The sequence below is a fragment of the Pan paniscus genome, chromosome 1 (assembly GCF_029289425.2).
Source record: "Pan paniscus chromosome 1, NHGRI_mPanPan1-v2.0_pri, whole genome shotgun sequence".
Classification (NCBI taxonomy): domain Eukaryota; kingdom Metazoa; phylum Chordata; class Mammalia; order Primates; family Hominidae; genus Pan; species Pan paniscus.
Window position 1 is genome coordinate 186,042,348 of NC_073249.2, and position 104,722 is coordinate 186,147,069.

At 43.3% G+C, this 104,722-nt stretch overlaps 2 protein-coding genes and 1 non-coding gene across 16 annotated transcripts; 1 reads left to right on the top strand and 2 right to left on the bottom strand.

Annotated features, from left to right (window-relative positions):
• Window positions 1-5,015: 5,015 nt before the first annotated feature.
• NFYC (nuclear transcription factor Y subunit gamma) lies at window positions 5,016-84,805 on the bottom strand. Of its 14 annotated transcripts, none has more exons than XM_055094753.2 (11): window positions 84,557-84,805; window positions 53,636-53,696; window positions 37,777-37,889; window positions 29,118-29,189; window positions 27,015-27,128; window positions 23,462-23,557; window positions 18,417-18,590; window positions 13,663-13,821; window positions 9,907-10,014; window positions 7,201-7,260; window positions 5,016-5,909 (listed from the first exon to the last, which is right to left on the bottom strand). In XM_055094753.2, exons 2-11 carry the CDS (start codon window positions 53,694-53,696, stop codon window positions 5,790-5,792), a joined length of 1,077 nt encoding a protein of 358 aa, XP_054950728.1. In that variant the 5' UTR covers window positions 84,557-84,805; the 3' UTR covers window positions 5,016-5,789. The 14 variants fall into 14 exon arrangements, with proteins under 14 accessions (XP_054950728.1, XP_054950708.1, XP_008966657.1 ...); XM_055094733.1 differs by lacking the exon at window positions 53,636-53,696 and adding an exon at window positions 63,586-63,720 and having other exon boundaries at window positions 5,016-6,221; window positions 84,557-84,694; XM_008968409.4 differs by having other exon boundaries at window positions 5,016-6,221; window positions 84,557-84,688.
• On the bottom strand, window positions 22,274-22,337 carry MIR30E (microRNA mir-30e). The gene has a single exon (NR_163092.1). It is a non-coding gene; the product is annotated as a microRNA mir-30e (primary transcript).
• On the top strand, window positions 84,303-87,349 carry LOC103785537 (uncharacterized). The gene has a single exon (XM_008968417.5). It carries the CDS (start codon window positions 84,415-84,417, stop codon window positions 84,799-84,801), a length of 387 nt encoding a protein of 128 aa, XP_008966665.1. The 5' UTR covers window positions 84,303-84,414; the 3' UTR covers window positions 84,802-87,349.
• Window positions 87,350-104,722: the final 17,373 nt, after the last annotated feature.

The window sequence follows — 104,722 nt, forward strand, 5'->3', positions numbered from 1 at the left end:
CTCTGTTTCAGACTTCTCCTCAGCACCAGCCAGACACAGGAGGCCAGCCCAGCCTGGCCCAGCTCAGGTTCTTCCCTCCTAAGTGCCAGCCTTACTGTCCTTCTGTCCCCTCTTCCTAAGCCATGGCAGTGGAACAGCACCCAAGCTGGGGAAGACACCAGCAGCCTAGCACACGAGGCCTTGAGGAAGCCATGGCCAAGTTGCTCATGTGACTGGGCACTGGGCCTCCACAGGAGGGTCCACTCCTCTTAGGAGATCAGATGCCACCTCACTGAGGCCTATAGATGGCTGGAGCTGTGGGACAAAAGCTAGGTCCCTACCCAAGAGTTGGTGGGAAGGGGACTCTCATTCTCTGTAGGAAAATAATCACAAATGGAGGGGACAAAACCCATGGGGGCTGGGCCAGCTGACACAGGAGGCTTCTAGGAGCATCTGGCTCCAGGCAACCAGCTGGTGCCCTTGGGTAATATTTTAACATTTTTGAGACCCAGTTTCTTGCTTATAAAATAGGGAGAATGCCTACCTAACGAGGATGTGAAGATGAAATGAGAATCCATGAGTACCAAGCTTTAGATGTATTTTCTTTTCTTTTCTTTTCTTTTTTTTTTTTTTTGAGACAGGGTCTCATTCTGTCACCCAAGTGATCCTCCCTGGCTCAAGCAATCCTCCTGTCTCAGCCTCCCAAGTAGCTAGGATTACAGGCACGCACCACCACACCCGATTAATTTTTGTATTTTTTATAGAGGTGGGGTTTCACCATGTTGCCCAGGCTGGTCTCAAACTCCTGACCTCAAGTGATCCTCCTGCCTCCATCTCCCAAAGTGCTAGGATTACTGGCATAAGCCACCATGCCTGGCCTTAGACATATTTTCCTAGACAGAAATTTCTTAAACAATAATCTCCATTGAACACCCCTGCCTGGCATATTATCAGAGCTCAATAAAAAATTGTTAACAAGAGCTGGGCACGGTGGCTCACGCCTGTAATACCAGCACTTTAGGAGGCCAAGGTGGGCGGATCACGAGGTCAAGAGATCGAGACCATTCTGGCCAACATGGTGAAACCCCGTCTCTACTAAAAATACAAAAATTAGCCGGGTGTGGTGGTGGGCGCCTGTAGTCCCAGCTACTCAGGAGGCTGAGGCAGGAGAATCACTTGAACCCGGGAGGCGGAGGTTGCAGTGAGCTGAGATCGCGCCACTGCACTCCAGCCTGGCAACAGAGCGAGATTCCATCTGAAAAAAAAACAAACAAAAATTGTTAAGAAAAAAATGTCATGGTGAGAGCAGATGAGCAGAGGTGGGAATGTGCGCAGTGTGGCTGCAAGGATGGCTTTGTGTTCATTCACTCACTCATCAGTTACTGTTACCCCCTTGGTGCCAGGCTCTGTGCTGCACTCCAGCGGTGCAGAGATGACCCTGGACTTGAGGACTCCCTGTGAGGAAGACAGCCCAAACCAGAAAACACTAACAGAGGGATAGAGGGTTTCTTTAGAGGCTAACTTGGTCTTTTGTTTGTTGTCTCTCTCCCCAACCCAACCCCTGCCCTCAACCCAATCATCAATATAAGCTCCATGGTAGCAGAGAAGTCAGACTTGTTTTAAGCTGTATTCACAATGTTTAAAACAACGTCTGACACACAGAAGGTGCCAAAGAAATAGCTGCTGAATGACTGTATATGTGCTCTAATAATAGAGGTTGTAGAAGTTCACATGGGAGCACTGAAGAGGTCTTTGCTGACTCTGGCCCAGGAATTAGAAGTTTCTCAGCAAGGGCCACTTAAATTGGGCCTTGATGGATGTATAGGAGCTCAATAAGTGAAAAGGGAAGTAAAAGGGCATTTCAGGCATTGTAGCTAGCACATTCTGAAAACATGGAGCTAAGTTCAGGGATCAGTGAGTAATTGGGTGTGACAGAAGCATAGAGTACAGGAGGTGGTGAGGGAGAGGAGAGTGAAAAGAAACAAAGCTGGGGAGATAAGGACCTTGAACCAACTTGGGCTATCAGAAAGTCCTTATTAAAATCTAACCACCTACCTTGAGGCAATACTCTGGAGAGGGTAGAGTTTCCAGCTCTCACTGTTATCCTAGGGAGGACCCTCCCTTCAAAGGGTGAGGGTCTTATCAGGAAGTGGGTTAAGAAAGGGGACAGTCATACTCCCACTAGTTCCTAGAATTGTCTACAGTTGGGATGACAGTGGGACAGGGCACCTCCCAGAGACACAGGTGAGGGCTGCATGCTGCCCCCTTGTGGCCTCCGCAGACCTGAGCTGCAAGGAAGCCAGCCAGATTGTCTGCTCCAGATTCCAGGGGTCTCCAATCTCCAAGGTCATCCTTGTGGCAAGTTCCCAACCACCAGCTGTCCCCAGACCAGACCCAACTGCTTTATTTATTTCATGTATACTCAAGGCTGGGCCAGTCAGTTCAGGAAGACTGACTAAAAGGGGATAGTTCACATTTCAATAGCCTGCTTCTTTCTTACACATATACACGTCACCTTTGGCCAGAGAGCAACTGTGTATGCACAGGGGGTCAGGAGATCAGTGTTTTGGTTTCAATTCCACCCTTAATTCATGGAGTGACCTTGGGCAAGTCACTGCACTTCACTAGCCCTCCCATGACTCCATCGCTAACACAGGGATCATGATACCTCTTCCTGTCTCCCCTGCAGGGTCACTGTGAAGATCATCGGGAGGGAGGACGGACGCTCCAAGTGCTAGGAAAAATGTTTAAAGAGTGCTCCGGATGTAAGGGGATCGTGCTGGGTATCAGATAGGGGCTCTCTTGGGCTGCACCAAAGGGTTTGTTTACACCAGGATGGGCCCTGCTGGCAGGGCAATTTAAAGGGAAAGTGTTCAGCAGGGAAGCTGCTTGCTAATCACAACTGATCAAAACATCTCTAAAACAAGAATGGAAGTCTACAGGAAAATGGGGACCCATTCATTGGCCTGAAACTCCAATCACACTTGGGTTTTCAGGAATGAACCAAAGAGCAAACAAGGTGGGACACAGGGCACCATGAAATTAAATTGTGGAGCTTCTGCCTTTTCTCTGAGCCTGGGGCCCCTCTGCACATTCACTTTCTCCCTCTTGCATTCCCTGCACGCGGGGCTAGGCACACGGCTATCAGTGAAAACTTGCTATTATATGATGTCTCGCTAAGACTGAGTTCTGGACAGCTGGAAAGGCCAGAAGACCCCCTTCACAATAAAGTCCAGAGCTAGAATGAAGGTAACTAGATATAGAAGGAGGGAATGAATTTGGGAGTTGCGAGCAGGTTGGGGCTGACCCTGACTCACTGTTATGGGGGCCAACTTACTGACTTCTCATGGTGAACTGTCACCTGCTTTACCTACCCTGACGACACTCCATGTCATTTTGGATAGACAGCATCATGTATCCAAAACCTTAAAGCTAAAAAAACTTTGCTTTTGAAAAAAAAAAAAAAAGTTATCTGTCTTTCTTTTATAATGTGAATCCTTTACCTGGTCTCATCTCTTTTTGCTCTGGTGGCCAGGAAGCTCAGGGTCAAATAATTCTAACAAATACGTAGGTCTTTATAACCATGATATTTGTGTTCTTGTTTTCTATAATCCTGATTTCCTACTCAATCGTATTTTTCCTAATTCTAATTTGTTTTACTTTATTATTTCATTGTGTTGTTTTCATTGCAATTTTTTCTTATGGACTGAGGTAACGCATAGTGAAGTAGATGCTGAGTATTTTATAAGCTACCATCATCAAGACAATATAGGCAACAGGATGCCCCAATCTGGAGTAAAGAGCAGAGCTGGCCAGACTTGAATCTAGGCAAAGTATTTAAGCAGATCCCAGAAATCTGGGGAATCTCCTGGGAGGAAGAAAGATCAGAGGGCAGTAATCTGAAACTACTTGTTGAAAACTAACTCATGTCTTATCCCCATGGTTTACGGTGGATATTTCATAAGATAATCATAAAAGCATCAGGTTCAGACTTGAAATCATCTAATATAAGCCCTTCCCCAATTTCCACCTCACCCACTGAGACAGTCCCAAAGACAAGGGAGGTATTTGCCCATGGGTTTAGGGCAAATACCTACATTTCCTGGCACCCAGCTCACTGTTCTTCCCACAACAGCAGCTCATTCCAGCTGGAAGGATGGCATGGTGGAGGTAAGAAAGATGGCTCATCACTGGCCTCTGTGGCCAATGAAGAAGTGGAATGCTCTCTCTATTCTCCCTGCTTCAATTAACAGGAAGTAGGTCTTGGCTGTAGAACTCTTGGCTGACAAGGGGCCTGGGTTGTTCTCTATGGCAGATGCCATGCCTTTGTTAATGGGCATGGCCACAGCAGGTAGCTGAATGACAGCCTGTGCCAGGCAGGACTGGAAGGATTTACCCCAGGCTTTGACAGAGCCAGCTTTCTCCATGAGAGATGCCCCCTTCTTGACCCTCAACCAGGCAGGACACAGCTCAGTCTGATACACGGGTCAGAATCTAGTGAGTCCAGCAGGCAAGCATCTCTGAGCAGCAAATATATTCTGATGAAGCTCACTTTTAAGACCAGCTGAGGTAGGCCAGGCACAGTGGCTCATGCCTGTAATCCCAGTACTTTGGGAGGCTGACGTGGGAGGATCACTTGAGCCCAGGAGTTCAAGACCAGCCAGGGCAATACAGTGAAACCGTGTCTCTACAAATAAAAAATAAAAAAAATTAGCTGGGCATGGTGGTACCTGACTGTAGTCCTAGCAATTCAGGAGGCTGGGGTGGGAGGATTGCTTGAGCCCAGGAGATTGATGCTGCAGTGAGCAGTGATCACACCACTGAACTCCAGCCTGGGCAACAGAGCCAGAAAAAAAAAAGATCGGCTAAGGACCTCAGTTTGAATTAGGTACACAGCATTAAGTTCCCTTAGCTTTGAACATCCCGTTCTCACAAGGGTGGCCCTCTCTCCCAGACACACAAACTGAGGGCAAATGAACCTTTCCAAGCAAAGTGGCCCCATGAATGCTCCCAGACACAGAAACCCAGACTCTAAATTATCTAAAATGAGATTTATTGCATTTCATGCAGCTTGAAGTCCATGCAAAGGAGACTAGCACAGTTTTTAATGCGTTGAAAAAATAAAAGGGAGGTGGGCAGCAAACACACAAAGTCCTAGTTTCCTGGGTCCCTGGGAGAAAAGAGTGTGGCAATGAATCCACCCACTCTCCACAGGGAATAAATCTGTCTCTTAAATGCAAAGAATGTTTCCATGGCCTCTGGATGCAAATACACAGAGCTCTGGGGTCAGAGCAAGGGATGGGGAGAGGACCACGAGTGAAAAAGCAGCTACACACATTCACCTAATTCCATCTGAGGGCAGAACAACGTGGCAAGTCTTGGGGGTAGCAGCTGTTCCCAGAGTCAAGAAATACCGTACACCCCTGGGGAGATTTGCTCCTAAAAAGAAGTGGCAGTAACAAACAAAAAAAAAGAAAAACAAAAGGAGAAATATTTCTTCAACCACACTCTTCAAGAAAATGCCATAAATATGTTATTTAATATTTTAATTTCATAGCATTGGACACACACTCAACATATTGAAATATTGATTCCTTGGAGAAAAAAATGGAAAAAAAGGAAACAAAAAATATTGCATCTTTCTGCTGGAGAATCTCGGCCCCCAGGCGTGGGGTGTAGTGCACCAGTGTCCTAGCCTGCAGGAGGCGCTGAGGTCGGCCGGGTCCTCTGGGGAGGAAGGCTGTGCCCATTGCCTGGGGCTGTATGGCAAAAATTGTGTTGGGTGTCCTTGGCCTTGCCAGCTCAGGCCCTCAGTCGCCGGTCACCTGGGGGGCCTGCCCGTCGGAGGGCTGGTTGGCTGACTGGATGAACATGGGCTGGGCGAGGTCCTGGCCCGCAGGCATGGTGACTTGCTGGATCTGGTAGAGCTGCTGCGAGGGGTGGAGAGGAGAGAGTGAGGTCACCCCTGGGAGAGGGGCATGCAGCTCCCTATGGGTCTCGAGCTGGTTGGGGGTCCCAGATACCTCAACCACCACCCACTGCAAGGCGTCAGAAGGAGGAGGGGAAGTGGAGCTCTGCTGGGGTTGGGAGCAGCAGACACAGGAGGCACCAGCCCGGTGTGAGGGGGGGTGTGTGGTGGGCAGGGAAGAGGTGCAGGGAGTTGAATTTCCTGTGGCTTTCACTTCTCTGGGCTCTGCCTCTCCCGTTAGCTCAGAGACTCGAGCTTGCTGCACGCTGTTCCTCTGTGGCAAACACAAGCAATTCGAACCACTGTACCAGCAGCTTGGAAGTCAGCATTTCCCCAACTCTTGGTAATCTACACTGGCAGGGGCAGTAGGATTACCCCCTCCTCTCCTTCTTTTCTCAGAATATCTGGCTCAGGTTGAAACTAAACTGAATTTGAATTTTCTCCATGGACCCTGCTAAGGAGGTGGCCTGGTATTAAACACTTAACTATAGCCAAGACACTCCAGGGGTGGAGAAGATACTCACACAGCCACTTAGGAAGGTCAGGGCTAATTGACTACTTGGTTTCCCAGGCGCTCCCCAAAGAAGCCAAAAGCCAAGCCCTCACGGGAGCCCTGGCATGTAAGCCTAGCATGTGGTGCTGGCAGAAGCCAGAGGTGGGTCCTGATGCCAGCTCTTCTCCCTTTTGAGCAGCAGAGGGCACAAGTTTGGGCATGTCATCCTATCATGTCCTCAGTGGTCTCTGGGACTGTACTGTGAGGGGAAAGCAGAGGGAAAAGGGAAGATTCTCTCCTCGCATGGACTGAAAATGACTGAATTTCAGGCACCCAGAGAGCTCAAGAGGTCACGTGTTCTCTGCGTCTCAACAGTCCATGCTATTAAAACAGCATCATGGCTTAGGGGGGAAAAATACAGCTCTAGAGAGGGAAACAGGAAACCTGCTCTTTAGTCCTGGCTCTGCAATGAACTTCTAGGGGAGCATGGACAAGGCACTTCCCATCTCCAGGGTTCAGTTTACTCATCTGTAAAATGGCAATTTGGGCTACATGTCTAAGATTATTTTAGTTCCCACTAAGTCTATAAAACTAAAGGATAGGTGCCCTGATTTAAATACTGTACTTGTTTTAACAATTTCTGTCCACTCACTGTTAGTAGAGGACAGGACAGTTGCCCTAACCATCCAAACCCAGATACTACCTGCTACCCTACCCCGCAAATCCTCACCCTCTGCCCCGCCCAGGTTGGGTACCCTACCTGTCCATCTGTGAACTGGCTGAACTGCTGCTGTCCTTGCTGGACCTCTGTCTGTGTAATCTGTAAGAATCAAGATGGTAGAGTTGGTATGTCAGCTGCAGGGTCTGATCCACCAGCCCACCACCCAGAAGAGGGTCATAAAGATCAAATGAGACAATGCATATAAAGTGCCCAGCAGGTGCTCAATGGGTAGTAAGCAAGCAAGCACCCCTCCTAATCTAGCACTGATGGCTACGTCAAGAGTTGGCAGCACAAAGTGACATCGAGAATCCTGGAGCACATAATAGATAGTTCCCACACCCATCTCTCTAATGAATGCCTACTCCCTCAACCACCCACTCATCTCAAACTCTGAGGCTCAAACAGAACACATGGCCCCTAGGTGCTATGGTTTGGGGTAGAAGTCCTAAGAGTCAGTCTTTCAGCCAGTGAAGGCAGACTGCAAAGTGTCAGACAAAGTGGTGAGTGGTCTCTTTCATTCTTGGAAGGTGGGCTCCAAACCAAACCCGTATCACCCAGATCATCTGACTGGAATATGAAACACCCTGGCGAGCAAGTGGCCTTGGCCCCAGCAGTCCTCATGGCAAACCTATGAAGTACTTTTTCCGAGAGAGGCACTGTGCAGCCCTCTGGGCCAAAGGAGGGGAGGAGAAAAGGGGAGGGACGGGGAGTGGAACAAAGACAACATTTATCACAAGTACTTAAAATCTTATGTGTGGACTGTGAATGGATTTTAGATAAATGTACTGACATGTAGAACTGCATATATAATAACAACTGCTGGGAGCAGCTTGGTAAACTAGAAAGAAGACTGCGGTGTGCATGCACATGTGTTCCTATGGAACATTTGGCCAGCAGTGTCCTCTGTGTACCATTTCCTGGAATCATCACAGCCAGCCTGCAAGACAAGGACTGTCCTCTCAAATGTCCTCACCATGGCCAAAAACAACCCCTGCAGGCCTACCCATGAGGCTATGAGGAACAAGAAAGGGAACAGGTATGACAGGCTTCATGACTATTTCTTACTATTGTTCCTTATTTTGGTCCTTTTCCTTCCAACAGCCTATAAGATGCCTGGGGGCAGGAGCCCATACAAAGTTAGTATTCCAGAAATGTTGCAGAATAAACAAGTGAGCCTGAGACAAATGGAAAATATTTCACATAGATAAGAAGGTTAACTGCTCTGTGGCCAGCAGGATTGCCATTCATATTAGCTGAGATTTCATTTACCTTTACATTTTATTTACATATTATTCATTCAGCTTCATTCAACAAACATTTACTGAGCACCTACTAAGTATTAGGTTGTCATAATTACAACCTGTTGTTACAAAGATTTTCATTGCCTTCAGCTACCACTTTCTTGCTTCTCCCCAACCTCTCCCATTTTTTGGCTTTAGTTCTGTTCCCAAAACGCACTTTTTTTAATTTTTATTTTTTGAGACAGAGTCTCACTCTGTCGCCCAGGCTGGGTGGCACAATCTCAGCTCACTGCAACCTCCACCTCCTGGGTTCAAGTGATTCTTGTGCCTCAGCCTCCCAAGTAGCTGGGATGACAGGCATGCACCACCACGCCCAGCTAATTTTGTATTTTTAGTGGAAACGGTTTTGCCATGTTGGCCAGGCTGGTCTCAAACTCCCGACCTCACGTGATCACCTGCCTCAGCCTCCCTCCCAAAGTGCTGGGATTACAGGCGTGACCCACTGTGCCCAGCCCCAAACTGACTTCTGAGGAACCAAGAAGCTTCCTTCTCATTTCCTCCCACTCCCATGCCGTTATGTTTTTTGGATCCCAGGGAAGAATCTTATGAGGTTAAAAAGAGGGGCTGGGGGAAGGGTGTGAGTCAGTATCAGTTACGGAAAAGCCGAGTCCTTAGGTAAGCCGGGGAGTGGGCACAGAAACAGCCCTTAATGATCCCAGAGACTATATGGAACTCAGAAGCCTTGCTTTTGGCTCATTCCTCGTATTTTCCCAAATGAGATCTTTGGAGACCTGCTCTACAAACTCAGCTCTGTCACCACTGTCAATAGATACATCACCAGAAATGCAACTGGGCCAGACGGGTCCAGCTCTTAAACGATCGCTGCTTTTTTTGGGTCTGAGGCAAGAGAATCCATTAACAATGCCTCCCCTTGACCAGCACCCCCCATCTTCTGCAAGTAATACCCATGTCCCTCAACACCCCCAAGCCCAGGGAGGCAGCCCCCTCACCATCTGTGACTCATAGCCATCAATATTGTAGGGCACGAGAGGAGAGGAGAAGGGCAATTTTTCTGGTTAGGGATGCAAGAGGAGGTAGGGGTAAAATCTAAGTAAGCTTTCCAAAGAGCACAGGAGGTGCCAGAACACAACAGCCACTTGGGTTTAAAGATGGAAACAGCCTGACGATCAGGCGATCTGTCGAACATTTCCCAGGTCTGATGGGTGTGCACACCTGTAAGGTTTCTTTCAGGCACCTTCGAGGCTTCCCCTGACTTGCATTTCTTTGCCCCTTGAGAACAAGATGGTAAGAGAAAACACTTTGAATCTAATGTTCCAATTACCACCCATGCCTCTTGGGTGCAGAAGGATATGGAGGGTGTGGGGGTGGTGCTTCTGGCTGAAGGATGAGGTGGCAAGACAGCTGTGTGCTGAGCGCTCCTTTCCTGTCAGAAGCCATCTGCTCCTGGTCTCCAACACAAGCCTTGTGTCTCTGGGGCACATACCTGTTGAGCATTGGTGGCAAGTGTCTGGATCTGTCCCTGCACAACTTGAGTGCCTGATACAGGCTGGGCTAAGCGGATATACTGCAGCTGGCCGGCATTCAGCTGCACCTAGGGCAGGGGCAGAGACAAAGAGACCATAAGACATTGAGTATAATCTCAAACAGGCAAACTTTCCATGACCAGAGATGTTGATTGCCCCCTACCCCTCAAGCCCTCCAAAGAAGCCTGCCATGAAAAAAGTCCCTTTTAAACAGAGGTCAAAACAAGCAAAATCAGAACATCCACATCCCACAAGTCACACAACACAGAAGAGAATATATTCCCTGAATGGACTTCAGAAAAAACTCCCAGAAGATCCTGTCACAAAGGTGAGAACAGCATGGCTGCATGCTCATTATTTGCCAGCTCTTAGCTACATGATCACAGCTTATCTTAGGAATGAATTTATCTGACTGACATCATCAGAATGCCTGTACATTAAGTGTGGGCCTCTTTCGCTCCCATCTGTAAAGAGATCCAGCATCTGCCAGGAGCCCAAAGCAAACAGCCATCATTCCGCATCATAGCCCTCACACTGCCCTGCCCCATGCTGCACATTTTGGAGGCAAAAGCTGGACTGCTTAACCATCTCTGTCCCCAAGAGCCAGGCTGGATGGGGGTCTGTGGGGCTTTTAGGATCTTTGGTGTTCAGCACTAGCTTCTGGCCAAACACCTCCCAAGGGGAAGCAGAATCAATAAACCTTTCATAGAAAACCCCATCATGGGAAACCAAAGCTACGAAAGCGCCCTTAGAGTCTCTCATGCTTACGATTAAATCTCAGATAATACAATAATACCACATGCTGCATTTAATTGTGTGCTAAAAGCCTTAACTCAGGCTCTTAATGCTCCAGTGTACCATGAAAGTATTAGTGTTTTGAGCTGGCGATGAAAAGAGGACCAAGGCGGTTACCATGTCAGAGAACTGTAGCTCAGCAAAGATGATGGTCAGCAGAGGAGGACTGCAGACATTCACACCCTCAATTTAGAGGAAATGAAAGGGGTTCTGGGAGCATGGATAGACTGGTCTCTATCTGCGGGGTCCAGAAACCACCTGCCCTGGCTGCCCAGCCTGCCTTTGTTGCAAGGGGAAGCTTCTTGTGGCTAACAGGCAAGTATTGCCTCTGCTCTGGAGCAAATTTCCCTCTGGCCTTCAAGAGCTAACTTCACTGCAGGACTCTTCCATGAGGAAAATGCTAATGGGATGAAGCTGCATTCCTGTACGCAGTGTTCAATCAAAATGCTTCTCTGAGACTTCCAGCCTCACAGAATTTGAACTACCAAGAAAAAACGACCTCTCAAGTTCATGGTAGACCATTCCAGAATTGCCCACTTGAGGCAAGATGGAGGGACACCCAATCTAAACCCATTAAAAATCTGGTTCAAAGGAGACAGGGCAAGAGTATTAGGACCTGCAGTCATTTCTTTCCTGAGAATATGCCAAGAGAAGCTGCTGGGAGGCTGTGGTGCCAAGCCTGAATTCCCCACCTAAATCCTATAATGCAGCTTCCTGGCAACAATGTTAAGTTGCTTGTGGGGAGGAAGGCAGCTGGGCAGAAGTTTGGAAAACCTCATCTACAGAGACTGATGGTGGCTAGTTCCAGGAGTCCCCAGAACTCCAGCCAGGGATCACAAGATGAAAGACTAAAGCCTTGTCCCAGGAGTGGGAGAAGGTATACTGACAGCTACAGGGATGTTAAAATTTTCTAGCTGGGAAGAGCTCTTTGCAGAAACCCAAATGTGACTGAAAAGCTGTGAGCCAAATGGTTCCAAGCAGCTCTTCAACAAAGCAAGAAGCTTTCCTTTTTGGCCTAGGTTAAGACATTTGGTGATGATCCGTCCCTCATTCCTCTACAGCAGGACAGGTCTGGGGACCCTCATAGCTTTTTTACATTAATTACAGAGAAAATAAGCTCTGGGTTTTTGAAAGGGAAATAAAGTTTCCTTCCTGAAGCTCATCACTATTAGGAACATTCCAATGAGCTGCCTAAAGAATCTGGAAATGAAGACTCCTACAGAAGGTGCCTGAGCCAGTGAAGATGAAGTAGTGAATTCTGCAACAAATCTTCTGGGCTAAAGCTCTGTGCCCCAGAGGGTTAAAGTATCTGCAAGGTGGAACTCTTCTCTGTCTTAAATGAACCTGTGGTGGTGCCTTCGCTTGCAAAAATGAGAACCATTCAACAGAAATCTTGGGGTTGAGGACTGAAACAATGAAGCAAGGCAGAGCTCAGTCATCTGCAATCCTGGGTATCGTAAGCACACGTGAGAGAGGTAGAGAAAGAGACATACACACTCCATTTTCCTAAGCTTTCTCTTGGCCTATTACTATGTTAACTTCAGATGAAGAACAATTCCTAAACTGATCTAAGGATACTTTTAGAGTTATTTTCACAGAGGAAGTGGTTAACCAAGTCTACGTGAGTTTCTATACCTGCCTACGTTTCATTTATGACAAAAATGGCAAAGGGCAGGGAATAGAAGGACTGCTCTGTTTCACTCACTTTCCAGTTTTGGGGGGTCAAAATGACCAATGTAAAGACTGCAAGTGTTAAGACAAGGACACATTTTACAAAAGGAGTACAAATAAAAAAGCCAACAAATCTAAGAAATGAAATCCCTCAAGGCACACAGGAAGCAGCAGTCCACAGTAAAGGAATAGATAAGTTATATGAAAGCCAAAAATACACTTTGCTGCAGGCTCCACTGGGAACTGACTCATGAATATGCAACAAGTGTATTTATGGCCTTCCCTATACGCCTCCCTCTTATCCTCTGCTAATCAAATACAGGACTGCCTCACAGGGCCTTTGGGCCTTGGCATGGGTAGCGGTTACAATGATTTCCCTGCATAGGTGGAATGAGGGGAAATCGAGAGAAGCCGCCCAATCGTGGTGAACCTGAACCTAGATTAAAGGAAAGCAGGGAACAAACACAGTGAAGCAAGTTGTGGTCAGGAACACTGGGCATATAGGTTAAAAACAAAACAAACACACACACGCATATATATAAATAAGTACTGAGGGCTGGGCGTGATGGCTCATGCCTGTAATCCCAGCACTTTGGGAGGCCGAGGCGAGCGGATCACCTGAGGTTAGGAGTTAGAGACCAGCCTGGCCAACACTGTGAAACCCCGTCTCTACTAAAAATACAAAAATCAGCTGGGCATAGTGGCACGTGCCTATAATCCCAGCTACTCGGGAGGCTGAGGCAGGAGAATCGCTTGAACCTGGGAGGCGGAAGCTGCAGTGAGCTGAGATCAAGCCACTGCACTTCATCAGTCTGAGTGACACAGCAAGACCTGTCTCCTAAAAAGAAAAAAAGGATTATGCATGCGTGTGATATATATCTATATATATATATCAAGGTATATATATAGCTATAGATATATATATCAAGGTATATATATAGCTATAGATATATATATCAAGGTATATATAGCTATAGATATATATATCAAGGTATATATATAGCTATAGATATATATATCAAGGTATATATATAGCTATAGATATATATATCAAGGTATATATATAGCTATAGATATATATATCAAGGTATATATATAGCTATAGATATATATATCAAGGTATATATATAGCTATAGATATACATATCTAGGTATATATATAGAGATATACATATATATATCAAGGTATATATATCTTTAAGTATTTCCTTCTATAAAGTTGTAAAGACAGACCTCAGGGCAGGACTCACCGGGATCTGCTGGATCTCTCCTGTGTTAGTGATGATCTGCTGCATCACCTGCATGGTCTGTCCAGTGCCACTCTGGGCCTGTTGGGCTTGACCCTGTGGCTGGGCCTGGACAATCTGCACCTGCTGACCTTCTCCAACCTGCATTGTCACAGGTGTGGTCTGAAAGGAAGAGTTATGAGAATGCTGCATGAGTTGATCAGGCTCAGAGCCCACAGGATTACCGAGAGGTTAATAACGAGCAATGTGCTGGGAGCAAACCCTCTCCATGAATGCCTAAACTCATCTCAATACTAGTAATAACCTACAGAGTCCTCTGGGTTTACAGCATTGCTGAAGTTACTCTCCAAAACGAAAGAAAAACCAAAAATATTTTTAGGCTCACAGTACAAATATTTGCATGGGTCCCAAACATAAATCTCTGTGCCCTAAATGCTGCAACTTTTCACAGCCCCTTTAGTGATAAGGCACATACACTACAGAAAAAATCAAAAGCAACCATGACCGTTTACTTCAGAAATAGCCAAAGTCAAGTCTGGGGCAGGTGAATTTGGAGGGGAACATTAAATGGAAAGGGTCAGTATGAATTTATTTAGTTCAGGGTCTTGTGCTCTTTCTTAGGCATGTAAGACACTGAGAGAAAAATAAAGCACAGGGGTGCATCTCCAAGGCGGGCCCTAGTGCACACTGGCTCTCACCTCATTCAAGCTGCAGAGCAATTCCTGCCCACACTGGCCAGATGGCTGCTCTGGACCACAGTATGGCTTCCCAAAGGAGAGCAAACACTGCTAACTCACTGGGCACTGTTAAGACACAGACTCTTAACTAAGTCTACCCCTAATTAATAGAATTTAAGAAAGCAAGAACTCTAACTTTCTAAAAATAGCAATCTCAGATTTAAGAAATTTCTGCCCAATGTGTATGACTTGGCAGATTCTGTCTCTCACACACAATGGTTGTAGTCCTATGAAATGTACTCTTTTGAGACAGTAAAGACACAAGCTGCCAAAAGGGTCAATTATTCTTTCAAATCTCAAACCTTTAGTACTGTTTGTGACTTTTACAGGTTACCTAGAGCAGTGAGCCTATCTGGGCTCATCTGGTGGTGGTAGTGATGGGGGGCGGCGGGGGTGTGGGCATGGGTGGAGCCTTTTAAACTACACCTGTACACCCAATCCCTGACTTGAATTCCATCACTATCTCTCCTCACTTTGAATTAATCACCTCAATAAGAAGACTATGGAACTCTCAATGAATCATAAAGTTCAACCGATGTTGCTATTCTGATGTTCTTAATTCTGACTGCATAGGTTACTGAAAATTACAACTATGCATCCAAAGTTACAAGGGAAGGGGATGTGTTCTGGGAACGACAGATGAGATTCAAGGGATTACTAAGGAGAAATTACTATAAACTGGAGGAGGGCCAAAAAGAAAGACGACAGAGTGTTCTAAAAGTACACGCAGTGGGCTAGGCTAACAGAAAACATTTCTTCCATTCTTGTACCACAATTTTCAACTCAGCCTATTCCCAACCTCCAGAAATAAGTTTTCAATTTATGACAGAAAACACAGGATTAATTTTACCAAAATATGCATTCTTTCCAACTCTGCTTTAATACATATGTATTCTGTCCTACGAAGGATATTTGCACTCAACTCGAAATAGCCATCACTACGGGTCCAGGGAGGTGTGACACAGCACAAGGCCACCCTGAAGCAGCAGGATGGTGAAACAACAGCCAGGAAATGCTGGGAAGGACCAACTTCACCATCCTCACAAGCCTTATCAGCTCCAAGCTGAGCACGTCTGGGTTGGCAGAGAGGAGCACAGATGAAATTCTCGCTGACTAAAAAGAAATGCATGCTGCCAACTCATCACTGTACTGTATCAACCCAATTTTCCCGAGAGGATTTCCAAGGTATTTCTAAATCATTTCAGGAAAATGAGGGCTTGTGTTAGCATGGCAGCTGTCAAATCATGTATGGTGTGCCCTGCTGTCAGGGCACAACAGCCATGAGCTTCTTAAGATGATCAGCCAATCAGAGCCTGCCCTTGGCAGACTCCCTCTAAGTTCATTCTGTAAAGGGATAAAGCCTTTGGCAGGTAAAGTTTTCACCACTGCAGAGGCACAAGCATTAGCCAAAGAAGGTCCCTTAGGCATCATGATACAGTCGAGGCCTTGAGCCAGTGACTGAGCAGCCATTATCTTTGAACCCTCCTGCCTAGCACAGTGTCTGGCATAGAACAAGCACTCAATACATTTTTGTTATATGGATAAGTAAAATGAGCAGAGAATAAATCCTAAAATCATAATTTTTTTTTTTTTTTTTTTTTTGAGACAGTCTCGCTCTGTCACCCAGATTGGAGTGCAGTGGCACGATCTCAGCTTACTGCAACATCCGCCTCCCAGGTTCAAGAGATTCTCCTGCCTCAGCCTCCCCGAGTAGCTGGGACTATAGGCGCCCGCCACCACGCCCGGCTAATTTTTGTATTTTTAGTAGAGATGGGGTTTCACCATATTGGCCAGGCTGGTCTTGAACTCCTGGCTTTGTGATCCGCCCACCTCGGCCTCCCAAAGTACTGGGATTACAGGTGTGAGCCACTACGCCCAGCCATAATTACTTATTTTTAATTCTCTGTGTGTTTGTTTTTGAGACAAGGTCTTGCCATGTTGCCCAGACTGGTCTCCAACTCCTGGGCCCATGCGACCCTCCTGCTTTGGCCTCCCAAAGTGATGGGATTATAGGTGTGAGCCACCGCACCTGGCCAAATCATAATTACTTAAATCTACCTCCTAACTGGGCATGGTGGCTCATGCCTGTCATCCCACCACTGTGGGAGGCCAAGGTGGGAGGATGGCATAAAGCCAGGAGTTTGAGACCAGCCTGGGAAACATAATGAGACCCCATCTCCACAAAAAAATTAAAAATTATCCAGGTGTGGTGGCACATGCCTGGGAGTCCTAGCTCCTCGGGAGGCTGAGGCAGAAGGACTGCTTGAGCCCAGTAGTTTGAAGCTGCAGTAAGCTATGATTGTGCTACTACACTCCAGCCTGAGTGACCAAGTGAGAACTTATCTTTAAAAAAACATCAATCAATCAATCTACCTCTACTCCATTTTTTTTTCTTCTAGGCAAACTCAGCTCCTTATTAGAATATACGAGGCTGTCCAGGATGTGTTTACTATCTATCTTTCCGAACTTGCGTAGATGGTCCCCTACGCTGACTACTTTCCTACGGCCCCCTGTACTGTTTCTCACCTCTGAGCCTTTGCCTGTGCTGTGCCCTCTACTGGCAATACCACCCTTTCCCACTTTCTTTGATTAATTTCCACTGTTCCCCAAGACTCATATTATTCCCTTCAGAAACATTATCTGACCACCTCGTTCACATCTTTCTCAGCTACTCATCCCCTCCCCTACATATATACACACACATATACATATATATACACACATATATAATACACACACACACATACTTGTTTTTGTTTTTGTTTTTTTTTGAGACAGGATCTTGCTCTGTCACCCTGGCTGGAGTGCAATGGCACAATCACAGCTCACTGTAGCCTTGACCTCCTTGGCTCAAGCGATCCTCCCAACTCAGCCTCTTAAGTAGCTGGGACCATAAGAGCATGCCACCATGGCTGGCTAATGTTCTGATGTTCTGGTGGAGACAGGGTCTCACCATGTTGCCCAGGGTGGTCTTGAACACGTGGGCTCAAGCAATCCTCCTGCCTCGGCCTCCCAAAGTGCTGGAATTACAGACATGAGCCACCACATGCCCCTGCCTTTTTTTTTTTTTTTTTTTTTTTAATTAAAGAAGAGGTCTTGCTGTGCTGCCCAGGCTGAAGTGCAGTGGCATGATCCTACCTCACTGTAACCTCAAACTCCTGGGTTCCTCCCACATTGGCCTCCCAAAGTGTTGGGATTACAGGCATGAGCCACTGCGCTGAGCCAAGGTACTTCTTTTAATGTGTTCCTTTAACACCCTGTACACATTCCCACGTGGTGGTACAACCTTTAAGTATTTGTATCCCCAACTAAATTGTGAATTCCTTGAAAATAAGGACTGTTTTATTCATGCTTGTATCCCCAATACATAGCACAGAACTTTACCCTCAGAGGATGCTCAGTGTTTGATGAATAAATAATGATTGACAGAGAATTTGGATTCAGAGCTCATAGTACAGAGTTCTCTGCAGCCTCACATGACCCCCAACAAACATGAATGCTACTGCTCTTAACACTACTACTGGGGAGAGAAAGAGTCCTCTGATTACTATCGTAAAAAGAGAAGGTCACTTGACACAAATATGGGACAGAGAAATGACGGGGAGAAGGAGTATGCAACTTGGCAATGATACCTAATCTCTCCCTTTAAGGGCACAAATTCCACTTCTGACACAGACACACAGACAGCAGGCATGGAGTTCACTTTAGCACCTCTACTCTTCATAAGGCATTTCAGACATTTTTTTTTTCCCTTCTAAAATTTCTGAGCTAATAGGGATCCTGGAGAACATACTGTCTAGTACACTTTCCTCATTTGACCTTTGAGAAAAACAGGGTCCAGAGAGATTAGGGTAACATCTCACCCCAGTAGCTGAATCTGGGGAAAAGTTCCAGTTTCCAGACTTTAAATCCAGTGCTCTATAATGATCTGGCTGCCTCTCTGCCCTCATCAAGCTCTGCCCATCCAAAAACCTAAGGGGCACTGTCTTGCTGGATGGGCATCCTCAGCAGCTCACAGACCTGGCCCTGCTGAGGCTGTGCGATGATGATCTGCCCAGGCTGGATGGTGGTCGTGGAGCTGGTGGTCTGCTGGCCTTGCTGCTGGCCCTGGACTTGGACAGCGGTGGGTTGCTGAGCCAGCGTGAAATAGTACTGGACTGGCTCAGCAGGAGTTACAGACTGGCGCACCTCCTCCTGTTGGGTGGAAAGAGAGGCAGGTAAGAGGAAAAGAACCAACTCAGCAGCCGCCACAGTGAATTTCCATTCTTCCCCCAAACAGGCTATGTGCAGTTGCCTGCTGAATGCTGAGCTCTCCACATTTGAAGCCAAAGGAAAGTGGAATTCAAAGAGACCAGTTATGCTAAATCAAACTAAAAATAACAGATCCTATAGGCTTCACAAAACATACAGCCAATTTCTGAAGTACGAAATAATCACCCATTGCATGATAAGTTGCAAACGGGCAAATAAGTACCGTAACTAAAAACCACGCACCAGCAGTGCTTGTCAGTAAATGCTGTCAAGGCCTGTGATCTGAGAACAGTGCTAATTGCAAGTGTTGGGAAGATGCTACCCAAACATCATGCCTCTCAGGCCTGGTCCCAATCTCCCAAATAGGCAGCACTCTTCTCGTTTTATCCCCACCACTTCAAGGGGGACAGAACAGGTTAATGGGAAACAGGGCTTTTCCTGAGCTGAAATTTCAGGATCGAGAGCACTGGTAGGCAAGTACCCAGCTTTTCACAGCTTGTTGAAAGCTCTGTGGTCACTGAGGGCATGTCTATCCAGTGTCACATCTGGTTCTGGTTGTACTTAGCCACAGAAGCGCAACCCAGGGGGCCTGATGGACAGCTCTCCGCTGGGGTACTGCCTTGGCTGATTAGGGAGGTCGCATTCTGTCCGATCTGCGGAGTGGAGACTGTTCCTTCTTCAGCTGATGTTTTCCATGGCAGAAGGAGTAAACAACCCTCTCCCAGCCACCTTGAGCTCACAGCTGAGAGTGTAGGATGTTTACACACACTACAGCATGGTTATAGCCCACAGGGTCCAGGGTTGATCAGCCCCTGACCACTGACACAGAACGGCGTCTGATCCGGAGTGACCTGTGTGACACATGGTGCCCCTGCCTGGGACAACAAAAACAATAAAAACACAGAACCACTTGGGCTGGCTGAGTAAAAATATTAGCTAAATTTACTCATGTCCTTATTCAGGGCAAAGTTTGCCACATTCCAGAAAAGAGGAAAAGACACTTCTTAGATGTACACAGACCCTGTGGATTGCCTCAAACTCCCCAAAGTAACATTTACAAAGCTGGTATTGACCCCATCCCCACACTGTTAGGTGCCCTGAACTGTGCTTCCAAAGTACTGTCCTCACAGTACACATTTTTGCACTTGCATGTCAAATTAACTGTCTGTTCTACTAAAATGTTAAGCACCATGAGGGCAAAGTCTAGCTCTCTCTTGCTCTCTGCTATCCCCCGCGTTCCCAGGTAGGCACTCAGTAAGTGCGTGATGAATGATGAACGGATTTAGACAGGCAGACAGTTAGAGGCAGGAAAGTAGTTCTCTGAATCCAACCTGCTGGTATGACAAATTCTCTTAAACCCAACAGCTGTTACCAATAGAAAATAGTAGTCTCTAAACTCTCTTTTGGTACCTCTAAGACTCTGTGGCCACAGTGTGAGGAAGCAGCTAGTGTCCCCTGTGGAACAGATCTGAGTATCCTTTGTTTGCCTGATGTCTGGGGGCTAGGATACTAAAACTAGGACTGCCAGTATCTACCCCTGAGAAACATGGGTCTCTGCAAGACATGGTTACTTGACAGCCATCTACCCAGCTTAGGGAGATACCTGTAACATTCTGGGTTTCTAAGTTAATATATGAACTGACTTTTTAGGTTGATATAGTCTGTGCTTCAGACACAAATAGTTTTAACCCTCAATATGATTATGCTAAGGCAGAAGGAAAAGGAGATTCCCTTTTATTTTCATCTAGGTCTCAATTTCCACAACAATTTCAACCCCAACTTATCATCATTATAAATAAATGTCAGCCTGGAAACTAGGTCTTGGCTGTGGCAAGGCTAAAATACTGATACCTTTTGCAGCCAAGAAACAGAAGCCAACTGCTCTTTGCAAAGCTATTGAAGTAGGTTCAAGGTACTTGTGTTCCACTGAGATCTCCCTTATTATTTTACAAAAAGCACAAATCACTGAAATCCAGACCTAACTTGGAAACGCTCTTGGGTAATGAGAGGGTATACAGGAATGAGAGCCTCAGAACCAGCTGTGTAGGAAGCTAGGCAGCAGGGAGACACCTGCATTTTCTAGCCGTGACCTGTGATTGTTTAGTCTCCAGTTATCCCCAACTACAGCTGATCTAGTATTGAATATGATCTTTTTGTCAGACAAAAAGCAAACCCTTTAAAAACCCCTTCCAGAACCCAAAATATCTCTTGCCAAAAGCTGTGAGAGCAGGTCAAGAGCTCCTCCTATGCTGCTTACTATATCCTCTTCAACTGTTTATGAACTAGACAGTATCTAGGACACTGAGAATCAAGTGGAGGCACCTATGTTTGTGTTGTTAGGACAAGGCACAACTGTTCTCAAATCATTGGAATGGAAGAAGGCATATCTAAGGCTCTTCTGCATTATGAAGACTCATTGTGCCAATGGAGGTCAAGCTAGCAAGGAAATGATTATGCTTGGTTTAAAGAAATGGGTGAAAAGATAATGACATTTCAATGGGCAGGAACTTTCAACTCATAGCTTTAGTGGGGCAGAAGTCAGGCCTCAACTACCTCCTACCTTCAAATAATCTTTACTTGCTTCTCTGAAGAACAAGCGAAACTCTCAAGTATCTTTGAGAAGTCAGGGCCTTGGACTCACAATTCAGTATTTCTGACTAGTTCCTTTTCCCGGCAGTGGGAGGTTGCCCCAAGTGGCAGAACAATGCTTTAATGACTGGATCAATCCAGAATGGGGCACTTGCTCAACTTTAGCAGTGGCCTCCCCAACTACAGGGCTTGCTCTTGGAATCTTTTCAGAAGCTGAGACTGACGAACAGTGCCAGAGAAGAGCAGCATCACATCCTAGGGCCATCTCTACAGTGTTGTGCAACCAGCCCTGACTGGAAAAAAGTACATTCACTTTAGTAGCAAGAGTGAACTGCTGCCTCCTTCAGAAAGGGTGGGTTTTGGAGAGTAGGCGTTTTAAAGGACTTTAGGAGGTGCCAGCCAATTTGGAGCCTGGGAAAACTTCGTGTCTACAGAGGATTAAAAATGCTATCTTAGAATTTCAGGCCAGCTTTCAGCAATCTCAACCTTTCAAAGGCCAGGCAGCAGCTGTCCCGAATACGATGCCAATCAATGCCTCGAACACCTACAAAGAACTAAATCCAAGCAACAAGAAGCTGTTTCAGCTAGACACACTTTAAAAGCAGATGGATCATAGCATTTTGAGTCTGGCTAAGATGGAATAAGGAGCTGTATGACACCCCGAGAGACCCAGAAGCACTGAGGAATCTGGAGGAACTGACAGGATGTGACCCTTCTCTCCAGCCAGTGTATTCAGCAGGCAGCCCATAGAAAACAAGGAGTTAGCACAATGAGAGTGAGCAAGGCCTGATTTCATCACAGAGCTCACAATCTTGTTTTAAAGGGGGCTTCTGATAGACAAAAGGAGAAAACAATTTCAACAAGGAAAGCAGGTGTATGATACTCTTTGTTCTGAAGGAAGATAAATGGCCTGAGTTCTTGTTGTGACTTCTGAGAGAGGAGGGAAGGACCCCCAAGAGGAGGAATTGAGCCTGTGGGCACAAACCTGCAATGTTTCAAAGCCGATGTGTAGCTGGGGACGACCGTGGCAGCCTGCCGCTGTAAACATCCGACTGAAAGCTCCTCTGAACACCTTACAGCTTCCAGTCAAGGATGTTTACAGTAGCAAAGACTGCCCAGAAAGAACGGAGACGCAGTGAGGCACACCCTACTCTAGTAAGGAGGTGACAGAGGGCTTGCTAATCCAAAGGCCCTCATGCAGGGTCAGAATTACAAATGTTCATTAGGATGCCCACTTCTCCTAGACTTTCTCTGACTGGTTATTAATACAGGCTGGGATGGGGAGAATGGCTGTCACTGAATGACTACTTCTAAGGATAATATACTATGAAATAATTCATTAAAAATAAAGTTTTATATAACAAAGCAAGCAGAACAAGGCACAGCTTTGCTCCTGTGAGATTCTGCCACTATTTCCCAAGTGGCACCTAGTGAATCATGCAATCTGCATGCTTAAAACAATGCGCTCTAAAGGACAGAGGTCTATTACAATCACAATTAAGAGCTATATGCACCCAAGGTGCTGAAAAAACAACTAGTGTGACCTTTGGAGAGGGGCAGGCAGAAGAGACGGGAAGGCAGACATTCATATTCTTTCTTGTGATTGCTTGCAAAACAGCTCAAGTGGTGGTTCTCAAATCTGGCTGCACATTAAAAGCATCCAGGGAGTTTTAAAAGGTACTGATGCCTGGGCTCCATCATGAGATTCTGATTCAGGTGATGTGGGTTAGAGCCTGGGCGCTGATATTTTTAAAACCCCAACAGGTGATTCTAGTGTGCAGTCAGGGTACTATATAAAGATATAATGAACCACAATATAGAGGAAGAGAAAACATAGTCCATTCACTCCAAATGCCACTGTGCACACAGAGAAGCTGTTTCTTAAAAATCTAAAATCTATAACTTTCTGGGAATATTCTCCTATCCCAGATGAAGAGCTCTGATAGACTTCCTAAGATAACTTGAAATGAGCTTAACTTTATCATTTGTAACTAAAGTCTTTCATTTTCATTTTGTCTATTTTCACTGAAATACCACTTCGGAGGCACTGAGTTAAAAGTATCCAGAAATGAGTAACAGAAGGAGATGTTAAGAATGAATCTGGTCTAGAAACGAGAAGCAAAAGGAATAGCAAATGACTTGTGCTGAGAGAGAAGGAGCGTATCTGACACCAGTATACAAAGCGCTCTTCAGTCAGCAGCAACTGCAATCCCTTCACAGCTCACCTGACGCTTTGGAGGTTTCAGTTCATCTCTTGGAACAATATCGATGAGAAAATCAAACTGATCAAATTTTGTAATTGCCATGGCGATATCATTTCTCTGTAACAAAGAAGAGTGGTGTGAAAAATTAGCCTGGGGAGAAACTAGTTCACTTGGCTTTATACCCTCCAAGTAAGGTAAGACGACTTTTAAGCCAAACTAAACACCTACGGGCAAGTCTACAGCTGAAATAAGCACAGCCAAACTCATATTCTTTAAATGATCAGAGCTGGTGGACAACCATCAACAAAAAAGAAAGAGATACATGTAACTCACACTGTATAATGGGGTATCTGAGCCTCCAACCACTGCTACTCCTGCTTGATCCTCTCCCCGCGATTTTCAAATTACAAACCTAGTAATCTCAATTAGCAGGTTTCTGGTCATTCTGTGGGTTAGCAAAGTTAGGTTTATAATCTTTTTAAGGCCCTAAATAATATTTTCCCTTTGGTTCACAAGTAGTTATAATCTATTTTGGATTTCTTAGGTAAAATCCTAATTCAATAACTTTTTGCAACATTTTCAAGTCACTGGATCTATATACACTAAGTTCTCACAAGCTATGATTTTTATTTGGGAATTCTAAATTGCAATACTTAAACCATGGGTTTATCATTGCAGTTCTGAATTCCCAAATAAAAAACATAGCTTGTGAGAATTCTGATATTCATAGTTTGTGCTATGAACAGCAGCAAGAGAGGTCAGAGAACACAGGAGTCAGAAGGCTAATGATACTGAAACCAAGACCTGCTCTAATGGGGGTTTCTCTCCAAGTGTGATACTTCCTTTCTTTGAATAATAAAATTAAAAGATTTTTACTAAAACCCAACATATTATGTATAGTTAAGATTTGTGTACTTTACTAAAGATTTAAAGCAAAAGGAAAAACAATATGAAAAAACACTGAACTCTAGTGAATGATATGCATGTTAAAGTATTTGGGCAAAGTAAACTTTACAATGCACTTAAAAACAGATTACTTGAAGGATGGATAGAGGGATAAACAGATATGAGAATAAAATAAGCATAGTAAAATGTTTATGGTAGAATCTAGGTTGTAAGTATACAGGTATTCACTGTAAACTTTGCTTATGTTTGAAATTTTTCATAATAAAATGCTGGGGAAAATGTTAACACACTAACAGAAATCCTTAGCAAACTCTATATACCACACCTTAAAAGGTGACTCATCAGACAAAACAGGAGAGGATGGAAATTTTTTTTTTCTTTCCCTTGTATCTGTGATGGCCCCAAGCCTCTGAAATGCAAAACTCTAGTCCGCCCTTCTTGCCAACCACGAGCTTGACGATAAACCCTCCCAACTGAAGCAGGGCCCATCTTAAGATTGCCAGAACTCATTTAAGATGACTACAATATAGTGTCACATTTTTTGATGTCATCTACTCAATCTATCTAAATGGCTCATTTATTGATGGAATAAAAGGGGAAAAAGAAAAATAATAAACATCTCCAGCATATAATAAAATGTTCTAGAGTATTTTGGAAACATAGATATACTTAAGCTGGTCTTCCTAAAATTTTTATTTGCTTTTTAAATTCCCTGAGGCAGGAGGATCGCTTGAGCCAGGAGTTTCAAGACCAGCTCTGGGCAACATAGTAAGGCCTCATCTCTACAACAACAACAACAACAATTTTAAGCCAGATATGGTGGCATGCACCTGTAGTCTCAGCTACTTGGGAGGCTGAGGTGGGAGGATCACTTGAGCCCAGGAGGTCGAGGCTGCAATGAGCTGTGATTGCGCCACTGCACTCCAGCCAAGGCCACAGAGTGAGACCCTGTCTCAAAAAATAAAAAAGGAAAATAGAAAGTTCCTTCTAGCCCTTTCCAGTCAATATCCTTCCCCACACTCCCCTAAATCTGGGCAACCACAACTCTGATTTCTATCACTATAGGTGGTAATAATGCATTGTATCATGCACTATGTAATTTTTTCCCTCTGGTTCCTTTTGTTAACATAGTATCTTTGAGATTTATCCCTGTTGTATGGAGCAATGGTTTGTTTCTTTTTATTGCTGAGGAGGAATCCATTTCATCAATACCTCAGAATTTGTTTATATATTCCTATATTGATGGACACTTGAGTTGTTTCCAGTTTTGAGGTAGTATAAACAAGGTTGTTAAGAGCATTTTTATATAAGAATGGCTACAGTTCTTTTGGGTACAAACCTAGGAATGAAATGGCTGGGTTACAGAGTAGGGGGATATGTTTATCAGAAAATGTCTAATATTTTTTCAAAGTGACTGACCACTTTAGATTCTGACCAGCAATATATGAGTTTCAGACACTCCACTTCCTCACCAACTGTGGTATTGTCAGTCTTTTTTATTTTAGGTATTCTAGTGGGTGTAAAACAGTATCTCACTGCGGTTTTTTATTTCCCTGATGACTAATGATGTTGCATATCTTCTCATGGGTTTATTGGGCATTTGTTTATCTTTTTTTCTGAAGGTCTGTCCAAGTGTTTTGCCTATTTTATTTTCTAATCTGAACTGATCTTGAAGGGAGCTTTAACTGGATCTCTCTGGATCCACAGACTAACTTCAAGGCAACATAAATTTTGTGACTTCAACATGCATATCATTTATTGGAGCTCAGTATTTTTTGCTTTTTTTGCTTTAAAACTTTCATATAGTAATGTACACAAATCCTAACTTTATGCCGCATTGACAAGCTGTACTAGAATGCAGGCTTCCCACAGATAAGGATTTTTGTCTGTTTTGTGTATTGTTAATCCCCAGAGCCTAGAAAAGTGCCCGGCACATTGTGGGTGTTCAGTAAGTATTTTTAGAATAAATGAATAAACACATGCATTTTCTACTTTGCAGGTAAAGGGAAACAAGAACAGAAAATAATTTACTTTCTCGGCTTCATTGTTAAAATACTGCCACCACTGTTTTATACTTGTTACACTCTTCTTCTTGTATCTGGGAAATCTTTCCTCTAAGAGCCAGGGCTTGGCTATAGGGTGAGGGTTTCTAAAGTCAATGGCCAAGGGCTCTGCATACAGTATGAATGTGGATTTGCTAGGTTAAAAATTAAAATTAAAAAAAAAAGAAGAAGAAAAAGAAAAGGACTCCCAGGAAGGCTGACAGGAACAAAAAGCCTAATGAAGCTAGTGAGACTGATGATACTTCCTGGAATCTCTCAAGGCTCCCAACCAGAAGTTGTTTACGTTTGGAAACAGGTAAATACTCTTATCACTTGAGCCTCTGTTTATAGTGAGGGCTCACCAAGGGAAAAGAGTTCAGTCACTAAGCTGTGAAAACCAGGAGAGAACTGATTAAGATTTTTGGTGGAGAAACACAATCACCATGGCCAGAAGGTATGTCTGCCTCCCAACAGTGGTGATGCCAATGACATGTCAGCTTGATAGAGGCCTAAAGGAGCACAATCTTTGGTCCTAAAGGAGAACAATCTTTCTCCAACACCACGCAGGAAAACAGGCAAAGGCCGCTGCTTACCCCAGTTTTCCTAATCTAAGTCTGCAATAATACCTGTAGAGTCCGGCGCTTGTTATCTTCTGTGTGAATCCAGGCTCGAAGAGTCAACTCTGTGATAAAAATCTGGGCTGCCTTGGCAAAGAGTACAGGCGCTTCTGCACTGATCATCTGTAATAGACACAGGCCCTCCCTGTCAATCACCAGCAAGTCATGCAAACCAGTCTGTCTCTTGCCTCATTGCCTGGCATGGGACTATGGGGCAAGGGTCAAAAAATGAGGTGGTATACTCAAGAGATTCCAAGGTAAAATAAATCCATGAGTGGGAACAAAGCAGGTAACAGGGAGAAGGGAACAGGGAGAAAGAATACTTATCTAGCACATACCATGCGCCAAACCTTGTGCAAGGTGTTTTCTTACTCTTATAATAGCCTTTCAAAGAAACTAGGGGTCAAGAGAGATGAAGTGACTTGCCCACAGCCATAGAGCCAGTAAGTGGCAGGGTTTCGGTTCTAATCCAAGGAGAAACAATATGAGGAAGGAGAATGAGCTTGAAAGCCAATGGATTTGGATAAAATTGCAGGCTTCCCATCCTTTTGGGCTTTTTCATGTACTGAAAAAGAGGATAACCTTTCAGTTTTATTGTGGCAATCAAATGAGATAATATATGTATCCAGCCCAGGGCTTGGCATATAGGAAATGCTCAAGCCATACAAACTTTCTTGATGTGTCTGATTTCAAAGTTGAAGCTCTTGGTCAAACAAGGTTCTAAACCTTTGGTGAGGTAGTCTGTGCAGGATACAGCCACAGAAAGAGCTCTGGAGTTAAAGAAGCAGCAGATGGGAAATGGGATCTTGGTCCTATCACTCTGGGTGAGTCACTTAACCTCTTTGTGTCTATTCCCATTGTCTGTAAAATGGAACTGATAATTCTTATTATATCAAATCTCACAGGGCTACTGTGAGGAAGAAAGGAGCTAATAAAAGGGAAAATTACTATCAATTGTTAGCTTTCTGTGAAAATACAAAAGACTATTAATTTTGAGTGGTAAAGAGACAGAGTTCCTCTTTCTCTGAGATCTGTAATGGAGATGGACTCCTAGGAATACAGAAATGGCCAAGCCCACGCAAACCCTCTCACAAGTATTATTCATGTAAAAGAAACTCATAGATCAAAAGGTTAGAACAGGTAGAATATCATTATCAAAAATTTCTTAAGAGTTCAGATCAACAAACTATATAAGACGCTAAGATGATGGCACTGTCCTGTTGATTTGATGATACATGTATATACTACACTGTGAACAGAACTGTGAGATACCAGCTGGGCATGGTGGCTCATGCCTAATCCTAGCACTTTGGGAGGCTGAGGCTGGAGGACTGCTTGAGCCCAGGAGCTCGTGACTAGCCTGGACAACACGGTGAGATCCTGTCCCCCACTCCAAAAAAACATTAAAAATTAAGCCAGACATGATGGCACGTGCCTGTAGTCCCAGCTACTTGGGAGGCTGAGGTGGGAAGATCACTTAAGCCTGGGAGGTGACGGCTACAGTGAGCCGTGATTATGCCATTGCCCTCCAGCCTGGGTGACAGAGTGAGACCCTGTCTCAAAAAGAAAGAAAAGGCCAGATGCGGTGGCTCACACCTGTAATCCCAGCACTTTGGGAGGCAGAGGCAGGCATATCACCTGAGGTCGGGAGTTCAAGACCAGCCTGGCCAACATGGTGAAACCCTGTCTCTACAAAAAATACAAAAATTAGCTAGGTGTGGTGGCGGGCGCCTGTAATCCTAGCTACTCGGGAGTCTGAGGCATGGGAATTGCCTGAACCTGGGAGGCAGAGGTTGCAGTGAGCTAAGCTCGCACCACTGCACTGCGGCCTGGGTAACAGAGTAAAACTCTCAAAAAAAAAAAAAAAAAAAAAAAAACCAACATCAACTATTTTTTCAACATCTAAAAAATTTTCAGGATGATCCATATAGTAACCAAAACTGCTCAATTTTGGCTCACTTAACAATTTTGCACAGGAACCAAATAACAAAGCAACAGACAGTAATTTTTGTGTGTTCTTGTTTAATTAAACTTTGAGCTCTAGAGAAATGAGCAATAACCTACCCATCACTTAGCTTCAATAAGAAATAATAAAAATGAATGTGAATTCACCTTCACATCTTCATCCAGTTTCATAATCTTCTTAATACGAGCCAGTGGGAGTTCCTGCACTCGGAAGTCTTTCTGAAATGAACAACAAGAGATGCATAAATGGTGGGGACAATCAACAGTGTGGCAAAGCATGACAGGCAGTAGGAAACACTCTGGCTTGGTCCCTCTCTTCAGGAAGCGTATGTCGGGAGAGAAGGTACAGATGAAATGAAGAAAATACAAGCTCCAGAGCAAAATTCTTCTTTACTTAACATATGCAGGTCTTCAAAGAATGAATGGGCTTTAGAAAAAGCTTAGGATGGCCTCTAACAGTGCCCTCATGAAACACAGCCCCAAGCAATATCTGTTTTTTTTTTTTTCGTCAGCACAACATAGAGGGACATTATGAGCGCCTTCTCTTTTTTCCAAGTAAGTTTACCAGTCTGCAATATGCAGATTAAAATGAGATTTCTGTCTCAGGGGTATTCCTCTAAACTGCCAGTTCTTTCTTCCATTCAGTGGCCAAACTAACAGCAACGCCGGGGCACTTGACCACAGTGATCCACAGTTCTTTACAACTCATAGTGGCCACTTCTGACATTTGCACTAACCTGAGAACAGAAACTGGGGAGGAGAGCTCCTTTCTCATCACAGCAGCAATGGCCTTGTCTCCAAAATTTGCTTCAAGTGGGGGTAGAGGAGTATAGAAAAAGGATGAGGGTGAATTTGTCAGCTGCCTTTTAGGAACAGCTGTGTTATTTTTTCTTAACAAGCCTGGAGTGGGGGAGGACCATATAACTTCACTGTGGATATAGTTTAGGAAAGGGCTTTTTTGATCAGCACTACTCAGTAATTTGAGACTTAAGCCCTTTTTTGTTTTATTTTGAAACTACTGGTATTTAAACACATGCCCAATGATGGATGCAATTCTAGGAAAAAAATCAATTTTGAGTTTCAGAGCTGCAATGAAGAGAAAGGTGCAAAGGCAGATATTAGCTAAAATCAGCAAAATCTCTACTGGGACTAGGTGTCAAATGATTGATTCTATAAGTGGTCTGAAATGTGACTCACTAAACCTAATATGCTCACCTGGGAATTTGCATCATCACATTATGGAAGGAGCAGCTATTATTTCAGATGTGATGTAATTAACAAGCATAAGTGAACTTTCTTTTGCAAGACCAACAGAAAATCTCAAATATATGTCAAAAAAAGGTATTTTGGAAAAACATCAACAGTCTTCCCAGAACCTATTTTATGATTATAGAAAGAAGAGAATCTATTAGGATAAAATGTACACCAAGACATCTAATTTTTCCATGCAAACCCAACAAGCTGCTTGGCTACCACTCTGCTCTACAAACTTCAAACACCAATTTTTCATCTTTTCCTTTTCCAAATTAGGTATCAACATTTTCCATGAACCCTCTACTAAAACTAACCCTGGAGTAACAGAGACTTAGAAGTTCAGTTTATTAAAATTTCAACAAAAGGAAACAGTAGCGCAGGTTCATTCTATTCTTGTTTTTCCCCTTGCTCTTTCACTTACTGATTCAAGCAACTCAACTAATAGTAAATGTATGATACCTACTACTATGCAAAAAATACACATGTAGGCCAGGCATGGTGGCTCATGCCTGTAATCCCAGCACTCTGGAAGGCTGAGATGGGAGAATCACTTGAGGCCAGGAGTTTGAGACCAGTCTGGTCAACATAGTGAGACCCCATCACTATTTTAAAAAGAAAGAAAAAAAATACACATCTACTCCTACCTTTGAAGAGCTTGTGGTTTGTCAGAGATAGTCACATAAAAACATTATAATCCCCTACCCAATACTGGAGGGGAGGGATCCCCTGCGGGGACACAAAGAAGGACATATTGCTAGGGACAGCTAGCAATGTGGGGCTGGAGGGAGAGTGAGGGATTGGGAAATGTTCCACAAAGGGGATGACACCTGAATTGTGTCTAAGGGATGCTGGGAATTTGCCTGTTGAAAAAGTATGAGAATGTTATTCAGACAGAACAACAGAGACAGAGAGAGAGACAAAAAATCACAGCCTATTTAAGTTTTAGATCTACTACCTGAGTATAGAGGGGAAAAGCAGGAAAGAGGATACTGGGTTGGGGCCAGATCCTAAAGAGTTTTTTTAAAAGTTTAATCCCAGAAATCAACCACTGGTCTTCTTTCTTGTGTGGCATATCACAGAAGATGATGACACTACACAGAAATGCCAAAGAGAATGCTAGGGATGATCACTCCTTTGGAAAACCTCCCAGGCTAATACATACAGCACAAGATGATCATAGATTTAGCTCTCTTGCAAGTGTGCTCTTGTTTGGCTTGGTTTTAAATATAATTTGTACAAGAATGTTCCATGATTACTTAACTAAAGCCCAAAGTTGATAAAAAAGACCTCTTTCCCCAAATTGAAAGAGTAAACTATTACTCCTTCAATTTCTCTTCTTTAATCAAAAGCAACAAAAGTCAAGGATCAAGAGATCATTCCCGCCTTGCAGAGATGTAAAATGAGGCAGAAATTTATAATAAGCTCTGCTTTAATCCCCTTCCCAAAGTTTTTCTTTGTGACAAACTATTTTTTCATGTTCCTGAAACCTTGAGATCTCAAGGAGCAGTGTGTAAAAGTGGATCTTGAGGGGTGTGTATGGTTCATCCCTGTTGACAATCACCCAGTTTTCTATAATTCTATCCTAGCTTTCTAGTTACATGTAAGGATTTACCATAAGCTTGTTGGAAAAGGGAGGCCCTCTACAATCAGTAGATTGAGGCCCATGAAACTTGGATTCATGCTCCCCACTTCACTAGCTACCATGTAACTGAAGTGAGTAACATTTAACTCCTTAACTCCTTCTCCTGATACTGATTCAACTGGAAGAACAGCTGACACACACTGCTCCCCCCTACTTTTGGGAGTTCTATCAGTAAGGCAGAAGAGCAGATTATCTCTCAGAACATTCTCATGCTCCTGACCACTACCAAAGAACTACGTTAAAAATGCTTCCATCTGAAACTGCTGCATTTCAAGACAAATTCAAATCTGAATTCACTCAATGAGAGTCTGGAGACAAAGAAAAGTCAACAGATCTTGGGCTGCACTGAAGAACATCCAGAGTTTCAAATAATAAAGAGAAACCTTTTCCAGGCCTACCCAGTCAGGCACTCTGGCAAGTCAAGATTCTCAACCCTTTGAAATCAATGATTCTCAATCTTGGGGCTGCAGGTTAGAATCACCTGAAAAGCTTTTGAAAAACAAGATGCCTGAGCTCTCTCCTGGAGACCAACTGAATCAGGAACTCTAGGACAGTGGTCCCCAACCTCAGGAACCAGTTTTGTGCAAGACAATTTTTCCAGAGATGGGCAGGGTGGGCATTAGATTCTCATAAGGAGTGTGCTACCTAGATCCCTCACATGCGCAGTTCATGATAGGGTTCACATTCCTATGAGAATCTAATGCCACTGCTGATCTGACAGGAGGTGGAGCTCAGGCAGTAATGCTTGCTTACTGGCTGCTCACCTCCTGCTGTGCAGCCCAGTTCCTAGGTTCCTAACAGGCCATGGACCCATACCGGTCTGTGGCCCAGGGGTTGGGGACCCCTGCTCTAGTGGGTAGAGTACTGGCATCATGTTTTTTGAAAACTCCCCTTGTGACTATGATCCAAGTGAGAGTTAAGGACTACTGTTTTACGGCCCTGCTACTCAAAGTAAGGTCCTTGGACCAGCAATGGTATCACCTGGGAACTCAAAAGAAACACAGAATCCCAGGTTCCGTTCCTAACCTACTAAATCAGCATCAATATTTTAAGAAGATCCTCCCTCACGTGGTTCATACAGACAATAAAGTTTGAGAAGCACTGCTCTACAGAAAGGGCTCACACAGCACAGGACCTGTTTTGTAACAGTCCACCAACCTTCATCACCAAGTTCTTGTTTAAACAGTTACCTGATTTGATTGTAATGTTAGAAATGTCATCACCCAATCAGGAGGCACTGAGGAATGAAAAGATGAAACTGCCAATTAAAAGAAAGTGACCTAGGCACTCAATTACAGTTAAGTGAAGGCTGAATGGGATGTAAAGAGTAAGTAGAGAATTAGATTTTTCTTTTTGAAATTCAGCATTGTTGCCCACCTGCCCCCAACTCACCTCCATAAAGACAAAGTTAGCTTTCTCTTTCCTATTTTCAAAGAGGCCCACTGGGGCAAAACTCAACACGAAGAAGTCTGTTATTTACTGTTCCCAGAGCTCTGCTGTGCGGGAATATAGTATTTTACACAATCACTCTGGTGCACAATCATCTTGGTATGGTTTTTAACTAATTTCAATCCCAGCTGAACACCACCTGGATTTATAGACAACTACAGAGCTTTTAAGAATCATGAGAACAAGCTAAAATGAAAGATAAATTGCTTTTACAGGACGCAGACCAAAAGGACTTGAGGCCAGTGTTTCCAACACATCATGAAATATATCATCTAGCAAACTTCAATTACTTCTTTTTGAAACAAATTGTGTCCCAGTCTGAGATCACATTTTATGAATATTCTCGTAAGTTTTACTTATGATTGGGTAGTTTAAACATAAGGAATTTTTTTCTTTTTAATCTGTTAGATATTGTGAGGTGTCAACCTAAGAGGCTCTGACACATCTGAGGAAGTCTGGTTTTAAGTACTGTTGAGTTCTGGAAAGGGAAAGATGAAATGCTAAAATGTTTGGTCATGTTACACAAGCAGCAGCGCAGTCAGAGAAGCAGATGCCATCACGTGCTGCACTCCTGAGAAGAGGGGAAAATAAGAGTCACACAAGGGAAAAAAATTACCCTGACTTTACTGGATTGCATTCTTACTCAAACATGGAATTGATGTTGCTTTGCACTAAACCTGAAGTGGAGTCTAATTCATTCAAATATTTATTGTGCACCTACTACATGCCAGGCATTGTTCTAAGCACCTGATATAAAAGACATAGCATGGCAGAGGTCTAGGAGTCCCTTTCAAAAGTACATAGGAGGAGAATTTTAATTAGTCACCAATACAAGAAGGATTAAAGACAACTTCCTCTTTACTTTTCTTTCTCTTCACCCACAAAACTTGAATCAAAACTGAATCCCTCAAAGTAATTCTCTTTTAACTTCTGATAGACTAAGTCTAGGTACTAAAATTTGGTCAACATCATGATCAGCTTTGTTGGCAATCAAACTTGTAAACCAAGTAGGTTACAAATCAAAGCCCAGGGTCTTGAAGAGGTATTTGCACACTCATGTAACACAGCAGCACTATTCACAGTAGCCAAGAGGTGAAACCAACCCAAATGTCCATTAACAGATGAACGGATAAACAAAATGTGGTATATACATACAACAGGGTATGATTCTGCCTTAAAAAAAAAAAAAAGGATAGGCCAGACATGATGGCTCATGTCTGTAATCCCAGTGCTTTGGAGGGCCAAGGCAAGAGGATTGCTTGAGGCCAGGAATTTGAGACCAGCCTAGGCAACATAGTGAGACCTCCATCTCTACATAAGATTTTTTTTTTTTAATTAGCCAGGTGTGGTGGTGCACAACTAGAGTCCTAGCTACTTGGGGGACTGAGTAGGAAGGGTCCCTTGAGCCCAAGAGTTCAAGGCTACAGTGAGCTATAATCCTGCCACTGCACTCCAGCAATGAACAGAGTGAGACCCTGTCTCTTTAAAAAAGAAAAAACAAAGGCCACGCATGGTGGCTCACACCTATAATCCCAGCACTTTGGGAGGCAGAGGTGGGAGGAATGCTTGAGCCCAGAAGTTTGAGACCAGCCAGGGTAACATGGTGGGACCCTGTCTCTACAGAAAAATACAAAAATTAGCTGGGTGTGGTGGCGTGCACCTGTAGTCTCAGCTACTCAGGAGGCTGAGGCGGGAGGATCGCTTGAGCCTGAGAGGTCGAGGCTGCAGTGAGCCATAATTGTACCACTACACTCCAGCCTGGATGACAGAGTGAGACCCTGTCTCCAAAAAGGAAAAAAAAAAAAGAAAAAAGATAAAAAAGGAAAGACATCCTGTCACATGCTTCAACAGACATGCTAAGTGAAATAAGATAAGACAAAAAGACAAATACAGATGTTGTTCTACTTACAATGGGGTTACATCCTGATAAAGCTATTGTTAAGTTGAAAAGATCCTAAGTTGAAAATGCATTTACTACACCTAGCCTATCAAACACCATAGCTTAGCCTCGCCCACCTTAAATGTGCTCAGAACACTTACATTAGCCTAAAGTTGGGCAAAATAATATAACACAAACCCTATTTTATAGTAAAGTGTTGAGTATCTCATAATTTATTGAATACTAGATTGAAAGCGAAAAACAGAATGGTTGAATGGGTACTCAAAGTACAACTGCTACTGAATGCACATCGTTTTCTAACCACTGTAAAGTGGAAAAAAAACATTAAGTTGAATCATCGTAAGTAGGGGACTGTACGATATGATCCCACTTCTATGAGGTATCGAAAATAGTCAAATTCATAGAAAGCAGAATGGTGGCTGTTTAGTGAGTGCACAGTTTCAGTACTGCAATATGAAAAAATTCTCAAGATAAGTTCCATAACAATGTGATTATACTTAACACTTCTGAACTGTACATTTAAAAATGGATAAGGGGTGAAATTTTATGTGTTTTTTTACTACAACTAAAAAAAAAAAAAAAAAATCAAAGTCCAACAAAACAGAAAAGTTAAGTGCTGAGCTTAAACCTCCAGAGTTTATCTGGCCACTTGCCTGATCCTGGATTTATGCCTCTCGGCTCAAGCTGCGGCACAGACTTGCTCGATTGGCCTAGTCCCACCACACCCCAGGACAGCATTCATTTTACACCAAGCTGACCCCAGCACCAAAAGCTGATAAGCTTAATCATGAGATTAACCCCCTAAAATATGAACAAAACACCCCACTTTTGACTTTATCATTTCATTTATTCCTCCCTTCTCTTTCATATCTGAGACAGTTCAGATAACTACTACCTTAGACTGCAGAAGAGGAACAATGACTTTTCAGTGGAAATCCACTCTGAACCCAGGCCAGTCTGAGAAAGGCTAAGCCAAGTTCAACTGCTGAAAACTCTTCATATAAACAAACATGACCCAGAGGTATATCCAAAACATGAATTACTTTTTATCCCTGAAGTCAGTGGGCATTTATCATAATAAGTTATTTCATTTCATTAATTACTTGTTTATTAGCCTGTCTCATCAGAATATATGTTCCATGAGTGCAATGATCCTGTCTGTCTGGTTCATTACTGTATCCACAGTATCTAGCATAGCCGTAGTTGGTACATAATAAATATTTGTTGAGTGAATGAATAAACTGACATTGTAACGTCAGAAGTTAAAGGTCACTAACCCTAAGCAATTGCAACATTAATTCTACATCAGGAAGGAATCCAGTGTCTGCTCTGCCAGGATGCTAGTATTTCCAGGGCAGGAATGACACAGCCAACATGGGGAGCTCCTTTAGTATGTGCTAAAATGACACCTTAATGAACATTCTTCATTAAGGACATGACAACTGTATTATGAAAATATTCCAACTCTAACCTGTCTCACCTTCCACTACCACTCTCATACCACATACTTACTCCTTCCCTCAACCTCCACTAAACACACAGTAACCTCCAGGCACTCTGAATGTCTTGATGTTCCCCTAACTACAAGGTCCTCCCCTCTGGGCCTCCATGCCTTTATGCATGCCCTTGTCTTTGCCCTCCCATCCTTCACATCTGGTGAATGCTTACTCATATTTTAAGACTCAACAAAAATGTTCCCTTTACTTAAACTCAACCAGAAAGAAACAAGCACTATGTCCTCTGTGCTCCTTGACTTTTACTGCTTCAGGACTCATCACTGTGCCTGATTCAGTAAGTACTTAGTAAATACCTACTGACTAAATTATTCTGGTTGTAATTACTAGATTGTAAGCTCCTCACAGGCCGAGGTTATATTTAATTATTCTGAGTCAGCAGTCCTCAACAGGGGATGATTTTTGCCCATGGGGACATTTGCCAATGTCTGGAGACATTTTTTGGTTGTCACAACTCGGGGAGGGGTGCTACTGGCATCTAGTGAGTAGAGGCTAGGGGTGCTGCTAAACATGCTGTTATGCATAAGACGGCCCCTCACAACAAAGAATTATCTGGCCCAAAATGTCAATAATGCAGCTGTTGAGAAACTGCGATCAAAGTATATCTTTTTAACACCTGGAAAGAGTTCCTGACTCACAATAGATTTGTTGTTGAATAAATTGCCCAATAGTTTTTACCAAGTTCTAGAAATGTGGTAGGGCCACTAAATCAGGCCTAAAAAATTGAGCTACAGCTACTGAAGGAAGATGAGATCTCTGTTTTTCTGTAAGCCCTAAAGGATATGCCTCACATTAAACTACCTCCAAGTCAAAGTATCCACTGCACACCACACGCCTATGGAAGAACACTGAGATATAAAAGACTCTTGCAGTTACCGCACGGAAGGCAAATTATATTTTCATTTTCCTACCCACAGGTCAGGGGTGAACCATGCCTCTGTAAATGTGCTTGAAATTAAAAATGCTTTAGTCTGAGTTTTGGTTAATTTCCCAGAGCTCTTTATACTCTTTAAAAGTTTCTAATAAAAGTTTCTCATTCTTCCTCACCACTGTTAAATTCCGGATTTCTTCCATGACCCGAGGCCAGAACGACTGTAGGCTTTGCTGGGCATCACTGCTGCTAGTACCACCAAATCCTCCTTCTGTGGACATCTCGACAACTGAAAATAAACACATACATAAGACACATTAGAAACAATAAAGTCAGACTTTCTGTCCAGATTAGGCATTTGTATATTTGTGGATGTTTTTATGAATCTATTCAATCTTTCAGTTTGATAAGGTATATAATTACGCTAAAAAGATTTTAACACAGACTTACATCTTAAAAACATTGGTAGGAAAGTTTTTCCTTCTATCTAGCTTATACCATAGAGACTACTGAAGAGCTCCAACTAGAATATCAAAAGTTGCTAGAAATGTAAGCTGAAATCCTAATGTTAATCAAGGACTTTTAACTTCTTATATGGGTGTGGGGTGAGGAAAGTACTTTGTTGCCCTAGTCTAGCCCATAATTTTCAATGCCATTCTTTCCAAAGCTTTTTCAAGTTCTCTGTGGCTTCTCATCCTCCATGCCACAGCCTTCAGCAAATTTTTATATTAAAAGTCCCCAGTGATTAGTACTGTACAGAAATGTAAACCCAGAGTCTTAAAAGATAAAAGCCAAGCTGGGCACAAAGGTGCATGCCTGTGGTTCCAGCTACTCAGGAAGGTGAGCCAGGAGGATCACTTGGGCCCAAGAGTTCAAGACAGCCTGGGCAACATAGCAAGCCTCTGTCTCTTAAAAAAAGAGAGAGAGCAGGCTAAGTTTCTTCTTTTGTTTTAGACACTGTGGTCCTGTTTCTCTGGGGCTCCTGATGATGATTATTCCTTCTAATCTCAGACAAATCTGTCTCAAAGGACATGAGGCCAATAACTGTGTAGGTAACATGAAGCCCCTGAAATGAAACTACTTGCCAGTTCGCCCAGTTCTTTCCTAACCTGAACCATGTTATTAAACACAAGCCTAACACAGCACACTGGCAACTGGAAGCCTTAAAGACAGTTAAAAAAACAAAGGAGAGGCCAGGTGCGGTGGCTCACGCCTGTAATCCAAACACTTTGGGAAGCCGAGGCAGGTGGATCACCTGACGTCAAAAGTTCGAGACCAGCCTGGGCAACATGGTGAAACCCCATCTCTACTAAAAATACAAAAATTAGCCGGGCATGGCGGCAGACGCTTGTAATCCCAGTTACTCAGGAGGCTGAGGCAGGAGAATCGCTTGAACCCAGGAGGCAGAGGTTGCAGTGAGCCAAGATCACGCCATTGCACTCCAGCCTGGGCAACAGGGCAAGACTCCGTCGCAAAAAAAAAAAAAAGTAGAATTAAAATTAGGATAGAGAAAGAGGGCTAGAACCTGCAATTTAGTCAACTGCTTTGTGACAAAGGAGGGAAGATGAATAAGGATCCTCATGTCAGCTATAACTGTAGATAACACAGGTTGAGTATCCCTTATCTGAAATTCTGAAATGCCTGGGACCAGAAATGTCTGGGATTTTGACTTTTTTTTTTTTTTTTTTTTGAGACAGAGTTTCGCTCTTGTTGCCCAGACTGGAGTGCAGTGGTGCAATTTCAGCTCACTGCAACCTCTGCCTCCCAGGTTCATGTGATTCTCCTGCCTCAGCCTCCTGAGTAGCTGGGATTACAGGCATCTGCCACCACGCCTAGCTAATTTTTTATATTTTTAGTAAAGATGGGGTTTCGCCATGTTGGCCAGGCTGCCTCAAACTCCTGACCTCAGATGATCCACCTGCCTCGTCCTCCCAAAGTGCTGGGATTACAGGCGTGAGCCACCGCGCCCAGCCTTTTTTTTTTTTTTTTTTTTGGAATAAGTTTGCATTATACTTACTGGTTGAGCATCCCAAATCTGAAAATCCAAAATCCAAAATGAGCATTTCCTTTGAGCGTCATGTCAGGGCTCAAAAAGTTTCAGATTTCAGATTTTCAGATTAAGGATACTCAACCTGTATTGTAATGTCTTAAGCGCTTATCTGGCAAATATTAAAATGCAAGAACAGTTTAATTAAACACAAAGAATGGAGAAATTTAGTGCTCTCCTAAGAATCTCTATTCTGAGGAATTATTTGAAAAGGTTTAACGTGCCAGTGACGGGATGCTGGCAGGGAGCTATGTGAGCCATTAGGAACTAATTCTGAGGGGCTGAAAGCAAAGCACCAAAGCCAGTTGTCACATGACCAGACTTGTTACTTTCCAGGCTCCATGTGGATACATACTGGGCAGAACACTCTATCACAGCAGAATGGAATGAAAGCTGACAACTCTAGGTTTAGCCTGTGGGGATGTCCAATTCACTCTTAAATGTTTACAGGTCTCTGATTTTTTTCTTTTTTTTTCCTTCCCTTTTCCTTCTAAAGGAAATGATGAGGGGAAAGAAATGGAAGGAAAACAAGAATACAAGCCTCAAAGCAGATTTCATTCTGGTGTAATGACATTAGTGGGTGATGATGTAATGGGAATAGGTTTGGAGCCAATTTCTTGTGGTGGAGGCCTATAAACAGCTGAACAGAAATTCTAGTACCTGGGATACAATATGATCTTGGAGTTTCTGAAGGGAGTTAAAGGGAAGTGTTCAATCACAGTTGAAAATGACTAGATAAAATCTTAAGTCCTAAATAACCAAGTAAGACCCCTGCATTTTCATTTATCACCACATACACATGGCCTATATGCCACTCTCTTAGATGTACTGAGAACAACAACAAAAAAATTAAGGTAATCTAGAGAAGTTTAGTTATTTATCATTATTAATAGTTTTCTACAAGGTACTCATGAAAATGAAGACAGTGACTCAATTTAACCTTTTTTAAATGGGGCAAACAAAAATATCTTTCTGGAAATAATAATAATTATCAAAAAACTTTAAAAGAATCTAACCTTTTATTGCATGGGTCCCTGGACAGGCCTCATCTTGGCACAATCTGCCATGCAAACTGCTAAGGTCAAAGGAGAAAGATGCACAATTGCCAGGACGATATCTCTGTACACTTGCTAATGGATGGGTAGGTTTAGTTGGAGTACAAAGACCTGCACGATTTAAAAGTCTGGTAACAAATTCTGGCTGTCCTCTGATATCCCCCCAAAACATTACAAAGGTACAGAATTCAAAAAGCACGTCTAGAACCATCTGTGCAGTCTGCTTTTAAATTTTGAACTGTCCCAACTACAGATGTGCAGGCATGATCAGCCCGCAAACATCTGTGTAGTCAACAGATCATGAATCTTTGGCTGGCTCAGAGCCACATACTGTAGTAGTGGAAGTTAGGTACAAAACAGAAGTTATCAAATTTTTTTGGAACTGAAAATGTATTAAAGGTTAAGTTTTAAAATTGAGAAGCCCATCTACATTAGGAAATCCCAAATAGGTAAAGCGAAAAATACAAGTCAATAATATCCTTTACATTTTACTGCATCATAGAAGTTCAGGACTGAAAAAAAAAAAAAAAAAGACGTAAGGAGACACTCAGGCCCACCTCTTTATAAGACGCTCGCAGCTTTTCTTCAACCTCTGCCCAACCCCGGGTGATTCTACCTTAAGTGTTCAACCAGCTTACATTTGAGGGCCCCCCACTCCAGTTCTGGGAAACTGGCTTACTGGTAAGACATTCTTTCCCATCTTTGGACAGCTCTAACTGTTCTTCTTTACATTAGGTTTTAGAGTTATGGCCTTTATGATTTTTCCATCCAGCAAACTCTTTTTATAAATTCCTGACTTCGAAAGACAAAGGTAATCTTCTTTTGAAGGACACAAGTTCTTCTCACCAGGAAAAAAGAGAAAAAGGTTTGAAGCATGTTTTCTAACATCTCTGCAGATCTTATTAGTAATGTCTCTTAGAAGAACATAAATTGTTAATGTAAATTCCTGGAAAAAGTGAGTACTTTTATTCAAAAGGCTTTTCCTAAAGCAGATCCATTCTTTGCATGGAGCTTTAAAAACACCCAACAATTATTATTATATATATAAAGCAAGCCGGGCACGGTGGTTCACGTCTGTAATCCCAGCACTTTGGGAGGCCAAGGCGGGTGGATCACCTGAGGTCAGGAGTTCGAGACCAGCCTGGCCAACATGGTGAAACCTCATCTCTACTAAAAACACAAAAATTAGCTGGCTGTGGCGGCACATGCCTGTAGTCCCAGCTACTCGGGAACCAAGGAGGTGGAGGCTGCAAACCCAGGAGGTGGAGGTTGCAGTGAGCCGAGGTCATGCCACTGCACTCCAGCCTGGGTGACAGAGCAAGACTCCATCTCAAAATAAATAAATAAATAAATAAAGCAACCGTAGTTAATCACCTCTTATTTTAATGCATTAATTGCAAATAAATTGATTTTGCTACAGAAGTAGTCCATTTACAACATCTACAAGCCCATGGAAAATATTCTGGGTTCATCTTCTAGGATAATAAGGGAAAGAATGTATTTAAAAGTAAGAGGAGGCTGGGTGTTGTGGCTTATGTCTGTAATCCCAACAACTCCGGAGGCTGAGACAGGAGAATCACTTCAGGCCAGTAGTTTGAGACCAGCCTTGGCAACACAGTGAGACTCTGTCTCTAAAAAAAGGGTTTTTTAAGGCCAGGGGCTGTGGCTCACACCTGTAATCCCAGCACTTTGGGAGGCTGAGGTGGAGGATCACTTGAGGTCAGGAGTTCAAGACCAGCCTGGCTAATATAGCAAAACCCTGTTTCTACTAAAAACACAAAATAAATTAGCCGGGCATGGTGGCACATGCTTATAATCCCAGCTACTTGGGAGGCTGAGGCAACAGTTTCACTTGAACCTGGGAAGTGGAGGTTGCAGTGAGTCAAGATAATGCCACTGCACAGCAGCCTGGGCAACAGAGCGAGACTCCATCTCAAAAAGAAGAATAAAAAAAATTTTTTTAAATAGGCATTGTGGCACACACGTGTAAGTCTTAGCTACTCAGGAGGCTGAGGCAGAAGGATCTCCTGGGCCCAGGAGTTTGAGGCTACAGTGAGCTATGATCACACCACTGCACTCCAGCCTGGGCAACAGAGGGAGACCCTGCCTCAAAAAAATTATAATAATAAAAAACACAAGAAAAAAGAGACTCATTCCAGGATCCTCTTCATTCCATGTTAAACTACTCTATTTTTTTTTTTTTCTCAAAGCCAGGGTTTCGCTCTGTTGCCCAGGCTGGAGTGCAATGGTGTGATCTTGGCTCACTGCAGCTTCTACCTCCTGGGCTCAAGCAATCCTCCTACCACAGCCTCCCAAGTAGCTGGGACTACAGGCACTCAACTCAATTACTATCTCTCCACGAAGTATTCTCTACTGCTTTCTGGAACTGGTCCCTCCCTTGGGAGCATTAAGGAGGCCCGATCTGCACCTCTCTTTCTGTCCTCACCACATTACCTTGTACAATCATTGTATTTGATACCTCGTATGACGTACACATCAATGTGTATGTCTTATTTCCCCTCCTGCTATACAAGCTCCTTGAGGGTAGGATCTGCATATGATTCATCTCTCTGGATCCCTCACAGTATCCAGCACACAGTCTGATAACTAATTACCCCTAAGAGGAGGGGCAAGACTGATGCTGGGTATGGCCTTTCAGGAAAAAAAAAGGAGGGGGGGTGAATCTTGGAAAGCTTGGCCCTGAAATACTTATTGGAATTGCCTAACCAAAGGAAATGGTTACACAAGCTATTCCAGAAGCTTAGACTAAATGAGCTCCAGGACTTTAAAGCAAGACTGCAATCAGAAATCTACCTGAAACTGATTTACTGAAATGGATTTAAAATAAAAGAGGATGACAGAAAGGACACACACACACAAACATCTAAGACAGTGCTGGAAGCTGAAAGGCAGACTTAAAGGCTGGAAATGTGGATGCATACCATTCTCAAGTGTAAATCTTTTCAAAGTCAGAACCTCTTCAGAAAAGTGACCAGGATAGATTAGCAAAGTCTGAAATATTAATGACAATGGGTAAGTAGGAGGAAGATAAATACCTCTGCCTGGCCATCCATTAGCAAGAAGGGGAAAATCATGCAGAAGTGAGATGATTTGATCAGACCACTGATGAGTGGGCAATCTAGCTGTTACTCTTATATCCAGTTACTCTTTATCATTCTTAAAGAAAAAAATGAAACTTCAGAAGTTTTCAAAACATCCCAAAATCAGAGTGTTCCTTTTAAAATTGTTTGGAAATCTTTCAAGCTCTTGCTCTCAACCAGGTACCATGCCTGCCAAATCTTCTCTTAGTGATATGCCTGGGCATGGAACAACAGGATGTATCAAAATTATCAACCTCATAAATAAAAAGAAATCTAAGGTTTTATTGCAATATGACCTGGTTTCTGAAACTCAGGACCTTTAGACTTCAGTTCAGCTCTCTATTCCTTGGCATGTACTTCATTCTCTATACCAAACTCTTTTATAGTAGCCTAAACCCACAATACAGCTCTTTGAGGTAACTAAAACCAAATAGATGTTGTTGGGAGATAATACTTAAAAACCTAACATCACAACAACTGTCCAAGGGAAAAAGACCACAGGAAGCTCCGCTAAAATGAAACCCAATTCTTGACCAATGCTGCTTCCAATTAAAGCAAAGTTAAGTCCTCCCTTAATGTCTTCGATAGGCTCTTGGAAACCGCAACTTAAGCCAAACATATAACAAAACCAATTTTACCAAAGGCTAATTGACATAAATAAGAGTTAGTTCCTATTCCATATTTCTGGTCACAAAAACATCACCAAACTTCTAAATAAAGATCAAGACACTTCTAATATTAAACACTGAAATAAGTATGAACTATACATACATTGAAGAAAGATTAAGAAAAATAAAGGCCGGGGCCAGGCGCGGTGGCTCACGCCTGTAAACCCAGCACTTTGGGAGGCCGAGGTGGGCAGATCACGAGGTCAGGAGATCGAGACCATCCTGGCCAACATGGTGAAACCCCATCTCTACTAAAAATATAAAAAATTAGCTGGGTGTGGTGGCGTACACCTGTAGTCCCAGCTACTCAGGAGGCTGAGGCGGGGGAATCACTTGAATCCAGGAGGTGGAGGCTGCAGTGAGCTGAGGTCGCACCACTGCACTAGAGCCTGGCAACAGAGCAAGACTCTGTCCCCCGCCCCCGCCAAAAGAAAAAGAAAAAGAAAGGCCAGGTGCGGTGGCTCACACCTGTAACCCCAGCACTTTGGGAGGCTGAGGCAGGAGGATCACCTAAGGTCAGGAGTTCAAGACCAGCCTGGCCAACATGGTAAAACCCTGTCTCTACGAAAAATACAAAAATTAGCCAGGCATGGTGGCAGGCGCCTGTAATCCCAGCTACTCGGGAGGCTAAGGCATGAGAATCGCTTGAACTCAGGAGGTGGAGGTTGCAGTGAACCAAGATCATGCCACTGCACTCTAGACTGGGAGACAGCAAGACTCCGTCTCAAAAAAAAAAGTAAGATGATTATTTATCCAATTATTCCAGTTCAGGGTTGCAGATGATTGAAGCCTATCCCAACAGTTCAGGGCACAAGGTGGGAACCAAGCCTGGACAACTCAATCACAGGGCACACTCTCACTCAGGCTGAGACAATTTAGATGTGCCAATTAACCTAACATGCACATATTCGGGATGCAAGAAGAAAGCAGAGTACTGGAAAAAAAACCAAACAGACGTGGGGACAATGCTCAAACTCCACACAGAGAGTGACCCCGGCCAGGAACTGGTTTCTTTTTTCTTCATCAATATTATAATCAAACAACATTGTCTGAAGACCCTCTGTACTACTAGTTGAACCATCCTGGGAAGACATGTTTTACCTAAAAATAATGCTCTCACTGTCAAATGCAAACAAATATATCTTAGCCCAGTACTGACTAAGAAACAAATATAATGTTGGTATTATCATTCCCCTTTAATGTTCCCCAAACCAACTTGCAGCCCTTAGGCTTTTTGGGTTGAGTTCCCAACCATTCCTGTGCATCTCCAACTTAACATGTCAACAAATATCTCTCTATGATCAAGGCACTTACCTTCTTCACTCACTTTTGTGACTTGTATTTTGATCATATCTTCCTCTGTCATGAGGTGACATCCTTTTTACAACTATACCTTGTTTTATTGCATTTCACTTTATTGTGCTTCACAGATACTGCTCTACCAACTGGCCATTCCCACCTCGGGCCTCCCTATTACCTGAGACACAGCAATACTGAAATTAGGCCACTTAATAACCCTACAACGGCCTCTAAGCATTCAAGTAAAAGAAGAGTCTCACATCTCTCACTTAAAAGCTAAAGGCCAGGTGTGGTGGCTCACGCCTGTAATCCCAGAACTTTGAGGCACCAAGGAGGGCTGACTGCATGAATCCAGGAGTTTGAGACCAGCTTGGCAACACAGAGAGACACCCCCTATCTCTACCAAAAAAAAAAAAGAAAAGAAAAGAAAGAAAAATTAGCCAGTCCTGCTGATGGCATGCACCTGTGGTCCTAGCTACTCAGAAAGCTGAGGTGGGAGGATCACTTGGGCAGCAGTGAGCTATGATCATGCCACCACACTCCAGCCTGGGTGACAGAACAAAACTCTGTCTCTAACTCAATCAATCGAAAGCTAGAAATGATTAAGCTTAGTGAGGAAAGCACATCAAAAGCTGATATGGGGCCAGGCGCGGTGGCTCATGCCTGTAATCCCAGCACTTTGGGAGGCCGAGGCGGGTGGATCACCTGAAGTCAGGAGTTCAAGACCACCCTGACCAACATGATGAAACCCCTTCTCTACCAAAAATACAAAAATTAGCCAGGCATGGTAGTGGGCGCCTGTAATCCCAGCTACTTGGGAAGCTGAGGCAGAAGAATCTCTTGAACCCAGGAGGCGAAGGTTGCAGTCAGCTGAGATCACACCATTGCACTCCAGCCTGGGCGACAGAGCAAGACTCCGGCTCAAAAAAAAAAAAAAAAGAGCTGAGATGGACCAAGAGCTAGGCCTCTTGCACCAAACACTTACCCAAGCTGTGACTGCAAAGAAAAAGTTCTTGAAGGAAATTAAAAGTGCTCCTCCAGTGAACACACAAATAAGAAAGCAAACAGCTTTATTGCTGATATGAAGAAAGTTTCAGTGGTCTAGACAGAAGATCAAACCAACCACAACATTCCTTTAAGCCAAAGCCTAATGTGGAGCAATGCCCTAACTCTCAATTCTATGAAGGCTGAGAGAGGTGAGGGGGCTGCAGAAGAAAAGTTGGTTCATGAGGTTTAAGCAAAGAAGCCATCTCCATAACATAAAAGTATAAGGTGAAGTAGCAAGTGCTAATGTAGAAGCTGCAGCAAGTTTTATCCCGAAGATCTAGCTAGAGTAATTGATGCAACTGGCTACATTAAACAACAGAATTTCAGTGCAGACAAAATGGACTTTTACTGGAAGAAGATGCCATCAAGGACTTTCATAGCTACAAAGAAGTCAATGCCTGTGGAAGCCGATGCTCATTTACCATTCCAAAAATTCTAGGGCCCTTAAGAATTATACAAAATCTACTCTGCCTGTGCTCTATAAATGGAGCAAAGCTTGGATGACAGCACATCTGTTTACAGCGTGGTTGACTATTTAAGCTCACTGTTGAGACCTACTGCTCAGAAAAAAAAGATTCCTTTGAAAATATTACTGCTCACTAACAATATACCTGGTCATCCAAAAACTGATGGAGGCTGGGAGCAGTGGCTCACGCCTGTAATCCCAACACTTTGGGAGGCCAAGACGGGCGGATAACCTGAGGTCAGGAGTTCGAGACCAGCCTGGCCAACATAGTGAAACCCAGTCTCCACTAAAAATACAAAAATTAGCTCGGCGTGGTGGCGGGCACCTGTAATCCCAGCTACTCAAGAGGCTGAGGCAGGAGAATCGCTTAAACCCAGGAGGCAGAGGTTGCAGTGAGCCAAGATTGCACCACTGCACTCCAGCCTGGGTAGCACAGCTAGACTCCGTCTCAAAAAACAAAACAAAAAACATTAATCTGCTTGCACAACTCCATCAGAGTTTTGTTTTGTTTTGTGACAGTCTCACTCTGTCGCCCAGGCTGGAGTGCAGTGGTGCCATCTCAGGTCACTGCAACCTCCGCCTTCTGGGTTCAAGCGATTCTCATGCCCAGCCTCCCGAGTAGCTGGGATGGCAGGCATGCGCCACCACGCCCAGCTAATTTTTGTAATTTTAGTAAAGACAGGGTTTCGCCACGTTGGCCAGACTGGTCTCAAACTCTTGACTTCAAGTAATCCGCCCGCCTCAGCTTCCCAAAGTGTTGGGATTACAGGCGTAAGCCATCGCGCCCAGCCGAGATTAGTATTTTAACACCTGCTAACACAATATCCATTCTGCAGCCCATGGACCAAAGAGTAATTTCAACATTCAAGTCTTATTATTGAAGAAAATACATGGCCAGGCACAGTGGCTCATGCCTATAATCCCAGCACTTTGGGAGGCCAAGGCGGAAGGATCACCTGAGGTCAGGAGTTCGAGACCATCCTGGCCAACATAATGAAACCCCATCTCTACTAAAAACACAAAAATTAGCCGGGCTTGGTGGTGCACGCCTGTAGTCCCAGCTACTCTAGAGGCCAAAGCATGAGGCTGCAGTGATCCGAGATCACACCACTGCACTCCAGCCTAGGTGACAGAGTGAGACTCTGTCTCAAAAATAAAAACACTTCATAAGGACACAGCTGCCATAGACAGGGATTCCTCAGACAGATCTGAGTAAACTGAAAACCTTCTAGACAGGATTCACCATTTTAAATACCATTAAGAATATTCATGGCAGGCTGGGCGCGGTGACTCATGCCTGTAATCCTAGCACTTTGGGAGGCCGAGGCGGGCGAATCACAAGGTCATAAGTTTGAGACCAGCCGGGCCAACATGGTGAAACCCTGTCTCTACTAAAAAAATACAAAAATTAGCCGGGCATGGTGGTGTGGGCCTGAAATCCCAGCTACTCGGAAAGCTGAGGCAGGAGAATCACTTGAATCTGGGAGGCGGAGGTTGCAGTGAGCCGAAATCGTGCCACTGCACTCCAGCCTGGGCGACAGAGCAAGACTTTGTCTCAAAAAAAAAAAAAAAAAGAATATTCATGGCCAGGCACAGTGCCTCATGCCTGTAATTCCAGCAGTTTGGGAGGCCAAGGCGGGAGGACTGCTTTAGCTCAGGACTTCAAAACCAGCCTGGGCAACATGGCAAAACCTGTCTCTACAAAAAATACAAAAATTAGCTGGGTGTGGTGGCACATGCTTATTGTCCCAACTACTTGGGAGGCTGAGGTGGGAGGATCACTTGAGCCTGGGAGATCAGGGCTGCAGTGAGCCAAGATCGTGCTACTGCACTCCAGTCTGGGCAACAGAGTAAGACCCTGTCTCAAAAACCAACCAACGAACCAACCAACCAAACAAACAAACAAAAAAAGCCATTCAAAATTCATGGGAGGAGGTCAAAATATAAACATTAACAGGAGTCTGAAGTTGATTCCAATCCTCCTGGATGATGTTGAGGGGTTTGAGACTTCAGTGGAAGAAGTAACTGTAGATGTGGTAGAAATAGCAAGAGAACTGTAATTAGAAGCGGAGCCTTAGATGTTACTGGATTGCTGCAATCTCATGATAAAACTTTAACAGATGAGGAGTTGCTTCTTATGGAAGGCAAAGAAAGTCGTTCCTTGAAATGGAACCTACTCCCAGTGAAAATGCTATGAACATTAGAATATTATATAAACTTAGTTCATAAAATAGTGGCAGGATTTGAGAGGACAAACTCCAGTTTTGAAAGAAGCTCTACTCTGGGTAAAATGCTATCAAACAGAAAAGCATGCTACAGAGAAATCTTTCATGAAAGGAAGAGTCAACTGAAGCAACAAACTTCACTGCTGCCTTATTTTAAGAAATTGCCAGCCAGGCACAGTGGCTCATGCCAGTAATCCCAGCACTTTGGGAGGCTAGGGCAAGAGGATCACTTCAGCCCAGGAGTTTGAGACATCAAGATCAGTCTGGGCAACACAGGAGACCCTGTCTATACAAAAAATACAAAAATCAGCTGGGTGTGGTGGCATGTGTCTGTAGTCCCAGCTACTTGGGAGGCTGAAGTAGGAGGATGGCTTGAACCTGGAAGGCAGAGGTTGCAATCAGCCACTGTACTCCAGCGTGGGTGACAGTGTGGAGAGAGAAAAAAAAAAAAAAAACAGGCCAGATGCGGTGGCTCACGCCTGTAATCCCAGCACTTTGGGAGACTGAGGTGGGTGGATCACCTGAGGTCAGGAGTTCGAAACCAGCCTGGCCAACATGGTGAAACCCCGTCTCTACTAAAAATACAAAAATTAGCTGGGCATGGTGGTGCGGGCCTGCAATCCCAGCTACTTGGGAAGCTGAGGCAGCAGAATCGCTTGAGCCCAGGAGGCGGAGGTTGCAGTGAGCTGAGATGGCGCCACTGCACTCCAGCCTGAGCAACAGGAGCGAAACTCCATCTCAAAAACACACACACACACACACACACACACACACACACAAACACATACACAGAAATTGCCAAAGCCACCCCAAACTTCAGCAACTACCACCCTAATCAGTCAGCAGCCATCATCATCAAGTCAAGACCCTCAAGCAGCAAAAGGTTATGACTTGCTGAAAGTTCAGATGATAATTCGCATTTTTACCAATAAGGTATTTTAAAATTAAGATAAGCACATTTTTTAGACATAATGCTGTTGCACACTTAATAGGCTACACTATAATATAAACATAACTTCTATTTGCACTGGGAAACCAACAAATTTGTGTGACTCTCTTTATTATAATGTTAGCTTTATTGTATTTTGCCCTAGTGGCAGCACTATCACAAGCATTTTATGTACCAGTACTGCTCAGGTATTTACTGAGGTTAGTTCTAGGTTTCTTCATTTAAATGAGCTAAGGTTTGTAAGATGTTATATTTTAAATGATGATGGGAGATACAGAGAAAGGAAGAATATTAATAAAAATAAATGGATGGATGAGGGAAAGGGGGGTAGGATTTATTTACTAACAGACTATTTGGTTTTTATGTTTACACAGATGGACCTTAGGACTTATGCTATTATCGATCACAATAGCTAAAAAGCATTTCTTAAGAAGGCTTATACTCTCCAAAATAAAACCAATCTAAAATTGACAATTTCACAAGAAGAAAAACAGCACTGGTCTGGAAATTAAAAGACCTACGTCTGTGTACTGGACGCTTGCTGCCTACTAGCTGGTGGCCCTCGGCCAGTCACTCTACTAAGCCACTCCAGCAATGATGTATACTGAACACATTCCAAAGGGGTCTCTGGTGGTTTGGTGGGGAAGTCCTACACTTCACTACTTGAAGATGCAATAAATGAATGAATACAAGGGAAGGCAAAGTGACTAGAGAGAAGAGAAGGTTCAATAGTCTCTATTTAAACTCATCTAAGGTTTTTATATAGTCATGCAGGAAACTAAGTTCAGGCACTACGCTTAGTGCCTGAAACCTTATTACTTACATTCTAAACCCTTACATAGCTGGGTACCAGCTGGTCATATTTACTGGCAGGCTACTGAATAGTCTTCACTACTATAATACAAGAATGAATAACATAGCTCTACTTCCCCAACTCTGATTAATGCCAAGTTTGACGTTTGAAGGTATATCTGTGTTAAGAGGAAGCCGCTTTTCAAAGTGCCTACTGGAAAACCATGCTTCCTAAAAGACTTAGGCTTAGAAGTGGCTGCACACTGCTCTCCTTAAAGATCTGTACACAAGGACACATTTTCAAACTGGCAGAAGAGCCACTTTTCCTTCAAAAACAAAAATACTTTTCTATTTGGTATCTAGTACAATATAATCTTTGAAACAGGGGCCAGATCATAATATAGTTGTAGTACAACTAGAGAAAAATGAAGGCACAGCAACTGGTATAAACAATGAAAGTGACGGGAAGGCATGAACAGAACATTTGAAAACTTTTTTCTGTGGAATAGAAAACGATATGTAACATCTTACTTCACACACATTCTTACTCATCCTTTCAATGCTCAAACTTAAACCATCTCTGCATATATGACAGCAATAAAACTATCAGTATTTTGTATGATGAAGAAAAAGGATCAAGTATTTAGTGAAGTATTCTAAAGCAAGGGTCTAAAAACTACAGCTCATAGGCCACATCTGGCCTACAGCCTGTTTTTAGAAACAGTTTCACTGGAAGACATCAACCCTAATTATTTATTTATTTATTCATTTACTTTTAGAGGGAGCCTCAGTCTGTCATCCAGGCTGGAGTACAATGGCACGATCTCGGCTCACTGCAACCTCCACCTCCCGGGTTCAAGCGATTCTCCCACCTCAGCCTCCCAAGCAGCTGGGATTATAGGCACCCGCCATCACACCCAGCTAATTTTTGTATTTTTGAAGAGAGGGGTTTCACCATGTTGACCAGGTTGGTCTTGAACTCCTGACCTTAAGTGATCTGCCCACCTCGGCCTCCCAAAATGCTGGGATTACAGGCGTGAGCCACCATGTCCAGCCCCTAATTAGTTTATATTGTCTATTCATGCTAAACAGTAGAGTTGAAGAGTTACAACAAAAATCATACAGCCACAAAGCCTAAAATATCTGGCCCTTTAAGGAAAAGGTTCAGCCAGGCATGGTAGCTCACGCCTCTAATCCTAGCACTCTGGGAGGCCAAGGCGGGAGGATCACTTGAACCCAGGAGCTCGAGATCAGCCTGGGCAACATAGTGAGACCCCCATCTGAACAGAAAATAAAAAATAAAAAACTAGCCAGCTGTAGTGGCCCACACCTGTAGTCCCAGCTACTCAGGAGGCTGAGGTGGGAGGACTGCTTGAGCCTGGGTGGTCAAGCCTGCAGTGAGCCATGATTGTGCCACTGCACTCCAGCCTGAGCAGGAACAGCAGAGCAAGATCCTGTCTCAAAAAAAAAAAAAAAAAAAGAAAAGAAAAAGTTTCAGATAATATTCTGATCTTGTTTTAAAGCACTGTTAGGTGTTTTATTTATCCCTGATTTACTGATGGGGAGACTGACACTAGAAGTTGAGAAGCTGGTCCTAGATCACACAACTGTTACTTAGCTCCCCTGCCTCCCTCACCTGTTCATCCTCAATTAGAAGTAAGCTGGGCCAGACCCCCTCTGCCCCACAGAAGTATCTGTTAGTCTCTCTGACCCTCCAGCCTAACGAGTAAATAAATCCTTGTAGGAAGAATGGTGAGTAACTGGTTTTTCAGGCCTCAATCCCGAAAAGGAATTGTGACATGAGCTAGAGACAGAAAGAGTGCCTGTAGCCTAAGTTAAGTTGTATTCTAAAACAAAGCATCATTTTCTTACTGGGTGCCTTCTGAGATTCACAAACAGCCTCTTGCCCAGTTTCTGGCAGTATCCTGTGTTTGTGTGTCTAGCAGAGGTAAGAAGTGTGATTCTGAAGAATGTTTCATAGATGCCAACTTACGGGCTTTAGAGTTCATAAAATACATGCCACATACATCATCCTCAATTGACCCTTACTTAGCTCAGTGATAAATTTACCAATATTATTCCAATTTTACAGATAAGGTTGAGGGTTGAATATCAAATTACTTGCTCAAGATCACAATACAATAAATGATGAGTCAAAATGCAAAAGCTCTAAAATTCTGTCTTGATTTATTATAACTTGCTCTTTCCCACTTTTTGCACTGTTTAAGCTGTCACTCTTTTTTCTTTTCTGTTTTATCCTTCCCCTTTGCATGTCTCTAGGCAGGTTAGCAGCACCTATGAATACTCAGCTGCGAACAGTTGCGGGCACTAAAGCACGAGGTAAATACATAAATAAATAAAATGTATTGGACCTGGGGGTTCTTACCTCTCTGGTGAACTGTGATCTTGAGCAAATCTCTTAACTTCTTAGAAACTTCTCTATTCATCTAAAGCAACATCCCACAGAGCAGTTGAAACACACAAATGGTAAAACACATGTTAGAAGGCCTCAAAAAATAGCAAGCTTCATACAAATGCCAGATGGCATCATATCATCATGGCTGCTTGAAGCTAGACAAGACACCAACTACTGGTCTGAAGAGTCCCAGATACAGTACCGAGCCTAAAGACCAACTAGCTTCTTTTTCTGTTTTTTAGACTTACTTTGCTTTTAACATATTTCTTTAAAAAGCCTAGTTTCAGATGCATGGAAATACATATTAAAATAGAGAAAGATGTTCTCCTATCTCTTTTATAAACATGAAATAATTTTTAAGCCCTTTAAACTATTAAATTTGGAACAAATGTACTAGTTCCAAAAAAGCAAAGAATTCAAGCTGAACATGGGAACGTTCCAAATTTAAATCCTTGGGTGTGTCAATGATCAACAGCTATACTAGGTTTTCTCTCCACACTAATCCGAAAACATTTAAATTCTTTTTTTAAATTAATTAATTATTTATTTTTTTTGGGGGGATGGAATCTCACTCTGTCACCCAGGCTGGAATGCAGTAGCGTGATCTTGGCTCACTGCAAGCTTCGCCTCCCGGGTCCACACCATTCTCCTGCCTCAGCCTCCCAAGTAGCTGGGACCACAGGTGCCCACCACCACGCCTGGCTAACTTTTTTGTATTTTTAGTAGAGACGGGGTTTCACCATGTTAGCCAGGATGGTCTCGATCTCCTGACCTCGTGATCCGCCCACCTTGGCCTCCCAAAGTGCTGGGATTACAGGCATGAGCCACCGCGCCCGGCCTTAAATTCTTAGAATATGTCTCCTTGGGCTGGGAACGGTGGCTCATGCCTGTAATCTCAGCACTTTGGGAAGCCAAAGCAGGAGGATCGCTTGAGCCCAGGAGTTCAAGATCAGCCTGGGAAACATAGAAAGACCTCGTCTCTACAAAAAAGAAAAAAAAAAAATTAGCCTGTGTGGTGGCACGCACCTGTAGCTCCCGCTACTCAGGAGGCTGGGGCAGGAGGATCACTTGAGCCGAGGAGTTGGGAGACTGCAATGAGCCATGATTGCACTACTGCACTTCAGCATGGCAACAGAGTGAGACCCTGTATCAAAAAAAAAAACCCCCCAAAAAACCCACAACCACCACCATCTCCTTGGATACCTAAGACTTCCACAAGCTAGGAGTACATGCCTGTTTTGTCTTGTGAAAGGAATCTTGTTTATGTTAGAGGGTAGAGGAAACCTGGAGTCCAGGCAACTCCCCACTCAACCTGGCCCCACTGTCCAAGCAAAAGATTCTGTTTGGAGCTCTAAAGAGAGCTCCACCCACTTCCATCTATATCCAACATCCTGAAGTAAACATGAAGGAAACATGTTCTGGAAAGTTGGAATTTCTCAGACTATCTCATGGGGTGAAACCAATGTTTAAGGCTCTTCTGCAATAGCATTGATAAGAAGCTTGCCTTTACAGTACAAATGTAAAGAAATTAAACACTGTCTACACATTCACTAATCAGTGAAGATAAATTTTTTTTCTCCCCAAGAAACCATTCCTGGCACACAATCAAATTTATTTCTCTAATTAGCATATTCACTTGCTTCAGACTTGTGTAACATGTTCTCTTTTTTTAGGGGGCATATTATTTTTTAAGCTTAAATTTTTCATGCTCCTATTTTTTCCCCCGTTTGTAAGACAAACATAATCATTTTGTTTCTGATACACCCTCAAGGCAAATATGCCTTGCACATAGTGGGGATTCAATACACATCTACTGAATGAACAAACACAGGTTCCTCAAGAACTTAAAAAAAAATTTTTTTTAAATAACAGTGTCTTGCTCTGTTGCCCACGCTGGAGTGCAGTGGCGTAATCATGGCTCACTGAAGCCTCAACCTCCTGGGTTCAAGTGATCCTCCCCTGCTCAGCCTCCTGAGTAGCGGGGACTACAGGTGCTTGCCACCATACCTGGCTAATTTTTAAAATTTTTTGTAAAGACAGGGTCTTGCTATCTTGCCCAGGCTGGTCTCAAACTCCTGGGCTCAAGTGATCCTCTCACTTTGGCCTGCCAAAGTGCTGGGATTACAGATGTGAGCCACCATGCCTAGACAAGAACTATTTTAAGACCCCAAGTATCCTTGGCCTCATTCTAGGTACTTTTCTTTGAAATGGGAAAATTCCTTCTTAAGTATCTGTGCTCAGTTGTGCAGTAACCTTTGTGCAGTAATCCAATGGAAGAGCCACAAGAGTGGGGATGGAGAAAAACTTGTTCTACTTTGGAAAATGTAGCACAAATGTAGACAATTATCTAATCATCGGCTCCACTGAAAAATGGGAGATTGTGCTGGTGACTTAATACATCTAAAAACCAGGGGGGTGGTGGGTCAGGGGAAGGCAGAAAATTGTCAATTAAAAACCTAGAGGGCGTTATAATAATGTCAATATGAGCTTGGCTGTATTGATTCTGCTGTCTTGATTCTGCTCATTCAGATACACTGTGAATTCTTCCCTCTGTTTAGTGTCTTTTATTGATTTAAATGTTTAAAAGAGGAGAAGAAAGGAAAACGACATGAAATGAGACAAATCTTCCAAGCCAACCAAACCATAAATCTCTTAACTTCATGTATACAGCTGTCAGGAACTGAGAACATAAAGACCTCTTCAAAGAGGGCAAAGTGACTGAGATAGTTATGCTAATCCCTTACATTTGTACATACTTTACACTTTTTAAAGTAGTTTCATGTTATTTTATGTGTTTCTCACCATAAACACATAAGATAAGCAACACATCTGACAGATAAAGATACTTTATCCAGGTGGACTGAGGAACTTGGCAGAAGTCACCAGGACAAGTATATGCCACAGGTGAAATTAAAATTCATGTCTTCTGATTCTCAGTTCTGTGCTCTTTCATTAAATCTTCTCCTTCTACTTTAGAATTGATAACAACAGAAAATCCAAAACTTAAGAACCTATAGCTTTTCTCAGCCTGGAACACAAATCCACCAGGCCTTTTTACCTTTCGTTTTCCTGATCACTCTCCTGAAAAAAGTACTCCAAAAAAATCAAGATACCAGATTCTTAAACATTTCAAAGTAGAAAGCTTAAACAAGAAAGCTTAAGGTTTTCAAGCTTGCTGAACTGCAGTTGCATCAAAGGAGTGGGACTAGGCCATCTAGCTACCAAACAAAAGTGGAGATAGAAAGGATCAAGTTCACTTTCTGGGGGCCTGGTGATGGGAAGTCACTCTATCCTTTCTCTATAATTCAGAAGAAGAGCCTTAGCCCAGCCTCCTATATTGGAGATGTTTTCATAGCTGCCCACTTATAGGAGGAATCACCTGGCTAAATTCTATGCAGTGTTTCAAAATTATAGCTATCGCTACATTGTGAACATGGTGATAATGTTATCTTAATTATCCAGCCATTCCTCCAAGAAATCAGAATTCCTTTGTTCCACCTCACTAGGGGTAAGCAAGGATTATAAATCATAGCTAGGAAATTTAAAGCAACTGATTATTTAAGAACACCATGGGCCAGGCGCCGTGGCTCACGCCTGTAATCCCAGCACTTAGGGAGGCTGAGGCGGGCAGATCACGAGGTCATAAGATCAAGCCCATCTGGCCAACATGGTGAAACCCCGTCTCTACTAAAAATACAAAAATTAGCTGGGCTTGGTGGCGCACATCTGTAGTCCCAGCTACTTGGGAGGCTGAGGCAGGAGAATCGCTTGAACCTGGGAGGCAGAGGTTGCAGTGAGCCAAGATCGTGCCACTGCACTCCAGCCTGGCGACAGAGCAAGACTCCGTCTCAAAAACAAAACAAAACAAAACAAAACAAAACCACCATGATTCATCTAAAAATATCGATCTCTATGTTTCAAGATGAGAACCCAAATGTAGGAGCTGCCTCAATACATACCACAAAGTATGTATCTGCATAGCTAAGGAATACCATAGAACACCTAATACAATTCTAACCACATATCTATTTGGAAAAAATCCTTCAACTACTTACCTGACCTTAGTGAATTTAGGATTCATTAAAGACAATTTCCAAAATACTGGTAGTGCTCAATTGTTATCTACTTGTACCATGCTTTGTTCCAAAAAGTGACCGTGTTCACCTATTTTAACAAACACTTTAAAGGTAATTCAATTTGACTGTATGTTTGTTCCCTTTACGATTAGCCTGTTAAGCAGTCTATAATATGAGAGTTGATGAGAACTCTGGGAAAGTTCTGTGCCTTTCAGGGGAGAAGCAAGTATGGAAAAGAGAAGGTAGGAGGAAGAATTAGTTCCCGAAGATGGACACAGCTATAGACTGTTTTTCATATATGGTAAGAAAGTGCAGTATAAAGAGCAAAAGCCTTTGTCACTAGGCTCTGCCTTCTATTTTCTCACCCTCAAAATGGGGGATGATAATCGTCTGTCCTACTTACATTAGGTAGATACCAAATAAGAGAATGAGTATGAAATCACTTCACTAACTATAAAGTACTATTCATATAAACACTGCATTCTATTACATTGCTTAACCACCTTCAAGGGGAGCTTCATGGGCATCTGGCCAATGAATTTCCAAGAGGAAAATAATCATGGAGTTTAGATTATAAATAATGAGGTAAAATGGCTGGAAACTTACCACTATTTCTCTAGTGAAAAGTTTCTTATTGCCTTTATTTTAGATTGAGGATAATTACAACATATATAGCCTAGAGACTAAATATAGGTGTCTTATATTAAAAATTCTGCTAAATCCTACAGATGAGGCTAGTCTCATTCCCGGTAATTAATTGTGTGTGCTGCTCATTGGTGCTACAATGATCATGTGGGCTATAAATTACTTGCTCAGCAAATGCTGCCAAATTCCTACATATGTATTTTTGGTCAGCTTCATGCAGGATGCTGCCATTTGAGATTTTACAAAGCTAAAATCAGTAAGATTATGCCCAATGCAACTCAAAAAATAAAACCTAGTCTTTGTACCGAATGGAGATACGGTATATGTACTAATCTCAAGGAAATATTTGTACATCTTTAAAGCAAGTGAAGGTCACCAGATTCTAAGGAAGTATTTCTAGTCTTTTACTTATCAAGGCACACACAGAAAGTGTTAATATTAGCTTTTCAAATATTTAACCTATGAGCTGATAATGATGCCCTCATTTAGTTGAACTTGTCAGAAGACCATGTATTACATACGGTGCTCCAAGGACTGTGAGGAAGATGTAGGCTAACAATGAAACCTTTACCTTGTTGTACACGCCTGGATTAAGGGGAGTTACAGATATTCTCTATTTTTAGTAAACTAATACTAAAAAACCAAGCAAGTAACTTTTTGGAATAAAGAATATTAATTCTTACATGGGAACTGCACACTCAGAAAACAGGGGTGTGCAACCAAAAAAAGCTTAGAGAACACTGACCTAGAGGACTCTACCATGCTCATTTCTGGATTTCTCAACTTTAGAGTCAGACATTTTTGGGCTTCCATGTTTGACATGTAGCACTAGTCTTCTGTCAATTCTCTTTCTTGATTCTCTCCTGTTTGTCCCCTAGGTTCAGCTATAATCTCTATGATCCTAAATTCCAAATATACATTACCAATTTTGATATTTCTCCAAAGCTTCAGTCCTTCATGTACAAGCTGCCTGGCTGGGCATCTACAACCAGAAAGCTACCCAGAACTGAAATTCCACGTGCCCCAAATCAAATCTATCTTCTTTTCCCCCCAAACTTGCTCTTCCTAAATTTCTGTTTCTATCCTCCCGTCACCCAGACTGGATAGAAATCTCAGTATCATTTTGCACTTTTTCTCCTCTGTTCCTCAATTCTAATCAGTTGCTAAATTCTATAGTAACAGTGTCCAACAGTGTCCATCTCCTGACCTTTCTTCATACTACCACTATCTCTGTTCAGACCCTCATTGCCTCCATGTAATAAAAACGATGATGATGATAGCCAATGTTCATTAGGAGTTACTGTGTGCCACGTACAATTCTAAGCCCTTTATGTTACTACCTATTTTAAACCTCCTAATAATCCTATAAGGGTTGTGAACCTAAGATGTATAATAAATCATATAAAAGTGCAGCTCTCATAATGCCACATCACTCTACTACCCCAGATTTTCAATGGTCACCAACGTCAAGCAGAGACTGTTCAAATTTCTTAGCCTAGCAAACAAGGCCCTTCAACATCTGACCCAACTTACTTCTCCATACTTCTTTCTTTTACCACTCCTTCCTGTCCTTAACTCATCTCCTTATGCTCTAAGCAGTTGACCATTTACTGCTCTCCTTAACCCAAGATGTACTTTTTGAATCATGATCTTGCTTGTTGCTCCCAATGTCTGGAATGCCCTTGTCCCTACCTCCCTGAGTCTACAGCCAGTTAAACAGCTTGCCTTCATTCCTAAGCGAACGTCTCCCCTCCTCTGAATTCTGTGTATTTTGCTTGTTCTTTCCATATCAGTTTCTAATACTTGATAAACATCATCAGTCTCAGAGTAAAATTTTATTTGTATACATTTTTAAAGTCTCCACAAAAAAGACATGCATGCGTGGTGAATTGGTGAAAGGAAGTGTAAAAAGCATCCAACTTTAGCATTTCCTTGAAGGTAAGAACTATATAGCTTAGGTAGACGGAAGAAAATTTCATTTTATCTGGATATTTTCAATTGAGCAGGTCTTCCCTTTAGTTTTCTATGTAATTGAAACTATGGAAACAGACCAAAACGGTAGTACTTCCAAGAAGAAAGGATAACCAAGTGAATTAGCACTGCTATTTGCTGTAGTTATTTTAGTCTTCTTTCTTTGAACTAAGGAACACAAGGTCACAATGTTATGCCACTTTAAAGTTAAACATTTACTATGTTTTTTTTTCTTTAGTTCTTCCTTTATACTGGAATTTACCTTCATTCCTTATCCTTCGATTGCCCATTTTCACTGCAGGTGCTAGACTGTAATCTAATTTAGAAAAAATACTATAAGTAGAGAAAAACTTTTGGTCAATTATTGAACAGCGGGATCTAGCTTTGGGATCCCTAAGGGAGAGACAAGAAGATAAGAGTGATAATACAAATAGAATCTGACCACGTTATAAAGAGGTGGGCCCCCGTATGGAGGTAGCAGAACACATTAAAAAGAAAACTAGCCAGGCACAGATGCTCACACCTGTAAATGCCAGTGCTTTGGGAGGCTGAGGTAGAAAGATCCTTTGAGGCCAGGAGTTCGAGACCAGCCAGGGAAAATAATGAGACTCCATTTCTACAGGAAAAAAAAAAAAGTTTTTGCTTTTTATTTTTTTTTCTTGAGACGGAATCTCACTCTGTTGCCCAGGCTGGAGTGCAGTGGCACTATCATGGCTCACTGCAACCTCCCAGTTCAAGCAATTCTTGTGCCTCAGCCTCCTGTATAGCTGGGACTACGCCTGGCTAATTTCTGTGTTTTTTTAGTAAAGGCTGGGTTTCACCATGTTGGCCAGGCTGGTCTCAAACTCCTGACCTCAAGTGATCCGCCCACCTTGGCCTCCCAAAGTGCTGGGATTACAGGCATGATCCACCACACCCAGCCAAATTATTATTATTATTGTATTTATTTATTTATTGTTTTGAGACACGGAGTCTCGCTTTGTTGCACAGGCTGGAGTGCAGTGGCGCCATGTCGGCTCACTGCAAGCTCCGCCTCCCGGATTCATGCCATTCTCCTGCCTCAGCCTGCCGAGTAGCTGCCACTACAGGCACCCGCCACCACGCCCGGCTAATTTTTTGTATTTTTAGTAGAGATGAGGTTTAACCATGTTAGCCAGGATGGTCTTGATCTCCTGACCTCGTGATCTGCCTGCCTCGGCCTCCCAAAGTGCTGGGATTACAGGCGTGAGCCACCACGCCCTGCCCTCAAAATTTTTTTTTAATTAGCCAGGCCTAGTAGCGTGCATCTGTAGTCCCAATTACTCGGAGGCTGAAGTGGAAGGACTGCTTGAGCCCAGGAGTTTAAGGTTGCAGTGATCTATGATTACACCACTACACTCTAGCCTGGGTGACAGAGCAAGACCTTGTCTCCAAAAAAAAGGAAAGAAAACTAAACTTCTGGGAAATGTAGACATGAAATATATTCTATCCAGCTATGTCTATTATAATCTTCAGTCAGTACACCTTAGGACTTAAATATTACATAACTTACATCATTCAAGCCCTCATTCTTTCAATGGACTATAACTTTTGTCTAAATATATGAAGGTCATCACCTTCAGAAAAATTAAAAATGTTAAAAGTATATCATGGTCTATCAAAGAATATAAAGATAAGAACAAAAACTACTCAAACATACACAAGCACATACACACATAATACCACTTTGCTGATGGGAAACAGTAAAGTCAGCACAGTTAAGATATTATTTTGGGTGTCTATAAACAATGATTCCTATTTTAGTCTTGTCAAATGCTTAAAATGACCCTGGAATCTTTGTTTATTAAATACAGGTTAGCTTGTGGACTCACTTTAAGAGCCAGGTCCAAACTTTTTTGGGAATTAGCTTGTTCTTGAAATATAATAACAAAAAAACAACAACAAAAAACACTAACTGGCTTGCAGGTGATGTGTTTGTATACCCTAAATTCCTCATAATGCATAAAAGTAACCTGGCTCTCTGGAATACCTCAAAGGTGAACACCATTAGCTTCCTAGCTGGTTCTCAGCTTTCTGAATAAGCAACTAACTGGCTGAGGCAAGGTATCTTCAGATCCCAAAGGGACACTAAATCTGCTGCAGCAGACTTTCTAACCAACACACTTCAGGTAAAGACTTCTGAACCTCTTCCATGGCACATTTTCTCTGTTCCTTCTATACCCAAACAGCAAGCCTATACAGAAGTCCCAAAAAGAAAAGAAACATGAAAAATAAAAAGTGAAAACAACCTAGAGGAATAAAAGAAACATGCAACAAACTGAGTGGGAGTCAAATCTCCAAACTTGTACAAGCCTGTTCCTAAAAAGCTGAAAGACTTGGATTAGGGCACCTGAACTTACTGGGCCTCAATTTCCCCACTTTACAAGAAGGGAACTAGACTAGATCCCTAAGTGATTCCCATCAGCCTAATTTAGATGTATTCAAACCCTGTATGCATATATTATCAGTAATAAGGATAGGCAAAAATCATTCCATTCATGAAGACAGCCATGTTCAACTTTTAATACATTTTTTGGGTTACTGAAGCTCCCACAGAAGTATTTAGCCTCTTTAAAAGGGAGACCTCATCTTGTTTTAAAAACAAAAGCCCAAAGTGACCACGATTGCTGTTTTTAAACCTACACATCTCTGGAACTGGAATTTTATTTGGTAAAGTCAGTATCAATTTTGCCAAACCTCATTCTGTCTGAATATGATTCTTCCAATGCACAGATAGGAAGCAGACACCAATGCTGACTGACCATGCCCGAGAGGAAGTGACTTAATAGGACAGGAAATCAAACATCACAAAATATCAACCCCACCCCTGGGGGGGAAAAAAGGAAGTCCTAAAAATAGATGACACTGGGCATGCAGACTAGATTAAAAAGAAACCCCCATGAGTTTCCACCAATTATGTTAGAAAGGTATCTCATAGTAGGTATCAACTGTGTGAAATTTATGTTAGATTTCTGATGAGAGATCAATTATTTTTTTAAAAAGTGTTCATCCCACAATTGGGCACAATGGCTCATGCCTGTAATCCCAGTGCTTGTAATCCCAGCACTTTGGGAGGCCAAGGCAGGAGGATCACTTGAGTCCAGGAGTTTGAGATCAGCCTGGGCAACAAATCAAGACCCCGTCTGTATTTAAAAATAAAAATAAAAATAAATAAATAAATAAAAATTAGTTGGGCACGGTGGCACATGCCTGTAGTCCCAGCTACTCAGGAGGCTGAAGTAGGAGGATTGCTTGAGCCCAGGAGGTGGAGGCTGCAGTGAGTCATGATCATGCCACGGCACTCCAGCCTGGCACACCAGCCTTGGCAACAGAGCGAGACCTTGTCTGCAAAAAAAAAAAAAAAGGCATTAATCCCAACATTTACTTGCTTACTATACAGCAGGCTATAATTACCTCCCATGCTTGAAAATTGACAGGATAATCACAAAGCAAACAAAAAAAATGGTTCCAGTTTACTTTATAAATATTTGGTATACAAACTAAATATGTAACCTCTGCTTGGTAAACATCTGCAACCATTACAACTTACCTGCATTGTAATGCAAATCTCATAATGCAAATGGAACAGGCTTCCAGATTTTATTCTGAGAGGTTCCTAAATCTAACAAGAGTTTTTTAAAAATCAGCATACCCATTTCATCCTATTCTGAGAGGTCCTTAAATTTTGACAAAGGGGTTAAAATTCTTTCACAAGAATCTTGATGAGTAAAGGACTGGTGGTCTCAACGTATGCATTAAATAAATAGGGTCATGTCAGCATAAATAGGAATATGCAGGTGAAGGCAGTTTAAAAAGAAATGTGTCAGGTTTAAACTAACTCCTTTTTATAAATATTAAAATACTGGCATTTTTTTCTTTGATGCCACACCTATCTTCATAAACGTTTCATCCCCCAAATAGTCTGGATTAGTAACAACTAATATTATGTAGCTCTTCACAATTTGCAAAGTACTTTGACACACATGATCTCATTCAAGACTCGCCACTAAATCAGACACTATTTTTAGGTTCCATTTTTACATGTGAGGAAGCTAACACTAAATAGCTGACTTGCCCAAACCTACAAAGCTGGTGATAAAGGTGAGTGGGGCTTGAACACAGATCTCTTGACTTTAAATGGTCTGTACCATGCTGCCTCAAATACTGTGATCAGAGTAAATAAATGTCCATATCTCTAGACCCCATCTAAGCCTCCCCCACTTACACACACAGCCACCCATGGCCTAAACTAGAGTTAGCTCTCTAGAAGGTCTTTGCTCTTTCTGGAAGCAAAGTTTTCTTCATTTGTCTAGTAAACATTTATCTGGCTGAAGTGTTAAATACCATTTGACATACACTAGAAAATAACTTAGTCATCAAAGGTTTTGTACAGGCATGCCCATGTGCATTTTTCCAGGTAGTGGGTCATTCTCAAAGAGTCTATGATCCAAAAATGGTGAAGAACCTCGGCTAGAGGCAGTGACTGGGCGTCTTTCCAAGAAGCCAAATCCACAAAGTTCTCAAGTTTATAGTTTACCTCATACTGTACCACACCTTCACTTTTGCCTCCCCTGCTGCAGGCCTTCTCCTAGGGCCAACAGGGTCAAGTCAGCACCTACAACTGTTTTTAAAATCATATATATAATCTGGAACAACTGATAACATATAAATAATCAATGACTTAAACAAATAAATTTAAATCAAAATAACTACCTCTTAAAATGTAATCCTTAACACATACTTCTTCATCTTAGGACTTAAATTCCCAGAATGAACATTTTCTTATTATAAGCATTCTAATTCCCCAAAACTTTCACAAATACAACTACTCTGAACTCCTAAAATACTATCTATCCCCTTCACTAAGAACCCTCTAGATTACAAAGAAGACAAGGTAGCATGCAAGGAATTCTGAATCTGTTAGGCAGTTCACTCAGCTATCATACCAAAAGAATTTAGAATTTTTTGCTGGGGGGAGGGAAGTAAAAAGAGTGGGAGAGAGAATGAATGCAGCCCTATTGTCTTATTCCCTGAAAATTCCTAATCTGAATCTATAACATATTCCTACTAACCACTCAACTTGAATATCAGAAGTACAGTCTCTTTTCATCTTAAATAGAGCTTTTCAGTCCCAATCTGTATAAACAAACTTTGTCCTTCAATCTTTCAACTCCCCAGCAGTTTTTCAAGGTCACTTTTGCAAGCAACGACAGAGGCCTGCATCCAGGAACTTTGACTTGCTATATCATTACAACTCCAAGAGCCCCAAATCTAAATCCTATCAGTCCTCTAAGGTAAATCCTTTATTAGAGGGGAAGCTAGGGAAGGCAAATCGACACCCTCGAAACTTCTCCTCTAATAGGGCCTGCTCCTTTTCCGTACCCAGAGACTAAGTGCTGCTGGCTGATGGCTCCACACTGAGTCTGCTGCAGAAATGTTCCAATGACCTTCATTCCGTATTTGCAAATAAAAAGAAAACAAAGAATTGCATTTTAAAATCAGGTGTATTATAGATCTTAGTACGTGGGATTGAAGATTTCACTGTTCATGAGAACTGGCTGGTTACTGATTAGCAACCTACATTAGCTTTATATCCATAAAGAGAAAAATATATATATATCAAGGGCAAAAGATAGGGTGCCTATACTCTTAACTTTCCTATTCACAAACTGCAGGATTTTAAATATTTAATACGGAAAAATGAAAAGCACTTTGCTCACATCATTTTAAAGAACTAAATCAACACCTGACAAAATGTGTGAAATCTGTGGAAAAAGATTTGCTCGTCACTGTCAATATAAGTGAAGATATTTCTAACCAGCATTCTAAGCTAAAATGTGCATTAAAAACAAAGATTGTTACTACATTAACTACTACTTATTAGAATCTAGAGGTAGACTGGTAAATCAAGAAAGTTATGGGAAAATTTCACACTGGCATGTGGGCCTTCACCATTAGAACCTGCAGCAGTGCAAATCGTATTTTCACACAAATTTCTAACAGCAACAGTGTTGCTTCCATATCTGAAAACACAGATGTCAACAAAGTGCGTGGAAATAGAAAAACTCTCACAACAACTCAGCTTATTCTGTAGGAAAGCTTCAGTGCACTTGAACAAAGGAAAATTATTTGGAAAACAGTTAAGTTTACCCAATGCAAAGAGAAAAGTGTTTTGCTTCTGTGTGCCCCTGAAAAATGATTAGCCTTTCTCCATGTACCTGATCTTGTCGATACCCAACTAGGAAAGAAATCCTAGTTGAAGGACATGCAAAATCTAAACACAGCAAGGTATTCTAGGTGCACCAAAAGGTATGCATGGAATGTAAAGTGGCCATTTTCTGAACAGTGCAACTTGTCTACACTCTCTGAAGCTAAACAGTTTCTATCATTTCAACACAAAACAAAGAATTAAACTTACCGGGAACTGCATTAATTTTACATGTAGTTATTTATACCTCCTCCGACTGGGAGAATTTAAGTCACTCCTATCCCTCCCCCCCAAAGGACGGAGGAAACAAAAGGCAGCAGGAGATGCAGAAACATGAGTCTGGAATGTCCACTCCACTGAAAACCCGAACAGCTGTCCTCCCACCCCCCAACAAACTATTCGCCATTTTTCTTTGTCTTTCAGCTGACCCCTGCCTCAGTGAAAAACTCCGAGGCTCCAATGAAGCCCTGCAGCCTCCTTCCACTTTAACAGTCAAAGGCATTCAATCTAGCATGCTATTTGACACCAAACCTTGCCTCCACAGTGGTCCCATTGGCTGAACTGCTTTATCGGCTAAGAACACAAAGCCATGATTGGCTGTTCACGTCATCAGTTACCTCTTTTGTACACTTCCTGTTTTAAAGTTACCTTGAGAAGCAGAACAGGGGTCAGATTCAGACTTCAAACTATGGGGAACTCTAAGGCGTGGAAATGTCTGGCAAATGCACATAGCAGCTGCACTAGGGCATCATGTGCTTCTAAAACAGAATATTGAAAATTTAGAATTGTTCTTAAAAACAAGCCAAAGGGTTGTTAGTGTTCCCACCCACGGGATTTCTTATTGGCTGTCAGAGTTCCATTTAAAAAATTTAAGGTAATTTAACTGCTTCTGATTGGCCATCAAAGATGTCTGTAAGATACTGCTACGGTATCCTATGGCAATAGACCAGAGAAGCAATGTGCACAAGGTCGGAAAGTTGTGACCATCTTCAGTTTTCTGTTGAGCATTAACAGAAGAAAAACAAAACTGGGTAGGGCTAATCCAAAGAAAATACAGCTTCTTTAACACTAACAGAGTGATGCCAATGGCCATACAATAGTTTGCAGGATTTCTAAAAGGCATCTGTCATTATGTTAGTGGCATTTTAAAGGCACAGATTGGTATCAAGGCAAAGCACTTTATTTTAAAACACAAACTAATTTAAATAGGAAAATTTTAAGGTAATGTATGAAGTTAGCGGCAGGGACAATGGAAGTGGCATTTCTAGAAAGTCAACCAGGAACCTAAGAAGGAAATATAATGATAAGGGGTTGGGGGGAATGACAAAAAAGCTAGAACATTAGTGAATACAATCATCCCCTGGTATCCATGGGAGACTGGTTCCAGGATACTCCCCAGCCAACCCTCTCATGGATACCAAAATCCTTGGGTGCTCATGTCCCTAATATAAAACGGTATAGTATTTGCATAAAACACTTGCACATTCCCATGTATACTTTTTTTTAAGAGATGGTGTCTCACTATGTTGCTAGGCTGCAATGCAGTAGCTATGCAGGCACAATCAGGGCACAACAGCCTCAAACTCCTGGGCTCAAGCAATCTTCCCACTGCAGCTTCCAAAGTGGGTGAAACTACAGGTGCATGTCACTTTGCCCAGCTTCCTCCATACTTTAAATAATCGCTAGGTTATGTATAATACCTAATAAAATGTAAATGCTATATATGTAGTTGTTATACTGTATTGTTTAGGGAATAATGACAAGGAAAAAAGTCTGCATATGTTCTGTACAGACACAATTTTTAAAAATATTTTTGACCCATGGTTGGTTAAATCCTTAGATGCAGAGGGCTGACGATGTATTATTAAAAGCACATTATAATTTGATGGACTAACTAATTTATTTAGGGCAAAGAGTTTGACATTCCAGAGGATAAATTCCTTATTTCTTTCATTCTTCTTTTTTTTTTTTTTTTTGAGATAGGGTCTGGCTCTGTCACCGAAGCTGGGGTGTTGCTGGGGTGTAGAGGCACGATCTTGGCTTACTGCAGCCTCCGCCTCCTGGGCTCAAGCGATCTTCCCACCTTAGCCTCCTGAGTAGCTAGGACTACAGGTGTGTGCTACCACCCCCAGCTAATTTTTCTATTTCTTTCTTTTCTTGTTTTTTTTTTTTCTTTTTTTAAATTGGTAGAGATGGGGTCTCACCATGTTGCCCAGGCTGGTCTCGAACTTCTGGGCTGAAGGGATTCTCCTGCCCCTGCCTCCCGAAGTGCTGGGATTACAGGCGTGAGCCACTGTGCCTGGACGAGGATAAATTTTTTTCTCTCTCTCTTTTTTTTTTTTGGAGATGGAGTCTCACTCTGTTGCCTAGGCTGGAGTGCAGCGGCGTGATCTTGACTCACTGCAACCTCCACCTCCTGGGTTCAAGTGATCTACTTAGTAGCTGGGACTACAGGCACCCACCACCATGCCCAGCTAATTTTTGTATTTTTAGTAGAGATAGGGTTTGACTATGTTGGCCAGGCTGGTCTTGAACTCCTGACCTCAAGTGATCCACCTACCTCGGCCTCCTGAAGTGCTGGGATTACAGGAGTGAGCCACTGCACCCCAGCCTTCTACCATATATATATAAAAAATTTTTCTTTTTTTTTTTGAGGCAGAGTCTCCCTCTGTCACCTAGGCTAGAGTACAATGGTGCGATCTCAGCTCGCAGCAACCTCTGCCTCCTGGGTTCAAGCGATTCTCATGCCTCGGCCTCCCGAGTAGCTAGGATTACAGGTGCCCACCACCACACCCGACTAATTTTTGTAGTTTTAGTAGAGACAGGGTTTCACCATGTGGGCCAGGGTGGTTTCAAACTCCTGACCTCAGAAAATCTACCCACCTCGGTCTCCCAAAGTGCTGGGATTACAGGCATGAGCCACCACGCCCGGCCCCATATTTTTAAGAATAAGCACAGCAGAGCTGATCTCAGAAGAGATATTATAAGTATTCTTACTAGTCTCACTGTGGTTATTGAAAACATTCCAAGGTGCTGAAGTCTACCAGTGGTAGTCAAAGATTTTCTTATGGATTTTGGACCAACTGCTTAGGTTTTTTAAGAGGCAGCTCCTAATGTGGTGAAAATCAATTAGCATGTTTTTCTTTTCTTTTTATTATTTTTTTTAGCAACACATTCAAATACAAGCATCTCACCATTCATTACCTGAGGCCTTTAACAATCTCCTTAGATCTGCTTCCTCCCACCAAAGCTAAATATCCTAGGACTGAAAAATACAATTGTTTTGCTAGGTAGATGAGCTCTTTTCTAGAAACTCCTCATTTGACCATACATGAGAACTCATCCTTGACATGTGCAGAGATTCAGCAGGGACCCGAAATAGGAGCAAGGTGGTCTGCCCTATCACTCTGCCGTATTAACTTCTCTACATTCCACTCATTTCCCATGATGAAATGAAATGATTTCTGAACACCTACTAGTGCCAGGTTCTGTGCTAGGTATATTACAGACTTTACCCCTCTAATTCTCACTACAATACCCTTCTACCAGTGAGAAAGAGTGAGGTTCAAAGAAGTTACAAAAACTGGTCCCTAGCCATACATCTGGATTCAAACTTGGGTCCCACCGAGAGTGGTACTCTTTCCACTGCACCACACTGCTTACCAAGACATGGAGCACCTCAGGGCACATCCACGGAAATTCTTAGGTGCCATATATATGTGTAGATAGCATAAACCATTATCCAACTTCAACAAATTTAAAAATTAAAAATCTGGGCCAGGCGTGTTGGCTCACACCTGTAATCCCAGCATTTTGGGAGGCCAAGGAAGGAGGATCACTTGAGCTCAGGCATTTGAGACCAGCCTGGGTAACACAGTGAGACCCCATCTCTATAAAAAATACAAAAATTAGCTAGGTGTGGTGGCACACGCCTGTGGTCCCACTTACTTTGGAAGCTGAGACCAGAGGATCACTTGACCCAGGAGGTCAAGGCTGCAATGAGCCGTGATCATCCCACTACCCTCCAGCCTGGGCGACAGAGTGAGACTCTACCTCAAGTAAATAAATAAATAAATATTAAAATTTAAAAATCTGACTAATGTTAAATTTGATATGCCAGTTAGAGACCTAGCCAATGGTATGACCAAATAGCACCCTATAAATTGTTACAAATTTTACTACTAAATTATTAGGACCATTTAACCAGTAACAAACCACATTTATAAGGGCATGAAACAACTAGGTAAATCATTAACAAGAGTACACTGTTAAAATTTGAAGGGGTTGCGAGACAATTTCACAATGGCATCCAAATAAAGAGTTTGGTGATGTTAAAATGATGTGTTATAGGTACTGTAATTCTTTTCTCAAAAGTTTAGATTACAGATTCTGAATAGCTACTCCCATTCTGGGAAGAGAAGGCAGAAGGCCAACAGGCCTTATCTGTACTGGAGCTTCTCTTAGCCCCAGAACACCTGAGGGCCAGTCAACTGACAAGGAAAAGAAGCTCATGTGAAGGGTGGGGGTGGGGAGCAGAAGAATAGGGAGAACATGTTCACAACCTCACTGATTACTAATTAGTGCCAGTATGGCAAAACAACTAAGCACTTGGAAGGCAGTGTTAGTTTCAAGTTCTGACTCTACTTATTAATTATATGACACTGAACTAACCCTGAGCCTCAGTTTTCTTATCTGTAATGTATAGATATCACCATGTATACCAGAGAGCCACTTTAAGGATTAAACAAGGTAATATATGTAAAGCATATTGTACTATGCCTGAATAAGCACTGAAAAAATGGAAAGTATTAAATGTCATCCAATTCAACTTCCTTGATTTATAGACGGTTAAGGTTCAGAAAGGGAGAAGACCTGCTTAAGGCCCTGAAGCCACTTTGAAGAAACACCTCTCTTCTATCTCTAGCATATTCTGCAGGCCTGCAGAAAGCAACTCCTTAGCCATAAAGGACAGTATGGGAAGACTACCAGGAGCCATAAAATTCTCCACTTTTTATGCTGGAAACCCAGGTTTTTCACCACTAATCCCACCAAATGTCTGATCACTGTTCCAAAAGCTGGCCCTCCGACTCTGCTTCGGATGTACCAGATTAAACCAATCATGACCTTTAACACTCTATGAAGGTCTTCAGCGTAGTTTTTATTACTTCTTGGCAGTCTGCAAGGAAAAGACCTTCAAGTCCTACTTCTCATCAACACTTACCTTAGAATTCAAGCCACAGTGGGAAGAGAACCCAAATTATTCTTGAATTTCCATTTGGCAGCTGAATCCATTCACTTACTATAGCTTTCTCTTCTACCTGTCATTACTGTGGACTGAGAACCTAACAGAATCTCTAGGATTTCAGCTAACATTCTTCCCTGGTCCTGGATCTCAGCAGCCCTCTACACCAGACAACTGCATCTTCTTACCCTAAATAACACTCAAATCAGGCTGGGCGCTGTGGCTCACGCCTGTAATACCAGCACTTTGGGAGGCTGAGGGGGGCAGATCACGAATTTAGGAGATCGAGACCATCCTGGCTAACACGGTGAAACCCCGTCTCTACTAACAATACAAAAAATTAGCCGGGCGTGGTGGCGGGCGCCTGTAGTCCCAGCTACCCAAGAGGCTGCAGCAGGGGAACTGCTTGAACCTGGGAGGTGGAGGTTGCAGTGAGCAGAGATCGCACCACTGCACTCCAGCCTGGGCGACAGAGCTGTCTCCAAAAAAAAAAAAAAACACTTAAATCACTATGAGACAAAACCAGTAACTCTGGTTACATGGTTGAAGCTTTAATACTCTCAAAGAAGGTAAAGTGAGAATTTATGCTCTTGGTTGGGAGAATGATTTCTGAATCATAGCTACCTGCTTACTAGCTGCATATTGGCCAAGATACTTAACGATTTCTGAGCTCACTTCCTCCTGTGTAAAATGGAGGCAATAACACCAACTAACAGGAGTGTTGAGGCTTAAATAAGTGAAAGCACTCAACATATTATCTGGAATGTGGTAGGTGCCCAATTAATATCTAAATATACACTTGATTATACAGCAGGTACACATAACTATTTTTTAACATGCCTCTATTACCAAAGAAGGGCTTCTTGAAGGCAGCAAGTGTCTTTATTTTTATCTACATATATCCCCAAAGCATAAAGATATAAATCAAATCCGATTTTAGCCACAGTGTCAGTGAAATAATGGAGTAGCAGGGATTGAGGAAAACTGGCAAGTTTGTGTCTCATCTAAAGGAGTGACCACTACACAGCTCCAACTGAAGAGGGCCATGTAGGAAATGTGGTTAACTGCAATAAGAGCTTCATATTCTTTTTTTTTTTTTTTTTTAGGGCTAATTGCCCAGGCTGGAGTACAGTGGCATGATCACAGCTCACTGCAGCCTTGACCTCCTGGGCTCAAGTGATCCTCCTGCCTCAGCCTTCTGAATAACTAGGAGCACAGGCGTGCGCTACCACACCCAGCTAATTTTTAATTTTTTTTTGTAGAGACAGGGTCTCCCCATATTGCCCAGGCTGGTTTCAAACTCCTGGGCTCAAGTGATCCTCCCACCTCAACCTCCCAAAATGCTGGGATTGTATGTGTGAGCCACTGCACCCAGCCCAGATTCTTTAAGAAGTAAAAGACAGACTGTTTTAATGTCAAATCTTTCTATTTTAAGTTTCGGTTCAAGTTTTAAAAAAAACAAAACATAGGCCAGGCGTGGTGGCTCATGCCTGTAATCCCAACACTTTGGGAGGCCGAGGTGGGTGGATCACCTGAGGTCAGGAGTTCAAGACCAGCCTGGCCAACATGGGGAAACCCTGTCTCCACTAAAAATACAAAAAGTAGCTGGGCGTGCTGGTGCATGCCTGTAATCCCAGCTACTCAGGAGGCTGGGGCAGCAGAATCGCTTGAACCTGGGAGGCAGAGGATGGCAGTGAGCCGAGATCATGCCACTGCACTCCGGCCTGGGCAACAGAGTGAGACTCCATCTCAAAAAACATTATAAGCAAATCGAAGAAAATTGAGGACTGCCAGATTATAATTTCTGACCCATTATCTCTCACCCAACTTGGTCTTGAACAACTAGTAGCTATTTCTCAAATCCAATCCACCTTCAAGGTTTAACAAACAAACAAAAATATGTTCACACATCTTCAAAATAATCTGATAGAAGTTCTGAAGACAGGCCGGGTGCGGTGGTTCACACCTGTAATCCCAGCACTTTGGGAGGCCGAGGCAGGCAGATCACGAGGTCAGGGGATCCAGATCATCCTGGCTAACATGGTGAAACCCCACCACTACTAAAAATACAAAAAATTAGCTGGATTTGGTGGCACACACCTGTAGTCCCAGCTACTCGGGAGGCTGAGGCAGGAGAATCGCTTAAACCTGGTAGGTGGAGGTTACAGTGAGCCGAGATCACGCCACTGCACTCCAGCCTGGGTGACAAAGAGAGACTCCCTCTCGGGGAAAAAAAAAAAAAAAAAAAAAGTTCTGAAGATAATCCCCAAAAAAGGCCCAGAAACATTCTGAGCAATGACCACGTCATTAGAATAAAGGAACATTGCACTGGTGCTCAGTAAATGGTTATCAGTGAATGAAGGAATGAAATAAACTAATAAATGGACCTTAAGGAGATGACAAATTCTGAATTATTTGTTTTTTAAAAATAAGTTATATTCTCCAAAGCATAAATTAAGACCAATAGATGGGAAATTATTCTGCAAAGACTCGCTTCAGCTCTCAGAGCTGTCCAAAGATGACACAACTTTCCTCAGAAGCTATGGATGGGGTTGTTAGGCACGGGCTGTTTGAACACTTGACAGGGATGTGTAAAGGCAACATGAGAGAGAGCAGTCATGTGCAGCAGCAGGAAAAAAAGCCCAATCTTTACAGCTAAACAGATTTAGATTTTAATCCCTCCTCACCACTTTTTAGGTGAGTGACCTCGTGCTAGTTATTCAACTCCACCGAGGCCAGTTTCCTGCACTAAAACATCTTGCAAGGTTTTAGGGCTTAGGAAAATTTCATTTGTTCAATAAATACTTAAATTATAAGCATAGCCATTGTACTAAATAAGCTCTGGGGATTCTAAACAAGACACAGTTCCTGTCCTTAAAGAGATTAAAGTCTACTGTAACAAACAGGAAAGTTAAAATAGGCAATCATGATGCTGTACATTAAGAGTTACAATACATGCAAATGCAAAATGCTATGGGAGGACATAAGCATAGCACCTAACCCAGGGCTTACGTAAGTTTTAGGCTGGTCAGAGAAAGCTTCTTAGGAGAATTAAAATCCTAAGAATAAAAACCAAGATAGACAAAGTGAACTGCATGTGCAAAGGCCTGAAGCTGACAGAAAGTATTACATTCCTGTTTGGTATAGCAGCAGCCCAGAAGCAAGAAGCTAGAAGTAGAGTTAGAAAGGTAGGCCGGGCGCAGTGGCTCATGCCTTTAATCCCAGCACTTTGGGAGGCCAACTGAAGTCAGGAGTTTGCGACCAGCCTGGCCAACGTGGTGAAAACCCATCTCTACTAAAATACAAAAATTAGCCAGGCATGGTGGCAGGCACCTGTAATCCCAGCTACTCAGGAGGCTGAGGCAGGAGAATCCCTTGGAGGCAGGAGAATCCCTTGTACCCAGGAGGCAGAGGTTGCAGTGAGCCAAGATTGCACCAATGCACTCCAGCCTGGGTGACAGGGCGAGACTCTCTCTCAAAAAAAAGAAAGGTATACAGGGTTGGACAAAGCTAATATACTAAAACTTTATTCTAAGGACAATGATAAGGAACTAATGCGTCTTAAACATTGGACTGGCACAATCAGTCCCACGTTTAAAGTGTAATTCTGATTTTCCCAGCCCCATGTTTAAGACTGTTTAGTTCCTTACCATTGGGTACAGTGTGGAGAATAAGCTGGAGAAGGGGACACAGTGGGAGGATGGCAGCACTCTAGACCACTAACGTGGAAAACAGGATGCTAAAGTTATCTGGTGACTGGATGCAGTAGTGAAGACACTGAGTTCAAGACCAGCCTGGACAACAAAGCAAATAATTCAGAATTTGTCATCTCCTTAAGGTCCATTTATTAGTTTATTAAAAATTAAAAAATAAAACAAATTTTTTTGAGTTCAAGACCAGCCTTGAACCTCATAGAGTGAGACTCCATCTCAAAAAATAAAAAATAAGCCAGGCACGGTAGCTTACACCTGTAATCCCAACACTCTGGGAGGCCAAGGTGGGAGGATCACTTGAACTGAAGAATTTGGGACTAGCCTGGACAACATAGCAAGACCTCCTCACTACTAACAATAAAAAAATTAGCTGGGCAGGCATGGTACTACATCCCTGTAGTCCCAGCTACTCAGGAAGCTGAGGCAGGAGGATTACTTGAACCCAGAAGTTTGAGGTTGCATTGAGCTATGATCACACCACCTCACTCCAGCGTGGGCAAGAAAGTGAGACCCCGTCTCAAAAAAATTAAAGTAAAATAAAAAATAAAGAAGATTCAAAAATCACTAAGACCCAGTGGTTAATAAGGCATGTAGAATAACAACACTGTGCTTGATAAAAAGCATGTACTCAAAAAATGGTACCTGCTACTATTGTTATTGTTATTGGGCACTGGATTAGATGACCTTTGAAATCACATTCATCCTTAAGAGTCTACATTACCTTGAAGATGTATCTTGTTCTCAGAAAAGTCCTTTCCCACGATTACCAAGCTATCTTATACAAAATGATTCATTTTTTTATTCATAGACTACACCAGAACTGCTCAACTGGGCTCCCCTACACACCAGTCATAGCATGAAACGTTTATTAGGTGTTCTCACAAACAGCGATCCATGACCAAGTAAGTCTGAGTAACACTGCATAATGTATCTTCCCTCTTGAAGGGTCATAGGCAAATAAGCACCAAGGCTCTGAATAATAATTCTGCAGTAAAGAAAGGCATTTCACTTTGGCCATTTTTTGTCAAGGATCCTCTTTTTATCCCCAAAGGACACTGATTAGCACTACACAGAACTAATGTTCAGTGGAAGAGCTTGGGAAATGCTACTCTAAACCAACTTACAAATTTTAGTGGAGTGAAAAGACTATAGGCAACTGTATTCTGACAACCTTCCAAAATGGTTAGAGTTTTACACACATTATGGCGTTTTCCTTTCTAACTTAGTACTACTGAAAATGACATTAAATACCACCATAAATAGCAATCCTTTGCCTCCTAAGTGATTGCCAACCAAGCATTCTTGGCTTCTTAAAAGGCCCCAACTTTGTCATTTCATAATGAGCAAATTCTATGCTACTTACTTTCAGGGTACAGTAATAATTTTTAAAACAGTTTAAAATGACAAGGATGTCAACTGTGCAGATAATGTGTACTTTATTAGCCCCTTCTCTCTTCTCTTTTAAAATGAACAGATCATGCCAGTGTCAAAGGGATATATCTTCTTAACACTGGGCAAAGAATCTCAACTTCATAGAGATTACTGGACAGTTTACAGCTCTGGAGGCCAAGGGTAACAGTAATTTGGGATTGTGAAAACCTTCAGTACTTCAGATTTAAGCCAATGACATGATACAAAATATTCTATACTCTAACATCATTTCCTATGAGTCATCTCATTCCTTTTTTTGTTTTGTTTTGTTTTTTTTTTTTTGGAGACAGTCTCGACCTGTCGTCAAGGCTGGAGTGCAATAGAGGCGCGATCTCGGCTCACTGCAACCTCTGCCTCCCGGATTCAAGCGATTCTCCTGCCTCAGCCTCCCGAGTAGCTGGGGTTACAGAGGCCCACCACCACGCCCAGCTAATTTTTTGTATCTTTAGTAGAGATGGGATTTCACCATGTTGGCCAGGCTGGTCTTAAACTCCTGACCTCATGATCTGCTCGCCTCGGCCTCCCAAAGTGCTGGGATTACAGGTGTGAGCCACGGCGCCCGGCCCATCTCATTCCTCTTATTAAAACACTTTGAAACACTGCTCAAGATCACTGTTTATGGTTCATACTCATGAATGTATTTAAGAATAGGACAATTATTGAATCTTATGAAGAATATACAATTGACTTTAACACTTGAACCCGGGAGGCAAAGGATATACTACTGGCTTTAAATGAAGGGTATTCAGGCTGGGCGCAGTGGAGGCTGAGGGCAGGCAGATCACCTGAGGTCAGGAGTTCGTGACCAGCCTGGCCAACAAGATGAGACCCTGTCTCTACAAAATATACAAAAATTAGCCAGGTGTGGTGGCACGCACCTGTAGTCCCAAGCTACTCAGGAGGCTGAGGCAGGAGAATCGTCTGAACCCAAAAGGCAGAGGTTGCAGTGAGCCGAGGTCATGTCACTGCACTCCAGCCTGGGCGACAGAGCAAGACTCCAGCAAATAAATAAATGAATGAATGGCATTCATTTAAATAGGACACCTTATATATAGTACCTTGAACATGAATTTTTTTTTTTTTCAAAGAGGGAATCCCGTTCTGTCACCCAGGCTGGAGTGCAGGGGCATGATCTCAGCTCACTGCAGCCTCCGCCTCTGGGTTCAAGCGATTCTCCTGCCTCAGCCTCCTGAGTGGCTGGGACTACAGGTGCCCGCCACCATGCCTGGCTAATTTTTGTATTTTTAGTAGAAACGGAGTTTCACCATATTGGCCAGGCTGGTCACAAACTCTTGATTTCAGGTGATCTGCCAGCCTCGTCCTCCCAAAGTGCTGGGATTACAGGCGTGAGCCACCGTGCCTGACCAGACATGGATATTTCAACCTTTATTTTAAACATATTCTACTGGAAACATTCAAATGCAAAGATTAGACTCTAGTTCCACTCTCTAAACTACAAGTTTATACAATAGAAAGCTCTCACGAAGTACTGGATGTAGAAGTAATCTATCTGGAGATCTGAAAATAACAAAATGGAAAATACAACTCCAATACTGAAAATGAGTATAGGTGCTGTCTCACTGCTATCAGGTACATCACTGCTAACACATGGAGAAGTGTGGGAAGGGTGCAACAATTCCTGCAACCTAGCAAAATTTTCTGCAGGCAGAGAGATTTTTCCTGAACCATTCCACAATACTGTCTAACTGCTTACTTCAAAGAAAACGTTACTCAAGTGACTACAAATCACACAAACCAAACCAACGGTCCTACTTCAACTGATAATTTGTACAGTTAGAAAAATTTTAAATGACTATAATGCAAATCTCTCCTTCTGGTCAGAATGAAAACACCAGTTGTTCCGAATTTAATCATCATTGCTATTTGTCAAATATGAAGAAGTTTTCATCGCATCGCAATCATTACCACTCAACACTTGGGGATGAACAAAAGAGATCAGGAAACAATCTTTCCCTGAAACAAATGATCCTACTACTTTGTGCATTCAAAAGTAAGACTGACCTCACACTGGTCCACTGAAAATCAGCTCCTAAACCACAACAGCACAACTAAATTAGGTTACTTCCTTTATGTCAAGTGGTTGCTCTCCCATTTGGAAATCTTACTGTATATTATAGAGCAGACAATTACAAAAGGCCTCACCCCTCCTCATCAAGGAAGCTGTAACTGGCTGAAAGGACAGATTTCATGCTGTTCCAAAATGAAAATGTGTTCTCCCACTTATTAAGGTCCACTAAGTGATAGGCATCTACCACACGCTATTATATTCATTTCTCATAATTACCCTACAGGTAGGTATTATTGTCGTTATTTTACAGAGGAAGAAACAAGTTAAGAACCTGCTCCAGCACACAGGGTAAACGCACTGCAGAGACAGAACTCTTCCCTTGGTCTGACTCCAATCAGCAACTAATACTGTCCCCTCCCATAGGCACTTTTTGGCCAAAGTTTTAAAAATCCATTTCCTCCTGCAATTAATCCACGTACATTATATTGAGTGCTTTGAGTCTCTGCAGGAAAACACTAAAATGACCTTGTAGCCTTCCTAAACTGTGACAGTGCATGCATGAAAAACTGAATAAACAAAATGAAAAGAAAGACTGTAAGACATCAGATAACTCACAATCAGTTTCCTCTGAGAACAAGAAACAGAATGGAAAAGAACAACTTACTGGCAAAGGAATATTCTTCCTGGTTGTATGCCTGAGGCCAGGATTGACCTTAAGAAGGTCATTTGTGACCCTAGTAATGTCCTCTGCCATTCTCATTCCCGTGAATGAAGTAAACCTGTCACTTAAAGTCATCTCTGCCATCAAGTCAATGCGTCCACAGGAGAGGCAATGCTATCCAGTGGAATGGGCACCTATCTGGAAATCCAGTGATCTGGGCAAGATTTGGCTCTGCCCTTGCATAGCCAAGTGACCCTGTCAAGGTCATCTCACTCTTTTGGAGCCTCAGTACAAAGGACACGCCTGAAAGAACTGAAGTTCGCTTCCTGAGCTAAGAAGCCAGGACTTTTTTTCTTTTCCCATAACATTCTATGGTGTCAACACAGTGTTTAAGAGTAAGGGCTTCATTTACATAAGAATTAAGAATTACAAATCTGTGGCCGAGCACTGTGGCTAACACCTGTAATCCCACCACTTAAGGAGGCCGAAGAGGGCGGATCACGAGGTCAGGAGTTTGAGACCAGCCTGGCCAACACAGTGAAACCCCGTCTCTACTAAAAATACAAAAAATTAGCCAGGCATGGTGGCGGGCGTCTATAATCCCGGCTACTCAGAAGGCTGAGGCAAGAGAATCACTTGAACCTGGGAGGCAGAGGTTGCAGTGAGCCAAGATCGCGCCATTGCACTCCAGTCTGGGGAAACAGTGCGAGACTCTATCTCAAAAAAAAAAAACAAAAAACAGAATTACAAATCCGTATCTGAATCTAGGCTCTGCTACTTACTGGCTGTGAGAACTTAAGCAAATTACTTTTCAGTTTCCTCACACGTAAAAATGAGGGTGGCTATATTATCTACCTCATAGTGTATGAGAATAAATATACATAATACATTTATATCCCAGCTGGTACAATGTAAGCAAGCACTCAATAAAAGTAGTAACTCTATTATCCCTGTGTTTGATTCACAGATCCTAGTGGCTCAGCACTTTTGAACTAAAAGATGTAAATTTCAAAATTACCTCAAAAAGACACCCAGCATAGCCTGGCTGGGCACGGTGGCTCACGCTTATAATCCCAGCACTTTGGGAGGCCGAGGTGGGTGGATCACCTGAGGTCGGGAGTTGAAGACCAGCCTGGCTAACATGATGGAAGCCCGTCTCTACTAAAAATACAAAAATTAGCTGGGTGTTGTGGTGCACACCTGTAATCCCAGCTACTCGGGAGGCTGAGGCAGGAGAATCGCTTGAACCCGGGAGACAGAGGTTGCAGTAAGCCAAGATCACACCACTGCAACTCCAGCCTGAGTGACAGAGTAAAACTCTCAAAAAACAAAACAAAACAAAACCCAAAACAAGACTCCCAGCATAGCTCCATAGCACAGAATGGGTTTAGCCCATATATGTTTACAATTCTGTGGTATGAATCCTCATTTCGCTTTGCCTTCATTTCTCTGAAAATAAAAGGGGATAAAAATGCCTTGTAAAATCTTCTCTAGTACAGTTTTGGGATTTTTATTTATTTTTTGGGAGACTGAGTCTCGCTCTGTTGCCCAGACTGGAGGGCAGTGACACAATCTCAGCTCACTGCAACCTCCGCCTCCCGGGTTCCAGCAATTCTCCTGCCTCAGTCTTCCGAGTAGCTGGGATTACAGGCGCCCACCACCATGCCAGGCTAATTTTTGTAATTTTGTTTCATCATGTGTGCGAGGCTGGTCTCAAACTCCTGACTTCAAATACCACCTGCCTCAGCCTCCCAAAACGCTGGGATTAGAGGCGTGAGCCACTGCGCCCAGTCTCTAGTAGTTCTGACCAAAGAAAAAAATGTGTAAGTATAAATGAGATAACAGATTTGTCATAAGAATTAAATAAGATGCCATGGACACAGCCTATAAAGTATAAATCTTAGTATGATTTCTGCCTGAAGAAAAAGCTGAGGTTCACAAGTTTTCAACATAAACTCAGATCTACTGAGATTTCCTGAGAGTTCAAGATTTCTAGAGTGGTCAATTCCAGATCTTAACAAGGTGGCCATGGGTATAAGGGGCTAACATGGAATGAAGGTGGTCACCAATGTTGAAGGGCAGGTTGCTCCAGAAATGCCTGCTGAAAAAAAAAAGGTGTACATATACACTCATTTTTATCACCTTGTCTAGTCTTACTAAAAACGAAACTAAGTTATAGATCTACAGCATTCTTCATATTTGGTTAACTTGATGACTGAGCCAAATGAGGCTGAAATGACCAACGTACAAAATACATGGCAAACCCTATTTTCACTTGTAGCTTTGCCTCTATCTTCCACAGTGAAACGTTATTGTAAACAAAAATGAGGGAGGGCTTCACCTAAGCACATCAAGACATAAAGCAATTAAGATTTCCAACTCACTGGTCTCCTCTCAAACCCTGATTTAAAGGTTTCCATGCAAAATTGGAACTGCAAATATTTTGTCCTATCCAGTCTTAATTTTACACATTGTTCAGGATAAGCAAATCCTAGAATCAATATCCCACAGTCTGAAGAAAGCACTAGGCCTTTGAATAGGTCCTGGTATTTGGGGACACCCTAAGGAACTGGTGATGTTTGAAAAACCTCTCCAGTGAGCTCTTTACACTAAGCACTTGGTAGTTCCTCGCCATTTGGCATAAATTACCTCCACATACAGAAAGACTATCTGCAATATTCTGAAGCTTGGTTTTAAGGAATGCAGATTCTTCAAGTTTCTGTACATATTTTTCCCCATTATCTACCTGGATTCAGGAAAAATGCAGCAATTTACTTTGTAAATCTTCCCTTTCACAATAGAAGCCAAGGGATATGATTTGAATACCTAGCTGAAGAACCCATATTCTCTATGGTTACAATTCTGTGGTCTGAATCCTTAAGCAGCACAAGAAATTCTTAAGAATTATAGTCTTCCATTTTATACACTCTAAACACCCAGAAATCAAAGTAGATGATCCACTTGGAAATACAAAATTATCTGGAAGTTTGATTAGTCAGGTTTATGTTGATAGCTGATGTAGCAGATAAAATTACAGGCTTTGGCATCAGGCAACCAGGGTTTGAATTCTAGCTCAACCACTTACTGAGTGACACCAGACAAGCTACTTAACCTCTCTGATCCTCAGTTTCCTCATCTGCAATATGGGGACGATAATGCCTACCTATTGGAGTTAAAATATGCCCCAAAATAGCAATTCTCTTCCTCTGCTACTTATCAATTCCCTTCTCCAGAAAATGTAGTTGCATTCACATAAAACTAAATTTGAAAACCCTAGGAGTTTCTTGAAATTGGTATGAAAACAGAAGAGTACCATCTAAAGCTAAAAAGGACTACCTAACAAAAACAAGGAAAAACAAATTAGGAAAACACAGATGTTTAACATAAATGTGTTTCCATGGCCCTCACACACTGGGACGAGCAAATGTAAAGCAATACAAGTAACTACGATTCAGATTCAGTGGAAAAGGAACATATTCCCAACAAGTTGACTGGAACGACTCGGGATTGGAATAAAAACTATTTGAATATGAACCAGAAAGTGTTGACAAGTCCTGTTCCTTAAGAAGCTATGCATGGGCTTTTTTTGGTTTGGAGCTGCTTATTTGAAAAAACAAACAAAAAATTCAAAGTACACATGGGAATGGGTATACTTTTTAGGCACATATACAAGGAAATAAACCAAGACCGAAAATTTCTGGCTAGCTCCCTTTCCCTTAAAGGGGAACCTAACAATATTTACTCAACAAATAACTACCAACTACCTAATATTTGCTAATGTGGCTTTGGAAACTCAGCCATGACCTGTATCCTTCCTAGAGCAGCAAATTTCATATACAACATCTCAAAACTACTTGTATGGTCCTGAGACTCAATAATGTATAACTGCTCTATTAATACACTTCCCAAGTCCGAAAATGTTCCCTAAAATGCTTCCTATATCAGATTTTGTCACTTTAAATCTGATACTACTTAATGCTGTGCTTCCTAGGCTCGGACAGAGCACACTTCTCAATAGCATTCCTCTCTCGGTTTACTTGCTCCTCACATCACATCCCAGGTCCGTTGACTCTGGACTCCAGGGCTCCACCAAAACCTCAGTGTTTGAATGCTTGCACTCTCCAGCAAAATCCCTGATCTGATTCTACCGTTCAGCTATGCCCCTAGCCCTGATGCCTTTCTTCCTACACCATACACTCACACCGTGGACTTCAGGGCCACTTCCAAACTGGGTCACATTAGCAACCCTGGATCTCGAAGATCCTCTCAGCCTGTCACTTGGGTTTCGGTGTTTCCAAGCCTGGAACCCTGAGGGCCTGCACACCCCCATCTTGGGCCATGCATGTACCAGGAAAAGCACCTCTGAAAGTGAGTGTCCCCCATTCCCAGGCCATGGCCTATGCTACCCCCAAAGTACCTGCCAGGCCATCACCCTCTCTTCCCCCTTAAAGCCTCTAGGCTCGCCCTCTCGCCGCAACCCCACGCCTGCGCCGCAGGGGGTCATTGCCCCAGCCGCCCTAGCCCAAGACGCGCGCATCCCCGCAGCCTCAGATTCCTTCATCACCCCCTAGGCCGGAGCTGGCGCGTCCAATAAGGTGCCAGGTCCGCGGCCTCCCCGCCACCGACCAATCACGAGCGAGCCCCCCCGCCGTCGCCTTCCGCCAATGGGAGAAAGCCCGCGGGCCGGGCCGACGAGGCACACGGACCCCACGAGCGCGGCGGCGGCGGCAGCGGCGGGCCAGGCAAGAGCACAACATGGCGGCGGGCAGGACGGACCGAGCTACAGCAGCGGCCGCGCGAGGAAGTGAGGTCTCTGGCGAAGGCGGGAAGCGCTGCCCCTCCCCCCGCCGCCGCTCCCCTATCACCCTCGCACAGAAACTCCCGCACACTCACACACCTCTGCTCAGGAGTCCAGGAAGAGCAGGAGCCGCCCCCGCGCTCCTACGGAGTCGGGCAATGCAGAGGCCCAGGCGCGGCGGAGGGGAGGGGGAAGTGTGCGTCACGGAGAACGGAGCGCGCGCGAAGCGGGGGCACAAGCAAGATGGCGGCCACGCCGTTTGCACCGTTTCCCCTTTTCCCTTCCCCCTCCCCTGGCGCCTGGACTCCCAGTATCGTGCAGTACGCAGAAGCTGTGCTCCTTGAGGTCTCGCGAGAATTGGGAAGGGACGACGACAGAGGGAGGCGGAATGAGATCTGAGAGTTTTAACCCCGCCCCCTTTCGGGAGCTCGAGATCTGAGTTTTGACCCCGCCCCCTTTCGGGGGATCCGGAGGCGCTGCCCAGTGACCTCCACCACCCTGCCTATCCTTGTGGATCTCCTTGGTGCGAGCTTGAATCTTAGGAAATAAGTAGGTGTGTGCGCGTGCCCTTGAGTTTTAGGAACTAAGTAGGGGCGTGTGTGTGTATTTGTGTTTTTAATTTGGGGAGAAAGAACTGGGGGATGAAGGTCGACATGGCGTTCCAGATTAAGCATGTCGTTCAAGTAGACAGCTACTGGCACCTTAAATTCATAAAAGAGCATTTAGCACCAAACTGTAAAGTGATGTCCTCTAGAATAAAGAACAGTACTTACCAAGAATAGTTAGCTTGTAACCTTACGTCGACATAGTTGTTCTTATTTGAATGCAGATTTTAAAGTTTTATCACGCAGTTGGAAACCACAGCTACTATGAGCATGGATTTTTTCATACTTATCTCTTTCATTTCCGTGACCACTTGGTCCAAAGGCATCAGGATTGTATCCATTTTACAAATAATAAAACTGAAGCTCAAAAAGGTTAAGTAACTTGACCTAAGGCCCCACAGCTAGTAAGTGTCAAAACCCCATCCGAATAACTTCAAAACCTGTAGATATAGTCATCAAATGTGTCTTGAATGGAATTACCTACAGTGAGAGTTAGTGCATTAGGTAACAAGCGCAGAGAGGAATGACTGCCTCTGCTGATGGTAACCTTGAATTTTACAAATGACATTGGAGCCTTTCTGAGACTAGTGTTGCATGGGTCCTCAATAAAATCACACTGTTGTTACTCACTTCCTTTGGGTTTATAACCCTGGTGATAAAGTAATTGAGAATAGTGGAGTAAACCCTCGACTTGAATTCAGGAAAATTGTTTTCAAATCTAGTTTCAATAAATCTCACATCAGGCACTCTATTTGATGAATGAATGAACAAAACCTAACTATAAGACACTTGACTTCAGGGAGTCTCAATTCCTTCATCTGTAAAAAGATCTAATTCCTAACTTTTGGTAATGTTGGGGAGAGTGAATGAAATAATGTGAGAGTGCTTCGTAAATTGCAAAAGTGTTATAAAGAAGTTACTGGTAAGAGCTACGAGTGTCTCGCTGCACTCTAGCATGGGCGACAGTGCGAGGCCCTGTCTCAGAAAAAAAAAAAGTTACTTATAATGACATTTTCAGACATGAGAAATGGCATAAAATTAAAAACAGGGAGATTCAAGAGAATAGTATGTTGAGATTGTAGAGACAGATGTAGCTAATGGAAAAAAGCTAGATAAGTCTCTCTACAGATGTTTATTGAGTACTTATTGCATATACTATGCTTGCCAAAAAATGTAAAAGTGTACATTTAGTTACAATGAAGCAGCACAAGTTATTATTAGTGATTATTGTTATAATTAAGTATCGATCACACTTAGGGGCTGCAGTCCATTTCCTTCCAAGAGCCTGGAAGTTGGGTTGCCCTCAGAAATAAATAAAAATCTACATAGAGGAAATTAGCTAAGAGTGATATTAAGTATATTTAACAACAAGTAGTGCTCAAGCATAGATGAAGCAGAATTAGAAATGCAGCTAGGATCCTGGAGGTATCCCTCTGTGCTAGGTGTTAACCCTTCAGTTGCTGGTTTGTGAATAGGAGGTCCCAGGGGATCCCAGGGGAAGGGAGTGGTCAGGAGGTTTGGGACAGCAGCTCTTTACCAGGTAGTACTAGAGTATTTCAGTATTTTAATAGTCAATGTTATAACTGATAACAGTCAATTGATACATATAAGCCTAATATTAGTCCTTGCTATAGTCTTTATTATCAATAGCCTCTGCCCTTCCCTTTCTAAAGCCGTTGCTATCTGGCCTGTCCCTAGGAGATTAGGGTGAAAGACTTCTCACCCTAATGTCGTCAAGCTTGGCCTTGTTTTGACCAATGAAATATGAGTAGAAATGGCATGAACCGGCCGGGCACGGTGGCTCACACCTGTAATCCCAGCACTTTGGGAGGCCGAGGTGGGTGGATCACGAGGTCAGGAGTTCAAGACCAGCCTGGCCAAGATGGTGAAGCCCTGTCTCTACTAAAAATAAAAAAATTAGCCGGCCGTGGTGGCAGGCACCTGCAATCCCAGCTACTCGGGAGGCTGAGGCAGGAGAATTGCTTTAACCAGGGAGTTGGAGGTTGCAGTGAGCGAATATCACGCCACTGCACTCCAGCCTGGGCGACAGAGTGAGACTCTGTCTCAAAAAAAGAAAGAAAGAAATGGCATGAACCACTTCTGAGCAGAAATTTATGAGCTATCTTACAATTTTGCCATATTATCTTTCCTCTGACACAAGAGCAGCATGTCCTAAATAGAGCTCCCTCTTCAGCTTTGGTCCCAGAATGAAGATGTGCAGAGCCACAGCTGACACACATAACCTGTAATGTTGTGTGAACAATAAATAAACCTTTGTTGTAAGCCACTGAGATTGTTTTCGTTGTTACTGCAGCATAACATGCTAGCTAAGCAGACTAATACAACCATGAAATTAGCTATCCATGGGGGTAAGCCAAGACCTTTTTTACAAACATGACCAAACAAAACAAAACAAACTCTGATAAAGGGCATATGGGAGGAACCTGAAGAAGGTAGATATTGTAATTTAATAAATGGAACCTAATCAATATTGTCAGCCATTCTGTACCCTGTTTGGAGAGAGATTCTGTGAACAAAAGGGCTTGCTCAGCCATGGCAGCCCAAAACAAGGCAGTCACAAAGGTTAGCACTACCATTGCCCCTCTAAGCCTCATCTCAATTAAGCCACACTGAGCATTAGGATTTCCTTGCCCGTGTCATCTCTGTAGTGGATGGGAATATCTCAGACTGCCTCAGCTAAGAAATGCTTCTTAAGATCAACATGCTTTCCTCTATGTTCACCCAGCAAGTGTCTTGGCGATAGGGACAGAATTAAGTGATCTGCCACCTAGAGGATTCTAATTATTTTGATCATTGTATTTTTCATTGTAACTAATCAGTTAGATTCCTCTTTATATAAAAGTTTCTGTGAGCTTGGCAAATACAAGACACCCCCTACCCCCAGGAAATGGTTCAACTTTCTGCTTACTATTAAAATTAGGTTTCTGAGTTTGCAAGGTTAAACATCAGTTCTTGTATCATGGTAAATTCCTTAAGGTTATAGCACTGTATAACAGAACCTGTCTAGACAACCAGCTGGACTTCCTTAAGCCACACCTCTCTATCTCATTGTGTACCTTTGGCCTAAAAGAAAAGCAGCGCTGGCCAGGCGTGGTGGCTCACACCTGTAATTCCAGCACTTTGGGAGGCTGATGGGGGCAGATCACGAGGTCAGGAGTTCGAGACCAGCCTGATCAACATGGTAAAACCCCGTCTCTACTAAAAATACAAAAATTAGCCGGGCATGGTGGCACGCACCTGTAATCCCAGCTACTCAGGAGGCTGAGGCAGGAGAATCACTTGAACCTGGGAGGCAGAGGTTGCAATGAGCCGAGATCGCACCATTGCACTCTAGCCTAGGTGACAGAGTGAGACTCTGTCTCAAAAAATAGAAAAGCGGCACTAAAAGATATAGTTCATGTGCTGCTGGAGTTCAAAAAGGGAAAGCTTACTTCCACTTAGTATGAAATAGTGGGAGGAGTTCAGGAAAGATTTGCAAGGATGTGACATTTGAACTGGGTCTTGAAAAATGAGTAAAATTAGGGAAGACATGTAGGCAGCCACTAAAGCAAATAGAAGAAGCGAGGGATCAGTTGAGGAAACACAGAGTAAGAGGGAATGGAAGAAGAATCATGGAAAGATACATTATTATGGTTAAATTAAGGCTCTTGGGCTTTATTTTCTGATACGGGAAGTGAGTGGTAGAAGTTTTTTGTTTTGCTTTTAAACAGGTTTAACCATTTTTTTTTTTTTTTTTTTTTTTAGGAGATGGAGTTTTGCTCTTGTTGCCAGGGCTGCAGTGCAATGGTGCAATCTCGGTTCACTGCGACCTCTGCCTCTCGGGTTCAAGCGATTCTCCTTTCTCAGCCTACCGAGTAGCTGGGATTACAGGCGCGTGCCACCAGGCCCGGCTAATTTTTGTGTTTTTAGTAGAGACGGGGTTTCATTATGTTGATCAGGCTGGTCTGGAACTCCTGACCTCAGGTGATCCACCTGCCTTGGCCTCCCAAAGTGCTGGGATTACAGACGTGAGCCACCGCCCCTGGCCTAAATTTAACCATCTTTAAGTATACATTTCAGTGACATTAAGCCTGTTCACGTTGTGCATCCATCAGCAGAATTTGTCATTATCCCATACTAAAACTCTGTATACGTTAAACGCTTACGCCCTATTCTCTTTTCCCCAGCCTCTGGTAACCACCATTCTACTTTCACCTTTTGGCCACTGTGAATGGTGCTTCTGTGGACATTAGTATACAAATATCTGTTGGAGTCCCTGCTTTCAATTATTGGGGGTATATACCCAGAAGTGAAATTGCTGGATTATATGGCAATTCTTATGTTTAATTTTTTTTTTTTTTTGAGGAGCCACCATACTGTTTTCCATAGCATCATACCATTTTACATTCCCAATGGTAGAAGGTTTTACAAAAGATAGTGACATGATCAAAACTATGATTAAAAGCAATCTGGAAAAGAGAGTAAGATGGAGTAGAGTGGCAGAATGACCATGTGGAGACTTCCACAATAGTTAAGGCAAGATATAATGAGGGCGAGGGCCTGAACACATCATCAGCAATGAGAATGGAGGGAAGAGGATACAAATGCTGAGGTGATATTGCCAAGGAAAGATTGTAAGGACTTGACCATTGACTGGCGATTGAGGGGTTAGGGAACAAGAAAATTAAGGGTTTTTTTTGTTTTTGTTTTTGAGACGGAGTCTCATTCTGTCGCCCAGGCTGGAGTGCAGTGGCGCAATCTCAGCTCACTGCAAACTCCACCTCCCGGGTTCACGCCATTCTCCTGCCGCAGCCTCCCGAGTATGTGGGACTACAGGCGCCAGCGACCATGCTCGGCTAATTTTTTTGTATTTTTTTAGTAGAAACAGGGTGGGTTTCACCGTGTTAGCCAGGAAGGTCTCGATCTCCTGACCTCATGATCCACCCACCTCGGCCTCCCAAAGTGCTGGGATTACAGGCGTGAGCCACTGTGCCCGGCCAAATTAAGGTGTTTAATATGACTCCCATGTGTCACACCTGGGAGGATGGTAGTCTTCAGATGAAGAGTCAGGGTATGGAGAAGTCATGAGTTCAGGTTTGGATATATAGAGTTCGAATTACAAGTGGCACATTGTAAGCTGTGGGGTGGACATTTTTTGTCTTGCCTGCTGAATACCCCTTGCCCTTTCAACTGGTAATGGCACTCTACTTTTTTTCTTTTGAGACAGAGTTTCGCTCTTGTCACCCAGGCTGGAGTGTAGTGGTGTGATCTCAGGTCACTGCAACCTCTGCCTCCCAGGTTCGAGCTATTCTCCTGCCTTAGCCTCCCAAGTAGCTGGGATTACAGGTGCCCACCACCACACCCAGGTAATTTTTTGTATTTTTAGTAAAGACGGGGTTTCACCATGTTGGCCAAGCTGGTCTTGAACTCCTGACCTCAGGTGATCTGCCCCCCTGCCTCAGCCTCCCATAGTGCTGAGATTATAGGCATAAACCACTGCGTCCAGCCTACTTTTTTTTTTTTTCTTTAAAGGTTGTAGAATTTATCCTTCTTCATCTACGTATTGGCTAGGCTGGGAGGGTGTGTGGCCATGAGAATGTGCTTCTCAGATCTCTGACTGGGGAAATTGTAATTTACCAGCAGTCCAGCTGCTGAGTTCTGAAATCCATCCTGAGCTTTGAAATCCATTGCCCTTTACTCCGAGGTCTTACTTCCCATACGCTGCTCATAGCCAATAACTGAGCCCAACGGGGATTTTAGGACAGGACTGTTCCTGGGATAAGTGATACTCTTCCAATGGGTGACTTTGACTCAAGGACTCCTCAATGGCCTTGCCAAACTTTCCTTAGAACTTCATTGCAGTCTGAGACACTTCCACCTTGAACACCTTCCCTCTGTCCTTCACTCAGGGTCAGGCCTGCGTCACTGTGCGATGGCTCTCTCAGTCTTCCCCTTCCATTTCCTCTCACAGGTGTTTTTCATAATAAATTTATTGCATTTTATTCTGTCTTGGCGTTTGATTTCCTGAGACTCTGAACTAACGTGAAGGGAAAGAGGACAGGATGCATCCTACCATAGCACATCTTCTGTACCCCATTAGCCACAGGAGTAGGAACATGACCCAGTCTGACAAATCAGCGATCTCCCACATCTTGGCCCAGTGCCTCCTCATAGCCTCTCAGGGTAATTTGGCTCCCAGACAATTAGCCACTTGGTCCACCTCAACAACAGACATAGCTGACCAAATCTAAGCGAGGTCTCACAGTTCTGTTGCTTGAGGCCATCAAGTTACAAACATGGAGTCTATGGCTTCTCCTGCAACTTCCAGACCCTGATGAAACACCACCTCACAGAGCATGGGATTTGGCTTCCTGAGCAGCTGCTGAAGGAGCCAGTGAAGCAACCTACTACAGAGGATTTAGCTACCCACAGAGCAAACTGATCAATGGGAGACAGGAAGGAGCGGGCTATAACAATCCACTCTTCCCTTCCTTCCTCTAATGAGCTGTTTAAAGATAAAATTTCTCCATACAACCTGTCTAGAGAGACATTCTCCATGGCCAAGTGGGTGCGCCTGTCAAGAGACTAGCTACAGCTCGTTGTGAAGTAGCCAGCAAACATTTCCTTCCCTTGCTTCTCATCTTTTCCCACTTTCTCTTATCCTTAATTCTCACTACTCCATGGCTGTGCCCCTCATATAAAGCTTTAGCATTTAATCCCTTCTTCCGGCTTTGTTTTCTAGGAAACCTTCCTAAAACAGATCACAGTTTTTGAAGAGATGGGCACATCACCCAAACTAAGCTAAGAAAAGCCCTTCTAAATATTTGAAATATATAAGAAAGACAGGATTTTTCTTCTGGAGATCTTGAGCTATGAGGAACTGAGGGCAGCCATTATTCTTGCTTCATGGAAAGAGCCTTTCTAAGAATGAAGACATCACAGAGGAAGGCAGAATTCAGACAGAGGGAGACAGAGTCCTGACATCCTTTGAATACCTAGATCCAACTTTCCCCAATATGTGTAACCATTTTGTCATTGCTTTATCAGTCTGAAGACCAGTTTTCCCAATCCATGTCATATAAAACATGGTAACCAATTAGTCCCAAGTTGCCTCCATTCAAAAAATCATCCAGGTGACTAGATTCTTAGGCTCAATTTCAAATTTCTGGGAGGAAGAGTTCTTGTTAGAGCTAGCTTTGGCCAAATGTCCACCACTGAATCAAGTAACATTATGGAAAGGGGGACAGGGTCATGCATAAACATGGTTGTATCCACTGTAACTCTATGAATGAAGGTATGCTGGAGGGTAGAGGATAGAGTAACACTTCTCAGAAAAGTAGGAGTAAAGGATTAGGCAGACTAAACAATGTCTGTCCACTTCCTGAGAATAAATAAAGGAAAAGAGGGTAAAGAGGTCAGAGGACAGAACCTTTATCTAACCAACACTATCCAACAGAGCTTTCTGCAGTGGTAGAAATGCTTTATATCTGTGCTCTTCAATATAGTAGCCACTAGCCACGTGTGGCTGTTGAGCATTTGAAAGATGGTTAGTGCAACCAAGAAATTGAATTTTTCATTTTGTTTACATTGAAATAGCTACAGGTAGTATCTTAGTTAGTTTTCTGCTGCTATAACAAAATACCAAAGACTGGGTAATTTATAAACAAAGGAAATTTATTTGGGTTGTGGTTCTGGAGGCTGGAAAGCCCAAGAGCATGGCACCAGCATTTGCTCGACATCTGGTGAGGGCCTTCTTGCCACACCATAACGTGGCAAAAGATATCACATGGTGAGGAAGTGTGCATGTGAGAGAGGGAGGGGGGCCAAACGTATCCTTTTATCTGGAGTCCACTCCCTCCATAACTAACCCATTCCCATGCATTAATCCATTTATGAGGGCAGAGCCCTTGTGACCTCATCACCTCTTAAGTGTTCCACCTCTCAACGTTGTTAAAATAGCAATTAAATTTCAACTTGAGTTTTGGAGGGACATTCAAACCATAGCATGTAGCGAATGACTGCATATTAGACAGCATAGGTCTAGACTATTGGTCTACTTTGGGAAGCAGCATGGAATATTGTCTGCAGCATATGCTTTGAAGTTAGCCTGAGTTCGAGTCCCCATTCCATTTATTTAACCTCTCTGAGCTAGAGAGGTGAAAGATGCAAAGAAAGTTGTATATAATACCACAAAGAGACAAAAGATCTGCAAAAGTTCAGCCAGGCACAGGGACTCATGCCTTTGGGAGGCCAAGGCAGGCAGATCATGAGGTCAGGAGTTCAAGACCAGCCTGGCCAACATGGTGAAACCCTATCTCTACTAAAAATACAAAAATTAGCTGGGTGTGATGGTAGGTGCTTGTAGGCCCAGCTACTCGGGAGGCTGAGGCAGGAGAATTGCTTGAACCCGGGAGGCAGAGGTTGCCATGAGCCGAGATCACACCACTGCACTCCAGCCTGGTTGACAGAGCAAGATTCCATCTCAAAAAAAAAAAAAAAAAAAAAAAAAAGATCTGCAAAGGGTCAAAGAATCAGTTGGATTTGGCAATTAGGGGACTATGAGTGAATTAAGACAGAGAAGTATTAAAAGTGTGATTGTTTAAAATCCAAACCAGCTATCCATCTACCTTTTGTACATCTGCTAAATTCCTTTCCTCTGGAGGGGGACCCCAGGCAGGGAGAGAATGGGAATGCAAAAGTTACCTCGTCTCTTAATCCTCTTGGTCACATGGGGAGCGAGAACTCAAAAGTGTGTCCTGAAGATGGGGTTCCAAGCCAAAAAAAAAATTAGAATCAGAACCATGGTCAGTCACGGGGTGTGAAGCCAAAGGTGGGGTTGCCTAGTCCAAGGAAGCCACAAGGAAAGAACACCTCAAATACATACCCTCATTACATAGCACTTACACTGTGGCTAGACTGTAAGTCCTTTAAGGTTCAGGGCTAAGTGTATGATGGTACTATCAGCCCCTGGTAAGTGCCTGGTACCATAATAGGTACTTAATTAACAATAGGTACCTAAACAACAACATTGAATGAATGAATGAATGAATGCAAGTAAGCCAGTCCACTCTCTAGTGCATGGTAGACATTCCATAATATAATGTTCATTAAGTTATTAGAGGGAGGCTAGGCATGGTGGCTCATGCCTGTAATCCCAGTACTTCAGGAGGCCGAGGCAGGCAGATCACCTGAGGTCAGGAGTTCAAGGCCAGCATGGCCAACATGGTGAAACTCCATCTCAACTAAAAATAAAAAAATTAGCTGGGTGGGGTGGTGGGCACCTGTAATTCCAGCTACTTGGGAGGTGGAGGCAGGAAAATCACTTGAACCTGGAAGGTGGAGGGTGCAGTGAGCCAAGATGGCACCACCGCACTCCAGTCGGAGTGACAAGAGCAAAACTCAGTCTCAAATAAATAATAAAATAAAATAAAAAGTTATTAGAGGGAGAAAACCCTGTATTGAGAAGCTACCAGGGAATCTTTTTTGACCTGGAAACTCTGTTTGTCAGGTCCTTGCCTGGCACAGAGGAATTCTTCAACAAGTGATCTCTATGATAATTATTATTAAATAGGGAGTAAGGTTTTGTATATGGCCTGGGGAAGGCCTTGATAATAATAAGAGCTAAAATGTGTTGATCTCATTTAATCCTTAAACCAACTCAATGAGACAGGTTTTATTAGATTAATTTTACAGATGATAATTTTTTTTTTCAGATGAGAAAATTTAAAGAAGACGTGTAATTTCTCCAAAGTCGCCCAGCTCAGAAATGGTAGGACTGGTGTTGAACCTAAGCTTAACGCAACTCCAGAGTCCAGGCTCCAGCAGAGGTTTGGGAGCCAGGGAGCAGAAGGAGGCTCAAGAGAGGGGCTTAAGGAAAGCAGTTCTGGGGTCAAAATCCACTTCTGATTTCTATTCAATCACATCAGTCTCGATGCCTTCTCTTCTTCCTTCCACACTCACTACTTGCCTTCTTGCCAAGCTTCTCATCCCTTCTACTGAGCTCACCTCTACACCCCTGTTCAGCTTCCTGTCCCATTCAGCCATATCTACTCTGGTTTGACTCAAGGAAGCAGGAGTTGAAATAGGGCCAAAGGAGGAAGTTTTTATTTGTTGGTTTGTTTTTGGTTTTAAGATACAGACTCTAGAGCAAGTGAGTAAATGAAATATTCCAGTAGACAGAAGGAAATAGACAATGCAAACGAGAGAGTATCTGCAGAGGTTAAGTTCTTGGGACCCTGAGGACAGGTCAGGGGAGAGGTTAGCCTCTGATAGGAGCTGGCACACTGTGGCTTTCCCTCAGAGTAAAGGAAGACAGAATATGGGTAAAGAAGCAGAAAAGTTAGTAAAGGTTTGGATGCTTACAATCAAGAGTTATGTTTTACAGCAATTGATAATGGCATGGTATAATACGGACAATGTGTTTCAAATATGATTGCAGGTCATAAATCATTAATAGATCATGAAATTATTTAGAAGTTTGTAACTAGCTTTTATTTTTAAAATGGAATGGAGCCGGGCGCGGTGGCTCACGCTTGTAATCCCAGCACTTTGGGAGGCCGAGGCGGGCGGATCACAAGGTCAGGAGTTCGAGACCACGGTGAAACCCCGTCTCTACTAAAAAATACAAAAAATTAGCCGGGCGTGGTGGCGGGCGCCTGTAGTCCCAGCTACTCGGAGAGGCTGAGGCAGGAGAATGGCGTGAACCCGGGAGGCGGAGCTTGCAGTGAGCCGAGGTCGAGCCACTGCACTCCAGCCTGGGTGACAAAGTGAGACTCTGTCTCAAAAAAAATAAATAAATAAATAAAATAAAATAAAATAAAATGGAATGGAATTGAAAATTTGAATTAATTGCACATAGCAAGGGTACTGTGAAAATTACTATGAAACTTTTTTTGTTTCAATCATATACACATAGACGTGTACTGGCTACAGTGTAAAATCTGTTTATCTGCTGGGCATGGTGGCTCATGCCTGTAATCCCAACACTTTAGGAGGCCGAGGCAGGCAGATCACTTGAGGCCAGGAGTTCAAGACCATCCTGGCCAACATGGAGAAACTCCATGTCTACTCAAAATACAAAAATTAGCCGGGTATGGTGGCAGACACCTGTAATTCTAGCTACTTGGGAGGCTGAGGTACAAGAATCACTTGAACCCAGGAGGCGGAGGTTGCAGTGAGCCAAGATTGCACCACCACACTCCAGCCTGGGCGACAGAGTGAGACTCTGTCTTAAAAAAAAAAAAACAAAAAAAAAAAAACTATTTACTCTTGAGAGTACAGTAAAAAATATTTAAAAGCCACTATCTAGGATGTGACAATGGGAAAGAACTTTCTCTCTCTTCCAGAGTTTTCCATGATGCTTGTAAATTGGTCTCGCTTGGTTTTGCTTTCTTGTTGTTGTTCTTGTTTGTTTTTTGTTTTTGTTGTTGGTTTTTTGTTTTGTTTTGTTTTTGTTTGTTTTATGAGACAGGGTCTCACTATGTTGCCCAGGCGAGTCTCAAAACTCCTGGGCTCAAGTGATCCTCCACCCTCAGCCTTCCAAAGTGCAGGGATTACAGGCCTGAGCCACTGCTCCTGGCTCCAGTTTTGCTTTCTGATAGATAATAGATACCCAGAGGAGTATGAGCCTAATCATCTGTGCTGGAGCTCTAAGCAGTGGCTACAGCATGTAAGTTACATATGTGCCAAAAAAAAAAAAAAAAAAAATTCTAGTCATCCAGGCTACTCTTTCTTCTTGGTTTTCATTACCCTTATTGTCCCAATAGGATTGTCAACAGCTCCCAGGGCCTGCATGTTTTCTTAATTGTGATTAGTAAGTAAGAGGGAGTCCATGTGCCCGCCTTCCCAGCAAAAATCCTGAGATTCATTCTGATTGGACTGGCTGAGTTCACATGACCACTCTGACCCATCATTCTGGCCAGTGGATTGAGTCCCCTGATTTGGCTCAGCCCTGCTCTACCCAAGGAAGTTACCTTCCTGAAAATACATGAATCCTGGAAAGGAAATCAGGGCCTATTGTTAAATAGAAAGGGAAAAATGGAGAAATAAAGCAGATGACGAGTGCAAATACTATTGAATGTTTCAACTAATGTCCAATACATATGGCCTTTAAGGTACCCACATTAGCTGAAAGGTTCAATAGTATTTGCACTAGTCATTTGCCTATTTGCTTTGAGCTCCACTCTATCTTTCCCACTCTGGACCCTGAAAACTACATTCCCCAGACACTTCTTGCCAGCTGGCTTCCTCTCATATTTGGTCAATGGGAAGTACAGGTGGGAAATTGTGTGCCTGGGGAGGGGATGGTGGGAGGAGAGGTGAAGCCATTGTTCTCTCTGCTTCTGCTGGAGGCTCTGGCAGCAGCTGGTAGTTATGGGCTTGGAGACCTTCAGCCTTTCCAGCAGTGGTGGTAGTGGGTTCCTTGCCAGGCTCCAGCAGTGTTGGTGGTATGGAGGGGCAGCAGTTGGGTAGCTGCAGGCCCCAGTGACCTCTGGCAGTTCTGTTAGCATAATTGCAAAAGCAGTGCTTCAGTAGTGTTAGCAACAAGTGCACTTTGGGGTCTAGCGACACTTTCCCTTTTGATTCTCCAGGTCTTGGAGTATTAGAACTTCTTGCATCTATTAATCTCTAGTCTACCCAACTTTACCAGCTTTGCTCCTTCAGGCTTTCTAACAGATTTCTAACCAGTTCTCTGACACCAATTCCCTCTGTTTGAAATTCCAATCACTTGTTTTCTTGTCTTCACCCAGACTGACACAGCGTTGCTCTGGCCATCAGATGAGCTAACTGCAATTACTAACTTCCCAGCTGTGCATCTACAGTTGTTGTGCTGGGTGGTACCATAAGAGCTGCCCACTAAGCTTTCAGCTGAGGCACTGGGCAAGGGGTGAGCGCCGACTCTGGAGCAAGCACAGGGAAAGCTGCTACTCCCTTCTGCTTCCTCACCTGTCCCCAGCTATTAGAACTGTGTTATGGAGAGCTTACTGCTTGCCTCCCAAGATAACTTGACTCCATGTTGTAGCTGAGAGGGATGGGCTCTGGAATGACCAGGTGGGAATGCAGCGATGAGCACAGTTGGCAAGGAGGCCCAAAACAGAGGGGCCAGGGAAGGATGTCCTTGCTGCAGAGTAGAGTTTAGGGAGGGAGGAGAGAAAGAGACTATTACCTCTGCTTCCTTTTTTTGTTTGTTTGTTTGAGATGGAGTCTCACTCTGTCACCCAGAATGGAGCACAGTGGTGCAATCTCAGCTCACCGCAACCTCCACCTACCAGGTTCAAGCGATTTTCCTGCCTCAGCCTCCCAGGTAGCTGGGATTACAGGCGTGCGCCACTACACCAAGCTAATTTTTGTATTTTTAGTAGAGACGGGGTTTCACCATGTGGGCCAGGCCAGTCTTGAACTCCTGACCTTAAGTGATCCACCCGCCTTGGCCTCCCAAAATGCTGGGATTACAGGCATAAGCCACCGCACCTGGCCCTGCTTCCTTTTTTTTAGAGATACTGAGGGAGGGATAGACTGATGGTTCTCAACCTTTTCTGTCTTCTGCCAAGTGTTCCATAAGAAAAACAAGAAAACAGTGTTTTCCAACAGAATTTATTCTTGCCATTACCCAAGGAACAGTATTGAAAGCGTTACATCCAACCTAGCTTACTTCTGTGACCTCCTGGTGCTTCGCAAGCCACTGTGGGACAGCTAAGTCTCTGTAGAGGGTACAGGTTAGGATTATGAATGATCCCTGCAGGCACCAAAGGGGCATACATGTCAAGAACACGACTTTTCTTCAAGGTCCCTTGCCTTGGCTAGCAGTGTGCAAAATAGGGTTAGGCAGGTCTTGAGAAAATGACTATAAACATTAAGTGTGATCCTTTTTTTTAAAATTAATTATTTATTTATTATTTTTTGAGATGTAATCTCGCTCTGTCACCCAGGCTGGAGTGCAGTGGTGTGATCTCAGCTCACTGCAAGCTCCGCCTCCTGGGTTCACGCCATTCTCCTGCCTCAGCCTCCCAAGTAGCTGGGACTACGGGCGCCCGCCACCATGCCTGGCTAATTTTTTGTATTTTTAGTGAAGACGGGGTTTCACCGTGTTAGCCAGGATGGTCTCGATCTCCTGACCTCGGGATCCGCCTGCCTTGGCCTCCCAAAGTGCTGGGATTACAGGCATGAGCCACCGCACCTGGCCAAGTGTGATCCTTGATTGTAAGCCTTATAGATCCTACTGAGCCATCAACCTGCTTTGTGACCTTGGGCAAGTCACTTAATCAAGTTCAATCTCAATATTTCCACCTTATATTAGGCCAGCACGGTGGCTCACACCTGTAATCCCAGCACTCTGGGAGGCTGAGGCGGGCAGATCACCTGAGGTCAGGAGTTCGAGACCAGCCTGGCCAACATGGTGAAACCCCATGTCTACTAAAAATAATTTTTAAAAAATTAGCTGGGCATGGTGGTGCACACCTGTGATCCCAGCTATTCAGGTTGTTGAGGCAGGAAAATCACTTGAACCTGGGAGGCGGAGGTTGCAGTGAGCTGAGATTGCACCACTGCACTCCAGCCTGGGTGACAGAGAGAGACTCTATCTCAAAAAAAAAAAAAAAAAAAAAAAAAAAAAATTCCACCTGTTTTTAAAAAAGGCATAGGAATAATTTATTTTACATTATTTGAAAATAAATTGTCCTAAGGGGGTAGAGGGAATGGGAGAAGTGATAGATATTATCCAGGTATTATCCTCTGCCTCTCCTTCTTGTCCACCCTGCCTGAGTTTTTTTCATCAAGTAAGATGATAAGTGTTAAAATGCTCTGAAAAGTGCAAAACACCATACAAAAGCAAGGGAGTATTATTATCAACATAGTTGTTAGCTTAGGAGGATGAAGGCAGGGCACAGGCTCAGAGCCAAACAGCTGGAAGGCAGGAAATCTTAATACCAAAGAAGGAAACTTTTTTTGTTCAAATTCTTCCTGGAGTGGCACTTTTTTTTAGAGCATACTTGGCACTGAAATCCTCTGAAATGCTGAAGTGGGTCCAGAAAAGTATTAAGGGGGTAGGTAGGGTATTCAGGAGCCAAAAGACACTGGAGAAACACCAGCCCTGGTTCCTCAGTTCCTTTGTGATCCAACAAAAGATACAATCGAAGGAGGAGTCGAATTGTATCAGCGGGTCTCAGGTTCAAAGCCAGGTGGGTGTTGGATCCTCTAACAGGCTCTTTAACCAGCCACCACACTATTTTGGGAGCCAGGATGTCAGGGGCACTCTGTAACTAATACTGAACTCAGGTGCCAACAACCTAAAAACCATCCCCTCTACACAGTGTTCAGAAAGAACACTGACCTGGAGAGGACTTTAGAGACAATCTAGTCAGACCGAGGCTCAGAGAGGGGCAGGGACTTGCCAAGATAACACAGTAGAGTCAGGCTCATTGGGCTGCAGAAGCCCACCCAATTTAGCTCAAGTACAAAGGAATTTCTTGTAAAGACTGGAACTGAAAGGCAGGAGGAAGGATAGAGGTCTAGGACTCACTGGTCTATTTATTCTCTATCTTCTCACCACTGCTCATCACTGGATAGGATTGCTCCTTCCCCCTCTACCTACAGTCAGGCTTCTGCCTTCTCTTGGTCTCTGATCCTACTTCTCTGGGCCTGCACATGGCTTTCCTGGCCAAGACCTACTTGTCTATGACTTTTTTTTTTGACAGGGTCTTGCTCTGTCACCCAGGCTGGAGTACAGTGCCACGATCATCACTCACTGCAACCTCTGCATCCTGGGCTCAAACAATCTTCCTGCCTCAGCCTCCCAAGTAGCTGGGACTACAGGCATGTGTCACTATGCCTGGCTAATTTTTTTTTTTTTTTTTTTGAGATGGGAGTTTCACTCTTGTTTCCCAGGCTGGAGTGCAATGGCACGATCTCAGCTCACCGCAACCTCCGCCTCCCAGGTTCAAGTGATTCTCCTTCCTCAGCCTCCTGAGTAGCTGAGATTACAGGTGTGTACCACCACGACCGGCTAATTTTTGTATTTTTAGTAGAGACAGGGTTTCACCATGTTGGCCAGGCTGGTCTCGAACTCCTGACCTTAGGTGATCCTCCTGTCTCAACCTCCCAAAGTGCTGGGATTACAGGCATGAGCCACCGTACCCAGCCGAATTTTTGTATTTTTTGTAGAGACAGGGCTTTGCCATGTTGCTTAGGCTGGTCATGAATTCCTGGACTCAAGTGATCCACTTGCCTCAGCCTCCCAGCCGGTTGGAATTACAGGCATGAGCCACCATACCTGGCTGTCTCTGACTTCTCTACTTCAACTCCCTCTGCCACCTGACAATTTCTTTCCTTTTTTTTTTTTTTTTTTTTTCCTGAGACAGGGTCTCACTCTATCACCCAGGCTGTAGTGCAGTGGCATGGCACGGTCTTGGCTCACTGCAACCTCTGCCTCCCAGGCTCAAATGATCCTCCCACCTCAGCCTCCAAAGTAGCTGAGAATACAGGCACGCACCACCATGCTTGGCTAATTAAAAAAAATTTTTTTTCCTTTCGTAGAGACAAAGTCTCACTGTTGTCCAGGCTGGTCTTGAGCTCCTGGGCTTAACTGATCCTCCCACCTTGACCTCTCGAAGTTCTGGGGTTTTGTGTGTGAGGCACCATGCCTGGGACAACAATGTCTTTCTCTTCCTTGGTTCAATAAAGCCTCGAATCAGCCCATCTTAGATTGTTGTGCTAGGTTGTCTTAGTTCATTTTGTGCTGCTATATCAGAATATCTGAAACTAGGTAATTTATAAGGTATAGAAATATATTTCTTACAGCTCTAAAGCCTGGTAAGTCTAAGGTTTAGGGGTGCACATCTGGCAAGGGCCTTCTTGCTGTGTATTCCATGGCAGCAGGTGAAGGGCAAGAGAGCAAGACAGCATGAGAGGGACAGAGAGAAGGGGAGAGAGAAAGAGAGAGAGAAGAAGAAATGGGGTTGAATGCATCCTTTTATCAGGAACCCACTCCCTCAATATCGTCATTAATTTATTCATGATGGCAGAGTCCCCATGACCTAATCACCTCCTGAAGGTCTCTCCTCTCAACACTGTTGCCTTGGGGATTAAGTTTCCAGCACATGAACCTTGGGGAACACATTCACACCATAGTATACACCACTGGTCAGAGGACAGCAGCTAATATATTAAATGGTGACCCTTGACTCCAGTGCTGGCCCTATCTGCTCAAGTCTAGAGGCTGGAGGGGCCAGGTCGTTTAAAGCGTGGCCCCAGCAGGGTTTGTGGTCTGGGCAGCTTTTCCTTAAAGTGAATGTGAGTGAGGCAGAAACTGTACCATCACTAGGACCATGTGATTGGAGCTCAGGATTCCAGATTTCCTGCCCAGAACATTTCCCATGAAATTGTCATTTCTTTATTCAGCAGACATGTCGTAATGCTTGTTAAATGTCAATTATGAATATCTTCTTCCTCCTCCTCTTCTTCCTTCTTGCCCCCAGAAGCTTATGATATAATGAAGATAAAGGCAGGAAAATAATTAGAAAACATGAGCACTTTAGAAGAAGTATAAACAATAACCACTTACTGTAAGCGGTAGCTACTGTTATTGTTTATGCATCTTCTAAAGTGTTCGTTTATTCTCATTATTTTCCTGTCTTTATCTTTATTATATCATGTATCTGACTGGTACATATACCAGTCACTGCTGATCACTTTACATATGTTTTCTCATTTAATCTTTACAACTGCCCTGTGATGCCAGCACCACATTTCACACATGTGGAAGGAAACAGGCTCAGAGAGTGATTCACAGATAATAAACAGCACAGCAGGGCTCTGATGCTAAAGCCTGTTCTGTTAACCACTGTGCAGTCTTCACCATGCTGTTAGAGCACAGGGGACCATCTTGGCCTAGGTAGAAGGACAGGGACGACTGGAGAAAGCAGTGGACTTCCAGGAGGAGGTGACATCTGAGCTCATCATGAGCAAGCTTTCCTCAGTCAAGTGTTGGCAAGGCTCACTGTAAACAGAGGAAGCCACATGTGGGAATAACAAGATGCCAGCAGAGTACAGGAAAAAGCTAGAGTGGGGGTGTGAGTGGGAAGAGGGCCAGGAGCACATCGCATGACCCATGAGTGAGCGCCTCCCTACTTCTGTACCCTCGGTCCCTTTGCCCTGACCCTATTCCTAGCCCTGGCGGAGAATGTGAAGATGAGGCCAGAGGGAACATTGAGAAGAAGGATCTCAGAGAAGGAAAATTCAACAGAACCTAGGAAGTGCAACTGCTATTGCCTGGGCCTTTGTTCCTGGAATGGACTCTGAGAGTGCATGGTAAAGTCTAAAGTGAAAAATTCAAGAGGAGGGAGCTTTCTTTTACCTGACTTTTGGGTCTTAATCTTAGTTGTTACTTCCTTTAGGAAACATTCCTTGGTCTAACAAGCCTGAGACCCTGAGATGCTTTTTTTTTTGAGACGGAGCCTTGCTGTGTCTCCAGGCTGGAGTGCAGTGGTGCATTCTTGGCTCACTGCAACCTCTGCCTCCCAGTTTCAAGCAATTCTCTTGCTTCAGCCTCCCAAGTGGCTGGGATTACAGGCACCTGCCACCACGCTCCGCTAATTTTTGTATTTTTAGTAGAGACAGGTTTTCACCATGTTGGTCAGATTGGTCTTGAACTCCTGACCTCAAGCAATCCACCTGCCTTGGCCTTCCAAAGTGCCAGGATTACAGGCATAATCACAGCCTGTAATCCACCATGCCCGGCCTTTTTTTTTTTTTTTCTCCAGAGATGGGGTCTTACCCTGTCACCTAGGCTGGAGTGCAGTGATACAATCAGTTTACTGTAGCCTTGAACTCCTGGACTCAAGCAGTCTTCTGCCTCAGCCTCCTGAGTAGCTGAAATTACAAATGTGAGCCACCACACTGGTTTGGCGGCTAGGTCTTATTTACCCTTCCACCCCCAATAGAGCATGTGGTTCAGAGTAGCTGCTCAGTAAAAGACTGATGAATGAATAACAAATAGCCTCCAAGGAGCTTCTGCCAAGTCTTTCAGACCACATCGATTTTCTCTCTGTCTCTGGAGTCCTACTGACCTTAACACTTGGAATCCTATGCGTGTTTGAACCAGAAGAAACCTTAAAAATCATCTAGCGGCCAGGCACGGTGGCTCACGCCTGTAATCCCAGCACTTTAGGAGGCCGAGGCAGGTGGATCACGAGGTCAGGAGATCGAGACCATCTTGGCTAACACGGTGAAACCCCGTCTCTACTAAAAATACAAAAAATTAGCTGGGCGCGGTGGCGGGCACCTGTAGTCCCAGCTACTCAGGAGGCTGAGGCAGGAGAATGGTGTGAACCCGGGAGGCGGAGCTTGCAGTGAGCCGAGATAGCACCACTGCAGTCCGGCCTGGGTGAAAGAGCGAGACTCCGTCTCAAAAAAAAAAAAAAAAAAAAATCATCTAGCTATCTCCTACCTCTACCATCTCAAAGATGGGGTGATTGAGGTGATCACTTATTTGCCAACTGTATTAGTCTGTTCTTGCATTGCTATAAGGAAATACCTGAGACTGGGTAATTTATAAAGAAAAGGGAGGCTGGGCACAGTGGCTCATGCCTGTAATCTCAGCACTTTGGCAGGCTGAGGTGGGCAGATCACTTGAGATCAGGAGTTCGAGACCAGCCTGGGCAACATG

Bases quoted from the DNA above. Each gene is read 5' to 3' on its own strand.
- NFYC (XM_055094725.2), bottom strand. The intron at 10,015-13,662 runs GTGAGTCCTGCC...CCCCTGCCCTAG, and splicing joins GAGAGATCCAGCAGATCCCG to GTGCAGCTGAATGCCGGCCA. The intron at 7,261-9,906 runs GTATGTGCCCCA...TGATTCTTACAG, and splicing joins TTGCCACCAATGCTCAACAG to ATTACACAGACAGAGGTCCA.
- LOC103785537 (XM_008968417.5), top strand. From the start codon at position 84,415: ATGGCGGCGGGCAGGACGGACCGAGCTACAGCAGCGGCCGCGCGAGGA.